The sequence below is a fragment of the Taudactylus pleione genome, unplaced genomic scaffold (assembly GCF_031769625.1).
Source record: "Taudactylus pleione unplaced genomic scaffold, aTauple2 ptg000520l, whole genome shotgun sequence".
In the NCBI taxonomy this organism is placed as follows: Eukaryota; Metazoa; Chordata; class Amphibia; order Anura; family Myobatrachidae; genus Taudactylus; species Taudactylus pleione.
Genome location: NW_028284922.1, coordinates 119,945 through 264,123, shown reverse-complemented (window position 1 = coordinate 264,123; position 144,179 = coordinate 119,945). Strand labels below are relative to the sequence as shown.

General features: G+C 44.6%; 1 protein-coding gene across 3 annotated transcripts; it reads left to right on the top strand.

Moving 5' to 3' along the window:
* Window positions 1-47,297: 47,297 nt before the first annotated feature.
* Window positions 47,298-127,889, top strand: RBPJ (recombination signal binding protein for immunoglobulin kappa J region). Of its 3 annotated transcripts, XM_088450608.1 has the most exons (11): window positions 47,298-47,326; window positions 97,886-97,924; window positions 101,689-101,784; window positions 113,878-114,043; window positions 115,383-115,557; window positions 117,095-117,232; window positions 117,499-117,611; window positions 118,934-119,074; window positions 119,639-119,794; window positions 120,864-120,967; window positions 126,785-127,889. In XM_088450608.1, exons 1-11 carry the CDS (start codon window positions 47,307-47,309, stop codon window positions 127,098-127,100), a joined length of 1,464 nt encoding a protein of 487 aa, XP_088306734.1. In that variant the 5' UTR covers window positions 47,298-47,306; the 3' UTR covers window positions 127,101-127,889. The 3 variants fall into 3 exon arrangements, with proteins under 3 accessions (XP_088306734.1, XP_088306735.1, XP_088306733.1); XM_088450609.1 differs by lacking the exon at window positions 47,298-47,326 and having other exon boundaries at window positions 97,811-97,924; window positions 117,499-117,533; XM_088450607.1 differs by lacking the exon at window positions 47,298-47,326 and having other exon boundaries at window positions 97,811-97,924.
* Window positions 127,890-144,179: the final 16,290 nt, after the last annotated feature.

The window sequence follows — 144,179 nt, the reverse complement described above, 5'->3', positions numbered from 1 at the left end:
AGGTAAGTAGGAGATATCTGTGATACTAGTGAATGGAGACATTGGGCCATTCCACAAAAGGAAGGTAAGTAGGAGATATCTGTGATACTAGTGTATGGGGACAGTGGGCCATTCCACAAAAAGGAAGGTAAGTAGGAGATATCTGTGATGCTAGTGAATGGGGACAGCGGGCCATTCCGCAAAAGGAAGGTAAGTAAGAGATATCTGTGATACTAGTGTATGGGGACAGCGGGCCATTCCGCAAAAAGGAAGGTAAGTAGGAGATATCTGTTATACTAATGTATGGGGCAGTGGGCCATTCCGCAAAAAGGAAGGTAAGTAGGAGATATCTGTGATACTAGTGAATGGAGACATTGGGCCATTCTGCAAAAGGAAGGTAAGTAGGAGATATCTGTGATACTAGTGTATGGGGACAGCGGGCCATTCCGCAAAAGGAAGGTAAGTAGGAGATATATGTGATACTAGTGTATGGAGACAGCAGACCATTCCGCAAAAAGGAAGGTAAGTAGGAGATATCTGTGATACTAGTGTATGGAGACATTTGGCCATTCCGCAAAAGGAAGGTAAGTAGGAGATATCTGTGATACTAGTGTATGGGGACAACGGGCCATTCCGCAAAAAGGAAGGTAAGTAGGAGATATCTGTGATACTAGTGTATGGAGACAGTGGGCCGTTCTGCAAAAGGAAGGTAAGTAGGAGATATCTGTGATACTAGTGTATGGGGACAGCGGGCCATTCCACAAAAAGGAAGGTAAGTAGGAGATATCTGTTATACTAATGTATGGGGCAGTGGGCCATTCCGCAAAATGGAAGGTAAGTAGGAGATATCTGTGATACTAGTGAATGGAGACATTGGGCCATTCCACAAAAGGAAGGTAAGTAGGAGATATCTGTGATACTAGTGTATGGGGACAGTGGGCCATTCCACAAAAAGGAAGGTAAGTAGGAGATATCTGTGATGCTAGTGAATGGGGACAGCGGGCCATTCCGCAAAAGGAAGGTAAGTAAGAGATATCTGTGATACTAGTGTATGGGGACAGCGGGCCATTCCGCAAAAAGGAAGGTAAGTAGGAGATATCTGTTATACTAATGTATGGGGCAGTGGGCCATTCCGCAAAAAGGAAGGTAAGTAGGAGATATCTGTGATACTAGTGAATGGAGACATTGGGCCATTCTGCAAAAGGAAGGTAAGTAGGAGATATCTGTGATACTAGTGTATGGGGACAGCGGGCCATTCCGCAAAAGGAAGGTAAGTAGGAGATATATGTGATACTAGTGTATGGAGACAGTGGGCCATTCCGCAAAAGGAAGGTAAGCAGAGATATCTGTGATACTAGTGTATGGGGCAGTGGGCCATTCCGCAAAAAGGAAGGTAAGTAGGAGATATCTGTGATACTAGTGAATGGGGACAGTGGGCCATTCCGCAAAAGGAAGGTAAGTAGGAGATATTTGTGATACTAGTGTATGGAGACAGTGGACCATTGCGGAAAAGGAAGGTAAGTAGGAGATATCTGTGATACTAGTGTATGGAGACAGTGGGCCATTCCGCAAATGGAAGTTAAGTAGGAGATATCTGTGATACTAGTGTATGGGGACAGCAGGCCATTCCGCAAAAGGAAGGTAAGTATCACAGATATCTCCTGCTTTACCTTCTTGATGAATGGCCCAATAACTTAATTTTTACAATTGCAGGTGAAAATGCACGCTTTTGTAAAAATTAAGTGATGATGAATAGGCCCCTGAGAAGTAATTTACCAACAACTTACTATATTTAACTTGCAGTCTAGCTGATGGACATATGATCTTTTAACACGTTGGTTATTATTAAGAGACTTTGGGCCATATTCAATTTGGAACGAAAAGTCGGAATCGGCTATAATTTATCGCCGATGACCTAATTTTCGCCTATTTTAATTAGCCCCGTATTGAATTACAAAGACTTTTCGCTGGTGCGGAGTTGTTAGACAGCGGCGGACGCAGGAGCGGGGCTTCAGGTAAGTATTGTGTTGTGTGTGTGTTTGTTACTTTATGTGTGGGCACTGCATAAGGGGCACTATTACTGTGGGCACTGAATAAGGGGCACTACTACCAGTGGCGGATCCAGGGGGGGGCGATAAGGGCGATCGCCCCCCGTACAGAAGGCCCGAAGCCCCATCAGCTTATATTGTCAATGTGTGCTCAAGCCTGCAGCACTAGCGATGACTCTCGATTCTGCTCTGCTGCTGGGCTGCAGTGCCGGTCCATCGTAGTGTCCCGCAGACCCCCCTCCCCAGTCTCTTCCCCAATGGCATTACTGGGGGGGTGCGGCCCTCACATCTGCGACGTCATCTACCGACGTCATCTACCACCGCCGACCCCTGTATGCCGCCGCCGGGGGTCAGTCCATTTTCTCACCGCGGCTGGTGTCCAGAGCCACACACAGGCACAGTGCATCTCTCTGTGCCTGTGTGTGGCTCTGCCTGGACGCCGGCCGTGGTGACGTCATCATGCCGGCTCCACTAGTGGTTCTGGGATGGAGATGAAGAAAGAGGTGCGCGCCAGCCTGGACATCGTGAAGAGAGGTAAGTAGTGCTGCACAGGGGAGGGAGCACAGCATAAGGGACATTACTGGGGGCATTCTGGGGCCACTTCATTGGGACACTACTGGGGGTACTGTATAGGGGCACAGTAAGGGCACAGCATTGGGGGCACTGCATAAGGGGAGCTCCTGGGGGTATTGTATAAGGGCCATTACTGGGGGCACTGCATGAGCACTACTGGGGGCACTGCATTAGAGCACTACTGGGCGCACTGCATTAGAGCACTAATGGGGGCACTGTATAGGGGCACAGTAAGGGCACAGCATTGGGGGCACTGCATAAGGGGAGCTCCTGGGGGTATTGTATAAGGGCCATTACTGGGGGCACTGCATGAGCACTACTGGGGGCACTGCATTAGAGCACTACTGGGCGCACTGCATTAGAGCACTAATGGGGGCACTACATTAGAGCACTACTGGGGCACTGCATTAGAGCACTACTGGGGGCACTGCATTAGAGCACTACTGGGGGTACTGTATAGGGGGCACTGTAAAAGGGCACTACTGGGGCACTGCATAAGGGTCGCTACTGGGGGTACTGTATAATGGGCACTACAGGGGGCACTGCTAAAAGGGCACTACTGGGGCACAGCATAAGGGCCTCTAATACAGAAGGCATTGCATAATGGGCTTTTAATACAGTAGGCATATCATAAAGGGCCATAATACAGGGGGCATTGCATAATGGGTTCTAATACAGGGGGCGTTGCATATTGGGCACAACTACAGGGGCATTGCATAAAGGGACACTGCACTACTGAAGATGGAACTGCGTAATGGGCAACTACAGGGGGAATTGTATAAGGGGTACTATTACTGGGGGAATTGTATTCTTAAACCGCCCCCCCCTAAAAGTAAAGTCTGGATCCGACACTGACTACTACTGGGGGTTCTGCGTAAGGGGCACTAATACTGGGGACACTGAGTAAGGGCACATATACTGGGGGTACTACGTAAGGGGCACTGAGTAAGGGGCACTAATACTGGGGGCACTGCATAAGGGGTACTGCTACAGGGGGCATTGCATAGGGGGCACTATTACTTTAGGGAGCATTGCAAAAGGGACACTATTACTACAGGGGGCATTGCAAAAGGGGCACCACTACTACTGTGGGCATTGCAAAAGGGGCACCACTACTACTGTGGGCTTTGCAAAAGGGGCACTACTAATGTGGGCATTGCATAAGGGGCACTACTGAGTGTTGTAACGGGAATAAGGGACACTACTATGTGGTGTAATATGAATCAGGGGCACTATGGGCCTGATTCAGAGCCGGACGCAAGTGGCCGATCGCTCGTCCGCCGTACAAGCGGAAATATTTAAATCCAAGCGCTCGCTCGTATGTTTGCTCGTAGCTAACCTTCCGCCCCATATTCTCCCAACCCCTCCTCTAGCTAGCGAACATACAAAATAGCGAGCTTCCATCTCCTCTTTAGTTGCAGTGAGCGCTCGCACAAGTCAATTCCGGAAGTGGCCCTGTCAGTTTTCGATTGCCTGCTATTTCATTCTGCAAACATACTTGAATCGATTACTGGCAATCACTATATTAATTACCTTAATTGTTTGTTTCACATGTTTGCAATCCTGTTTTTTTTTTCAATGTCAATAAACTTTATTCTTGTTAGTGTGTGTCATTTCTTCCGCAGACAACGTACGGTTTGACCAATGGGATGGTTTTTCTAATGTAAAAGTTTGTTTGAATGCTACTAATGTTTTTTTTTTTTTTTAAATGCAGATTTTTCATCTTTTCTATTAATATTTAAATTAGCTTACGCATGTCACTGCATCAAGCCTATCATAGCTCACATTATATTTGTGAGGGTGTAGGTCACATGACTCATACACTAACCGATAGAATTGTTCCTGTTAATTTACAAAGTATATTAGCCAATCAAAATTTTTCTAGGACCTTTATTAAAACTGGTTTGTGTAAAAAAATCATTGCCATCATGAGAGCCAAAGCTTTCTGTAGGCAGGAGCTAATGATGCTAGTTGAGGTCATGGACGAGCGCATTACTGACCATCCGCTCCCCATCACCAATCATCAAAAGCGTAGGGCCTACGCGGAGGTGCACTGCCACCTGCTTTCCCTCGGCTATCACTGTAATATCGGCCAGTTGGAACGCAGGTGGTCGGATCTGAGGCGCCAATCACCACGCCTGCTGGCCCTTTTGCGGCGCCGGATTGGCCGAAGTAAGTGTTTCTGTGTCTGGTTTTTTTTTTTCTCATACCTGCGTGTGCACATACCACCATTACATTCATCGAATGAAAGTGATTTCGGTTCCTAAATATTGCCTCCAGCATTGCTGGAGGCTGAAGTGGTATGTGAGTGCCATCCACAACCCCTATGATGTGTGGGAAGCCAGCAATTTGGTAAAATTTATCCTTCACCACATTAAGGGAACCCATATCCAATGGCATTTTAATAAAATGATGGAGGTGTTTAAATAGTGCATCCATCACTGCCCTCAGGATCCTTGAAAAGGAGGATTGGGAGATTCCTGCGACTATTCCCACAGTGGTTTGAAAGGATCCTGAGGCACAAAAATGTAACACCGACATTAATTGCATAAGTGGTGGTATTGCTGTAGGACTGTCAATTTGCCGTTCAAGATCACTCTCTATTAATGAGAGAGTGTCTATGATGATTTTTGGAGGCAGACGGTAGCGCCTTAACACCTCATCATCTGGCATTCCAAAAAGGGTGACACGTGTTCTATATATCTGGGGTCTTGCCCGCCTATGAGGCCTATGCCTGGGACGAAGTTGAGGTTGGTCGGGTTCTGGAACCATGGCCAAGAGAATACGACCAACATCAACCTGAAATGTTAAGCAAGGTAGTTATTGTTTTAGACAAATGTGTTAAGAAAAATATACTTATCTTTTCAAAGAAAACCAAAGATTCTTACAGGCCTGGGTAGTGTCATGTGAAAATCCACCTACATTTCAATAGGAGAAAATATTTTTAATATTAATTTTATAAACTAGGAATTAAACCAAATATAGTTTTCTAAAATTTAGAGAAGGGAGCACACATTATTTCGCAAAATAGTACGCTACATTTAGACTTAAGACATGATTTTACACAGAACAAGCACACATTATTTCGCAAAATATTACGCTACATTTAGACTTAAGACATGATTTTACACAGAACAAGCACACATTAGTTCGCAAAATAGTACGCTACATTTAGACTTAAGACATGATTTTACACAGAACAAGCACACATTAGTTCGCAAAATAGTACGCTACATTTAGACTTAAGACATGATTTTACACCGAACAAGCACACATTAGTTCGCAAAATAGTATGCTACATTTAGACTTAAGACATGATTTTACACAGAACAAGCACACATTAGTTCGCAAAATAGTACGCTACATTTAGACTTAAGACATGATTTTACACAGAACAAGCACACATTAGTTCGCAAAATAGTACGCTACATTTAGACTTAAGACATGATTTTACACCGAACAAGCACACATTAGTTCGCAAAATAGTACGCTACATTTAGACTTAAGACATGATTTTACACAGAACAAGCACACATTAGTTAGCGAAACATATGCTAAGACCAACACATCTAATTTGTTAATTAATAAAACCAAAAACACTTGCCAAAAACAGACAAATATCAAAAAGTTATAAAAGGTCACTTGGGTTCCAGCCAAAATAACTGTAAAAAAAAAAACCAAACAAACAATATAAAAATGTTGCAACAATTTATTAATAAATGTTTATGGGAATTATTGAAATACTCAAAAATATAAATAAAAATAGCAAATAAAAATACGCAAAAATGCTAACTTAAACAAAGAAAGTAATAAAAAAACGCTCCTTCAAAAAAATAATAAACTCCTTCACGTTCCACCAACCAAACAATAAACCACTCTACACCGAAATACCTCCAACAATCAAAAAATGCCACCTCGAATGGAGTCACACCAAGCCATAAATAGTCTACATTTTCCCGCTCAAATTAAGGACAGACAATAGGAGCGTACAATGAATGATGCGGCCGAATAATGCTGGCGCATGTATAAAAACGTCACTGAAGGCCCAAATCGGTCTGCTGCATTGAGAAAAGACAATGAGTACAGAGCAGCAAAGTACTAGCCAAGAGGCGCCATGTAAGTTTTTGTTTTTTTATGGGAAAATGCTTATGTTTAACATTACATTTTGAAACATTTTACATTAAAAATGTTTAAACCATTTAAAAAAAAAGGTGTGGAGGATGCCATGGAAGAGGCTGCTGGGCCTAGTAGGCAAACTAGGGCCAAAAAAAAAAGGCAGCCACAATTCACAAGGAAGGAGATGGAGGTTTTGGTGCAAATGTGCAACGACAACCTGGCACAGGCACCAAGGAATATGGGTGCAACCCAGAGATGGAAACTGTGGGACGACATAGCCAGTGCTGTCATTGGGGTGGGTGAGTTTGAACGTTCAACCCGGGAGTTCAAACGCCGGTACGTAAAAACTACATTTGACTAAAAAGTGTTTACAGGTCCAAATACTGCAGTAATAATGCCAACTTTTTAACCAACAGATGGAACGACTTCAAATATCGGCTTAAACAAAAACTGTCTGATAGGGCTAGGCATGCAGGGGGGACAGGTGGGGGTCCCGCCCCTGTGTCACTTGAGCTTACGGATTTGGAGGAGCTGGCACAGGGTGCAGGATGAGGAGGTGTTTGGCGTGTCGAACATGGATACCGACATGCCAGACTTTGCGGCTCCTCATGTTGCCCCAGGTAAATGTTGTAATGTTAACAACTCAGAAATGTGTTTTGGAAAATATCTAGACTATAATTTTACTCTTTTCTCTCACAGAGACACAGGCGGATGAGTCTGCTCCAGAGGTGAGCTTTTGCCGCAGAATTTCTTCTGGCTCTGCAGGGGAGGAAGCAGTAGATCCGGCTGGGGACCCTGTGGAAGACAGTCCAGGGCATTCCCCCTCGCAGGCAGTGGCCCTCCTCACTGATCTCAATGTTAAAACTAGGGGTGAGCGGGTTCGGATTTCTGAAGTCCGAACCCCCCAGAGCCCCCCCGATCCGAGTCAGGCTCGACTTTTCCCGCCTGACTCGGATCTGAAATCGAGGCAAAACGTCATCATCCCGCCTTCCGGGTCTCGCGGGTTTTGGATCCTATATAAGGTACCCACGTCGGTGCCATTTTCTCACGCGGCTGTGGACAGTGACGAGGGAGGGTGGGATTTAGGGCTGGCTGGGCTGTGTAGTGTAGTGTAGTGCAGAGTAGTGTTGTGCTGTGCTGTGCTGTGCTGTGCTGCGCTGTGCTGCTGTTGTCCATAGGGGCTGTGTCCACTACTTCAAACTAGTCCATAGGGGCTGGCTGTGTTGTGCTGTGCTGCTGTTGTTAATAGGGGCTGTGTCCACTACTTCAAAGTCCATAGGGGCTGGCTGGACTGTGTTGTGCAGTCAGTTCTCCATAGGGGCTGTGTCCACTCCAAAGTCCTGTGCAGTGTCCCAGTCCTAAAGGGGTGCTGTAGTGTTGTCCAGGGGGTGCTCTGTCCATCAGGGGTGCTCCCCCCAAGTGCTAAAAAAATAATATTTTTTCTGTGTTTGTGAATTGTGTGCGCAGTAGCCGCACGTGCATCAACAAAGTAGTGCCAAGCGTGCGCCTGTGTCATAAGTAAAGGTCAGCTGGCTTAACCGTTAAAGGGTGCTGTAACCCCCAAAGTACACTCCAGTCCAAACCAAAAAAATATATATTTTCTGTGTTTGTGAATTGTGTGCGCAGTAGCCGCATGTGCATCAACAAAGTAGTGCCAAGCGTGCGCCTGTGTCATAAGTCAAGGGCCGGTTTGGACATCTGGTCCGGACTGAAGGACGTACCAACAATTTCTGACAAGTCTACTGTCACTGCATATGATACTGTCCTCAAAGCAGCAGCGACAAGCGTGCGTCTGTCTGTTAAAGGGTGGTGTAACCCTCAAAGTGCGCTCCACAAACAATAAAAAAGTTCTTCTTTTTTTTTTCTGTCTTTGTGAAATGTGTGGGCTGTAGCCGCACCTGCATCCTTAAAGCAGCAGCGACAAGCGTGCGTCTGTCTGTTAAAGGGTGGTGTAACCCTCAAAGTGCGCTCCACAAACAATAAAAATATTTTTCTTTTTTTTTCTGTCTTTGTGAAATGTGTGGGCTGTAGCCACACCTGCATCCTTAAAGCAGCAGCGACAAGCGTGCGTCTGTCTGTTAAAGGATTACATCGGTGACAACATCCAAGTAGGCATGTCAGACAGTCCGTACCTGTACTGGCAGGAAAAAGAAGCAATTTGGAGGTCCCTGTACAAACTGGCTCTATTTTACCTGAGTTGCCCCCCCACCAGTGTGTACTCCGAAAGAGTGTTTAGTGCAGCCGGGAACCTTGTCAGCGAAAGGCGTAGGAGGTTGCTTCCACAAAATGTGGAGAAGATGATGTTCATAAAATTAATTATCAACTCTTCGAGGGAGACCAGCCTCCTGAACGTACAGAGGGACCTGTGGTTGTGGATTCCAGTGGGGACGAATTAATACTCTGTGAGGATGAGGATGTACACAACACTGAAGAGGGTGAGGAATCGGTGGATGAGGAGGATGAGGATGACATCTTGCCTCCGTAGAGCCAGTTTGTGCAGGGACAGATTAATTGCCAGCTTGTTTTGTGGGGGCCCAAACGAACCAATCATTTCAGCCACAGTCGTGTGGCAGACCCTGGTGCTGAAATGTTTGGTTTGTTAAAGTGTGCATGTCCTGTTTGTACAACCTAAGGGTGGGTGGGAGGGCCCAAGGACAATTCCATCTTGCACCTCTTTTTTTCTTTGAATTATGTACTGTTTGGGGCCTAGTTTTTCAAACTGCCATCCTGCCTGCCACTGCAGTGTCACTCCTAGATGGACCACGTGTTTGTGCTGCCCACTCGTAACTCTTAGCATAGTCATCCAGCTACCTCGGTGCAACCTTTTGGACATAAAAACACTATTGTGAGGTGTGAGGTGTTCAGAATAGACTGGAAATGAGTGGAAATTAAGGTTATTGAGGTTAATAATAGCATAGGAGCAGAAAAACACACAAATGTGATTTTAGCTGTTTTTATGCTTTTTTAAAAAAAAAATACAGATCCAAAACACAAAACCCAGAACCCAAAACACGGAAGGGTGGTTTTGGCAAAACCAATCCAGATCCAAAACACGAAGAAAGATCCAAAACCAAAACACGAAAAGTGGCCGGTGCACACCCCTAGTTAAAACAGATCAGCACACCGAGATTCTGCTGAGGATGGACGCCAATCTGCTACGGGTGGCGGACGCCCTGGAGGAAACTGCTGCGGCCAACATGAGAATTGCAAATGCACTCGTTCGCCAGCACATGTTGGAGCCGGCCTCCCTTCCTGCCGGAACATCAGGACCCTCCACCTCTGGCACAACAACAGCCATCCCTCCAAATGTGCCTAGCCCTATGCCTAGTCCAGAGGCCACAACATCTGCCTCTGGCCAGGCCAGCCGAAGGAGATCCCGGACCCGTTCAGGCTCCCTCCAATCCCTGGCCAAACGGCCTAAAAGGCGATGACAGCACTGGCTAATTTCCCCACACTCCATCTCTGTGTTTGCCCCATATTCCTTCATGCCAAAAACCTCCCTCTCCTTTCTTGTGAATTGTTTTTATTTGTTTTTAATTTTTTAGTTCAAATGCCACTTATTTTGTTTGTGTGTGGCCAAAATCATTTGTAAATTTTTTTACCTTAAAATAAATATGTTTATGAAAAAAACAAAAAAAATTGGACACAATCATTTAATAAAATTATGTTCAAAATCTGCAAAATTCTATTGTTGATTTATTCAAAAACTTGTTAAAAGGTAATCCCACAAACAAAACTTACAAACAATACAACGGAAATAGAAACATTTAATTTTTTTTTAAAAAACAAGGGTTAAAAACAATTTATGAGTTTTAAAAGGACGATTGGTTTCTTGGCCAAAAAAAAAATTTGAAAAAAAAAACATGCGTACAATATTGTTTCCCTAAAAAAGAAACACTTACAAATATTTTAAAAGCCCACAGAAAAAAAACCCATTTGTTAGCTAATTGATTGTATGACCCAGAAATTAGCAGCTGAGTAGTTCACCTGCGTTCGGTTTTTAGCTACTAAAAAAGGTCTATTTGCTAAACACCTTACAAGCAGATTAGCAATTAAAAGATGATTGTTTTTGTGGCCTCAATTGATAAATCGCTAAACCATAGATGAGCCCAGGGAAGTACGAAGAGACCATTGTCATTGCGGTAGACTATACCAGACCACAAGCTGAGCGAGCAGTCTTAATGGAAATTGGATCAGACAGTGACGTATAACTTGTTCCATTCACATTTGGCGCTCGCATAAGATAATTTATGTACGCCCAAAAAACGCCTCGATACACCTGCGTTTTCCCATCTCCACCCCCGTCACCACCCCAAAACGGACAGTTCTGTCAATCACATTTCACATGTCACTTCCTGTTCGCTGTGTATACGATCGACTGAAAAATCACCACAATTAGACGTACGCACATGCGCACTGTTACACCGATGCATGCGTGGTTGGACAGCATCGACTGACTACGAACGAACGGCCACTTGCGAGCGCCTCTGAATCAGGGCCAGATTGTGCTACTGTGTGGTCTAATTTGAATTGGGGCTAATTTTGTGAGACCACGCCCCTTTGTGCACCAACGGCGCGCACTGTCCCTTTGTAGAAATCTGGAAGGAAGGGCACAAATTTAATAGTTTGGAGCAAGGCGCCAAACACCCTGGAACCGGCCCTGCGTATAAGCAACTGCGTTCCTTGCTGAATGAGGCCCATTGAGCGCTGTTACATTTCTGTATTTGCTATAAAATAATTCATGCTTGAACATGCTAACACTAAAGACATCTAATGTAACTTGTTTGTTTGTTTTTTGCTGTTCTTTTTTTTTTTTAAATAGCATATAAAAGTGCCTAAAGATGTTTCCTTAATGACCAATAGCTCTTAGCCTAAATTACCTACTCACTAAAGAGTAATCCACACTTAACACTAAACTAATACTGTTGTTTGTTTTCAAAATTACTTTATGGAAACAATTTCAATCTTGTTATCAGTTTAAGAACAATCCCAAGCAACTGTTTATACATGTACTGTGGCCAGTTCCAACAGGATGACAGTAACGTAACAGAATAAAAATAATGAGAAAATGCTTTATTATTTGAAGAACAAAACATTTTTTCCATTTAGCAATAGATTCAGTTCCACAGTATTTATCCATAATACAGCCGGGGGATAGTAAATATTCGCAGCTATCCCCCGAAAATGGATGCCGCAAATATTTAATGATACATAGGCCCCACTGTCAAAGGAAAAAAAACATAGTTCAGGATAATCTCAAAATGTTAATCCAAACCAGTGGCCTGTGGGCCTGATTCAGAGCCGCTTGTAAGCGGCTGCTCCTTCGCTCCGAGCGATGTTCGCACATCTGCGCATGCGTATGGGACGTAATGTGCATGCGCCAACCAGTCATTGCGGTCGAAAATCGAGCGCTCGCAAAATAGCGAGTGCCTGCTAATTTGAGTGACAGGATGAGGCTTTTGTGGGTGGTAACAGGGGAAGGTGCTTGAAAACGGGGAGTGGTGATCTGAACGCAGGCGTGCCAAACGGTCAAAACGGGCATTTTAAGGGTGTGCATAATTAACAAAGCAGCGTCATCGACCACGTCACTTGGTTGTCTCTTAGCCTGAACTGTTCGCATGATTGCGGTAGGAAAATCCTACCACAAGCACTGCAAGCAGTTCAGATGCCTTTCGATGTACTCGATTAATCAAATAAATAGCGGAGATGACGTAGGATGTGAGCGGCCAGGGAGCGTCTTTACAAAATAGCGAGCGCATGTTTCGTTTGCTCGCTCAGACATAGAGGCGTCAACAGACCGCAAAGAGCGAGCACTCAATTTAAATATCCGGCCCCTTTTTCTGAACGAGCGAGCACAAATAGCGTCCAGCTCTGAATCAGGCCCTGTGTCACCAACATAAACAGTCCACCCACAGTACCATAATTAACATTAACAAGTAACACTATCATACTTTCATTTAGTTTTGTATCCTACAAATGAGTACAGTTGCCTGCTGAATTAAGGCAAGTATATAAGCATTTTCATTTTTAAATTATTACTTGTCTGCTTAATAGCTATTTGCTGGGGGTCTCAATTTTACGCTTCTAAAACTACAGTGCTGTGCTGTAAAGAGTATAAATAATTTGTCAGAACATCTAACATCGCGTTTAAGACTACACAACAATTTAAGTGACTTCTGTCCACTAATGTATAATAAAATGTCACTTTATCGCTGTTTGTCTTTCTGTCCTTGCTCACAAGAATTAACCATTCTCTAGTAATGCAATAGAAGCCCCAAAGCAGAGCCGTAACTAGACTTTTTGGTGCCCTGTGCCAGAAAGAGCATTGGTGCCCCCCCATTTTTCAAATAAGGACATAACGCACCCAGAAAAGGGGGATGGCCTCTTGGGGAAGGGCCAGGGAAGAGATAGGGGAGGCCAGGAGATGCTGGGGATGAAATAAGGGGAAGCTACAAGTCCTGCGGTGCCTTGTGCCATTTGTGGTTGGCGTAGCATGTTTAGGTTTGTAAATTTGGGCAGAGGGTTTTCCGAGTCAATCCCCAGTGAGAAGAATCACCTCACATACTCGTATAGCCAACTAACAAGCTAGACTGCACCACGCAGAGGGGTAGATTTACTAAGCCTTGGAGCAGTGGCGTAAATGCATTTCAGGCGCCCGGAGGCAAATTATAATTTTGTCACAGCCGCTGACACTGTAATGTAGCAATGCGCATGCAGACAGGCTATAGATAGACGAAGGCAGCAGCTGGTGGTCTGACATGGAGCTCTCCACTAGTGTATGGTGGCTTCTCAGGTGCCAGGAAGGGTGCCATGTATTGGGTGGCCGTAACGGTACACTCTGGGTACATAGTTACAGCCCTAAGTGGGGTGAATATGTTGTGGACAATGGAGGAGGTGCCCCTTCAGAGCTGGAGCCTGGCGGCAGGCACCTCCATTGTCTCCCATAGTTCTGCCCCTGCCTTGGAGAGAGCTAAAGTGAAGAGAGATAAAGAACCAACCAATTGGCTCTTGCCATTTTTAAACACAGCCTGTAAAGTGACAGGAGCTGATTGGTTGGTACTTTATCTCTCTCCAAGGCTTAGAACATCTCCCCCAGAGAGAGCAAGATAAGGAGAATATCTTACATGATCCATACACAGCTACAATATATAACCCTCCCTCCTATAAGTGAAGGCCACTGAACAGGCCCACCATCAGGGGGGGACTTCCGAGAGAGAGGAGGCCCAAATGTCAGCAGTGTGGATTAATCATTATACTGGCAGCCAGGGAGAAGACTCGGCGGAGGCAGCATTCCAAATAAGTTGCCAGCTGCGAGCCAATTGGAGCTCACGGAACGGTACCAATCAGGAGCGGCCGCTCCTGGTTGACTGGTCGCGGAACAACAGTCAATCAGCCGCGGCCGCTCCCGATTAGTTGACAGTCCGCGAGCAGCCAATCAGCAGCGGCCACTCCTGATTGGCTGTCGGTCCGCGAGCTGTGATTGGGACCGAACCATATTCAAAATGCCGCCAGCACTGTTTTTTTCCCTGGCTGCCAGTGCAGTACACACTGCTGACATCCTTGTCCGGTTTTCTCCATGCCTGACTGGCTGTCATTGACAGGTAAGTACACTGACCCTTCTCGGCACCCCCTTTCTAGTCCAGCCAGCCTTCTCTGCGCTTCTCCCACTAGTACAGCAATCCTTCCCAGCCCTGTGCCCCCCCCTAGTCAGCCTTCCTAGCCCTGTGCCCCCCTAATCCAGCTAGTTTTCCCAGCCCTGTGCACCCCTAGAACAGCCAGCCTTACCAGCCCTGTGTCCTCCCTAGTACAGCCAGCTTTCCCAGCCCTGTGCCCCCCCTAGTACAATCAGCCTGTCCAGCCGTGACCCCCCTAGCACAGCCAGCCTTCCCAGCCCTGTGCCCCCCCAGTCCATTTTTCCTAGCCTTGTGCCCCTGATGTCCAGCCTCCCCTGCCCTGTTCCACCCCTCCTCTACAATTCTAGGTCCACCTCTCCCAATTGATGCCCCACCCCAGATGTATCTCCACCCATATTATTTACAGCTCACCCTATCTATGTCCCATCCCCCTACAAGGGGGCCCTGCCTATTGTGTCAGTACCGGGCCCCAAAATTTTTGATGGCAGCCCTGCCACTGAAGGCATACTTACCGACTTTCCAAATCTCCTCCCCGGGAGAAACCCGGAGTGGAGATGTTGCTGTATGCTTCGGGGGCCGGGCCAGACTGTAGACGCCATTACGCCCTGCCCCTTTTACAGGAAAAGGCCGTGATTCGCGGGTACATGAGGAGGGGCGGGATAAATGTTACGATTCACGTAATTTAGCCCTGCCTCTTCCATACGGACCCGCAAATTCTCCGTAAAATCTCCCCATCCTGCCCACTTCTCTAGGAAGTGGGCAGGATGTGGAAGATCTGCCTACTCTATCGTAGGTGCAGGGGGCTACCCAAAAAAATCGACAGTCTCCCTCAACTTCCAGGAGAGTAGGCAAGTATGACTGAAGGGGGTTGTACATTAGAAATCCCGGCTGTTGGGATGTCGCTGGTCAGCATACCAACAAAGGCATCCCGACAGCCAGAATCCCGACACTCATAGGAACGAATGGTAACTGTTCTCCTAACTCCTACCCTAACCCTCCATCCCCAGTGCCTAACCCTAACCTCCCCCCCTAGTGCCTAACCTCCCCCTCCCTGCACCCTACACCTAACACCCCCTCCCTGGTACCTAAACCTAACCTTCCCCTCTAGTGCCTGAACCTAACCTACCCCCCCACACCCTAATCCTAACCCTAACCTCCCCCTAACACCCTGATACTCACCTTTAGGGATGCCGATGGTCGGGATTCTGGTGCCGGGATCCTGACCTGACAGGATTTCGGCGCCGGTACTTAGACCGTCAGCATCCTGCATGCCGGGATGCCGACTAATGTATATAACACCTGCTTATCTTGTAGGTAGTTCAGGATCAAGCAATTGTTGCGTACAGTGGCTCCGCAGGCTGAGCAGCTCATGCTGGAGCATTTACGACTTATCAGGTCTTTGTGAGGTATTATGTGCATTGTGACATCACATGATGTCATAGTAAAAACACATCAAATGCTTGATTAGACAGGCAGCAAACTGGAAATATAAAAGCAGTCACAGCAGTATTTTTCCATAGGACGAAAATATGAGATATGGTAAGAAGTTACCCTTGCTATCTCTATTTCTACGAAGTCCATAGAGTTCCACAGGATACCTTGGGGTATAGGTGATGACGTCAGGCACCGGGCACCATAGAGTTAAGTTTTCAGCCTCCCAGGATGCACTAGGGTCCCCCTCCTATACCCCGCCCCCGAGCCAAGGCATCTCAGTTTCGTACCAAGCCATAGGCCGGAGGAGGAGAAGGAAGAGAGAGAAAAAAGATCTGGACACACACAAGAATCACATTCTCACCAGAGGGAGACGGAAAAACCGGTGACCAGAGCAAAGCCCATCTGCAGCACAGGTGCGACAGGGCGGGAGTCCTGAGGGACCCTATGGACTTTGTAGAAATAGAGAAAACAAGGGTTAGTTCTTACCATATCTCATATTTTCTACTTCAGGGTCCATAGGGTATCCACAGGATACCTTGGGGATGTCCCAAAGCAGTATCCTTTAAGGGTGGGGACGCTCCTGTGTTGAAAGGAGAATCCGCCGCCCGAAGGAAGCATCCTGAGAGGCAAAGGTGTCAAACGCGTAATACCTCACAAAGGTATGGACAGAGGACCACGTAGCCTCCTTGCAGATCTGGACTGCAGAGGCACCACGTCGAGCTTCCCACGAAGGACCCACAGACCTAGTGGAATGAGCCTTCACAGAAGGAGGAACCGGCAGGCCTTCATGAAGATAAGCTTCTGAAATCGCCATACGGATCCAGGCTGCCAAAGTTTGCTTTGAAGCAGGCCAAACCTTTTTACGGAAGCCATAGAGAACAAACAAGGCGTCCGACTTCCTAAACGAAGAAGTGCGGTCAACATAAGTCCTTAAGGCCCGCACAACATCCAAAGTGGCCTCACCCACTGAAAGGCCAGGTGAGTTAAAAGCCGGTACAACTATTTACTCGTTAACATGAAACTGAGAAACAACTTTGGGAAGAAATTCAGGACGAGTGCGTAGCACTGCCCTGTTCCCATGAAAAATCAAGAAAGGGGGTCTACAAGAGAGAGCCCCTAAATCAGAAACACGTCTGGCCGAAGCTATGGCCAGAAGGAAAACAGTCTTAGCTGTTAGCCATTTAAGATCCACTGAGCCCAGTGGTTCAAACGGCGGTCCCTGGAGAGCCCTCAGAACCACAGCCAAGTCCCAAGGCGCCACAGGTGGAACAAATGGCGGCTGAGTTCGCAGAACACCTTGCATAAAGGTGCGCACATCAGGGATCGTAGCAATCCTACGATGAAACCAGACAGACAGGGCAGAAACCTGCACTTTCAAAGAAGCAAGGCGAAACCCATGGTCTAGTCCCGCTTGTAGGAAGGCTAGCACTCTAGACAGACGAAACTCCCGCAGTGCATAACCTCTCGGTCGACACCACTGGAAGAACGTATGCCACACGCGATGGTATATTCTTGCGGAAGACGGTTTCCGAGCTCTTAGCATGGTTCGCACTACAGAGCTGGAAAACCCCCTGGACCTCAACATGGCCGTCTCAACAGCCATGCCGTCAAAGACAGCCGAGTCAGGTCCGGGTGAAGACAAGGACCCTGTGACAGAAGGTCCGGTCATAGCGGTAACCGCAGAGGACTGTCCACGGACAGACCCTGCAGGTCTGAGAACCAATGCTGTCTGGGCCATGTGGGAGCTATCAACAGGAGCGTTCCTCCTTCCTGTTTGAATTTCTGGATCACTCGCGGAAGAAGGGAAACCGGAGGAAACAGATAAGCGAACTGGAACGTCCACCGGACGTACAGAGCATCCACCAGAGACGCCTTTTCGTCTCTTGTGCGAGACCCGTACACCGGCAACTTGTTGTTGTGCCGGGACGCCATGAGGTCGATCTCTGGAAGACCCCACCTGTCCACCAGTAGTTGAAAAACGTCCGGGTGCAGAGACCATTCCCCCGGATGAACGTCCTGGCGACTGAGAAAGTCCGCCTCCCAGTTTAGCACTCCTGGGATGAAGACTGCTGATATGGCCGGAAGATTGCGCTCCGCCCATACCAGGATTCGGGACACCTCTACGAGAGCCGTCCGACTTCGGGTTCCTCCTTGCCGATTTATGTAGGCCACGGTGGTAGCATTGTCCGACTGGACCTGCACTGGGTGACCTTGGAGAACCCGGTGTGCCTGCTGGAGAGCATTGAATACCGCTCACATGCCCTGGAACAAGTGTGGACCTGAGACTGCTCCCCAGCCCCGAAGACTGGCGTTCGTTGTTAACAGGACCCAATTTGCCACCCAGAACGGACGACCCTTGTTGAGATGGGTTGTCTGCAACCACCAGGCAAGAGAGGTGAGCACCATCGTCTGGGACTTTAGACTCTGAGGCAGTCCATTCCATTTGGACAGAATCAGGTGCTGCAGAGGTCTGGAGTGAAACTGGGCATATTCCACTATGTCGAAAACCGACACCATGGAACCCAGTAACCTCATCACCGAGTGTAGAGACACCCGGTGGCTCTGCAGACAACTGCGCACCTGCAACTGCAAGGCAGAGATCTTTTCCCCCGTCACAAAGATCCTTTGCTGTCCGGAGTCCAATAAGGATCGGAGGTGCAGAAACCGCTGAGACGGGATCAGGGTGGACTTCTGCCAGTTTATTAACCAGCCGTGCCATTGCAGTACCGCAATGGTCAGGTCCAAGTGGCATAGAAGGAGCTCCAGAGATCCTGCCACTAAGAGAAGGTCATCCAAGTACGGCAACATGCGGACTCCCTGCAGCCGCAGGGAAGCCGCCATGACCGCCATCACCTTGGTGAAAACACGTGGTGCTGTCGCCAGGCCAAAAGGTAACGCCCGGAACTGAAAGTGGTCGCTGCGGATTGTAAACCCGAGGAACTGCTGATGGCGCAAAAGAATAGGGAGATGCAGGTAAGCGTCCTGTATGTCCAATGACACCATGTAGTCCCCAGGTTCCAGCGCCAGAATGATGGACCGTAGGGTCTCCATCCGAAACTTCGGCACCCGCAAAGACTTGTTGAGAGCTTTGAGGTTGAGTATCGGACGAAACGACCCATTGGGTTTCTGCACCAAAAAGAGATTGGAATAGAAACCCTGGCCCTTCTGGGAGAATGGAACAGGCACAATAACTCCAGCCTGGAGCATAGTGTGCAAGACCTTCCGCAGCTCCGCGGCTTTGTTCCGGTCTGATGGTAGACCCGTGGTGAAGAATCGAGACGGGGGTCTGTGCCGGAAGGAGAGGGCATACCCGTGTGAGACCACCTCGCGAACCCAAGTGTCTGTCGTGGTGACTGACCAACACCGGGCGAACTGCAGCAGGCGGCCTCCCACCTTGGGATCCCCTAAAGGGAGGCCCGGACCGTCAGGCCGCAGGCTTGTCATCTGGCTTAGGGGCCGGACGTCTGGTACTCCAGGCCTGCTTCCGGGGCTTGGCCGATTTTTTGGGGAAAGCCTGTCGGGGAAAGGACTGTGCTTTAGGCCTACCCTGGGCCCTATAAGGCCGAAAGGACGACGTACCTGAACCGGAAGGAACTGCAGCAACGGGAGACATACCGATTTGGCTTTGGATTTAGACGCCGGAGGAACTTCGTCCTCAATCACCAAAGCTGTGCGGACTGCCCGAATAAGTCCAGGAATATATACCTTGGACCTAGCATCCGCCTCCTTAGTACGGAGAGGTTCCTGGTCGGAAAGATCCAGAATCTCCCCATCATCAGACGTCACTTCGTCATCCTCATAAGAAGCAGACAGAGATGCCACCGGCCTCTTATGTGGCCGCAACACAGACTCCCCTTGTAACACATCCGACAAGTGCTGTACAGAACTAGTCAGGGAATTAACCCACGCCGGCTCCTGAGAGACCGGGAGAGGGGAAATAGGGAGACTGCGGGGTACCATCAATTGCCTCGGGAAACCCTGCATGGGTGACGACACCACTGATTGCTGGGACAATCCCATCTGTGAGAACGCGGGTTGCGGAGCTATCTGGCCCACCAAGGTTGTAAGCGCCTGAGCAAAACAAGCCCAGGGCGGCTCCTGTACCGGTGCTGTGACCGTAATTGGCCGCGCCAATAAAAAACACTGCCAGCATAGACCCTCCGCGCTACCCTCCCCCTCCGCTATAGGTACTTTACACATAGTACACTGAAGCCGGAGAGTAAAGTCACTTTCAGACATGATGGTGGAAAGCATGTGACCCCTCTCACCAAAACTTTTAGTATAGCGAGAGACCACCCTGCAGCACCGCACCGCAAGGGCGAAAGAGCAGGGACAGTAATAAGGCTTACAGTTAGAAAGTAAAAGTACAGACACCAGCACTAGCACAGTCACATACAATGCAAAGAAACTCAATTCCTGCACTAACAGCGCTGATAAATCAACTACGCAGACACAGAGTCTGTAGGACACAGCGCTACATACACAGACCTGACCACAGCGGAGGAGAGGTATGTGGGAGGACCCAGACCACGATGCCTCCGTCCAGACTTCCAGCAGCGTTCACCATGCGTTCTAGAAGATGACCACCGAGGAGCATAGAGGAGGCTGGCCTGGCGGAGGAGCGCTGCCACAGGGCCAGTCGGCGTGTGCAGAGAGGGCTGTGTGCAGCGGGGGAGGCGCCGGCTGTGAGACAGGGAAGGCGCGCTCCCCTGTCATGCATTTAACCCCTGGGACGCCGCAGCACTACCGCTCTGCCGCGGTCCTGCTGTCCCAGGGGGGAAGTGGAAGCGCAGGTTAGTACCTGGCTCCACGCTGCAGCCAGTCCCCAGGTAGCCCCCTGCCTGGGGACTCTGGACCATGTATCAGCGGGGACCCACCGCGGGACCCGCTGCTTACCTGCTGTCCCCCTTAAATCCGGCCATGGTCCTAAACATCTGGGGTCACCGCTAGCTGTGACCCCAGATGCCTACCAGCATCCCCGGATCGGTACCGGCGGGGGTGTAGGGAAGACAGCATGGACGTCAGGACTGACTGTCCATGCTGTACTTCCAGATGTGCAGCCACAGCTGCATTCGAGAAAACTTCAGGGGCTCTTCATGGCCCCCCTCTAACAGGTGCATCCGACTCTGGCCGGGCACCAAACTAAACTGAGATGCCTTGGCTCGGGGGCGGGGTATAGGAGGGGGACCCTAGTGCATCCTGGGAGGCTGAAAACTTAACTCTATGGTGCCCGATGCCTGACGTCAACACCTATACCCCAAGGTATCCTGTGGATACCCTATGGACCCTGAAGTAGAAATACAATTTTATATTATTAGCTTCATGACGATATGGGAGTGAGGTGAATTATTTACAGTGCACATAAGCTGACTAGAGAAGTGTCAATGTAAGGTTATGGAAGGATACACTCTGCCAGGGAATGTATCTGATGCTCTATACCAGCTAGTCAGGGAATTCCAGCAAAAACATAAAATAACCCTTTGACTGTTACAAATTCAACACAAAAAGTGTGAAAGCTTTAGACATGTATGTGCAGGCCAGTGAATCAGTGATTCCCCATCATTTAATTTGTTCTGATTTATTGAAGGTGTGCAGACTGCTAACAAAAAATTTACTAAATTTACCAATGCCAGTACCATGAAACTTAGAGGTACTGTAAAGCGGAGAGTCAGCCCTTTGACCTAAATCCTAATGTTCTGAGTACAGTCGTCTTGCTTTTAAATTAAGAAATACTCTATTTCAAAATTTCACATACCTTTCCTTTTAACGGCTTTACATTAAGAGATGTTTTACACCTTTACGTATACATTCATGTACATCCATGTACTTTTTTCCAGATGATATATTGCAGACAGACATGAATAAAAGCATAATAAATTACAGTACAGTATATAGAGGAGAGGAGAATTTGCCTCTGGCAAACCAGGACATAAGTTTTAGCAATAGACTCCTGAGTACATCTGAATGAGAAGGAATTAAAAAAATGTAAGCCTTGGATTCATCAAAAGACAAGGTATGACGTAGTTAAATAGGTGATTTTTTATTACTATGAAAGTTATTCATTAACGTTGTTGAGATGCAAGCAGCCCTAGAGCCATAGAAAGAAATGAGCAATACTTTTTTTTTCATACCTCCCAACCGTCCTGCTTTTGGTGGGACAGTACAATGTTTTAAGGACTGTACAGTTACACGTGGGATGTGTAGTTACAGAAAAGCTGGAGGATCACATGTTCAATAACCGTGCTTTAACTTTTAACTTCTCATAAGCATGGCCCTCCATCCTCTTAGTTGTCCCGTATTTTTCCCGTTGTCCTGTCTGCCCTCCACTTTGAGATATAGGACCAAATGTACAGTAATAGCCCGCGATTTGCAGGATCCACCGATTCCTGCGAGATAGTTGCAAGAAGTGAGGTCATAGCTCAGCCTAAGTATAGATTGATGAGGATCAATTCATTCTGCTGTGTGATTGGAGTAGAATTGGGAACATTTGAGGCTTAATTCTTAAAAGCTGCATACGCACACAACGATTTTGTAAATTAATGATTTTAGTAAACGATTTTCGTTAATTTTTTCAAGGGAAAAATGAACGAAAATCGTTTACTAAAATCGTTCATTTACTAAATGTAATGAACAATTATTTTTTTAACTAGAAACGATTTTTGCATATTCCCTTAATGAAAATCGTTGAGTTGGTGAGTCTGACTGAACTTCAAACTACAAACGTGAACGCGCATGAACGATAATCGTTCATCGTTTTAACTTAGAAAACGAACGATTTTTTTCAACAATTGAATGATAAACGATTTCGTTAACGATAATCGTTCAAAAAATCGTTGTGTGTGTAACTATGCACCTTTATAGACTTCCATGAGGACTAATAATGCACACAGAGGTGCTACAAGAAATATGAACTGTTTTCAGTGCTTTTTGTTTATTGTTTATCTGGCAATTTTTGGTCATTTGGACGGAGTTCTTGCTCTGTCAAACAGCCAAATAATACTGTAAACAGCCAAATAATACTCATACTCTATCAATAGAAAATGATTTCATGAATAATGTTTGTGCAGAAAATTGGGTGGAACAGATCACAGAGGTTGTCAAATGCTGATAAGCTTGAGCCAAGAGAAGAAAAGTTCAGTGAGTTACATTATAAATATAAGGGGTGTATGACGCAGGGCAGAAGTCATGCAGGGAGATTTTGTGAGCATCAGATCCTCAGGCTCTTACACTTTACTTAATTGGTTCACACTAAACATTTGCTGACACAAGATCAAGCTGCAGTGTCAGAGCTTGCAGATATGAATATATTGACATTGACACACAAGCTCAGACGTACCCCAGCACCTAGAGCTATGTCCTCACTTCTGCCTCACCTCTATATTCCTGCACCCAGCCCAATAACGCTAATCTACAGCATTACAGGCTCCAGAAATGCTAAATGAACTGACCCTGGCATGCTTCAATGTCACACTGTCATGTCACACTGGGGCTTTCATAGCAGACTTTTAGATTTTTTAGAGCTGCACAAATATTGCTGACCAGCTCATGTTCCTCACCAACCCCCCCTCCCAAACAAACACACACAGTTTGAGGGCAAACATGGGCTGATGTTCCATGTAGCGCACACTGGGCACAATTTTATGCATTGCTGTACAGAGAATACTTTGTCATCCACATTAGTCCTTGCCCTAGGGTTTATGTCAGAATCCATTTAACCTACCAGTGTGTTTTGGAAGTGTATTAGGAATCTGGAGCACCCAGAGAAAGCCCACACAAACACAGGGAGAACATACAAACGCTGTATGTATATGGTCCAGGGGGCTTATGTAATAGGGTGCGTCTTTCAGCCGCTGCAGTAGCTCCTGCGAGTCTTCCCATATTTTTAAAGCGGCAATCATTTTCAAGGCATAACCAGCTTGGCTTTGCCTTTAAAATGATCGGTGCTTTAAAAATACGGGAAGACTCACAGGAGTTCCCGCAGCGGCTGCAAGTAGCACCCAGGGCTGCGGAGCTGCACCGGCCCCGGGTGAAGGGGGTGTGCCCTAATCGTGGGAGGTGAGTAGGGAAGCTCCTACTGTCATCTGTTTGAAAAATGACAGTTGGGAGCTGGTTGGCTGGAGCACCATTTATCATATGCAATGCGTTTTATCACTCGTTGTGAATGATAAAACATGTTGATAAATGAGGCCCTCTGTTACACCTGCCTATGACATGTGCCTCGCCCATACTTGCCGACATTCAGCTCCCTCCTTCCGGGAGGGAGCTGAATGCCTGCATTCTGTGGGGGGCGTAGCCGGGCTATGATGCCATTTTGGGGGCGGGGCTGGGGGCGTGATTGCACGATCGCGTCATCGTGGCCCCGCCCCCTCTTCACAATGCTGGAAAAAAGGCATTGTGAAGCAGGGGGCGGAGCCACGATGACGCAATTCAGCGCAAATCGCGTCATCGGGCCCGCCCGCAGCGGGGTTTTTTACTAGTAGTCTGGGGGGGTAGGCGGCACTCGGGAGGCTTGCCTGCCTTTCCGGGGGGTCGGGAGCGGCACCCGATATTCGCGAGGCTCCCGACCAAATCGGGAGGGTAGGCAAGCCTGGCCTCGCCTCTTATCTGATTATCACCTCTCACACCAACCTCACAGACAAATCACATGCTGCTACACACTAATGGAACTTTCAAATGCTTTCTAAAAACTCATCTCTTCACTATAACCTTTCCTACCCCCAACTGATGCTACTCTCTCTGGGTACTACCAGCTACTATCCCAATCTCCACTCCGAGCCTCACTACCTCCTATTGTCTCGACACTTTGGGGCCTATTTACTAAGCAGTGATAGGATACAGAGTGAAAAGTAATAAGAAAGTGATAAGGTGCCAGCCAATCAGCTCCCAACTGTTATTTTTCAAACACAGCCTGTGAGATGACAGTTGGGAGCTGATTGGCTGCCACCTCATAGGCAAACGCAGGGGGGTTTCCGTCTGCCTGGAAACCCCCCTCCCAAGCACATACCATGACCACAGTAGAAATAGTTATATAACAGAAATTTACTAGTGCTACATGTTCTTCGCAGTATCACAAATGAAATAATTAGCAGCACCTGTGGATCTTTTAACATGTATCAGCCTGTAATAAATAACCTGTGCACCAACTAGGAGATCTGGTGCACAGGTTATCTGAAAACATGCACTGTTAGGGATGCGCTGCTATAGAACCCAATATGTACATATATGTCCAGGGAAGTGCTAGGTTCTTCTGCTGCTCCTCCAGACTCCTGGACTTGCTCCCATGCTCTGGAATGGTGCCCACATCTAAAATAAAAACACTCAGCTCAGGCTGGATGGCTTACTGCCGCATCAAATGACTTACTGTGATCCTGATTCCTGTATATGCTGGAATTATGACACACAATACACATTGTATGATGAATATTAAAGCTGGATAAGTACTAATTATGCCCTCTTCATGGACTGGGCACACTCGCTCTAAAATCAGGCATTTGGGAACCCCCCTCTAGAAATCTTGCGTTTGCCACTGCACCTTATCACTTTCTTATCACTTTTCACTCTGTCTCCTAACACTGCTAAGTAAATAGACCCCTTTATTCTTTCTCTAGATTCTAACCTCTCCTTACCCTGTTTCACATTGCGCACCTTCTTTGTCAGCCTTGTACTGTATGTACTTGATCTGTCTGTATGCATGATCTGTTGTTACATATGATTTGTTTTATGTTTTGTGGCTCCCTGTAAATAATTGATTATGATGGAGATGTCAAATAGCAATGTATTTGCTCTCTAACCTTACGCCTTACTCTGAGGGTTTGGGCAAACAATCCAAAATAGAAGGCTTGTGACTTTAATTTACAATACAACAAGCTTTAACAGAACTTAACAAATTAAATCCTCACATAATGATAGTTTGCTGCTTTAAAGAAAAAAAAAATGGTTAAATAACGAAGCTATGGGTATAGTATAGTACCCCTCTAATGTGTGTTTGTTATGATCAACTGCAGGACTGACAGCGATTACTGGCAGAGGTGTAGCATTAGTAAGAGGACATACTGCTGGTGTAAGGTGTGGCCATGGTTCAACAGTTGTACAAATCTTGTGGGTTCCCATGGTGACAATAACAACAACACAAAAGAACCGTCAATCTGCTTCTGTCACAGACAGCATCTCGGAGGTCACTGCGAGGCAACAGCTTTCTAACACCTCAAGAAGCACTTTTTTTTTTTACACTAGGAATGTTTAAAACAAATACTAAACACATAAACACATTAAGGGCCCACTGGGTCCTGTAGTTCACCTGTAAAGAGATGCTGAAAGAAACACACACACCTTACACAGTATAAGTTTAATACATACATACACACTCACACAATACTCACCTATATTACCTCGACTGGTCCCCTTGTCCAGTAGGCATCCATGGGTTTTCTTAAAATAACAACACGAAAAACCGGACCCTCGCACTAAGCAATAAGCATCCTAACCAGGGTGATTATTCCTTCCCGAATGAAGCGCTCAGACATGGCTTCCTCCTTTGAAGGTCTGTGTCTGAGCGTTCATTTGCTGATAGAGGTCAGGCCCCGCCTCCCAGCCAATGAACTGCTCCCTCCATTGAACTCAATGGAGAGCCGCAGGGTAACTAAAGTTTATCCTGCGGCTCCCACAGCCACGGATCACCTCAGACGACTGTGGCGAGTTAGCGGGCTAACACCCGGTGACTGTATTCAAGGTGCAGCTGCAGCCGGGACGTAGTCCCAGGCTGCAGGGCTGTGAGTCGACTGCTGGGGACCCGGAACCCCAGCGCTACAGGGCGGCAAGGAGCCACTGCAGCCAAGATAATTGTCCCAGGCCGATGGGCTATTTGTGACCGCATGCTGGAGTCTGGGAGCACTGGCCCCCAGTACCCCAGTGTGGAGAGAGGGGCCATGTGAGCCGCAGCCTGGACCATGTCCAGAGGCTGCGGCTAAGCATTAGTAGCCAGTCGCGCTGGGGGACCAGGAAAACCAGGTCCTGGTATCTCCCAGTGCTGAGAGGGGACAGCAGCTGAGGGCTGCAGCCAAGACCGAGGGCCTGATTCATTACGGATCACAACTGCGATTGCAATAGCAATTACACACGCAGTCTCATTGCAATAGTATGCTAATCCATTGCGAACGCTATGCTGTCCACTTTACCTTACACACATCCGTAATCCTTAGCAAGACTGCCAAACCATTGGTAACACCGAGTACCATCGCAGCCTCACGCACACTTGCACAAGCTCTGACCTTATTCAGGAATTGCTAACTTCATCGCACGCTATGAGTACTCAAGCTGCGTAAGGCATCGCAGTGGATAATTTATGCACCCCCTGCAACGGCGTTCAAACGGCCCGGCATGCCTGCGTTTCGCCCCCCCCCCATCCGTCACCACCTACAAACGGCACTTCCTGCCAATCACTCTGCGGTGGGTCTGCGAAGTCACTGTGATCGCTGTCCCAAACGCAGTGGCCTGTTTGCACAAGCGCACTGCGATGCATGCGCAGAACGCAACAGTCAACAGAATGCGTGCATAATCGCAGTTGCGATCGGTAATGAATCAGGCCCTGAGTGCAGCGGCTGCAATGATTTGAGCTTTTAACCCCCAGCTCCTAGCTTCTTCAATTGCCCATTTGTTCACTAGCTATTCATATGACTCTTGGCATACTAATTTGTCCTTACAAGCACATCTGCCCACCAGTTTCCCTCATATGTCCACCGCTGCCGACCACCATTTTTCTCACGTGCCACAATCTGAATACCAGTCTTCATCACATTTTCCACTGCCCACCAGATTATCACTCCTATGCCCATCTGCCACCAGTTTTCACTAGCATGCCCTCTTCCATCGGTTTCCATAACATGCCCCTCTGCCACCAGTTTTCCCATAACATACCCTCCTGCCTATCAGCTATTCCCTAACATGTCCTTCTGCCCTGACAGCTATTCCCTAGCATGCCTTTCTCTTCACCAGCTTTACCCTAACATGCACAACTGCCTACCATAGTTGCAGGCACATGCCATCCCCTGCCCACTTGTGCACCCTACATTGCTCTTCTACTTAACTGAATCCCCAACATCACTGCTCTGTAACTGTCGGTTGTGCTCCTGTCTCCTGCAGCAGCCGGGGTTACATGACATCAATGAGGGCGTCAGACACAGAGCAATAGGATCTCCTTACTACTCTGTCATCATCCTGTAGTGGTGCTATGGGGCATCTGTCTCTTTATCACTTTGAGCTCTGGCCAGGGCTGCAATCTTGTGCCCCCCTCTTAAGTCGACTGTGTGTGGGGGCCCCGGGTCAACCACCCCATCTGTAATCTGGCCTTAACAATTCACCTGTGTGTGTGGCTGTCCTTCAACACCACTGACAGTGGAAAAGATCCAGCTGCTTGGGTATGCACTGAACATTTGTGATCGTATGTCCTCAGGCCAAATGACTTGACCCATAAGTATCCTGCACAAGTTCTAAATGGCCTGACTGGGGGTCACCTTCCTTGTCCAAACACCATGGGCCTGATTCAGACTTGGGAATAGAGAGAGAGATCTCTCTCAACTGATCATCTTGGTTAAACCATGCTGCCACCAGTGCGGTCGAACAGGGGCGCCACCCATAGAGGGCGCACCCCTCCCCAACATCCCGATTTCAGCGGGACAGTACTGTCCCGCTGTTCCACCCGTGGGCCGAAGTGGGCCGCGGATGGTGAAATAAGGAGGTTGGGGACCACCACCGCCGGTGCCGGACCCCCGAAGTGTGAATGGATGCAGCGCGCATGCGCGCAGCATCCATTCACAGACGGGAGCAGGCTGGGGAAAGCCCAGCCAGTGACGGAGGGCTGGGCTTTATCCCCAGCCTAACGTCACTTAGAGGCGTGCTATGCGGGCACACCTCCAAATAACGTCACATAGGGAGCGTGGCCTGTGGTAATGATGCCACGCCCCCAATTTCGCAATAGCAGGGCGCAGCGTACCGGGCCGGCACAGGGTGCTCAGGCCCCTGGAGCCGGCCCTGCATGCTGCACTGCAGGTGGGGCAGATGTAAAATGTGCAGAGAGATTTAGGGGTCTATTTACTAAGCAGTGTTAGGAGAAAGAGTGAAAAGTGATAAGTGATGGGAGCTGATTGGCTGGCACCTTATCACTTTCTTATCACTTTTCACTCTGTCTCCTAACACTGCTTAGCAAACAGACCCCTTAGATTTGGGAGGAGTGTTTCCAAACTGACATCTAAGTTGTAGAGTAATAATAAAGCTGTGCAGTATTTGTGGGCTACATGCAAAAGCAGCCAGTATTTACCCCACATGTAAAAAATTGTATGCATTTACACCCCTTGCATTGCAATATGGTTTGTTCAGGTTCACGTTTGAGATAGATATCTCACTCAGGCCCTGATTCAGAGCTGGACGCTCTGACAGAGCGCTCGCTCTGAATCAGGGCCGTCCCTTCTCCTTTTTGGAGCGGCCTCCTGGCCGCTCGCATAGCTGTGGGTGACCACCCACAGCTATAGCGAGCGGCCAAAATGATGGTCGCGATGGTCAAGACCATCATGACCATCGGGCTTGCGACGAGACCCTGTGGTAGGGTCTCGATGCCGCAAGCCCTGGAGTGCTTTTGGCTCTATCAGAGCCAAAAGCACTCCCACTGACATCACTAGTGATGTCAGTGGGGCTGGCCCCAGACGGTAGGTAGCCACGCCCCCGGCACGCCCACCAAAGGGGGTGTGCTGTCAATCACCATCGACAGCACGCCCCCTTTGGTGTGAGACCCATAACGATGGCTTGGCGGTCGTTATTCCAGCCGGCTCCCTCGTGCGCATGCGCACTTGGGCAACATCGACCCGCTTGCGAGCGCTCAGCGCTCGCGAGTGGGTCTGAATCAGGCCCTCTATTCCCAAGTCTGAATCAGGCCCTATGTGAGTTTTCCACTACAGGATGGTACACGAGGGCTCTTAAACTGTTTTGCTACAGTGCCAACTGTACACTTGCTCAAATAGCGGTCATCTTTATCAGTGTGCACTTGCACTAGCTTATATAGTATCTGGTGTAAGAAAACCATGTGAAATCAACAGATCTCTGCATATACACTTCTCTAACCTGCAATTGTGTCAGGTGTGGTAAAAAAGATAGACAGTAATTAGTTAGACAATGTCTAGATAGACACCAGATGTTAGACAGTTAATAGTTAGACAAGTATAAAAGTTTGACACAGACAAAAGTCAGAAACACTAAAGTTAGACATGTAAAAAGTTTGCAGATACAACAGGTCCACAGGGTCAAAAGTTCGACATGAAAATGGTCCACAATTTTTTTTATTTACTTTTTTAGCCCTAATCTTCACCCTAACCCTCCCCTTGGTGCCTAACCCTAACCCTGCTAGTGCCTAACCCTAACCATCTGGGTAAGTACCTAACCCTAACCGTGGGGGTAAGTGCCTAACCCTAACCCTCCAGTAAGTGCCTAACAATAAACCTAACCCTAATAATAAACTGCTATTGACCAGGGTTTTTCCCAGGACTTTTGTCCCGGGTAGACAACCCAGGTTAAGTGTGAATGTGCGACCTGGGATTTTACTCCCAGGTTGCACCTAGAAGTCTCTGATTGGCCGTTCAGAGCTGCCTGGAAGGTACCGGGTTGCTACAGGGGGCGGTGCATCCTCCTACAATAGCAAACAAAAGCTAGCTACTCAGTCAGATTTGTTTGATGGGGACGAGGAACATGGCAAATTTTCTGCAAACTGAAAGCACCAATATCTGTACTACACATTATGCAATATTTTTAATAGAAACTACCGATTTTCCGCCACTCATTTTGCAGACGTTCGTCCACAAGGAGGATGACATAGTGACAGGAGAACATAGGGAATACTGGCAGATTATTGAAAATGAAAACACACTGCACAATATCGGGAAATTGAGGTTAAGATTTTCGTCCTTGACCGATAGATCGGATAATGGAAGGAGTGCGTTTGTGGATGTTTTCTAACCATTTTATCGGTAAAAATGCTAAAACGATCGTTCGAACACACTATACAAAAAATTAGGACGATTACCTGAGTATTCGCAAATTGACCCAATAATTGTATAGTGTGTAGCTAGCCAAACTGACAGCGCAGGATTTGGGGAGAGAAGTCAGTGGGTTGACAGCCCTTCATAACAAGGGGTGAAGACAGAGTACCTGATAGATTGGAAAGAGGTGTCCGGTCTGTGCTGCAGCGTGTAGAAGCAGCTAGTGCACACTAAATACAGAGACGCTGCCCGTTGTGAGGTCTGGTGGCTGGAGAAGGGGTGTGTGATTCCGTGAGTGTGATATGTGTGTGTATGACACGTATGTGTGTGTACGAGTGTGACATGAGAGCAGCCTAGCAGCCTTGGCTGTTAGAATGCCAGGACAAACCCGGCCTATGTCTGAAACCTGGGAATTTTCCTGGGTCTCAGGTGTAGTGTGAAAAGTTGGTCTCTGAGCAGAGAGATTCCCAGGTTATATGGGTGACAGTGGTATAATGCTGTATGTAGTATTGCAGCATGAACTACAGCACACACCTGCTCCATCCTGTGTGGAATGGGACCTGATATCATGAGGGAGGGACTTACAGGTAGTCCAAACATGCAAGATTCGTTTTTTTAAATGCGAGATCTCAACTTGTTAGAAGACCCGAGTTGGGACTCGGGGCCTAATTCAGACCCGCTTGCGAGCGATTAGCACTCGCAAGCGGGTCGATGTTGGCCAAGTGCGCATGCGCACAACCGAGCGGCTCCATTGTGTGCATGCGTGAGACCCTAATAACGACGGCCAAGCCGTCGTTATGGGTCTCGCACCAAAGGGGACATGTTGTCGATGGTGAGTGACAGCACGCCCCCTTTGGTGGGCGTGCCGGGGTCGTGGCTGCCCAGACGGAGGCGTTCCCATTGGAACGCCTACCGTCTGGGTCCGGCCCCACTGACATCACAAGTGATGTCAGTGGGAGTGCTTTTGGCTCTGATCGAGCCAAAAGCACTCCAGGGCTTGCGGCAACGAGACCCTACCGCAAGGGTCTCGTCGCAAGCCCGATGGTCGCGATGGTCTTGACCATCGCGACCATCATTTTGGCCGCTCGCTATAGATGTGGGTGGTCACCCACAGCTATGCGAGCGGCCAGGAGGCCGCTCTTAAATTCAGAGGGACGGCCCTGATTCAGAGCGAGCGCTCTGTCAGAGCGTCCAGCTCTGAATCAGGGCCTTGGTTCCACTCAGAACCCCAAAGTGATTCTGAGCCGGGACTTGGTGTGATTCTGTACCCCTACGTTTGGGTGTTTTCAGTTTCCAGTAAAACCAAACTGCTCATCTCTAATATGTAATTGCATTATCCCTTTGTAGAGTCCACTTTGAGGATGTCTTGATGTTGATGCATTTAGAAAGTGACTGATCCAATCCGGTTATACTGTATTCATGGTATACATGGCGTGCTGGAAACTCACACATCAGATATTATCGTCTGCTTGTAGAATTGCAGTATTATCATTATAGATTTGTGAGGCGCCACAGTGCTCGACAGCATATATAGGTTTCTAATACTCTGTCTTTCATGATTGTCAACTAGATGTGACTAGAAAGTTTATCTGGAATGAATCAATCAATACATGAAAAGCCTTTTCAACAATCACATCCAGAATCATGTATGATTCAAAGCTTCTTGTGCTGCCGTGATGCCATAATCATGTTATAATAATGCATTGTAGCAATATAGCACTGTGTGGAGACTTATGACTGTGCCTTCTGTCCCCTATCCATTAATGCCACGTTTTGTTGCCCCACATCACTTATACGAGACCTCACTGATGTCCTCGCGAGATCTCACAGAGTTCCCACGCCTGTTGTGTCTGAGGCTGTGAGAACCCAGCAGCCCCCTCCCCCATCCCTGTTGAGCTTGCTGCAGGCTGACTGTGTAAGTTTCATGCTGTTAGTCTTCTCTTATGCTGAAGGCTGCAGCCTCTGGTATACTAATGCCTGACACAGATTGTCTGACAAACTGTAGTTCTGCAAAATTGTCAAGTACTTCAGATCAGTAGAGTTTTCGGTATCCTGTACAATGGCAAGAAGCGCCAATTTACAGTATAAAAATGTTTTATCAGGAAGAAATAAACTCTGGTGCTGTTGCTTTCACAGACTGTAAGCTTGAGAGCAGGGCCTTCTTACCCATTGGTGTAGCTATATTGGGTGCAGGGTGTGCAGTGCACACAGGCCCCTAGGTCCAGGAGTGCCCACACCACACACCCTGCACCCATTATTAATGCTTACCTCTCCGGAGTCATGCAGCAGAGCTGCAGTAGAATGACTAACCACAGAGAAAATGGCAAGGCGGACATTTTCCCAGACATTTTCACATGCACAGTAGTGGTGTCTCCGGGCCCAAGGAGCGGGCGCCATGTTACTGGAGACCTGCGCATGTGCAGTAATTTGGCACAATGTCAGAGTCTACTGCACAACAGAGAGGAAGGAGCCGCACAGAGTAGTCTTGCACATGGGCTCCCTCCTTTCTTAAACCGCCCCTGTACTTACCTCTATGGGTGCATACCTCCCAACATGACCCTCTCCAGGAGGGACACAATGCTCTGGTCCTGGACTTCCCTGGTAATTTATGATTGGTGGAGGCTCCAGGGGTGGGGCTGCAGTACAGTCCAAAATTCAAATAGGGGAGTCACACCAACTGCCAGTGAGTCCCAACCAGTGATGTTTGGCAGCGTGTGAAATGACAGTTGGTGTGACTCCCCTATTTGAATTCAGAACTGTGTTGCAGCCACACCTTGTCAGGGCTCAGCCGGGGATCGGCTCCCGCTTACCGCGCCGCCGGCTTCCCCTGTCATCCTGGGTGGTCGGGCAGCTGGCGCGGCGGCGGGGGAGAAGCTGAGCATTCTCCCTGCATGCAGTGGCTTCCTGGTGGGCTGGTGTCTGGCATCGCAATTCCGGACATGGGCGCCGCCATGACAGTCGGCCCATGTGACAGTATCTTCTTCCCAGGATAGGTGAGTGATCAGCTGACGCTGTGCATCTATCAAAGGGTTCCCCTGGGTATATAACTGTTCCACAGGTTACAGGAAGTTGCCTGAACAACGGTTGTCTCCTAGCGTGCCTTAGTGAGTTCCCGGTCCAGGTTCCTAACCTTCCTTACAGCAGCAGTGTTACCATTTCTACCTGTGTGCCTCCCGTCTCTAGTGAACATCCGTGCAGCAGTGTATACCATCTCTACCTGTGTGCCTCCCGTCTCTGGTGAATATCCGTGCAGCAGTGTATACCATCTCTACCTGTGTGCCTCCCGTCTCTAGTGAACATCCGTGCAGCAGTGTATACCATCTCTACCTGTGTGCCTCCCGTCTCTGGTGAATATCCATGCAGCAGTATATACCATCTCTACCAGTGTGCCTCCCGTCTCTGGTGAATATCCGTGCAGCAGTGTACACCATCCCTACCTGTGTGCCTTCTATCTCTGGTGGTTTCTCAAGTAACCGTGAGTCTCTCTCCACTTGAATTTCTTATTCATATTTGATCTACGTGTCAAGGTATAGTTACTGTACGGTTAGGGTATTGCTAGTGCCTATCCAGGCATAACCTCTCTGGGCCACTAGTGTTGTGTCTCTATTCCCGCAGGGCTTGGGTACCTGGTCAAAGGACCGCGACCTGCTCACGGGGTGCAGCTAAGCCCAAATCCCAATTGGAGGGGTCACTGGCGAACACCATCCTGTGGGTTAGATTCCGCTCCTTTGCCCAGGTCTCGCCAACACTCAAGACCTGTGGATGAGGAGAACATATATCCAGGCCCCTCGTCTCCGCTTCCTCCCACAACCTAGGCCCACCTCGTCTCCTACTCCAGTCTCAGACATGACACACCTCTTACCTGGGAAGTCCAGGACCAGAGCATTGTGTCCCTCCTGGAGAGGGTCATGTTGGGAGGTATGTGGGTGGGATGTATCAATGTAAGAGTTGCGGTAAAACCTTGGACAACTGCTGTTATCGTAGGTTTACCGCAATATCTATAGATCCCATATGTATATAAAAAGAGTCCGTAGCAGATATTGGATATATCCGGCACAGCAGTCCAGTCCCTTAAGGATTCTATGGGGCTACAATGTGCCTGTATGCACCAAGCTCTGGAAAGCGTAACTTTCCGGAACTTGCGCCTGATAGGCCTATAGAAGCCTATGGGCTTCTCAGGATATAAACCCAGAGGCATATTTGCCTACCCACCAGGACTGGCCAGGAGGCTCCTGAAAATCGGATGGCACTCCCAGCCGCCCGGAATGGTGGACAAGTATCCCAGAGACTAGAGCCAACGACCGCAGCCACCCACTTCCAGAGAGAAGTGGGCGACACAGGCAGCCGTTGACGCAATACGCATTGAATTGCATCATCGTGGCTCAGCCATCCGCTTAACCACGCCGGTAATCACAGCATTGTATAGCAAGGGATGGAATTACAATGACGCGATTGCTTCACCATGCCCCCAGACCCACTTACCATCACTGCATCCTGTCCCCGACAGGGCCGACCTGGCTATCCCCTCAAGGTCGGCAAGTATGTCATGAAGTCTTCTTATCACGTCACTATTATTGCATATCGGTGATCAAAAATGCCAGTATGCAGGCAAAGAGGTGGAATGTATTGGGATTTTCTTGCAAAAATTGATACTTTCCACCCTATTGGGGGGAATTTATCAAAGCTTGGAGAGAGATAAAGGGGGAGATGTATGAATGTTTGTTACATGTTGCAAACAGTTACCGCTTCCCTGCATCTATTAATATAGGGAAATATGCAGATTGATGGAGGCGCCATGCGCCCCCGGAATCTCAGGCTCCGCTATTTCTATATAGGGCACCATCAGCAGTCGGAAGTTAACAACGTTCAGTGGCACTGACCATTCTGTTATGACTTTGACAATTCCAACTGTTGCTGCCGCACACACTGCGCCGTCCCTGGGTGTCTGATTATGCAGCCAGTGATTGTGCTTACCAAAAATATTAACGTTTCTGTTTTCTTTTCACTGGTGCTATAGTTCCTACCTTCAGGAGGAGGGAGTATAACTCAGGAGAAAATCGGCTGCAAGTGCCACTGGGAAGTTTAGACCGGCGCATGCACAGAATCACTGCTAGCGCCAGTCACAGACATGGGAGAAAGAGGTAGAATGCGATACGCCGGAGAGATGAGTTAACACTCTCTCTCTTCGGCAAAATCTTTTTTTTTAATACATTTAATCGAATTGGTCTGTTTCTACTCAATAATGAGCGAGGCAGGGCCACCTTTTAATGATCTTTATATACAAGGGTAATACATCTCCCCCACAGTACCAATCAGTCAGCTTCTAACTGTCATTTTAAAGACTGGGGGCAGGATGTACTACGCATCGCATTTTGGAGGCAGTAAATTCCACCACTTATCAAGTACATACCTAGAATTGTGATTAAAATCACAAAGGACAGCTCTTCCAATGACAGGACTTCCGGGTTTATGACCCAGTAGTCATCTGCGCATCTGTCACATGAAACGCGTGCCGTGGGGGACTCTGCAGTTTTGGCCGCATTTTCCCTTAGTACATCCCGCCCTGTATGTGAAAAAAGACAGCTAGAAGATGAGTGGTTCCTACTTTATCTCTCTCCAAGCTTTGATAAACAGTAATTTTTTGCATGAAAAAAATTGGCTATAATTGGATAGCCCGATAATGACCATCAGGCGTATTATTATGATAAAAGCCTATTTTTTTTGTGCACCAAATTACAGCGGGTAATAGGATACCACCCTTATGGTAACTATTTATTATTAATTGCTCTATTGTTGAGAAAAGTTGTATTTGTTTTTATTGCTGTTTACTTCAGTGATCAAAAAAACAACATAAAAATCACCTGTCGCCAGTGTTTATAAAAAGACAGTATTGACAAGGCAGCTGAGTATCCCGAATTTTGGTTAACTTATGAATTTGTTGGGCCAGTGTTGGAAGATGCGCACAGGCATGAGATAGCTTGCTACTTTGTACAAATATATAAAAATATAAATGTTAAAAAAATATATATATTTTTTTTAATTAAAAAAAATAAATACATAAAAATGCTTTATTCATATTCAGCTGTTACCGGTATCCTGAAACAATTGTTAGTATGTTGCTATGTGTAATTTTTCACAAAATGTAATAAAATGCGAGAAACAGGCACAGGCGAGATATATCCTGAATTTTGGTTAACTTATGAACTTGTTGGGAGATGCGCACAGGCATGAGATAGCTTGGCTACTTTGTTCAAATATATATAAAAATAAATGTTAAAAAAAAAATACTTTTTTTTTTTCATTAAAAAAAAATGGAAAAAAAAAATGTCTAATTCATAGTCAACTTTTACCGGTATCTTCACACAATTGTTTGTATGTTGCTATGTGTAATTTTCAACAAAATGTAACAAAATGTGAGAAACAGGCACAGGCGAGAATTCCAGTGAGTATTTTTAAAGTGGCAATCTTTTAAATAATTGGCACTTTAAAAATATGAGTAATCTCACCCAGGGCCGATGCAAGGTTTCTAGGCGCCCTAGGCAAAGCAACACAATACCGTCCCTGCTCCCACAATACCCTTCGACCAACCCTTTAAATATAAACTTGACTTCTTAAAATATTGGTAGATTTATTTTGATATGTATTACAACATAAATTATAAAACATAACTAAAACAATAATATCAACATTAACAACTTTGTGACCATCACACAATACCAAGAGCATTTTTGTGACAGCCATATAATGGATACTAACAGCATTTGTGTGACTGCCATTCAATAGATACTGAGAGCATTTTTAAACCTACCGTAGAATACCAATAGCATTTTTGTAACTGCCATACAATACCAAGATCGTTTTTGTTACTGCCATTCAATAAATACTAAAAGCATTTTTGTGACTGCTGTACAATACCAAGAACATTTTTGTCACTGCCATACAATAGATATTGAGAGCAGTTTTGGGACTACCGTACAACAGATACTACCGTACAATACCAAGAACATATATGTGACTACCATACAATATCAAGAGCATTTTTGTCACCACCATACAATAGATACTGAGAGCATTATTCTGTCTGCCATAAAATATCGAGAGCATTTTTGTGACTGCCATGCAATACCAAGTGCATGTTTGTGACGGCCAATAAAAACATTAATCCTATCTATATTACATTAACCCCTTCGCCCTCATAATAAAACCCACATAGCTTACCCCTTATAATTATTAACTTTCCTGAACTGTGACAATCCCAGGCCTCCTCCCACCTTTCCCCTTCTCCCAGCAACAATTACCTATCACTGATCTTCTCACCACTATCGCCTTGCATGCTGCTGTTGTCACTTGCAACCTCAGGAGAGGAAGGAGGAACCGCTGCTGGAGAGGAGGGACCAACCTCTTGGGAGAAGGTGAGGAGCCTCTGCACAGCTGACTGGTCTCCCTCTTGAATGGTGGGGACCGCCACAGATGCCCCTGCAGTCCATCATGATGAACAGTGGCAAGGGATGGGTGAAAGTCTAAATGGGTGATGGAGCCCAGGTATTATAGCTAAGATAAGGGGGAAAAGGGTCTGGGTGCCCACGCACCTGCACAATACTTTCCTTATTACAGCACATGACATGTCATGTGCACACGGAGTAGGATTGACTACGTACAATACCAAGCTGAAATAGTGTAAAAATGTTAGTAATACTATTTCAAGTTTTAATGCCAACTATTATAATGGTATTCTTGTGACTCAGGAAATCCTAGGTTGTGGTTGGCAGTGCACCAGGGAGTAGGGTACTGATATATACTAGGGGGGGTTACCGGGCACCAGGGAGGGTTAGGATACCTACCGGCAGCTGTCGCATCCTAACCCTGTCAGGATGCTGGCAATAGGATTTTGACCGCCGGGATCCCGAGCACCGGCATCCCGTACCCCACCCATTTATAGATACCTAACCCAGGCAATACATGTGACTTTATACCTGTATGGGGACGCTTTATTAACTGTAGCAAGTTGGTTACAGAAATACTATCCTTGTTTACTATATACAATAATTGGAGGTAGTTCACAATTTCTTTGTGAATGATATGGAATTTTTTCACAATCTAATCTAATGTAGCACAATTGTATCCCCACTGATTACCAACACCAGGCACACAACAAAGTAGCAATGTTATGTCATAAAATATCAGTGTCTATGGTGTATGGACTTAATTGTTTTTACATATCATTTCACCTGTCAAGTCCCTTGGACCTAGCTTGTGAATTTACACAAGTCATTCACATGTTCCAGGGATTGAGATCTCATCAATATTAGAAATTCTCGCATATACTGATATGAATTATATGTTGTCATTTTGTGTGTGTGTGTGTGCCCTCGTAATGACTTTAGTCTAAATCTTATTAAAGTTATATTTTAACAGTTCTAATATATATGCAGCTTTCAGAATTGTAGTGTCAGACTTTGACTGAAGCGTCTAGTCCTCCTTTTTTTCTAACATATAAGAGTGCACCAAACAAGGAGTTTAGCTTTCGGTCTACATCTGTGGACCACCCTCCTAGTATATGTCCGTCATGTGACTGTCAGTGACGCGGCATACCTGCCCCTGGGCCAGGAAGAAGGGGCAAAGAGAAGGGGGCAAGGGTAGAGGCAGAAACAGAGACATCCTTCAGTTTTGCTTAAAGCAGATCCAGCAGCGCCCCTACAGGAGCTAGTGCCATAGGCAGCTGCCTAAAACTTCTTTAAATAGTAGCCTTGAATCTAGTCCGTGCCTGCCAGTGGCGGATTTAGGGGTCAGGCCTTAGTCACAACATTACTGAACACATTTGTCCCCCCCCCCAACACAGATATGACATCACTGTCAGCCCTTTCCCCTTTATGTTGGGGCTGATCCAGATGCTTCCAACCGCACCAGCCCCACAATTTTGCAGTAAGTCATAATGACAATATAAAATAGGGAATCACCTGGCTTCTGGGAAGGTCCCATCAGGGGATCTGATGCTGGTGTGCCTGCTGTGCCACCCCCAGCAAGTGGCACCACTAGGCACATGCCTCATGTGACTAGTAGTAAATCCACAACTGGTGACTGCATCTCGCAGGCTATTGCATGAGCCCTTAGGAGCAAAGCAGATAATGCAGCATTAGACGTCATTACTGTATCACGGTTGTTAGGACACTACAGCTCCTCAAACATTTTATAAAAGACCCATTTATCATTCAATATTTGAGGTAAAATCCCCAAACACACACGTTTTCGGGGGTTTACCTCAAATACTAAGTATCCCCCGGATGTATGAAGGAGGGACCGCAGCAGGTACCTGCTGCGATCCCTCCATTGCCGCAGGCAGCCGCCTCCCCCATAGGTTTTTATGGGGAATGCGATGCTGCCAAATGTACCAATATCCGGAATGCGGAATTGGCTCCAGTAGCTAACGCCATCTGAAGATCGCGTTAGCCGCTGTAGTCTATAGGCGCTTACCGCATATCAGCCAGCGGAGGGATCTCCCAGATCCCTCCGCCGGCAATGGGCGCCGCTCATGTGCAGTCCGCGGGACTGCGCATGCGCACCAGCCCCGAATGCACTCCGGCCATATCGTAGGATGTGCCGGTTAATACATCCGGCCGCTATGATCGCATTTTGCAATGCGATCATGGGCGGTACTGCATGCCCTGATTGCATTGCAAAATGCGATCATTAATAAATGGGCCCCCAAGAAAAGCCATTGGCCCTGATTCAGAGCCGGACACTCTGACCAGAGCGCTCGCTCTGAATCAGGGCCCACCTCCAATAATATGGAGCGTCCTCCTGGACGCTCGTATAGCTGTGGGTCACCACCCACAGCATATACGAGCGTGCAGGATGATGGTCGCGATGGTCTTGACCATCGCCACTGCGAGCAGGGCCAGGAGTGATTTTGGCTCTATCAGAGCCAAAATCACTCCCACTGACATCACTAGTGATGTCAGTGGGGCCGGCTTCAGACGGTAGGCGTTCCCTTGGGAACGCCTCCGTCTGGCAGGCACGCCCCCGGCACGCCCACCAAAGGGGGCGTGCTGTCAATCAACATCGACAGCACGCCCCCATTGATCAGACACTACGAGCGAAGGAAAGTCCTTCGCTCATCGCGTCTCGCGCATGCGCACAACGGAGCTCCCTCCGTCGTGCGCATGCGCAGTGCAGACCATCGACCCACTTGCGAGCGGACAGCTGTTCGCAAGTGGGTCTGAATCAGGGCCATTGTTTGTTATTAATAAATGTCAAAAGCTATGTATTCCTGATCTGAATCATATACTTGAACTAGATGAAGTATTTATACTTAAGGGTGGGGTCAAAGGTGCCTTCATCATGTAACGGCTGTGATCCTGTCCTGCGGACAATATTTCAGAGTGTATCTGCATCAGTGTGATAAGGACCCGTTATTTACCCTGCCTGTAATAGAAGTCATATGGAAGGATTACAGCTGGGTCAGTTTTACATTGTAGTCAGAACGTAACCGTGTGTACCACTGTAACTAAACCACCATCCTCTGATTCACTCCTCTGAAACAAATGACATGCTAGGAGGGTTGAGCTTTTCTGAGTAGGTATAATGAAAATGAGTGCAGTGTTAAAGATAGAGGATAGCCATGATATGGAATGTATATTCAGACCACAGTGATGCACGCTGCCAAGCAATTTTAGGAGTTCTTCTGGCTCCTGGAAGTTCCTAAAAATTAGATAGCAGAATGCAATGTAATGTAAATGGCACAGCTATGTATTTTCAACTATCTGGGAGCCTTTCCTTTTAGCTAAATATGCCCCTCAATAGACTATGGGCTAAATTCCGTTAGCCGTGAGCAGCCACCATAGCACCTCCCAGCGGTTTCGTGGGATAGCTCTCTGATTTTCTTTCTTGTATCCTATGGAGGTATGAGCAGAAATCAGCTAATGTAGTGGGCCGATAAGCCGGTGGCAGCTTCCGTGTAATTTAATCTCTCCTTTCGGCTTGTTATCTTAGGGCCTGACAGACCCACTCGCAAGCGGCTGTCCGCTCGCAAGTGGGTCGATGGTGTGCACTGCGCATGCGCACGACGGAGGGAGCTCCGTCGTGCGCATGCGCCAGACGCGACGAGCGAAGGACTTTCCTTCGCTCGTTGTGTCTGATCAAAGGGGGCGTGCTGTCGATGTTGATTGACAGCACGCCCCCTTTGGTGTGCTCCATAATTATGGAGGACGGCCCTCATTCAGAGCGTGCGGCTCTGAATGAGGGCCTTAATTTGTTATGATTCTCCTAGGTATGATGCTGCTATTCAATTTGTTTCATTTATGTTGGTGTAGTTATTTTTAATATATACCTTTTATATATTATGTGAACTTTTAAACAAATATATCTAAATGAAAAAACATTTTCACTGACCGGCTCTTTCCCCTTCGGCACTAGAGAGATAAGAAGGGCCCTCATTCAGAGCCGTACGCTCTGAGCAGAGCGCACGCTCTGAATGAGGGCCGCCCTCCATAATTATGGAGCGTCCTCCTGGACGCTCGTATAGCTGTGGGTCACCACCCACAGCCTATACGAGCGTGCAGTTTGATGGCCGCGATGGTCTTGACCATCGCAACCATCGCCACTGCGAGCCGGAGCCTGCGGTTGAGGTTTTCAACCGCAAGGCCCGGAGTGATTTTGGCTCTATCAGAGCCAAAATCACTCCCACTGACATCACTAGTGATGTCAGTGGGCCGGCTTCTGACGGTAGGCGTTCCCCTGGGAACGCCCCCGTCAGGGAGGCACGCCCCCGGCACGCCCACCAAAGGGGGCGTGCTGTCAATCAACATCGACAGCACGCCCCCTTTGATCAGACACAACGAGCGAAGGAAAGTCCTTCGCTCGTCGCGTCTGGCGCATGCGCACGACGGAGCTCCCGCCGTCGTGCGCATGCGCAGTGCACAACATCGACCCACTTGCGAGCGGAAAGCCGCTCGCGAGTGGGTCTGAATCAGGCCCAATATTCACAATTTTCCGGTGAGTGAAAGTAGCAATAAGCTATGAACATTGCAATTGCGCCAATGTATTGATCCAGGTGCCCAAACACTTCCCTCTACTTCTCTGTTATTTCCATTGCTCTGTCAGCATATACGTATTCGAGCATTCACTGTCCAACACCATCCCACTCCCCTGCCTCCACCCCATAATTTCCCTACCTCCACCCATCCCTTCCCCTGTCACCTGCTCCTGTTGACTTGTCTCCTCATCCTCCCCAATAGGTTGACACCATATGGTCGAGATGGAAGAAAGGTCGACAGTGCAAAATGTCAACAGAGCGACAGGTTAAAATGGCCGGCACAAAAATGATCGTCACATTTTTTAAAATGTTTTTTTCAACATTTTTAAAGTTACAGTGAGGGTCAGGCACTTGTGGGAGGGTTAGGCTGCCAGAGGACGGTTATGGTTAGGCACTAGGGGGAGGGTTAGGCTAGGGGTTTTGGCACTAGGCACCAGGTGGAGGGATAGAGTTAGACATTAAGGGGAGGGTTAGGATTATTTACAGCGCGAGTGATGTCATGATGTCGCGACCCGTGTGCGAAGAGCAAGCCGACTGGAAAAGTGAAGAGGGAAAAATAGAACAGAGGAAGAAAGAAAAAGAGAATTGGAGAGATAAGCAGATAATGATGTTCATACACTGAATGGTAATCATTCAGACCAGCTGATGAAACTATTGTTCCAAATGATTATCGTTCAGTGTATGGACATGCGTGTAATAGTTCATAGCATGTAAACAGCTGAAAAAATAGTTGTGAGGATCACACATTTGATAATCATGTGCAGTGCAGATTGTGTGCATACTGTACATTGTGCAGTGTACAGAGGCACGACTATGGTCAGACAATCACTCAGCCCCTTGCCCAAGCCATCAGACGATCTGCATAATCATGCAGTATATAGCACCTTTAGACAGAAGTCAAAGAGGAGTGTCGGAGAGAACGGTGCACATAATCATTAATAAAATATCTAAGGGGTGGCCCAGGGTGCCAAAATGACAATGACTGACACCCAAAGAGAGGTGCGTGGAAATTTTTTTGTCACCCACCAGCTTTGTATTTACCTTATCACACAAATAACTGGATTACCAGTGGAAACAAGCAAATAAATTAATTAAAATTACTTCTGATCATTTAACCCTTCCAGGTTGGGTCTGAGTCTATGCAGCCAATATCACTAGCTCTGCTGTATCTATGCATGCAGTATACTATGCCACCAGATGTGCTGTATCTATCTATGCATGCAGTATACTGTGCCACCAGATGTGCTGTGTCTATGCATGCAGTATACTGTGCCACCAGATGTGCTGTGTCTATGCATGCAGTGTACTGTGCCTCCAGCTGTGCTGTATCTATCTATGCATGCAGTATACTGTGCCACCAGCTGTGCTGTATCTATCTATGCATGCAGTGTACTGTGCCACCAGCTGTGCTGTATCTATCTATGCATGCAGTATACTGTGCCACCAGCTGTGCTGTATCTATCTATGCATGCAGTATACTGTGCCACCAGATGTGCTGTGTCTATGCATGCAGTATACTGTGCCACCAGCTCTGCTTTTTCCATGCATGCAGTATACTATGCCACCAGCTGTGCTGTATCTATCTATGCATGCAGTATACTGTGCCACCAGATGTGCTGTGTCTATGCATGCAGTGTACTGTGCCACCAGATGTGCTGTGTCTATGCATGCAGTATACTGTGCAACCAGCTGTGCTGTATCTATCTATGCATGCAGTATACTGTGCCACCAGATGTGCTGTGGCTATGCATACAGTGTACTGTGCCACCCGTTCTGATGTGTCTATGCATGCAGGTACTGTGCCACCCGTTCTGATGTGTCTATGCATGCAGGTAGTGTGTCACCGCCAATACTGTATATATGCATGCATGTAGTGTGTCACCATCTCTGCTGTGTCTTTGCATGCAGTGTACTGTGGGCCTAGGGCCTGATTCAGACCCGCTCGCAAGTGCATAGCGCTTGCGAGCGGGTCGGTTTGGCCCCTGCGCATGCGTGAGCCCCAGCGAGCGACTGAAGTTCAGTTGCTCCGGGGCTCGCTACAAGATGGGGCAGCTGTCGATTGACAGCTTGCCCCGTTTTGTAGGCAGGAAGAGGGGGTGGCTGCACAAATGCAGGCGTTCCCTTAGGAACGCCTGGCGTTTGTGGGCGGCCCTACTGACATCACTCATGATGTCAGTAGTGGACTTCCTGCTCTATTAGAGCAGGGAGTCCACTCAGGATTGCGAGAGCTGAGACCCTACCACAGGGTCTCCTCGCAAGCCCGATGGACGCGATAATCGCGACCATCTCCAGCCCGCTTGCACAAGCTGTGGGTGGGCACCCACGTTTTAGCGAGCGGGCAGGAGAAAAAAATAAATAAATAAATCCCCACCCTGATTCAGAGCGAGCGCTCGCAAACAGCAAGCGGTTCTGAATCAGGCCCCTAATACATTAAAAGCTATTACGCATTTAGTATAACTGCGATAGTATGCTAATCCATTGCAATCGCTATGCCGCGGCAGCACAACATAAGGATGCCCACTTTACCTTACACACATCCGTAATTTTTAGCAAGACTGCAAAACCATCAGTACAATTGAGTACCATCGCAGCCTCATGCACAAGCTCTGACCTTACTCAGGAATTGCTAACTTCATCACACACTATGAGTACTCAAGCTGCGTATGGCATCGCAGTGGATAATATATGTACGCCGATGCAATGGCGTTCAAACGCACTGGCACACCTGTGCTTCGCCGCCCACCCCAATCTCACCACCCACAAACGGCACTTCCAGTCAATCACTCTGCCTAGTCACTGCGATCGCAGTGGCCGATTCACGCACGCACACTGCGAAGCATACGCATGCGCAGAACTCAACAATCGGCCGTTTGCAAGTGTAATCGCAGATATGATAGGTACTGAATCAGGCCCTGTATCAGCAACTATGCTGTGTCCATGCATGCAGGTACTGTGTCACCGCTAGGCTTTGTCTATGCATGCAGTGTACTGTATCACTGGCTGTGTTGTGTCTATGCATGCAGTGTACTGTGTCACCGACTATGCTGTGTCTACGCATGCAGTGTACTGTGTCCCCGACTATGCTGTGTCTATGCATGCAGGTACTGTGTCACCGCTAGGCTTTGTCTATACATGCAGTGTACTGTGTCACCGCTAGGCTTTGTCTATGCATGCAGTGTACCGTATCACTGGCTGTAGACACATGCGTAGACACAGCATAGTCGGTGACACAGTACCTCATGCATAGACACAACGTCTATGCATGAGGTACTGTGTCACCGACTATGCTGTGTCTACGCATGCAGTATACTGTGTCATCGACTATGCTGTGTCTATGCATGCAGTGTACTGTGGGGGTCATTCAGACCCGCTCGCGAGCAAAGGACGCTCGCAAGCGGGTCGATGTTGTGCGAATGCGCACGACGGAGGGAGCTCCGTCGTGCGCATGCGCGAGACCCGGCGAGCGACGAGGAATACGTCGCTCGGGGTCTCGCACCAAAGGGGGAATGCTGTCGATGGTGAGTGAAAGCACGCCCCCTTTGGTGGGCGTGGCTGCCAGACGGAGGCGTTCCCATGGGAACGCCTACCGTCTGAAGCCGGCCCCACTGACATCAGTAATGATGTCAGTGGGAGTGAATTTGGCTCTGATAGAGCCAAAATCACTCCTGGGCTTGCGGCAGCGATACCCTACCGCAGGGTCTCGTCGCAAGCCTGACGGTCGCGATGGTCTTGACCATTGCGACCATCTTTTTGGCCGCTCGCATATGCTGTGGGTGGTCACCCAAAGCTATGCAAGCGGCCAGGAGGCCGCTCCATTTTCAGGTAGGGCACTGATTCAGAGCGAGCACTCTGGTCAGAGCGTTCAGCTCTGAATCAGGCCCTGTGTCACCGACTATGCTGTGTCTATGCATGCAGTGTACTGTGTCACCGACTATGCTGTGTCTATGCATGCAGGTACTGTGTCACCGCTAGGCTTTGTCTATGCATGCAGTGTACTGTGTCACTGGCTGTGCTGTGTCTATGCATGCAGTGTACTGTGTTTCGGGTGTGCTCTGTCTATGCATGCATGTACTGTATCACCGGCTGTGCTGTCTATGCATGCAGTGTACTGTGTCACCGGCTGTCCTCTGTCTATGCATGCAGTGTACTGTGACACCAACTCTGCTGCTGTGTCACTCAGTGTATGCATTTAATTGTAATGTACTCTGTGAGACTGACCGACGGCCGTCCCTGTATGCTGCCAACCAGTCAGTGCACAGCGTCACCGTGACGTCACACAGGCAACACATAGTAAGTAACACGTAGTATATAGGCGGCGTGGGAACGCGGGTCGGGGCGTGGTCACTGTGGGGAGGAGGAGCTGGGTGGGCGGGGCAGCTCCCGGAGAGGCGGGGCTGAGGCTCGCTGGACGTTCTACCGACAACAGCCTGATTCTCGCGAGGTTTGGAGTTTTGGCGAGAGTTTGTGGAAGATGGCGCCTGTTGTGACAGGGTAAGTCTGGGAGTCGGGGCGGCTGTGATGGGGAGCGGGGCGGGCGGGGGTGATCGTTGCTGGGTAGGGGGACGCGGTAACCCGGCGCTGGCGGATGTATGAGGCTCCGGTCCCGGGAGAGACGGTCGCCGTAGCTTGCGGCTGGTATCGCTCACTCCCTGTGTGTGTGCCGGAGCTCTCCGCTGCCGTATGTGTGCTGGGGGGAGAGCGCTGTGTATAGGGCTTTGTGCTCTGGGCTGGCCGGTATGTGCGGGAACTCTCCTTGTGTGGGGGCACAGTGCAGCCGTAATCCCGTATGTGTAGCTGTGTGCGACAGCATGTGAGCTCATCTTCTGTGTACCCACCCCTGTAATCCCCTTCCCCTTGTATCACTCTCCCTGTACCCCTCCGTTACCCCCACTTGTACCCATCCTTGTTACCCCCCCCTTGTACCCATCCTTGTTACCCCCCCCCTTGTACCCATCCTTGTTACCCCCTCCTTGTACCCATCCTTGTTACCCCCTCCTTGTACCCATCCTTGTTACCCCCTCCTTGTACCGTCCTTGTTACCCCCTCCTTGTACCCATCCTTGTACCCATCCTTGTTACCCCCTCTTTGTACCCATCCTTGTTAACCCCTCCTTGTACCCATCCTTGTTACCCCCTCCTTGTACCCATCCTTGTTACCCCCTCCTTGTACCCATCCTTGTTACCCCCTCCTTGTACCCATCCTTGTTACCCCCCCTTGTTACCCATCCCTGTTACCACCTCCCCCTGTATCCATCTCCTTCCCCCTGTACCCACCCCTGTATCCATCTCCTTCCCTGTTAACCCCATCCCTGTTAACCCCCCCTGTAATCCCCTTCCCCCTCTATCCACCCCTGTATCCATCTCCTTCCCCCTGTACCCAGCCCTGTTACCACCCCCTGTATCCATCTCCTTCCCCTGTATCCATCCCTGTTACCCCCCTTGTATCCATCTCCTTCCCCCTGTACCCACCTCTGCATCCATCTCCTTCCCCCTGTAATCCCCTGTAATAATCCCCTTTCCCCTGTACCCATCCCTGTAATAATCCCCCCTTGTACCATCCCTGTATCCCCCCTATATCCATCTCCTTCCCCCTGTACCCACCCCTGTATCTCCCCTATATCCATCTCCTTCCCCCTGTACCCACCCCTGTATCCATCTCCTTCCCCCTGTTACCCCCCCGTAATCCCCTTTTCCCTGAAACCCCCATTCCCCTGTACCCATCCCTGTAATAATCCCCCCCATCTGTGTAATCTAATACCCAGTGTACCTGTCCCTGTAATCCAACCACCCCCTGTACCCGTTCACTGTAATCCGACCCCCCCCCTCCTGTACCCGTTCACTGTAATCCGACCCCCCCCTCCTGTACCCGTTCACTGTAATCCGACCCCCCCTCCTGTACCCGTTCACTGTAATCCGACCCTCCTGTACCCATTTACTGTAAACCGACCTCCCTGTACCCATTCATTAATCCAACCCCCCACCTTTACCCATTCACTGTAATCCGTAATCTGCCCCTCCTGTACCCATTATTATTATCATCCTTTATATGGCGCCACAAGTGTTCCGCAGTGCCTTACAAAGTACTTAAAGAAATAATTTGACAACTGACTTACAGTACAAAATAGGACAAGGACATGGATATTGTACATTGATGCAAAAGTGACCATAACACCTAGATATGCAACAGAGCATAAGCAACCAAGTGTTAGGTGCCCTGGTGGGGGGCTAAGAACTAGGTGAAAGTAAAGTAAGGAGAAGTACAAGAGAGTAGAGGCCCTGCTCGTAAGAGCTTACATTCTAAAGGGGAGGGGCAGACAAACAGATGTGACACAGATGGGGTAAACGGAGGAAGGAGCATGTTGCAGCAAGTTAGGATGGGAGCTGGAAGGCTTGATGTGGGTCTTGAGAGCCGGTTTGAAGGATTGTAAAGAGGAGGAGAGTCTGATAGGGAGAGAGTTCCAAAGGTCGGGAGCAGCATGGGCAAAATTCTATTCACTGTAATCCGTAATCTGCCCCTCCTGTACCCATTCACTGTAGTCCGTCCGCCCCTCCTGTACCCATTCACTGTAATCCGTCCCCCCCTCCTGTACCCATTCACTGTAATCCGTCCCCCCTCCTGTACCCATTCACTGTACTCCGTCCCTCCTCCTGTACCCATTCACTGTACTCCGTCCCCCCTCCTGTACGCATTCACTGTAATCCGCCCCCCCCTCCTGTACCCATTCACTGTAATCTGCCTCCTCCTCCTGTACCCATTCACTGTAATCCCCCCTCCTGTACCCATTCACTGTGATCTGCCCCTTGTACTCATTCACTGTAATCTCCTCCCCGTGCCCATTCACTGTAATCCATGACCCTCATTGTCTGTTACCCAGCCTTGTTTTATTACTGTTTTGTTACCAATTGTAAAGCACAATAGAATATTATTTTGCTATATATAAATGTTAATAAAATAAACCATCCATCCCTTTTTAACATTCCCTGTAATCCATCCCACTGTACCCTTCCTTGTGTAAATTTGCTGCAATCCATCCCAGTACTGGGAACTCTGCAGGCTCCTTACAGCAGAAACACTACCTCTGAAATACCATATAGTAACACTAGTGTTTCTATCCCCACCTCACCTGAAGAACAACCAGCATGCCCATGTGCACCTTCCAGTTTTGAGAGGTCAGATACATATTTTAGGTATTCCAGATGTGAAAACATATGTCTATTTCCGCCCTCCCTCTGGTATGACATTGTGGGACTCTAGTGTAAACTTTCCCTCTCATTGTGTGACATTCCCTATAACCTCATCCATCTAGATATGGTATCATGTGATCGAATACCTGTTCGCTCTGTTTAACACCCCCTCCTCTATTTAGTTGGGTGCAGTCACTTGATAACACCTCCACTCTTGTCGGGTGACATCCAGTCCCATCGTTGGGGTATGTCCCGTGTAAACCACCTCCTTATCCTTGGGGGGGGATGTCCTGTGTAAACCATCTCCTTATCCTTAGAGGGGATGTGTAAATACCTACACCCTTGCAGGGTGATGTCCAGTTTAAGCACCCCCTATCATTGGGGGTTGTCCTGTGTAACCCCCCCCTTGCCCTTCTCGTTGGGTGATGTCCCCTGTAAAAACACCCTCACTCTCATTGGGTACAGTATTGTTTAAACACTTCCCCTCCTTCGTTGGGTGACATACCTTGTAACCTCCCAAATTTTGGGTACTTCCCTTATGAACTTCTCTTCCTTTGTCAATGTCCAATGTAAACCTCCCATCTTCCTCTTGTTGGGTGACGGCCCACGCAAACCCCTTGTGTGATGTTTCTTGTACATGCCCGTCTTCTTGTGATGACCCATGCAACCGCTTCCTCACTCATTGTGATGTCTTGCATAAATCTCTCCTGTTGAGTGTATCACAATAACACACTCAACAGGAGAGATTTATGCAAACCCCAAATAATAATTTATGTAAACCCACCCCACTCGTTCTGCGATGTTTCATATAAACGCAGCCCTTTTGTTACCGCCCCCTCTTTGTGACGTCACACGTAAACCGCCCCTTGAGTGGCGCCCCATTTAGTATACCCCCTCATTGGATGATGCCTTGTTTAGTTACCCCCACCCCAATCCCTCTTCTGTTGAGTTTTAGACATTACCCACATTATCCATTTCAGTACTGCCCTCGTGTTGCACAATGTCCCTGGTATAAATAAATGAATAAAGAAGCACCCCTCATGTGACATACAATATTATCAAAGACCATTTGTAAATTGTCCCTCCATCATGTATCAGTGTGTGTGTATGTGTGTATATATATATATATATATATATACACAATATTGTCAAAGACCATTTGTAAATTGTCCCTCCATCATGTATCAGTGTGTGTGTATGTATATATATATATATATACACACAATATTATCAAAGACCATTTGTAAATTGTCCATCCATCATGTATCTGTATGTATATGTATATATATATATGTATATATATATCGCTCTCTCTCTTTCGCTGTTAGCTTGCATTACAGATCATATGTAATGATGGCTACACTTACGAGTGTTCTTTAGGGACAGTTACCGAATGACTAGATTTGTGAGCAGTTTTGACATAAGCATAACAATGTGTTTGCACAGCTCCAGTGATGCAGTATGATCATACTGCAATGTAAATGTGTCCTGTACTGTTTCCGGGTCGCTTGGTGACATCACACATTATATAATCAGTCATCCGTTGACCCGATTTACTGTTATGCTGTCAGATCTGAACAGGCTTTGACCATTTCAAGAGAAATGACGGTGCCAGACAGTGTAGCGATCAGCATATTTGGCCTGAAATTAGGACGATATACATGCTGAGTACTGTTGCCTGTCACTTAACAGTATTTTACTTGAGTAACAGATTTTGTTATGAGACACCGTGTTGTATGATTGTCTACCATGCATCCAGTTTTGGTGAGTCCTCTTGTGTAGGTCTGGTCAACCGATGGCTCTCCAGCTGTTGTGAAACTACAAGTCCCAGTATACCCTCCTACCGATTGGCTGGTAAAGCGTGCTGGGGCTTGTAGTTTCACAACAGCTGGAGAGTCACCGGTCGACCAGGCCTGCTCTAATTGTTTATAGCCTGTGCTTAATACGTTATATCTGTTTATAAATGGGTTACTATCAGAATGTTATTTTTAAATAAGTTGTGTAAATGATATTGCCATTTCTCAGTATATTTAATTGGACTGTCACACCGGTTTATCAGCATTTCCCATTTTGTATCAGTATATTGACTTTTTGCATTTGGAAGACAGCATTGTTTTATTTTTGTTGTCCAGTAACAGCTACAACTTTACAGTGTAAAAAGACGTTTTTTTGTTAGAGATGTTAATCAGTTATTTTTTACACACTTACAGGGGTATTCTATATGGGAGCGATAACATTGTTTTTGCGTTAATATCGCACTTTTGACGTCATTATCGCAGGTTTGACTTTTACACCGTATTCAATTTCAAAGATTTATCGCAGTTTTGAAAAGTCTTTGATAAAAAACGGGGATAACTTTTCACCATTGAATAGGTGTCGAAAAAGTGCAGAATTGGGGTTTAGGGGTGCAGGCTTAAAAAAAAAATAGCCTGCACCCCTGGGAATGACATTTAAAAAAGAACTGTGTAAAAAAAAAAAAATAGGGACACCCCAAAAAATTAATTTAAAAATTGGAGTGAAAAAAAAAATGGGAAAAAGTTGTTTAACAATAGGGAAATAGGTTCAGGGCTATTCTGCAAGTATGCGGCAGGTGTTTTCTAGGATAGGCTATTAGCGGCAGGTGCACAGTTGCAGAATTTTTTAAAACTTACTTTAGGGACATAAAAATATGCTAGTACCCATTTTCAAGTACCGCAAATTTGATGGGACCACTTAAAAAAACGAAAAACATAACCTAAGTGCCCTTCTGCATCACTTCTTCAATGTCGGGAAAGAAACACCTGCTGCGGCTATTTAAATCCCCGACTTTCAATTAAAGGCTAAAACAGGGGTACCCATAGTGTTCCCCCATGTTTTTACTACTTTAGGGGGGTCTTACAATTTTTTTAACGAAAAATTCGTAACTTTACGCAAATCCAACTTCGGAGTTTCCCGTTTTCGTTAATTTTATATTGAATACGGGTATAAGCGGGAGCGCGCCCGATACTTTAACGCAGGTAAAAACTCCGATATGAAACGTTAACTTCGACAGTGAAGTTAACGTTTCATATTGAATACCCCTCTTAGTATAGACTTTGAAAGTATGGTGTCTACATAGTTAGCGTTCCCGCTAGGCTGTTTTAGCGGGGCGCGGCGCCCTCCCCTCCTTCTGGAGGGCAAAAAGCACCCGGCCCTCCAGGAGGAGGGCAAAAAGCGCCCTGCCCTCACAGCCTGCGGGAGCCGTTCTCACCCGCGGGACGCAGTGTCCCGCGGGTGGAGAAACATGCGGTGACCCGGTCACCGCCGGAGAATAGACGCCGTGCGCATGCGCCCGGCATCTATTCTCCCTGTCTGCAGGGCTTGGGGGCACGCCCCCAAGAGTGACGGAAAGGGGACGCGTCTTATAGACACGCCCCCTTTTCCGATGACCACGCCCCCTTCTCGGGCGCGCGCGCGCCTGCATGCCATCTCTAGCTCCGGCGCCCTGCCTCCCGCCGGAGCTAGAAGGAACACTACATAGTGGGAACTGCCATTTTTGAACCCTTTCTCTACTGATTATTTTATCACAACTGTGCTGAGGCACGTCGCGTACCAGCAGCAAAGACACTAATTTTACCTTGTTTTTGGCATTTTCAGAAGACTATCGTCACAAAATAACATTAGTCATTTTTTTTTCTTAACACACTTAATAAAATGTAACCAAATTTATTTATTTTTTTTCTTATTTCAAGAAATTGAACTATAACAAACTTGTTTTTAAATAAATTCCACATTGGGATACTTTAGTGATTCTTGCTTTGGCATTAATTAAACTTTTAAAAATTCTAAAAAATAGAATTCTGTTGTGTTAGATTCTCATAAAAAAAATTAAAATCTGCATTTGAAAATATATATATTTTTAATTTCATTGTACAAATATAACACTTACAGGGCCTGATGCATAGGTGGACACACTGCCGATGTCGGGCATAGTGGAGCGATTGCTTGCTACTGCGCATTTGTCTAAGTTGCACGATGTGGTGATTTGCATATTCATTAGATCGTGTGCGATAGCAGCGAGATGTATGCACGGATCACACGTGTGTGCATGTTCATATATTTTCTGTAAGACATTAAGTACTAAAGGGGCCACATCATTTGAAAGAATGCCTAGCCTCTTAATAAATGTGGTTGCAGCTTAATTATTGAAAGCCAGATCTTCCACCATACCTGTAGTCTATGATTTATGGTTACTGTAGGCCAGTGGTGTCCAACTCTGGCCCTCCAGCTGCTGTGGGACTACATATCCCAGCATGCCCTGTCACAGTTTTAACATGCCCCAATAGCAAAACTCTGGCAGTGCATGCTGGGATGTGTAGTTCCAGTGCAGTTGAAGGGCCCATGATTGACACCACTGCTGTAAGCGATTAATAGCTGATCATTTGTTTATTTTTGTTTTACACTCTCTTTTCCCCCCTCACGTTATTGAAGTAGCGTTCCCGCTAGGCTGTTTTAGCGGGGCGCGGCGCCATGCCCTCCTTCTGGAGGGCAAAAAGCGCTCCGGAACTAACAGCCTGCGGGAGCCGTTCTCACCCGCGGGACCCGCTTTCTGCAGCGCTTGAGGGCTGCCCGGCATGTCCGTAAGCGCCGGGCACGCCCCCAAGTGTGACGAAAAGGAGACGCGTCTTATGGACACGCACCCTTAGGCGCGCGCACAAGATTACCCTCTCTAGCTCCGGCGCCCTGCCTGCCGCCGGAGCTAGAGTGAACACTATTGAAGGATGAGTGGTATTTGCCTGCTGCAGTTTTGGGGGGGCAATTTTGATTCTCGCGTCCGTCGCTTCCATCTAAAGTGCCCGGGAGCTATTCAATTGCGTTGGACGCTCATCACGTATCGCAGATTTCTGCTCTCCCCCTCCTGAAGTGCGGGCAGAAATCCGCCCGAAGTAGGGCTTTTGGGTGCCTTAAGTGCAGCACGCCCAGCATATGGGTGCCTTAAGTGCAGCACGCCCAGCATATGGGTGCCTTAAGTGCAGCACGCCCAGCATATGGGTGCCTTAAGTGCAGCACGCCCAGCATATGGGTGCCTTAAGTGCAGCACGCCCAGCATATGGGTGCCTTAAGTGCAGCACGCCCAGCATATGGGTGCCTTAAGTGCAGCACGCCCAGCATATGGGTGCCTTAAGTGCAGCACGCCCAGCATATGGGTGCCTTAAGTGCAGCACGCCCAGCATATGGGTGCCTTAAGTGCAGCACGCCCAGCATATGGGTGCCTTAAGTGCAGCACGCCCAGCATATGGGTGCCTTACCTGCAGCATGCACAAAATGAATGGGGAGTAAATGGATGGAAAATGAGTGTGTTGCCAGTCATAGGCTGCCGGTCATAGGTGTGAAATTCCTTAGTGATATGTAAACAGGTTCAGGAAAACTTTCTTAGGTTGGTGATTTGCTGAAATCATTTGAGTCCATGTCTTCAGAGAATACTATCTTTTATTCTTTGATAAACCAGTGTTATATCTATGTAATTGTATACATGTCATAATATAATACGTAGTTTATTGTTGGCAAAAGACTTAAGGTGCATACACACGTAAAGATTATCTGTCCAACCAGCCAACTAGTTGATTGGTTGGAATGAAAATCTGGTATGGTATGAAAGTAAATGACAATCAGCAATTTGGTCCCAAATGCTGTAAAATGGACAAAAGCTGTTGTTTGAACAAATTGTTTAGATCAAATATTTAAAGGAGGGTATCCACTACCCGACAGTGAAAAGACTGAACGATAACGATATCATTATCGTTCAGTCGTTCACTACACTGCAGGGTGCCCACACTGAACAATATGTCGTTCAGTGCAGGTACAGTCAATCATCTGCAAACATGCTGAACCTGACGATATAGTCAGGTTGACCAGCATGTTTGAACGATGATAGATGTCTAAAAGACCAAATTTTCAAACGATTATCGAACAATTTTATCGTTCTACTTTATCGTGTGGTGGATACCCCCCTTAACAAACTTGTCTGACGACCATTTTCATCTGTTTTCTGGCATTTAAGAGCAAATTGCTGATCATCAGTTACTCCCATACGTTACCAGATTTTCATTCCAACCAATCAACTAGTTGGATGTTTGGACAGAAAATCTTTGTGTGTACCCAGCCTTACCATTTAACGTGCTATTAACAGATTTGTAAGATTTTTCTTATTTTTGTGATACTGGAATTCATAAGGGGGAATTCAGCTGTTTTTTGCGTGCCCATTACTAAAGGGCGCCCGACAGAGCAATTATTGTTCCGATCGGGGGCAAGTGCCGTGGGTGCACAGTTTTCAGCTTGCACCCTCTGAAGTAGTGAGCAGAAATCCGTTGAAAACTCAGGTGTTTGGGCATACTAACCAGGAATTTGCATGTGTCTAGCCACACTACGCATCTAAATTTGGTGCATTTGGGAACCTACCCAGTCTGCAGGCCTGGAAAACATGCTTACGCCTGCCACCTATGCTGTAACGTGTGTTTTCTATACACATTATGCTGTGCACTATGTGGTTTGTTTGAGCAATTTGGATTTGTTGTGCATTTCTTAGTGCTGTTTGCTGCCTTTTTAACAAGCTGTGAAAATGTGTCCATGAATGAATGCACTGTTGGACAATCTGCTACTAAAGTGTATGAAGCACCCTGACAGGCAAAGACTGATGCAAGAATTAGGACTGTCATGTCCAGTCTGACTTTCCCTGTCTAACTTGATATATGTGGGTGATAAAATTGTAGGACGGTGTGTTCATACAAATAATTTTCATTTTTTTTATTTACTGTATAAATCATGTTTCTTAAGACAAACTCATAGTCTGTGTCCTGTCACAGAAATGTTTTCAAAAGCGTCCGTATTAGCCTCTATCAATCTTCTGTTGCTATCTATGACTGAGACAGCTCGCCCGGATAGAGAGAGAGGTTCTACCAGCTCTGTTGTCACCAGGAATACAGTGTCCTGTTATGACTAGGTCTCTATTATAGCATTGCATAAATATTGGTGCATTTGCAATTTTCAAGCTCACCTGCGGGGCCATAATATAAAACGTGGTTTGCATATCGCTTCAGTGTTTAATTTAATCCCCCACCCAATTTATAATCCACCAGTTTGGCATGTCAGACTCAGGACAAACACTAGTGCATTATTATATAGATAATTCTTATACAGGTTTATGAAATCACGTACGTGGTTGTAGGAAAACAAATTCCACTTGGCAGCAGCTGATCGTCGACCTGAGGCATATTTTTTGGTTTTGAGCCTTTAGGCCACCATACACCTACCGACGGATTGCTGGATCCTGCGATGGGATCGGAAAAGCTTTTCGATGTTCTGCAATCTGTCGGAGGATCGGTGAAATTCTCCATGTTAACTTTCACAGATTTGCAAATCCTGGTCATATTTTGATTGTGATTGGCAAATCGGTGAAATCCAACATGTTGGATTTGACCGATCCAGTGATGCTGGGTTACAGGATCGCAGAAACGCGCCGATCTGCCGCTAGTGTATAGGCTCCTTAAGATAGAGAGGTGTGGTGTTGATTTCTATTGTTCTTTATCATGTTGTCCTGAATTTCTGTTCATCATAACGATCAGCCATAACCTTAAAACCACTGACAGGAGAAGTGAATAACTTTGATTATCTTGTTATGATGGCACCTGTCAGGACTGGGATATATTAGGCAGCAAAGAAACACTCTGTTCTTTAGCTGGCAACACACACAGCAATATTTTACCCGATCTGGCCGATTCCGACACATTGGAACGGCAGATCGTGTAAAATATGGGCAAATCCTGAGTAAATCGTGAGTCCCCACTCACGATCACGATGCGCATCCCCGCTGGTCGCACATCGCATCTTCAGATCTGCCGTGCAGTACGGCAGATCTGACAATCTAGGACACGATGCACTGTGAAAGTCTAGATTCAGGAGAGATCGTTTGAAGATTGGACACCAAATTGTGTGGAGATCGTGTGCTGAGCTGCCGGGGAGAGTTTCAAGGGAAATCGTACACAAATCGTACACATCGGCTGATCGTGTGCAGATCACCATCTGTGTGGCCAGCATAAAAGTTCATGTATTGGAAGCAGGAAAAGTGTAAGGATCTGAGTGACTTTGTTGAGGGCCAAATTGTGATGGCTATATAACTGGCTCAGCGCATCTCCAAAACGGCAGGTCTTATGGGGTCTTCCCGGTATGCAGTGGTTAGTATCTCCCAAAGGTGGTCCAAGGAAGGTGTCTGAACACAGTGCATCACTGCTGCTGTGTATGGGGCTGTGTAGCCGCAGATCAAATAGAGTGCCCATGCTGACCCCGTCTATCGCCAAAAGTCCCTACAATGGGCATATGCGCATCAGAACTGGACCATGGAGCAATTGAAGAAGGTTGTCTGCTTTGATGACTCATGCTATCTTTGACACCATATGGACAGCTGGGTTCGTGTGCATCATTTACCTGGGGAAAAGATTGCACCAGGACACACTATGGGAAGCCGGCAGAGGCAGTGTGATGCTCTGTGCAATGTTCTGCTGGGCCCTTCATGAGGATGTTACTTTGACACGTTTCACGTAAACATTGTTGCAGACTAAGTACACCCCTTCATGGAAACTGTATACCCTCATGACAGTGATAGTGCGTCCTGCCACGCTGAAAAGTGTCCAGGAATGGTTTGAGGTACAAGACAAAAGAGGTCAAGGTGTTGACTTGGCCTCCAGATTCCCCATTTCCCAATGTGATCGAGAAGGCCCTACCTCGCAATTTACAGGACTTAAAGGATCTGCTGCTAACTTTCTTGGTGCCAGATACAAAAGGACACCTTCAGAGGTCTCGTGGAGTCCATGCCTCCATGTGTCGGAGCGGTTTTGGTGGCACGAGGGCAACCGACACAATGTTAGGCAGGTTATGTTAATGCTGTACGATGTATGTATAATTTTGCAATAGTCAGATACAAGACATGTATAGAATCGCATGTAGAATCCAAAATTTTACATTATCAGAGTGGAAGCAACCAAAAAGACTTGATAATCTGAAAATGTCCGAAGGAGAAAAGGAACAAAGGACTGTTTAAGGGGACACTTAATATTGCCAAAAAGACTTGGTAAGAAGGAAGTGATCATCTCTAAGGGAATTTAAGTAGAAGTAGCCTAACAAAACCGAGACAGGGGACATTGTGGCATTTTCCATAATTTAGAAAAAGGCATTTGACTGTAGCCAATAAATTCAAACACTTGTTTGAGTGTTTGCCGATGTCTGATATGGGATAAAAAGGAAGGAATGACTAGGGGTCTTTGGGCACAGAGTACATGAGAATAAGAGGCTATGGGATCCCAGACCTCCTCCAATTAGTTAGAGATTTTTTGAGCAAGTCCACCAAATATCTGACCACATGCTCTCTAACCATTAATTTTAGGCTTGCTATTTGTAAAATAAAAAATTGCTTTCACTTAAAGACTTAAAGTAATATATCAAACATCTCAAGTTCTGTCAGGCTACGTGAACTGTCATTATCAATTAATTTTAAATTGGGTTATTTATTATACTTAGTGGCCTTTTCAGAGCTGCACTACCGCAGGAAACCTATATTTTCCTGATATGCTGCCACAACGAGCTGGGCTCCCAGGAGCTGGTACATGCATCAGGGCTGTGCAGGGATCTGGATACAGAAGCAACAAATTCAATTTAACTAGCTTTAAATGACAGTGGAGGAATATGTGAGCAGGAAGTCTAGACATGCTATTGTTTTTCTGGAAGAGATTATTTTACGTAGGGAAAACATGTACCCATGCATGTGTTCATAAAACACGTTTGGCCACTGTGGCTTTATGTAATGGAATAACCTTTCATGGAACGGGCTTTGATGAAGTGCACTGTTTGTCTTTGGGGAAATGTTATTTTTAGTTTTTATCAATTTTGCTTGTTTTAGGTTTTTCTTTATATTCAAAATGGGCAATAAATAGGCAGTCTCCAAAGTATAAAGTATCTACAGTATAGAATAAAGATGCTTGTTGGGAAAGCGATGGAGTAATGGCCTTTTTTGTATAAAAAAAACATACATTTTAGTTTTTTTGCTCTTGTCTAAATCTACAAAAGGGTATAAGCAATTTGTGTGTGCTGCCACCTACTAACCCTGGTTATCAGAGACTGCAGCCAGTACTGTTCACTTGACTGCTGTTAATGTAAGCCCTGTAACATTCTCAAATGACCTTGCTAGGAATACATTAGTGGGCGGCAAGTCAGGGAAATGTAGATGAGTCTAAAGGGCAGAATGCACCCTACTCTCCGGCGCGAAGCCCAGCTGAAACCGCCTGCAGGTTCTGTCCCCTCCCACGGGCCGCAGTGTCCCACGTGTTGGGAAAATGGCGGTGCAGCAGTCACCGCCAGTGAATGGATTCAGGGCACATGCACCTGGCAACCGTTCAGTTACCGCAGCGCTTGGGGGCTGCCCGGCATGTCCATAAGTGTCTGGCATGCCTCCTAGAGTGACGAAAAGGGGATGGGTCATAGCCACGCCCCCTTTTACTTGTACAACCCCCCTTTTTGGGCACGCACAGAAGTGCACTTTCTCTGGGTCCAGCACCGGACTTGAGGCTTACATTGTATTACCATTTGCTATGCAGCACAGGACAAGCTATGTCTGACCAAGGCCTTCTGCAGTGTCCTTAATTAGGATAACTTTATCTCCAGTATCTCGTGAAACTTTTACATCTATATTTGTGACTTTATTATTAATTCTTTTATTTAATCCAGTTTTAGTTTTAGAGGTCCTTAAATACTTTTAATAGAAACACCTGAAGGGCGATTCAGTTGTTTATAGCTGTCGTCTAATATGCACAGGAGCTATTCAATTGTTAGCGCGAGGCACCACTTATGGCGGGTTTCTGCTTGCATCCTCCTGAGGCGTGACCAGAAATCCATGTAAAGTAGGGCTTTGGGGCTGGTCATGAGTGCCTGCTGCGCTCTAATTGCAGCGCACATGGCACTAGCACGAGGGAAGCTGCCTAACTCTGCTAATCTCATACGAGAAAGGGGCTGGTTTTGCAAACAATTGATTAGCTGCCATGCAGCTTAAGGTGGGTACACACCTGACAGATATATGTGCAGATCGAGCGACCTGCAGATATATCTGTAGATGATGGTCGTTCATACACACTGAACAGCCATCATCTATCCGGCAGCCGCGGGTCCCGCTGGCCGGGGGGAGGGTTATGGGTGGGTCCGCCCCCCTCCCCGCGGCTGCCGCTGCATGTGCGGACCGCACGTACACACTTGCCAATGTGCAGCACAGCCAATGCGATATGTCTGGCAGACGGGCAGCAGATATATTGGGCGATCATTTGATCGGCCAATATATCGGCCTGTGTGTACCCAGCATAAGACGGGAGCTACAATTCAATTGTCGTCTAAGAGGAGAAATAAATACAATAAGATGTGCTGCTGGGGACCACCCCGCAACGTCAGCGTCTTTTACAGTACACAGTCTTCACTCATTTCCCTCACACCTCTATGGAGTGCACGGCCGTCACACTGAATTAAATCCCCCCCATCCCTTCCGGGACTTATAATACTGAACGTCGTCATATAATATAAACAAGTGCTAAAGTTATATAGTGAAAAATCATTCCATCTATTTCTGCCCTGTAACTGTGATGAAAACCAAAGTTGTACATTTCTGGTTTTCCTAAACTTGTTTCAAATTTGTGGTAAAAATTGGGACCAGACTAGTTGAGGGAAAACCACTGCCTACAGTACTATACAGTACAACTAAGATATTTGTCATTTGCTTGAGAAGTATAAGATAACAAAAAAAGAAGACAAACCCTTCATTCCCGTTGATGCATGGTGAATGACACACATAAAAGTACATTACTACAAAATAAAATAAACCATGACCCAATTCACGTAACACGAAGTGGTCTGCGTCTGTTGTTCCCATTTATGTTTCAGTTTAACAACAAAAAGAACATCCAAGGTTCTTGCGTTTAATAAATGTGAGGCGACTATTGTGTGCGCGGAGGAATGGGGCACTTTGGAAGGTGCGAGGTGTTGGCTGCTGTATGAAGGCATGTTCCTCTTATCAGTATTTCTAGATATGAGATGATCAATAGCGTTGTCCTGCTGTGGCCACCTGCTCTGCTCCCACAGTAGCTCCTTCAGCTCTTCGTTCTCAGACACGGAATTTGCTAGTAAAGAACAAACAAGTCTAAAACAGAAAATGTAAAAAAAAAAAAAAACATTAATAATCTTCAAGTTAGAGAAGTTTATAATCTACAGCAATATACTAAGCTTTCATGGGCAGTATTGTTTTCTAGGGGACTAGTATGCCCGTGACGTCATTAAAGCAGCAGCAGCAGGGAAAAAAAAATAATTGAAAAATCACAAAGGGGTTGTTGGTTCTAATTGCATAGTTTTATTAGCATTTAATTGTTTGTTTGCGATCCTTGCACTTCAGGGGTCATCAGGATATAAAATATGAGCATAACTACATACTGTGGGACTATATTTATGATGTATGTCTGGTGTGTGTGTTTAATTTTTAAGTAGAATCTGCACGCACTGTGGTGAAGATTTATCAAAGCTTGGAGAAAGATGGTGGTAAGAGAAAGTACCAACCAATCAGCTCCTAACTGTCATGTTACAGGCTGTGTGTGGAAAATGACAGATAGGATCTGATTGGTTGGTACTTTCTCTTTCCATTTTATCTCTCTCCAAGATTCGATAAATCTCCCCTTGTGTTTGGTAAGAATAGTGGTGTTTCTTCCCTGTCTTTACAGGCTTTGTAGCACATTCTGGTGGTGGTCAAAATTGTAAAGTTTTCACAGAACATTTACACTAATTTTAATTAACAATTCACTTGTGTCTGTTCTGTAAAGCATGGTGTCTGGTACTGTTGTTTAAAGCCTCTTTCCCATGAAAAAAATTATGTAGCAGGCTATAGTAAGAATAATGTAATATTTACCATTTCTCCTTGGTTTGTTTCTTCAGATTGCTATTAATGATGGAAAATTCTGCTGATTTCTTAGTGTGTCAAGTGACTGTAATTTTTCTTACCATTCCTCCAGCAAATCAGTATAATACCTCTTTTTCACTGGCCAAAATACCCGGGTTTATTGCCGTGTCAACCCGGGTAGCGGCTCAGTGGAAAAGGCTCCTAGGAAAAATCCCCAGCATTTCTTCCTAGTTCTCAAGTAGGGTTTTACGCGGATAAAACACTGGTCAGGCTTGGTGGAAACTGGTAACCCAGGTCTTCCAACCTGGGACCCGTTTACAGCATTTGATTGGGTGGTATTCGGAAGCTCTCTGACGGCTGTCACCGCAGAGGGAGAGCTTACAGCCTCCCCGTATGGTCTGGACCGGTCCGGTTTTTACGCCATCCCTGCTTCATACGGGGAGGCTGTAATCTCTCCTGCCCGTCTCCCCAGTGACAGCTGTGACTTCGGACAGCCTCCCGAATGACACAACCCCCCTGGAAAGTACCCCTTCCCCTGGTTGCCGGTCCGCTCTGGTCTGGCTTTCGGTAGAGAGCTGGAGTTTCTCAAGCATTGGCAATGCATCTGTGTGCCGTGTGAACGGTGCCGACCCGAGATATTCCCGGGTCAGCGCCAGAGTGGAAATGGGGTAAATCCCGTTTCTGACCCGGCTTGGATCAGTGTTCCACATCTCGGGTCAGACCCGGGATTTTGGTGGAAAAGGGGTATTAGATGCTTGCACATTTATTTTAGACATGTCTAATGTCTTGATGTCTGCTAATGAGCCAAATTGTAATGTGTGTGAATCATGGCTGTTTCAGGTTTGGAAGTTGTTTAGGCTGCCACACCTGTGATTAATTCTGGGTTACCTTCAGAGCGATTATTGGGTATTGCAAAATGAAACGTATTATATTGCAAGTTAGTGATTAACAGTTGGCTAATTGTGTTGCTATATGATGCGCTGTATAATAATGAATACATGTGTCTTTTTCTTTAGTTCTTTTTATACCCAGCATATTTACCCAAATGCTTTTATTTTTTTTTTATTTTTTGCATGTTTACTTGTATACAGTAGTGTGTTTCATTACAGAATTACGAGGAGCACAGTGATGGAAACAACCAAAACCTTGTAATGTTAATTAAGTTTTGTTTAATCTTGTGCATAAACATATCATTGTACTGTCATAATACACCCACTTTATATGAGCGCGGATCTCTTCTACTGCTCTGCAAATGAGGCTTCAGTCCTACAGACCTTCTACATTCTTTCTGCTACTGTAAGATGCATGTAGGTGGTTGAGCATTGCATCTGTATTTTGTGGGACCTTTTATTACGATAAAACAAGGGCGCCCCAAAATTTGTATATTTAAATAGCAGATAACTATGCATACAGCTTTGAATATGGATATATAATCTCCTATGAAGCATTGGGTAAAACCACATGCTGTTTTTGTTTTGCCAGTTTTCACACCATGGCACCATCTAAGCCAGTGATTCCCAACCTCGGTCCTCAAGGCACACTAACAGTCCTGGTTTTAGTGATATCCATGCTTAAGCACAGCTGGTTAAATCAAAATAACTAAGGTACTAATTAAGTCACCTGTGCTCAACTATTGCTATCCTTAAAACCTGGACTGTTAGTGTGCCTTGAGGACCGTGGTTGGGAACCCCTGATCTAAGCTAAATTGCATTTTTAAACCCTATGTAGTGTCCCAAATCCACATAAATCAGGTTAAACTGAGATTTTTGTACACAAATTTGTGGCGATTTCTCCATCTGTTGATAACAGAGGTGATATAGCCGACTGCGAGTAAATGATGCCGACATCAGTTATTCACAGTAATCTGCTCTGTCGTCATTGCTGTCTCTGAACAACATACACAGAACATCATCAAGATCTTTGGCTCTTTATAGTCTTCATTCTCGCACCCTGCACCTGTCACAATCCATGCAGTTCCTCTATCCTGCCAGGGGTGTCGCTCTCCGCTCTGGTGCTTCTAGAAGACTCAGCTGATGCAGCAAACTGCTGAAATTAAGCATTTTGTGTGCTATAAGCACCAGAGCAAAGAGCAACACCTCAGACAGGAAAGAGGAACTGCATGGGTTTTAAAAAGTGCAGCGTTCTAGAGTGAACACATCTTTATGCTGCACTCCCCCTTTGGGGGTATTCTTAAACTGCATTCGGTTTAGAGAACCTACCTCTTATGGGAAGGGCTTTGTTTATTTGGAGCTGCCATGATGATTATGTTGTCTTTGAATGGGTCTGGTATGTAAGGTTAACAATTATCAAGTCGACATGGATGAAATGTCGGCATGCTTAGTATGTTGACGTTGGCCATGTCAGCATTAATGTCTACATGAACGACATGATAGAACATCGACATAATGCCCCTGGTGGCCCAGCAGTTGTTGAACGGGTTGTTCCAGACGGTTGCAGTGCGGCTTCCAGTTCAGAGCGGCGTTTTGGGTGAGGATTCTCCACCTAATCCCTAACCTCCCCCTGCATCTTAACCATAGCCCTTCCAGTGGCGCCTGACCCTAACCATCGGCATTCGGAGAATGGCGACATTTCACATGTTAGCACTGTGAACACTTTGACTGCGATTGAAATGTTTTTTTGCGCCCCCTGCTGGGCATCTATACGATTAGGTGCCAAATGGAGCAGTTCAATTGCTTCTCAGTTTGGGCGCCTGTTAGTACTTAGCGCGGCTAAATGCACCGGGTTTAGCTGCCCAAAACAGCTAAACTCACCTAAAGAAGTGGTTAGGGCGCCCTCAAACTTCCCAAACCAACATCAGGGCGCCCAAAAATACAGACTTTGCACACATTTCTTCTCGCACCTCAGGAGGCTTCAGAAGAAACCCCAGCAGCTTTAGGTGTCCGAACGGAGCAACAATTTAATTGCTCCCACAGGAGTATAGACGCCCAGCAGGGGTTGTCTAAAACAATGAAATTTCACCCCCTTTGACATTCTGAGGATGTCAACACTATGAAAAGGCAGACGTTTGGGTGCCCAAGGTACTTTAGATGGGATTATCCGCCTCGTGCGTTTTGTTTGAGACAAGCACGTTCGCTGTGGCACTCGCTCCTGATCTGAGCAAGAATTGAATAGCTCCAATAGGGGCCCAAAGAACAATTGAATCCCCCGCTATGAATGTTAACATGGTAACTATCAACAATGTGACTGGATCCCCTTTGGATATGTTCTGCGCTGTAAATCTTGAGGGAAGCCCTACGTTATTATAAAGGGAATGCTTAGTTCTTAAGTTTTGTTGTAGTACAGACTGCTATGAACAGGGCTATTATTAATGTGGTATGGAAGAATAATGATGTATTCTAGGAAAGACAAGGCAAGATTACACCTATTTTGTCTGGCTTAGTTAAGCTAAGGCTAAACCGATTCATGATTTGCTCTTTATCTATAATATCCCCAGTGAATTACAGGACAGGTTTTGTGTAGGTAAGATCCTTTTTCCATAGAAAATTCTGTTGTTTTTGTAATGTGTATTTAACTTATGAAGTGTTATCACTAAGTAATCACTTAGCAGGCTTACATGATACTAACTTAATTACTTTAGCCTATGTGTGGTACTGTGTCTTCATTACATACCTACTGTTTATTTCCCAGTTTCACTTTGAGTGTTGAAAGTGTACTCTTTCTACTTTTGTGCCAGGAAAAATGTATTCATTTACATGGTTAGTGATGCAGTTACTGGGCTTAGTATCAGTGCATGTGGGGAATTTTGTCTCTTGATATATTGTGGCTCTCTAATACCATATCATGCATATTTAATCTTGTCCTTGCCACAAACTGCGTGGTCTCTTCTTGTGGTATTTTACTACTAGGCGCAAAGGGGGGTATTCAGTTGCTTTAGCGCGCCTGATCTTGCATCTAAAGTGACAGAAGATCGTGGGGCACTATTCAATTGATGCCGATCTCTGCGTCGATCACGGCCAAAGAGGTTGGGTTTAGCCACGTAAAGCAGCTACACCTGACCAAAGTGCCAGGCGCGATCGTGAAAAGTGCCATTTGGGCGCCCAAAAGGGTAAACTTTCGCACATTTCAGCTTGCACCTTCCAGGGGGTGTGAGCTGAAATGCCTGCGCCGGCAGCTGATCGCGCCCGACAGGCGCAACAATTGAATAGCTCCGTCGGGCGCGAAAGGGGGTTGAAACAATTGAATTCCACCCAAACTGTTTTAAAAATTTATCAAAATGTGACCTTTGACAGGTCGGGAGATCAGGGTGCGGTAGTCAATTGTTTTGGGGTGCTCATGCCTTATCGCGCATTTTAGCCCCAAAAAGACCGGGTTTAGCTACGTAAAATGATTACATCTGTCTAAAATCCTGGTTAGCGCACCCAAGCCATGGACTTATCGTACATTTCTGCTCGCTGCCTTGAGAGAGTGGGTGCAGAAATGTGTGCTCCTGCGGCTGTCCGCCACCCAAATGTAGCAATAATTGAAAAGCTCCGTCAGGTGAGAATTAGTCACAGCCGCAAATGAAAACAATTGAATCGCCCCCTTTGTATCAACTGGAATTCCGACTGCGAGACAGACTTTACCGCCTAACAGCAATGCCTGATCCTGCTAATGCTCTTGTGGCTTAATATATGCAGATCCCCCACAGCCAGGTTCCAGTATCTAGTGGAAAGCCTTCCTAGAAGAGTGGAGACCGCTATAGTAGCTAATAGGGAGGACATATTAATGCCCATGGCTCTGGAATTCGATGTTCAGCAAGCACATATAGAAATGACAGATTTGTCCTCCTACTCTAATCTGTGCCGCATGAGCCACCAGATCCCGTCTGAGCCACCAGATCCCATCAGCACTAGATTCCAGATCCCGTCTGACTATACTTCCGTCGAGCATCTTTTTTTTTTTTTTCTGAAAATGCATCTTCGTGGCAAACGGAAACATGAGATTACATTGTTATGTGACACTTGTATATCTGTGTGCGGCTGAATCTGTATACGAAGCACAATGGACCGTGACATGGAAAAAAGTGCGGCCGCTGCATCGTAGCACTTCATAAGATTCTAAGTAAATGTCGCATATCAAATTAATCAGTGCAGTCTCGTGACGCTGTTTGTCACATTCATTTGTGACTAATGCCGGGTACACACCAGACGCTATCTCGTCCGATCCGTCTGGACCGGACGAGATATCGGGCACATCCTCTAGTGTGTACCATCAAAGTCACTGACTATGCGCACTCCTGCGCGTCGTCAGTGACATCGTCCGTCAGACCTGCATGCAGGTCCGATGGGGGATATAGTCAGCGGGGGCCATGCTGCCGAATGCAGCATGGCCTCCGCCTCTTCTCTCCCGGCATCGCCAAGTGTGTACGCGCCGGGTGCCATCGCTAACGAGGTCGGTACACACTAGACCTCTTGTAGTGTGTCCCGGCCTTAAAATCCATTTTTGGGTGAAAAATACTTGGCCAAACCCAGTCATACTGGACCTGGAGCTACGAGAAGGACTGTTTGGCAATAGTGTATAAAGACACTTCAGTAGTCCTTTTGTGGACAGGTAAAGGCCAACACGGTTGTAAGGTTAAAGCATTTTAACCGTGTCTGCATTATAACTTAAACATGGTTACAACCGTGTCGGCAGTCTCCCGTCCACATATTGTCTGTCGCCAAAACTGGTGTATTCTGCACATTTGGGTGTTGAAATACTTTGGCCATGTAGTGTAAGCTTGTCTTTAGTTGACAAAGGTATAAGCAGCGTTCTTTCTTAAGAAATAAACCCCCAAAAATTATTTTGGGTAGGTTAATGGGGTACAATAGGATTAATAGTGTCATTTAGTAATGTGAATCAGTGGCCTGCAGAGCGTCTCCACATCACCCATTATAAAACACACGCTCCCCCCTCCCTTCCTGCTCTTCCAGCCTCCAGTTCCACAAAGTTGGGATGTATTTCCCTCCGGGCTTATTACATACTGTTAATGAACTAGCTCATCCTCTTGTTCTGAAATATGTGATTTTTTTTATTTTTTTTCCCCTCCACATAAAGGAAGCCATATGTGTTTGGCACGTATTAGTGAAATGGGATGTCATCGTTTGGAATCTAGTCAAGTCTTTCCTCTCCTAATTATCATGTGATTTTTGTGACTTGAGCCGGGAAGCAGAGTATAGACCTCATTTCCAAAAAATGTGCCTGCTTCTTACCTCTCTATCCTAAACTTGTTTTGCTGAATTTTTAATAGCTATGATAATGTCAATTACAATGAATCTAACCCTCTAACGTATAAACTCATTTTAAAACTATGATTTCTCGTGGGCTTCTGTGCACTGTATATAATGAGAGCAATGCAAGTCCTGTTATAAAGGGAGAAGGGGTTGTTTTCCTTTACTTTTAACAGTTATGAGGCGGTAAAGCAGGTTAAGCGTCTGCTGCAAAGGCACAGTCTGAATAATCTTGGTAAGTCCTGGGGACGACATGACTGGGTTTTCCAATAAGACTGGGACAGGCAGGGTATGTGTGATCAGCACATGGCTGCGGTTATTATCCTAGCACTCCGGAGACTGGTAATTCAACCTAATGCTTCTCGACAGTTGCAGTGATGCAGAGCAGGAGAGAGGGGTTCTCAACAGTTGCAAATATGTTGGACACTGCTTAAGTTTGCTGAACTGTGATGTAATGTGTTGGCCAATGCTGGCATACACTTGGTATGATTTATTTTTCAGTCTGATATGATGTATTGCATAATGTTGGTATATTGGTTCCTGCTTCTTTAGTATGTAGTTACTGACCTGCTGCTTGTCAAGCAGACCTGCCATATAGTGCTCTATTATTATATAGGCTGGTTAGGAAGGGGATTGTGGGGGAGCCTGAGTGACACTAATGGGTTCGTATGGCTGGTGATGTAATGGGAGCTCTTCTGTTAGCTCCAAGTTCTTGTATTTGATGAGCATTGATGTGTGTAATGAATAGAGATGATCGCCCTTGAAGCAACTGAACATTGGGAAATCCAGTGCAAGCCTGTACTGTGCTGTATATGAAAATTCCTAGATTGTAGTTTTTCTTTTTAAATAGAGCTATGTTTGGTAAAAAAAATAAATATAAAGACAATATTCACGAAGAAGGGCCGGCCTTTGTAATGTTGCCATGTAGTACAGGTGATTCATTCTGTCATGTAGCAGCCAGAGTCACAAGCCGCTCCACAGAGAGGTGTAACAGTAGGTACAAAGAATGGTATCAGAATTGATCCACACCGCCTGCTGGTGTCCCGGTTGCAGGTGCTACATGAACGGTAGTGCACAAATAGATCGTTTCCAGGTTTGGATTTCAGGCACAAGTATATAGTGATTGACCTTACTAAATAGTTGGATGTTTGAGAGATTGCACATTTGGGGAGAGATTCTGTTAAATGTGATACAGGCTATGTACCGTTGGGATGAACGCAGAACTCCACATCATCTATGTGGGCCAGGGGTTTCCAAACTCTGTCCTCAAGACACCTTAAAGGTCCTGCATTAAGGGTATACATACTTGTGCATGGTATATATTGTATAATCAAACTGACTGAGGTACTAATGCTTAAGTATGGATGTCCTTAAAATGTGTACTGTTAGGGTGCCTTAAGGAGTACAGGGCAACCACTGATTTAGGCTACAGTATGTACGGATTATGTGCACATCTCCCGTACTATTTTACATTGGGGGGGGATTGAAGTGTTTTCGCCGGTAGCTCAGCCTTATTGAATTGCCCCCTACAATGGCCCTGACATCCGATCATATGCTACATTGTCTCTGAGTGTAAATAATGAATTGTTACAAACCATTCTTTCCTGACCTCTCTACAAAACAATGACGGGAGCTTTCCTTTAGCGCTCAGTGCTGCATAATCTGACTCATTTATCATCTTTACATACCATGAAATGAGACATACAGCCAGGAAAGTGTGAAGACTCAGCTGATGTACATTAGCTTATTGTATGCTATTGTATTAGAAAAGGCTAGTGTGTAGCGACAGGTGTGCTTTAGCAGTATGACTTTGTATTGTTATTGTAGCCTCAAGTATGTCCCAAGCATTCTACAGAGTGGAGGTTACAGCAGCAGGCCAGATGGTCTCTCTTCAGGCTTCCTAAGAAGACAGTGTATGTAGAGTGTCTCTTGTAACACTATTTACAAAGCTTTTGGTCTTTGCTAGCCTGTACATAGATCAAATGTATGCAGAATGGTGGCATTATGTAATCCCTTTTTTTTTTTTTTTTTTTTTAATGTGTAAACTCTTATGTACTTATATGTTGGATATAAAATGTTTCATTATTACTGCAACATGTTTTTTAAGATACAATGTAATGTATGTAACCACAACGATTGTGGCTTGAGATGTCAAAGGCAGAATTTGTATATGTCCAATATACTTCATTACAAAACTAAGTGACAGTAAGTGCATATGCTGAGCAAAGCCTAGAAGATCTGTTTTTAAAAAAAAAAAAATTATTTGGAGAGTGGTGGTGGTGGGGGGGGGGGGGGTTGATTGATAAAAGCACAACATTTATTCAGTGATCAGATTGTGTATAAATATATTTTTTTCTCTTCATTGCCATTGCATGATTACATCAAGAATATGACTTGTGGGTGCCAAAAATGTAAATATTTGATTTATGTGCAGTGCGACCTGCAGATGGTGCTGTGTGTATTTGTTTCCATTTATACACACACTTTAGTGGCAAATTTTTTTTTTTTTTTTTTACATATGCTCTTCTCCATAGGCAGTATAAATCAGCAGACTAAAGCTGGGTACACACTGACAGATATATTGGCCGAATAATTAATCGGCCAATGTGTACCAGTAATATGTCCGTGAACGACGTCGTTCACAGACCGATCACGTAGGCTGTGCTGCACAACCGATGGACAGATATGTCTGCAGCCATATCTGTCCATAGGAAAGTGTGTACGGGCGATCAGCCGATCGCCAGCACACATTGCCTGGAAGATGATGGTTGTTCAGTGTATATAAACGACCATCATCTACAGATATATCTACTAGGTGTGTACCCACCTTTAACCCCAGGAATTTAGGGGGGTTATTAAATTTTACACAATGTGCACATTGCGCCTGCCGGCATCGCAAGTTATCCCCCTCACCCCATGGAAGTACAAGAGAGAACCTGCGATGCTGGCACTACCGTAAATGGCTGATATGTTAACAGCAGGACCGTGGCACATGGCATTGAAATTAATCGGCCCCTTTTATTTGTTATAGGAACTATGGACTCAATTCAGACTTGCTCGCTAGATACATATGCAAGTTCGGCAAGGCAGGCGATCACACTGCAAGGCATTAGCACGCCCACTATATCTTAGCGTGCGATCGCATTGTGTATGCAGACGCCCACCAGCCTGTCTTAAGACACCCACGTCATCTCCAGGAAGTATATGCAACCATCGGTAACATCGAGTGCCATCGGATGTGATTGCAGCACTTGTGGTTGACCATACCCTGCCACAAGCACTGCGAGCGCTTCAGTGTAAATTTCAGCCAAGTGACGTGTACTATGATGCTGCCTCTTAATTATGCACGCCTCCGAAACGGCGTTAAGACGCTCAGGCACGTCTGCGTCCGCACCTCCACTCCCCTGTTTTTAGTGGCCAGCCCCCGTCACCACCCACAAACTGCTTCTCCTGTCACTCATTCAGCCAAGCTGTCTGTGCGCAGCGAGCGAACACTTCCCGATCACTTGCAGTGGTTCGCGCGCGTGCATTGCGTTGCTTTCGCATGCGCACAATGCAAACAATCGGCTGGCTGCGTGCAAACGCATACTAGCGAGCGGGTCTGAATTAGGCCCTATTCTCCACAGACCTTTGTTATAATTGTTTTTTGTAATTATTTGTGGCTATTATGTGGCCAGGAATAAATGTACGGTACTTATCGACTTCTGAATGGCAGAACTCCGTCAACTTCTCATTCATCCAGTAGATCTGAGCTGTCATAGAAGAATGTTCGCATTGTTTTGCTTTTTCAGTTTTAATATCCTGCACCATGAACACTGCCCCTAGTGATGTCGTTTACTGCCAATGATAATGCAAGCTAGTGGGGCAATAGAACGCTGCTGTTGAAAGTCAATGAGCTATTCAGTATGCTACTGTTAATGCTTGCCTGAATGGAGGGTGCATGGCTGTGTGCTTGGTTTTATGCCCTTGCTAGCATTGGGTGTGGCTGAAATGGCCAAACTTTAATTAGAAGGGCTGCCCACATACTTTGGTCGTGTAGTATTCCTTTCAAAGTGTTGTGTGAATCCAGAACTTTAGTGTTCTTTTGTTATTCCAACCCCCTACTTTTTGGCCTCCTTTTGAAAGTGGTTAAAGTCAGTACCTGACGTATGCATCAAAAGCCAAGTCTTGCTGAGCTGAGTGAGATACGTAACCAAATGTGTGCTGCTACAGGGGAAGTGATTATCAATGACAGGCAGATATACTCTGCAGCAATGCACTGTGTTGATTGGTGGATTGCTGGAGGGCGTGACCATTGATGTCACAAATGCTGTAATTACTCCACTAGACATTGAGTGAGTTGCTGCTGTGTATAGTATAGTCAGGATTAATACGTAACTTTTTCCTCCACATGCTTTGTGCACATGGGGGTTAAAGCCTATGCCTTCGACTTTTCAAAAGTGCTGCAGCCGGGGCAATTGTCCTGGTCTGCAGGGCTATGAGTGGCCACACACTGGAGGACTGTGAACTCCAACTTTCCGGGGGAGTGTAAATGTAGAGCTGCTGCAGCCAGGACATAGTCTCCGTGCCTCACGATGGGGACCGGTAGCCTAGATCCCGCCACCCAAGAACTACAGGCTGTGTTAGCAATATATAAAAAACAAGAGGTATGTTTGTATAAAATGTATAATGTATTTTAAATGTATATGTTTATGATGCCGACGGACACAGTGCCGACCGCCGGCATCTAGACTACAGAATCCCGGCGTAGGTTTACTAACCTATGCCGGGAGACCGGTGCCCAGCATCCCGATCGAAGGGATGCCGAGCGTGGACAGCCACAGGGGGGGGGGGTAGGTTTAGGGTTCCCGAGGGGGACTTAGGTTTAATCTAGGGGGAGTTAGGGTTAGGCACCCCCGGGGGAAGGTTAGGGTTAGGCAGCGGGGAAAGGGGGGGTTAGGTTTAGGCACTTAGAGGGGGGGTTAGGTTTAGGCACAGGGGGGGGAGGTTAGGGTTAGGCACCCTAAAGGAGGGTTAGGGTAAGGGGGTAGAGTTAGGTTAGTAAGTACTTACCTGCTAGATGGTCGGGATTTCCTTCCATGCAGCTGGCGGTGTATCATACCGAATCCCGTTTGGTATGTGCAGCACTGAGCCTGGAAAGCAGATTCTTTTGCTGCGGTGTGTAAAGCAGATTGTATATCTTTAAAATTTGTAAATGTAGTTAAATATAAAAGTAAAATGTACTTGCCTCTTCCTAGTAGTCTAGGGGGATCTGGAGCACTCCGTGGGCTGCTGGTTTCCCCAGCTTTCTGCATCAGGAAGTGCAAGGAGAGCTGGCCAGCTTATTTTCCTGGAGCTCCAAATAGCTCACGCTCTGTGACCAAGATACTGCTTCTGCTTTCTGAGGATCCTGGCTACCTGCCTCTGGAGTTCAAATTCAGCCAGAGAAGGTGACAGGTTCCCCCAGCAGGACATTGGAAGTAGGTTTTGGAGTGAAACACTCCCCCCTTCCTCCTCCAGACTTGCCGACAACTGGGGTGTGGTTACCTGTCCACACAAGCAAAGAAGAGTCTCCACTAACCACTGTTCCTGTGTGCATGCACTTAGCTTTATTGGTTTAGGGACCCAGGGTGGGCTTTACTCCCTGTGGTCTTGGATAAAAAGTGGGTCAGTGAGTCCTGAATGTGTATATCGTCTGACATCAGTATGTTGTGATTGTTCCAAGTACTTTCAGCAAGGGGAGTTGTCTTTTTAAAGACATTCAGCAATAAATATCTTGCCTTAAGATGCTTGTATCCTGTGACAACCAGAAAGGCGCAGAACGCTATTCCATTCTCCGGTTGTTACGGATTGAGCAGAGTGTCTCGAAGACTAAACACTCTGCCAACTACTCAGTGCAGACTGGTCCATAAGGAGGATTAGCTGCAATTAGCTGACACTACCCAGGGATTATTAAAGCAGCATGTCACATATACCCAGAAGTAGGTGGTTACAGGTGCTGGTGGAAGGAGCAGTTCCAGGTGCTCGTGTAGGAGCCTGGGTGGTGGCATCTAGTTACCTGCCCACAACGCAGTGGGATGAGTCTCTAACAGACTGTTACTGACTGAGGGAGATTTCCTAGGAGTGGTGAAGTAAGCCCACTCAGTAACAGAGGGTGGTTATTCGTCACTATCAGTAACAATAATCTGTGATTGTCTGACTCCGCGAGGTTATCTAGTCGCACGAGGGTGCCTTCATCTTTGTAGCTGGTATCATGGGGGAGCTATAAGAACTCAAGTTCCTCCCCACATTCAAAAGCTTTGTTTTTTTTTTTTCTTTTTTTACACAATAGTGACGTAATTTCCCAGTCCGCCTCGTAGGCTGCCAACGCTCCCCGCGATCATTCGGACAGGAATAAAAAATAAATATATAATATTGCTAAATATATGAACTACTAATGGTATGAATATAGCTCCTTCTTAAATAACAATGTGCATAAATTATCTGTGCACCATAAATGACCACATTAATGTGTGTTATAATAATGAACTTTCAAAATACAGATTTTTCAGAACCAGCTCTATACAGTATAAGCCTATGGTAAAGGTAGAAATGTATTGGCTAAAGGACTACATTTATTGTTTGAAAATAAAGGCTTTTGTTACTGTACTACAGGTTATTGGTGTCTTTGGACACATTGGATGTTTAACAAATGTATGGATAGCCGAGGAAAGCACTTATGCTAATAATATGCAATGAGCAATCTACTTTAAATGTAAAATAAATTCGCTGCTATTCACTTTGGTTTTTAAACACACCCTTGTTATTGGTTTATTTAGTACAGTATTTTACCCCGGTGCGTCAGAGAACAAATAAATCGCACCAGCAGTGTTGACTGATGTGGTTGTAACACAAAGCAGGTTGTGAACTGCTTCAGTGCAATAATAAGCAAACTGATACTATGGGCTCTATTTATTAACATTATTTTTACTAAAATAAAGTGAAAAAGGGTGTTTTCACACCCTTTTCACATTATTTTAGTTTCACCTGTAGTTATTACAGGGCAATTGGAGTAGAATTAGTAAAATTCTACTCCAACCCCCAGTATCACTTATTTTTAGTAAAGCAGATCGCATTTCCCATAATTGTAATGGGAAATGTGATCTGTGTGCAAGTTACTAAAAATTGTAAAAAAAATACCGGGGGAAGCCCTGTGATAATAACGCCACCTGGAGGTGGCGTTATCCAGGGTCTCCCCCGGTTACCGGGCTCCCACTCTGCTCTAACGGAGAGAGCAGAGGCGGGAGCCGGTACCAGTAATCAGCTATGTGGTCTAAGTAGACCGCAAGCTGATTACTGTAAAAAAAAGAAAAAAAAAATTAAACATTTTTTTTTTCCTTACCTGACTCCAGGGACCGGTGATCGGGCCTCCGGTGATGGCTCCTCTCCGGTCAGCTGGTCTCCCACAGTGCACTGGGGGCCGGTCATCAGGTGTTCGGGTCCCAGTGCAGTATGGGAGATCACCTGATCGGGAAGCCCGGAGAAGATCACCGGAAGCCAGGAGGATGCAGGTAAGTGTAATGAAGGGAGGGGGGGGTCGCGGGGGGGGGGAGGGGGGGTCGCGGGGGTCCCCGATCGCGGGGGGCGGGGCTTAGCACTGGGGGCGGGGCTTAGCGTCGGTGGGGGGGTAGTAGCGGTGGTCGGTCGGCGCATGCGCAGGCTCTTAGTCGCGGTATTTTTTCCGAAAATACCGCGACTAGAGTGCGGATGGGATCCGCAGGGACAGAGCTTTATCGCAAGCTCTGTCCCTGCAAGGGATTTATAGTAAATCCCTGTGATATTGCCTGAATTCGCATGCGGATTGTAGTAAATAGAGCCCTGAGTTGTGATGTGCGGGTGTTTTTGTATTTTGTTTTTATATGGAGGTAGAGGGGTTAGACAGATTAATTTGAAACTGTATGTGTCAATCTAGTAGATCTGTTTCTACTCTTTCCAGCTCCCCTTAGCATAATACATGGAACGACCATACCAGGTATACACATTTTGTTTCAGTAACAGAGTCTTACAACTCTAATGATTACGTCTAGGTTACCAATGTGCAAATCGATGTTGGATTCTTGTAGACCTACAGTATGTTCAATTGTGGTGTTAACTTGTACACTTCATGGCAATTTGTATTTAATGCCCCTAGAATTGTCTTTGTGCACTGGCAAACATCCATTATAACCTGGCTAGTCAGAGAGCAGCATCGCAGACAGTGTTACAGTAATAGCACCTGTATAATCTTCTTTGGGGGGGGGGGGGGGGATTCATTTAGCCGCAGCAAAGTGATACTTTTAGCACATTGTCATTGGATGCTTCGTGTGATGACTTTGCTTATTGCGTATATGCCCGCTCCCGGTGTTCACACAATTCCATTCCAAAAGTGGCGATGTGGCATTCGTGCGAAAATTCTTTGTGGTGTTACCTGTGAAAAATTTTAAGTGGAAAATGGTGAAATCTGGCTGTACCCCCATAAAAAGTAAACTGATATAGGTTAACAATATAGAAGTGTATAAAAGTATTTGGGGTTCTTAAATTGTCAAATGGCTTATATGCATTTTTCTAAAACCGTCGAATAATGATGGAAATTTAGTTGTTTTTTTTCTGCAAAATAAATATTCTATTTACAATTGAGGGTACATAAAAATTACTATAAGTATATGTGTCATTTAAAGGCACTTTAAAAAAAAAAACCTTCAAAATACGCCTCTAACACCCACCTGCAATCTTAAAACTGACATATCATTATTGCCCAGATTATACTAATTCAGTGGTTCTCACACTCTGTCCTCAGGACCCCATACAGTTCACGTTTTGCAGGTCACCCAGTTGGTGCACAGGTGTAGTCATTACTCACGGGCACATTTTAAAAGATCCACAGGTGGAAGGAATCTCTCACTTGTGATTCTGTGAGGAAACCTGGAAAACCTGGAAAACATGCACTGTTTGGGGTCCTGATGACCGAGTTTGAGAACCTGTGGGATAATGACATTATTTTTGCCTAATTAGTCAATAAGGAGAGTGTCCCAGTCGTTCTGTACCAAGTCCTGATATTTTACCTTAAGTTGTGCAAAACCCCTATTTTATCGCCTACTACTAAGGTGGTGAAAACGTTTTGCTGTGTAGAATTTGTACCTGCGAAAACAGTGGCCAATAGGATAAGTATATCGCTGGTACACACTGGCCAACAAGCACCCGATATATTGGCCGATCAATTGATCTACCCAATAGATTTGCCAGTGTGTACCCAGCATTAGTCTCAAACACTTTTTTTATTTTTACATAGCCACACACATACTTTATCTGCCTGCATAGGAACAGGCGAAGAGGATATAGACTCGGGTATATACTTACAAGTTATCTATCAGTATTGTACAGATGCCAGGATAATCCCCTCTGTATGGGTCATTACAATGAGCTAGAGCTTTCCCCTTAGTAGATGACATCTTCATTCCTCAGCAGAGATGTTTTTGTCTTTGTTTATCTCGGCCTGAAAACTGACTGAGGGTTTCTCCTTTTGGTTTTTGTGATCACCGTATGCATTCTCCTTGTTTATAAGTTAACTTATGTATCAATAAATGTTCAATGTTGGAGAGTAGGAAAACCTATTTTGGTAAGGAGAAATGTTAAATGAACAGGTCATGCAGGGAAACTGGTGGATGAGTTATAATAAAGGTCTGTGGAGGGAATTCAATTGTTTTTGCGGTCGACTCGTTTTCTCTGTGTGCCCGTCTGAGCTATTCAATCGTTTCTGCCGATTGGCGCGAATCCATGCTTTATGCTTTCACCCTCAGGTGAGCAGAAATCGGCGAAAAAACCCTCTTTTGGCTGCCGTATGGGCGCGCCAAGCAGAACTTTAGACGGGATTAGCAGCTTTACGCATCTAAATCCAGTGTATTTGGTCACGACATGCTCAAAAATCTGAAAATGAAATCTCGCCCCATCAGTTTAGACAGGCAATCGGGCGCACAAAAGCAATTCCCTCCTAGGTTTTCTTTAATGTAATCCCTGGGTCTGCTTGATTGATACTCTCTAGAAGAGTGTATCTAAAACAAACCTTTCCTGCAGATACTTTATATTTTGGGAACTGGTAGTGTGCATTTATGTTTACACCTGGTTCCCAAGTCACCATTGTTTTTAGGACTACCCCGATGAAAGTGCTGACTTGAGCCAGATGACGTGCTGTTGATGGTCTTGGACTGCAAAGTGCGTATTGGTGCATTTATACGTAAGGTCAATTTATATTTCAGCAGATTAGGTAGCATGAGGTTTTGGCTGTATTGGGTACCATTACAGAATGTCCCAAAGCTGCAGGATATCTTTTACTATGTGTAATGGAGTGGGAGGTAATAGTCTGCAGCTCTGTAAATAAAAAAAGTGTTCAAAAGTTACAGGTCTTGCAACATAGGTCAGTGTCTCTTAAATGGAAATCTCACTTTATGTAGTGATGTGTCTCTAATATGTGTTAAACTTGTTCCTCATTTGGGGTCTATAAATCAACACAAGGCACAGTACAGAACTGTATTATATAATATGACGTAATACGTTCTAATTTCAATTGCTTACTTAATATAAATAACATTAATCAAGTCATTTCGGTTATATACATGATAACCAACTGAAGCTAATTGTTTTGAAGGCTCTGCCCTATGTGAGTGTGGGTCTTGCTGTGTAGCAGTGCCCTGTGTTTAGTAGATTGGTACACAAGGAATGACCAGCGATGTCACATCAGACTAACTGACCAATTTCAACTTTTGGCCTTTTTGGATCTCATTGGGATTGTAATTGTGTGGGGATGTGGTTTTAGCTGCAGGTAAAGGAGTGGGTGTCACTAATCTGCTTTTACTAGTAATGTATAAAAAAACAAATGGGGACATGAAATGATTAGTAAAATTCAGACCACCTGTAGGGCTGACAGCAGTCGTTGCTAAAGATTGGGCAATGGAGATGGCGGTATGTGGAATTCTATACATTCTCCTGTTTAAAGGCTGTTTTTCAGATCTACAGTTTGTGTTTGGGATAAATGACTTTTATATTCAATATGTCGGTTCAGTGTTGATTTAAAGGTGTCTGTACAGTACACAATCAGTCATTTTGTTTATTCACAGTGTGAGACTTGCTGTTACCTCCGAGTCCAGCTTTCCTCTATTGTGAAAATGGTAGTCAAGACCCCTTGTTTGCCTCAGGAAAACACGTCCTGACGTCACTGGATAACTAGTGCATAGAAACGGAGACATAAGTAAATATTGTGATGTGCTCCCTTTCCAGTGATGAAACGCCAGCCTGCGTTGTGGTTGTACGGCAAGCCATATTCTTGACACAAGATGAGGGAAAATAAACTTTTTGTTCTCCGTCTTACACAATTGCATGTCTTTATGATTTAGATCGCACTATTGCGCCCGTCTGTTATGTGCCTTGTGTATTGTTACATGCTCCTGTTTTATAACACATTTCACTGATTGTGGTGCTGTCACGTCTTGTAGGTGCTTTGTCCAAAATAGCACAAGTAAACAGCATGTCCGTAATAGCAATCACTATAACAATTGTGACTTATTTTAGTTGACCATTTATGGGTGAATTCAATTGTTTCGCGCAACCCAGCTCCTGTCCACAGTGACGGTCGAAATCTAATTGTTTGTGCTGATGGGCATGATTGCCACAGGAGCCCATTATTCCTTGCACCCTCCTGAGGCCGCGCATAGGAATCTGCGAAACGTCTGACCTTTGGGCACCCAAACGCAGCATGTACAGTACTTCGCACAAGTGTAACGACTTTACGCTTCTAAATCTGGTGCATTTGGGCACACCATGCATGATAGGTGCCCATTAATTTGAACCCTCTGATACAAACCAATGAATATTGCACGTCACTTTAGATCAGAGGTTCTCAAACTCTGTCCTCAGGACCCCACACAGGTCATGTTTTGCAGGTAACCCAGCAGGTGCACAGGTGTACTCATTACTCACTGACACATTTTAAAAGATCCACAGGTGGAGCTAATTATTTCACCTGTGATTCTGTGAGGAGACCTGGAAAACATGCACTTTTTGGGGTCCTGAGGACCGAGTTCGAGAACCTGTGCTTTAGATGATAGATCGGGCGAGAGAAAACTGTCGATTTCCTCCCATGGCCTTAAAATTTGTGGGTTTTTTTTTTTTTTTGAAAGACAAGTAATATTGATAAGTATCTATGTATAACATTGTTGTCTGTCAGAATCAAATTCATTGGAGAGTTTCTCCCCTCTATGCACAGTTTCCTATTAGTCTAGTGAATGCTGGCATTGAGGTAGATCAAAGGCCTATTCCATTTGTGGTTGCGGAATATCTCTGATCATGAAGGTGGTAGGGCCACTACAACAGGAAAGCAATACTTTTGAGAGTTTACAATGTGTACTATTAATGTGTGCAGGTCCTACAATACCGATCAGAGGCTAGCTCTCACCTGCCTATTTCTCTCCATCCATACACTAAAGTTTCCTGGCCACGAGATATCTGATGACAGCGTCTCACTGGTTATTTGCTGTAACGATAAATAATCTACAGGGGTAAGCCACAGTGATAACCACTAAGTTACACAACATGTGGCACATTTCACCCAACAGTAACATTCTAAAGATAGAGATACTGTTTGCGGATAACTGTCACGATTACCTTTAAATCTAACTGCAGATTAAAGGGCATGTCCACCAACCTATGAAATTCCTGGATCTCCTATAAAGCACATCTTATCTTACTATTTAAAAAACAATAAAATATGTGTATATCTATATATAAATATATGTCTATATATGTGTCAACCAGTGGCTTAATTAAATATTGGTGGGACCCATAACAGAATTTTCAGAGGCTCCTTTCCATTCTTATCAGACAAAGATACATTTAGTTGCCTCTGCAGTGCTAACTCTATAGCTAGCTGACCTGTAGGGAGTAAAGGCCCCATACATCAGCAATCGATTGTGGCAATTCTGCAATAGATGATTGTGTAAAGAAATCTGCAATGTATGGGGTTCACAGATCGCAGATTTCAACCAAATAGTGATTTGGAATTGGTATATCAGGTTGTCCAACATGTTGGATTTCAGAGATGGATTGGGGCTGTAGATTGCTAGTGTATGGAGATGATCAGCAGATTTGCAGACCGTTACTAGTAAAATTATGGGCCTTTCAAGATTGGGAGCTCTGTGTTTGGTGAAAATGATCTGCAAATCACTGAAAAAGATCTGTAATGTATGGGCGCAGATTGCTAGATTGGGAAATCCTAAAATCGGGCAACAAATATTGAATTGTGGTTTTCTGATTGCTGATGTATGGGGGCCTTTGTGTCTCATGTGATCTGCCCAGGTAGGACACCTCTGACAGCTGCCCACACTTCCCAGTCTGGGGGAAGCACAGGAGTCTCCTTGGAAGGTTTTTTTTCCTACTGGAAGGGATTTTCTGTTGCTACTCAATGGCAGCGAGAGGCCAGGAATCTCCAGCAGTGTGTAAGGAATCTCTTGCATCTATACATTTTGCTGAAAAGCAGATTTTGTTCTAACAAGTCGTTTATTTCCAGTTCAAGTGAACTATGTCTGAGGCCAGAGACCGTTTTTTGGCAATTAAAAGATATCTCCAGTATTGTAACACTTGCCTTTTAAATGACCTGCGTACCACATTGATGGGTAACTAGTGACTTAATTGGCACCATTTCTTTACATTTTTTTCTTGCCTCTTCTCCTTCATTATACATATTTTCTATTCCATCTTTGCTATTGCAGTCTTGTTTGAAAAAAAAGAAATCCATCTGGTGCGTGACCTTCATGTATCCTCATGATCTTCCTATTTCAGAATAGGAGCAGAGGGCTGGAAGGTCCCCTCAGAATACAGCTTGGCGGAACTTTATCAGCTGGCAGGGAAAATGTATATACAGTAATCCTCTAACACCTTTTTATATGTATACAAATATGAAACCTCCAATTTCTATGTGATTTGTGCATATATACTTTTATTTCTTGACGATCCGGCATGCCCGACCGATCAATGTTAGTATCGGTCGGCGGCACACGAAGTACAATTATCGGGATGATTTGCCCATATCGGGATGATTGTATAGTGTATGACCAGCATAAGAGATGTTCTGGTATGGAATGTCTCTCCAGCTGTACTACATATGCCTCCATTTTCCTCCTTTTGGATGTTTAATTTTGCAGTTACTACAACGTGTACTATAGGAATAATCGTTTGGTTATTAAAAGGGCTCCATTGAAATTTGTTGGGGCAGTCAGTTATTGTCTAATATTTAAAAAAAGTGACCTAGTTTTGTCCAATTTGATGCACAATATATTCTCCCCTGATTTGGTGCAGTACTTTTCATTTTGTAAATCACGACTGCACTTTGCTTGTCATTAGCGATCACTAAATGAAGATTCCTTACAATGGAAGTACATGAGATGAAGAACATTGTTTGGTGCTTTTTCCATTACAGTTGCTAATAGGAAGTTTATTTAGTACAGGCAAAAAAAACACAAACACAATAAGCAATATGAAGAAAAAAAAAATAAGTTTAATATGTAATCCACCCATGCTCTTCCAAGTGCGGTTAGCCGTCATTATTAATTATGCTTCTCCAGCATGGTAGTGTCATGTAAGGGGCTGTACAAGTTTTGCGTTCTGTTCTAATTACACTGAAGTGGCAGCCAATAGGTGATGCCGTCGCCTTGTCGACAGTGACAATTTCAGCATTCATAGGGCGCATTTCAATTGTTTTCGGGCCCCTTCAAACCCGATGGCGCTATTTAATTGCTGCTTCTGTCGGGCGCGATTAGCTACCGGTGCCGGCATTTCAGTTCGCACCCCCTGGGGCTGGTGAGCTGAAATGCGCTAAAAGTGACCCATTTGGGAGCCCAAATGGCACTTTTCGGGATCGCGCCCAACACTTCGGTCGGGTGTAGCCGCTTTAAATGGCTAATCTTAACCTTTGGGCGCAATCAGCACGAAGATCGGCATCGATTGATTAGCGCCCCGCAATCTCCCGTCACTTTAGACATTGTGGCGATCATAAATGTCTCTCCATAGGGGGAAATTTGATAGATTCTAGCACCCGTATCTCCCGTCTAAAGTGATCGGAAGCGACTTGTTTTGGGCACCCAACACTTATCACAGATTTTTGCTCGCACCCACTTGAAGTGCATACAGAAATCCGCCCAAAGCAGGGCTTTTGGGCACCTTAACTGCAGCACGCCGGCTTTAGGGTGCCTTATCTGGCACCTGGCATCGGAGAAGCCATGTATTTTGTGTGCAAGAACGCAGCCGTTGCGACCAGCAAACAGTGGAATAGCTGAATGTGTCGAGTGAATATACTGAGCTCAATAGACCTAAAAAGAAAAAAATGTATGATGTTGGTGAATACAAACCTTCCCTGTCTCCTTAATTGCTTGCTCCAGTGTTCTACATTTATTTTTTTTTTTTCTGTAAGTTTTATGATTATTGAAGGGTTTTCTGTTAGCTTGGTTTGATATGCAGAATACAGGTCACAGCGTACTAGTCACACTCGCCGGAAGTGCCAGCAGAAATGGGCTTTAACTGCTGCTCCCAGGTCTGTAATGAAATAGCTCTGGATTATTACCTGGACTAACAGATCGAGCAATTCTAACTGTGGCTTATTGATCCTACCCCTATAATTTAAAAAAACAAAACAAAAATACAACCTAAAGTAATCAGGTCTAAGCAATGTTATTCAAGAATAAATCATATCATCCCCAAGTCACTCTCCATTAGCATGTGGTCGTGTGCCTGACTGTCTGGGTGTTACACTGATTTATGTTGTGAATGTGGTGATCCGTATTCCCGAAAAATCAACCTCCCAAAGTGTCTGTCTACCTCCGGTCTTGGCACTTGCAAATTGTTACTGTTTAAAGTCCTCATATTTGTTGTACCCAAATTAATACATTTAATCAGTAAGCGACCCTGATATGGCTGTGTGTACGGGCAACCCGCTGACCGTCCGTACACTTGCTGTCTCAAACTGGGCAGGCAAATGTAAATGCCCTCCCAGGTGTGATGTCAGCGCAGACTCATCGAGCGGTGGGTTTAGTAAGTGCGTATTTGCTTACCAATCGGCTGCTCAGTCTGCAGATCCCTAGGTCGGCCTGGTGTGTAATCTCCTTTAAAAGATGAATATATAGGGGGGAATTACATTTTTCGGGGGGAGCTACCTGCAATTTAATTGCTGCTCCATTTAGGTGCGCATACCACGGGCACCCATTATTTCTGCTCGCCCCTCCTGAAGAGTCGAGCAGAAATGTGCGAAAGGCCCAGTTTTTTTTGCACATTTTCCCGCTGCGTCCTGGAGTTTAAACGGGTTTAGCTGACCAACACGATAAGTGAATGGGTGAAATGACTATTTTCTTTAAAAGTGAACCTCTATTAAAAACAAATGTTGCTATGGTATTACACGCACGATGCACAACTTTGTAAGGTGTTTTTTATTTTTTGCTTTGCCTTTTATTTGTAACGTGAAGAGTGACGGCGGTGGCAGAACGCACTTACCTGTCGTAGAGAGAGGTCCTTTCATCCCTTTTAACTGGTTCTTGACCTCTCTGAGCTTGCCTCCCCGTCTTCTCTGGGTAGTTGCCTTGATTCTCAGTAAAGAGGAAACGCTTCCACCTACAATATGTGGTTAGATCTATAGCAGCGCTGGGGAAACTAAACTGCATTTGAAGTCTGACCTTCTTCATAAATGAATTGGTGGCAAGATAGACAGCTGCTTGTGATGGACTGGAGGCTCCATAGCTTGTTGACAAACGGTTTCAGGTAGGAAATGCTGTTTATGACTGGCGATGGTCTCAGTGGAACGTCAGCTGGTGCGCTCCGATTCTTTATCCGTATCATAGCTTTCCTCCATATAGAAAGTCAGTGGTGCAGATGCCTTTGTGGTCGTGTGTTTTTTGGTAAAAGATAACTCGTGCCAGTTTTGATGACGGCGACAGATCTTATCAGCTTCCATGTTCTTCAAGGTTTTGTGGCCTTAAAACAGACTGTTCTTATATTTTATAGTTTCATGTATAGTGAATGACTGTCGGTATCTGGAAGTTTTCGAGTTTACTTTGTAGAAATATTTTATAGAAACTGCTTGTAAGAATCAGTGATAGGTGTTGGGGAGGCTCAATCGATGTGGTACAATGCTGTTTAATTTAGTAACATATTGGCTTTAAAGAGATATACACACACACACACACACTTGGAAACTACTGCTGCATTAATGCACTAATCTGAACTTTAGTTTTTTGTTGTATTTTGGAGGGGGCACAACTAAAAGGTGACTTGTTTCCCCTCCAGGCGATCTGTTTTCGACAGATGGTGAATAATCTGCAGCATCCAGGTGCCTGATATGCAGACATCCCCTAACCACTTACAGATGTGTCCACATACATCCATCCTCCATAGGCTACAAATCGCCTTACACATAACACGTGAGCGCCGTGTGATAAGATAGTGGTGAGCGTCTTTTTGTGTCACTTTTTCTCTTGAAATGCGTCTTATTCGCACAAGCAGCTTCTGCTGATTAAAATGATACACAGCATGTCTATATTCTGTGCGAGTGTATCTGCATGGGAAATGCTACGTTGGTGTCAGCGGCTGTAACACTGTAACGCAGCATTTTGCATGCGTCACACACAGAATATAGGCATGCCGCATATCATTTTAACCAGCAGAAGCTGCCAGTGGGTCCTATTTGCATCACTGTGTGAATAAGACACATTTCAAGGGAAAACTACGCTCAACGCTACCGAGTCACACCATGGCATTTCGCGGCTAGTAGAGCTGTTTAGCACGCAAAGAGACTAGACGTATGTGGGCACATCTGTACATGACCCAAAGAGAGTTTGTGTATTGGGAATATTAACATCTAACAATTACCACCCACATAATAAGCAGTGGTACTGTAAGGTCGCTCAGTACTAATAACAGTACAGTATAGATTGTGGCTCTCCATATAAATATGGGATATTTGGCCAAACTTGACTTACATAAAGCCACAATATATGAGTTTATTGATAACTATTTACTGCATCTGGCAGAAACGATAAGTGATTGTTTACCCAAGATTATTTTGTGCACAGGGACAACAAGTTATATAACCCATGAGGTTTATAATACTAAACTAATGCAGAAACTCCTGGGGAGCAGAAATCCTGGTTCCGTTTGTGTTGTGATATAGCTGTCATTTATTTTTTGCTGTGAAACAAAACTTTGCTTACTACAAGTTGCTGTACAATGAAATGGGCCTTTCATGCAAGACGTCCTTCAGTTACCCCCATCTGAAATCACGGTAACATTGTGCCAGGCGGACGGATGTTCATATGGTACAAGTAGTGTCATTTCTCTGTCAGATGATATACATCTCTTTTATATAAATACACAAAAACATGTTTGGAGCGACAGCACACAACTGCTTCATATAGTATGTGACAGACCATGCAAGACTAACGTGACTTTCAGCCGGCTAAAGAGAAAGGAAGTGACTGTAAAGAAAAGCAAAATTAAAAATAACATTTTAAAAAGCTTCCTTTTTTTTTTTTTTGCAAAGATATTTTTTGCAACAAACAGGTTACCCGATAATTGCCACTGCGCCTTGTACCCAGATACCAAGTGTGATGGCAGGCAAAGTATCTAGTTAAAAATACGTTGTTTTTTATGAACCCGGCCTGTTCCTGTGTGACCTGTTTGGCATTTTTTCCAAATCTCTCCTTTTAAACTATTAAGTAGTAGAAAATGATAACATTGGGCCTGATTTAAAGTGAAAGAAAGTAAGAGTAACAAAACAGGAACAATTTACTCCTGGATCAAAACTGTGTTACAATGCCAGGGGTGCAGATATGTATGTTTAAAAAAAATATATATTTTTTTTTTGTTTTGCATGCAGGGTTGCTTCTGTAAGTAGCGATCAAATACTGAGCGGCCTTGTCATTTAGAATTATGCAAGGACTCGTCCCTTCCCATCTCTAAAGCTAGGTACTCATCTATACAATCGTCAGGTTGTTCTTTCAATTCCCGACCCGTTCATGCTTTCTCTTAAGAATGTGTACGCACCTCCATCAGGTTTTATGTGCAGTTTATTTTTCCTCATATCCAATGCTACAATATCGGACAAGTGATGTGTACGCACTTTTGGGCCGCTCCGTCCGATGCTTCTGCCCGTACTCCTCCAGCAGTCTCTCCGCCTTTGTGACTTTTCAGCAGATATTGTAGACTGATGAGTTTCCTGGATTACAAGTTAGATTATAAAGTTGTGTACACATGAATCGGCACTTTGAACTGGATTTGCGAACGCAAGTGTAATGGAAAGTAAAGTCGCATGGAAAGTATGATTGTACAGGTGTGTACCTAGCTTTACTCTCTGCATAGTTTAGATCTTCCATGACTGCAGTGCAGCATTGTTTTGTCAAGATGCATATTGCTCCTTTTTGTTTTGTTTGCTCCTAACTCTGAATCAGGCCCATTGTGTGTACCACTATTACAGTAAACGGTACTCTGCTGTTGGTCATATCAGAGACATGCCCGTCCCAGTGTGGCATATACAGTCATATTTAGATAGGTTAAAATTATTTTCAATAAAACACAGTATTGCCATATTGTTACCAGGCTGAATTCAATTCAACGCGAATTGAATAGCGCCGGGATGGAGCTCCCGGAGCTATTCAATTCAGCGCACTGTTATGTTGGAGAATACCCGTTCTCGCATCTTAAACACGGCGTATAGTCGCGAGAACTGGCATATCCCGACTGAAATGCCTGGCGCTAGGCTTTTTTCGCCGCTCTAAGGGCAGAAAACTGCATCGCGCTCAGCCCTAAGTCTGAAATAGGAATAAAACCTTTTAAATCAATCCTATTGTTTAGACCATATAATGCTTTTCATACATCTGAATTTGGGTTGGGGGGGGGGGGGATTCACTTGTTTTTTCTCAGCAGCAACATCCGTATAAAGTGTTGCTGCTGCCAAAAAGTGTGCGACTCTCCAGAGGTGGCGAGCAGAAATCCGCTGTCGTTTGGGCCTGCGCGCTCAGTAGTTATGCGGATTTCCCAGTGCATTTGGGCGTGACATCTGCAATAAGCACGGGGATCTCATACTCTGGCACAAACCATTAGCTTCCGTCACTTTAGATGGGAGCTGCGGCAGTGAGAAAACATCTGAATTCCCCCTTTGGTCTTTTCACTTGTAGTTATCACATCCACTTGTTTCTGTTTTACTATGTTTTACTAAAACTTAAAGCCACTAATAAAGGAATTCAATTAGCCCTGTTAATTTAATGGGGTGAGAAAGGGTGGATGCCGCTGGCTTTAACTTCTGGGGCTATTAAATTCCAGCCCCTTTTTCACCCCTGACCCTTTTTAATGCCCTTTAAATTAACATGTTTCCAGGCGTTAACACACAGAATTCGTGATAATTTCATGGACCTGCGCATTAACAGGGTCTTAGGACCTGCTAACACGCTATTTATACGGGGATCCCATGCAAAAAAAAGTGCAACCTGTGGGCAGCCTTCGGGCCTAATAGAATAGCCCTCTGGGATCATTTAGCACGTGGTAAATTACTATGGCTAATTGAATCCCCCCTAAGTCTTGCCATAGACTAGTGGTTCCCAAACTTTTTTGAATCGCGGCGCACTAGTGCATCAGAATTGTTTTCATGGCGCCCCTAAGCCAAAAGTTTGTTATTGAGAAATTCAGAAAAAAATGTAGTAAAGTGAAGTAAATTGTGCTTACCTGTCATCCTTGGTTTGCGCTTCTGTTTGTCCACATATTTACATTACATTGACCATAAATAATTTGATTTGTTGCTGGACCACCAATCTGAGGCACCCCTGCAAGTGTCCCGAGGCACCCCTGAGTGCAACGGAGCACAGTTTGGAAACCACTTCCATAGACCACAAGGAAATGATTAGACAGACTATACCCTGTGAATTCCTTTATTAATATTTTTGTTTAGATATGTAATTAACTTTCTTGTTGTACAACTGCAGTTCACATTGTCAATTAATCAAATAATTTAAAATGAAAATAATTTTAATTTTATTTATCAAAGTCCTTTTTTTTTCCCCCTCCATGTGTGGAATTCAATTGTTTCCAGCCCGACGGAGCTATTCAACTGTTGCTCCTGTTGGGCGCGATCAGCTGCCAGCGCTCCATTTCACCTCGCAGCCCCAGGCGGGGTGCGAGCTGAAATGGGGAAAAGTGACCTGTTTGGAAGCCCAAACGACACTCTTCGCAATCGCACCCAGCACTTTGGTCGGGGATAGCCGATTTACGCGGCTAAACCCGACCACTGTGGGCGTGATCAGCGAGAAAAGCAGTAACAAACACTTTAGACGGGAGATCCGGACCGCGAAAACAATTGAATGCCGCCCCATGTGTGTGTGTGTTTGTTTATACATTATACATACTTTACAAGTTTTCATGGAAAAATTACACAAATATAAACGTGCAAGTTATTTTAAAAGGTTTTACATTGGTTATTTCAAATTGTGTAATGAATGCAATACTAATTTGCATGAAATGTTTAGTTTAATCTATCATTTTCCATCTATCTTGCTCTGTACTCTTCAGAAGTCTTTTATTTAAAGCCTCTGGATGATTTATTTCTAAACAAACAGTCTGATATTCCTCAGCCAATTTTGGCTTGTTTTATTTTTCTTTCTGTTTTTGTCATGTTTATTTATTAACAGGTATTTATTTATAAATAATTCTAAAAATATAAAGATTTTTACACAATTAAAATTAAACTGAAAAAAATGATTCAGTTCCATTTAGTGAATAGTCATCTCCCCTCCATAAATGGCTGTCAGCATTTCCAACCGATTCAGTTCTGCATTTGTGAATGTTTAGTACATATGTCTCCTCTCCTCTCCTCTCCTCTCCTCTCCTCCAACTGACACACATTTGCCTAAGGTGGCAAAAGTAATCGAGGTGACAAATTGAATCTATTCTAACAAATATTGTTTCTGGATTCTAGTGCTCACGCGTTTTACTAGAATTGAACACTCTTACAAGGCATGCAAGGGCAGCACTCTTTCTCAGGGCACGATACTCAATTGCGTTTTTTACTATCGTTCTAGTGTGTTTTTTTTTTTTTTTTTAATGTGTCGCTCTTTCCTTGGGCATTTGCCACTGCATTTCAATTGCCTACAGTGAGCTCCAAATGGCAATAAAAATGCAAGTGGAAACGCGTCTATCATAAAAGAATGTATTTTTATTATTCAGCAAAGACTATAAAATTATTAACATTTTAATAACCAAAGTATTTCCAGAGTTGGTGATTTGTGCCCAAATCAGACTTTCTTTGAACCCAAACCTCACTGTGTGTTTTTACGGTCCCCATTGTTTGGCCTATGTGGGAGTATTACCAGTATAATGTTACTACTTTGTTTGGCCACAAACATTCTTAGAGGAGATAACTGTGCAGACAATTAGCAGGATATACACCAATTGCCCTGTCTGTAACTACCACCCATGGGTGAGATGAGCCGCGCTAGACTCTACTGAGGATCTGTAGTAACCAAATACCTGGACTAAAGTAATTTTATTGTAGGCTAAAGGTTCCTATCCACTAGAAGACCAGCAAAAGACTGCACGATTATCTAACGATATCGTTCTCTCGTTCAGTCGCTCATTGTAATCGTCTAGTGGATAGGCATCTTTAGCTTATTAATGGATGGGATGTCTACATTACTGTCTGCTTTTAAGTATATAAAGTTGAATAAAAGTTCCATACATGCCCATTGAGATGAAATGACAAGTACGTGACGTCTCTATATAATTTAAGGTTATTTTGTGGTGTTGATCATTTAGATGTTACATGGTTGTGTAGGAAAGTCCATCCCACCTCCACATTACATTACTTAGTGGCTGAGAGAGTACCGGTTCCACCAGGGCACAAAAACCATTTCACAACACTTACTGGGGAGGAAAGTAAGGCAAAGTGACTTTGCATTTCTTGTTCTGAATCTTTCTTGAGGATTTGATCTGAAATTTATTGCAGTCTGTTTATCTGCCAGGAGATTGCTCTAGCAAGTGTTACGCGAGACAGTGTAGACCCTGCTCCTTCGTGGTGCCACTTGGCAGGTGTTGAGGAGGAAGTGGGCGAAATCAGATTGGGCTGTTACAACAATCTGAATGCATGCAAACGTAAACATCCATAGGTTTTTTTTTTGTTCTTTTTTAGCTTTGTGTTTCGTATTATACAGTATCATGCAAGGGGTGCGAAATAATAGCTTGCAACCTCCCAGTGGCAGACCATTTACTTTCATTTGCAGGCGAAATAACCCGTTTGTTTTAATTTGCCTATTTCAGTGTTTGAATTATATATTTAGCAGTGTTTATGCAGCTTATGTAATTTGCAAAAATCTGATTTATCATGAATCAGAGATGGAAGGTTTTCACTTTCCATCGCTTGTTCCAGCTTATCCACCCTGCCAAGAGCTTGCAGGTAATGCTGCAACGTATAATTCATCAACCGGAATTTCAACTTACATGGATTTCAGTGAAGTTCAGGATAAAGTAGTGTTTGTTTTGTAACGCACATAAATTGCTTCAGCTGTAAGATTTTTGGACAGGTTTTAGCATTGCTTCATTTCTGAACAACACGTGGGTATCCGCATTAGGATTTGTGATCCCTACGCTTGCAGCTTTTCAACAACACTTCTAACTGTTTAAAAAGTGCACCATCTGTACTGGTCTTTAGGTATGTAAATGTTTTGCATCTACTACTACAGTGCGGCTTAGTGATGCCTCCTGTGAATGGTGCTAGAATTAGATCTAAGCTAAGTATTCTATATATGACGAGAATAAATCTGCTATGTATTGTATAATATATGTAAATATGCATAAGTATCCAGATCATCTTATTACATGGCTTACTGACCTCTGCTTCCCACCCTTTACCCAACCAAAGGAAATCTGCTTGTGTGCAGAAAGACGTGGATGAATGGCTGGACAGTAAAATAGATTATGAAGTGGGCCCATTGTTTGGTTGCACAAATAGTGTGAAAAGAACATTATGCCCACAGTTGATCAGGTTAAATGCCATTTTCTTCTAATGCAGAACGGTCAAGGATACCCTTTATTAAATGTGGATCTTATGCTGGATACACACCTATATTGTTAGTTTGACTAAGGATATATTGCGAGTGCATCAGCAGGTGTGTACACCCGATCTGTCTGTGACCAACGTCATTCACAGACCTATCAGGTCGGCCCTGCAGCACAGCTGATATATCTGGGAGATATATTGGTGTATCTTCATGTATGTACAGGTGACCAGCCCACTGCTACAAAGGCCGCTGATACTGACATCACATCTGGGCAGGTAAAATGAAATGCTCGCCCAGTTGTGATGTCAGGCCAGACATATCAAGTGGCTGATTGGTTAGTGTGTATAGCTTACCAATCGTCTTCTCAGTATGTACCCTGCATAACTTGTCAGATTAGGTTGTCCGACTTTGTACCGCATCACAACCCCGCAACTCTTTGGTATTCAATTAGAGAATTGTGTTAAGTTAATGCGTCATTGCAGCTTTTAGTTTGCATTTCCAGAGTTGCAATAATTGTGTAAAAGGCCTTATTTTTATGTAAAAATGCCAGGCTATTGTGCAGTATAATTGACATACCCCTTCCAATGAAGAATAATGTATTTAAAGTTGTTTAAGAAATATGGCCAATAAAGACACATAGGGGGGAACTGAATTGATTGCGATGTTGAATAACGTTTGGAAGGAGGTCCTGGAGCTATTCAATTGACCACGATGTTAAGCCGACTAAGGAGGATTTTGGCTCGGACCCTCCTCAGGTGAAAGCAGTTGCTGGGGAGGCGCTTACGTCTCCCAGTTGCTGGAGAGGCGCTTGCGTCTCCCAGTTGCTGGAGAGGCGCTTGCGTCTCCCAGTTGCTGGAGAGGCGCTTGCGTCTCCCAGTTGCTGGAGAGGCGCTTGCGTCTCCCAGTTGCTGGAGAGGCGCTTGCGTCTCCCAGTTGCTGGAGAGGCGCTTGCGTCTCCCAGTTGCTGGAGAGGCGCTTGCGTCTCCCAGTTGCTGGAGAGGCGCTTGCGTCTCCCAGTTGCTGGAGAGGCGCTTGCGTCTCCCAGTTGCTGGAGAGGCGCTTGCGTCTCCCAGTTGCTGGAGAGGCGCTTGCGTCTCCCAGTTGCTGGAGAGGCGCTTGCGTCTCCCAGTTGCTGGAGAGGCGCTTGCGTCTCCCAGTTGCTGGAGAGGCGCTTGCGTCTCCCAGTTGCTGGAGAGGCGCTTGCGTCTCCCAGTTGCTGGAGAGGCGCTTGCGTCTCCCAGTTGCTGGAGAGGCGCTTGCGTCTCCCAGTTGCTGGAGAGGCGCTTGCGTCTCCCAGTTGCTGGAGAGGCGCTTGCGTCTCCCAGTTGCTGGAGAGGCGCTTGCGTCTCCCAGTTGCTGGAGAGGCGCTTGCGTCTCCCAGTTGCTGGAGAGGCGCTTGCGTCTCCCAGTTGCTGGAGAGGCGCTTGCGTCTCCCAGTTGCTGGAGAGGCGCTTGCGTCTCCCAGTTGCTGGAGAGGCGCTTGCGTCTCCCAGTTGCTGGAGAGGCGCTTGCGTCTCCCAGTTGCTGGAGAGGCGCTTGCGTCTCCCAGTTGCTGGAGAGGCGCTTGCGTCTCCCAGTTGCTGGAGAGGCGCTTGCGTCTCCCAGTTGCTGGAGAGGCGCTTGCGTCTCCCAGTTGCTGGAGAGGCGCTTGCGTCTCCCAGTTGCTGGAGAGGCGCTTGCGTCTCCCAGTTGCTGGAGAGGCGCTTGCGTCTCCCAGTTGCTGGAGAGGCGCTTGCGTCTCCCAGTTGCTGGAGAGGCGCTTGCGTCTCCCAGTTGCTGGAGAGGCGCTTGCGTCTCCCAGTTGCTGGAGAGGCGCTTGCGTCTCCCAGTTGCTGGAGAGGCGCTTGCGTCTCCCAGTTGCTGGAGAGGCGCTTGCGTCTCCCAGTTGCTGGAGAGGCGCTTGCGTCTCCCAGTTGCTGGAGAGGCGCTTGCGTCTCCCAGTTGCTGGAGAGGCGCTTGCGTCTCCCAGTTGCTGGAGAGGCGCTTGCGTCTCCCAGTTGCTGGAGAGGCGCTTGCGTCTCCCAGTTGCTGGAGAGGCGCTTGCGTCTCCCAGTTGCTGGAGAGGCGCTTGCGTCTCCCAGTTGCTGGAGAGGCGCTTGCGTCTCCCAGTTGCTGGAGAGGCGCTTGCGTCTCCCAGTTGCTGGAGAGGCGCTTGCGTCTCCCAGTTGCTGGAGAGGCGCTTGCGTCTCCCAGTTGCTGGAGAGGCGCTTGCGTCTCCCAGTTGCTGGAGAGGCGCTTGCGTCTCCCAGTTGCTGGAGAGGCGCTTGCGTCTCCCAGTTGCTGGAGAGGCGCTTGCGTCCCCCAGTTGCTGGAGAGGCGCTTGCGTCCCCCAGTTGCTGGAGAGGCGCTTGCGTCCCCCAGTTGCTGGAGAGGCGCTTGCGTCCCCCAGTTGCTGGAGAGGCTGGTAGCTCTTGCATATCACCAAGAGTTGCAAAGTGCTTTTGATTATTGAACAAAATTTGTCTTTCATAGGAAACTTTATTTTTACAGAATATTATGCATTGTAGTGTAACTGTATAAGGAGTGGGTGCATTAGCTGGTTCATGGGACAAAGAAAAATGACACACAAAATTGAGCTCTGTAAGAGAAGAATGTAGGTGGAGGGGGGAGAACTCAGCGGTGATGACAGATGTAAATCTCTATGTGCTGGTTTCCTGTTTCGGACCTAACGACACCGCCTGATGGTTTCATGGATAGTATTGAACTTCTGGTTATTGTGGGTTGTCAGTTTCCTTCAAATACCCTGCGTTCTCCCAACTTTCTATTGCAATAAAATAAACCACTTAGAATAAACAGATTTGTACTTGAATTGTAATTTTTATAAAAAAATAAGTGGGGCAAGACATGGACTTAATTCTCGCTGTCATAAAAAATAAGGGATGTGCAGGGGGATGATAGAATACCTATTTATATGTATTCTCATGTCCTAAGTACAATTAGACAAAAATGTATGTATTCATTTTCCAATTCGGAGTGCTTTAAATCCTATAGACTAAGATCTACATTACAGATGGGTTATTTGAATAAGTAGATTGTTGTCATTGCTAACACACATTCAGTACAAGGCTGTGCAGTGATGACTGAATACTTCACTCGGTTGGCTTCATTAACTGAACTCTAGACCCGTCTATCACATGATAACCTACACATGGAGAACATCTTAAGGCCTTGTGTATACTGACGTTTTGGTTTACATTTAAGAAAGAAAGTACAAATGTAAGCGAAACCACATTTGAAATGCGTTTTGACGTGGTTATTTTTTATATATTAAGTCAGGGCTTGAAAGTGCAGGAGCCAGATTACTGTCCCCCCCCCCCCCCCCCCCCAAAAAAAAAATTACAGGAGTGAGGAGCACAGCTCTGTATGCAACTTCTATACACACTATACTAGTCCACAAAATGGTCACAGTTGAATGGATATAGTAATATGGAGGCCCCCTCACTGCACTGCTCAGCTCCCCTGCTCTACCCCCCACCCTGCGGTAATAACGGACCACATTTTCATATAAAACAATGGTGCCAGAAAGTACAACAGAACCCCCCTCCCCACGTGGTCACATCCCTCTGAAACCGCTCCGCAATCCCTGGCCACGCATAGACCCTATTACTGGGGAGCTGTATGCAGCCAGACAGTAGACAGCCGGGGCATAGACTGAGACAGACAGCATGGGTCAGAGTAGGCCAGGATGGAGAGGAGTATGAAACGGACAGGAGGAGTCAGCGCAGGATGGGACGGACAGGAGGAGTCAGCGCAGGATGGGATGGACAGGAGGAGTCAGCGCAGGATGGGATGGACAGGAGGAGTCAGTGCAGGCCGGGACGGACACAGGCACAGCAGTCACCGCAGGTGACACTCAGCACATGCACTCCTGTGCATGAAATGAACGCCGCAATACTATAGGCACGAATCTCTGCGGGGGGCTGATGAGGATCTGCTTCCTCCCTCACTGCAAAAATCCGGTAGCCATGGCGACCTGGCCCCTGGGATTTGTCAAGCCCTATATTAAGTCATTCAGGAGTGCACTGGTTGTGAGTCCATTGATCTGAGTGTGGTTAACGTGTATTAAATGCATGGAAGGCAGCAGTCAGAACACAGCAACACTCCTGTGCAGGAGGGACTGTGTGAGTGGGTATGGTGTCATAGGAAACTACGGTATCCAGTCACAATCCTGTTTTCATGCTTTGTACTGGAGTCAGAAATGCCAGTACCCCGCAGCAAATGTTCCCCAGTCCGTATGAGGCTAATTCAAAAGTATATTTACTTATCACTATTTCTTCAACTGCAGCAGAACACATTGTAATGACTAGTTCCTTGTGGTGCCCATCCATGGAACGTCATGTGTACAAATACAATGTATCAAATTATTAACCAATAATAATAGCGTTTACTTTACCCAGTGGAAGAACTATGCTATTTGTCACAGATTTCATTCTTTGGGGTGTTTTTCTTTATTACATTTCATAGGTATTTGCTGCTATTTTTCTGTCCCCAACAGCATGCGTTACCAGCTAGTGCTGCTTCTAATGTTCCTCTATTTCTTACCAGTATTGTTTCCATAGCTCTGTGCCCTCTGTATTAATATGAATACTAGGCCAGTATCACTTGCCACGTGGGTCTTTCATGGTTTTTCTTATTTTAATTGATGTTTTCTTTGTTTACAGGAAGTTTGGGGAGCGGCCTCAGCCCAAACGTCTCACAAGGTAAGCCTCATTTAACCTGTTTCCTATTTGGCCGCTAAAGAGCATTGAAGTTAAAAACAAAAAAGCTAGCAAACTTGACACCTTGGTAAATTCACAGGTGCAGATGCTAAACAATGATTTCGCCTGTGAATCTTTAATTTTTGGTTTCACACATTTCTAGTAGTTATAAGGCAATCAGCCCACCCAGGTTTCTACTTCAGATTTTCGTATATGCAGTAAATAGAACAGCTAGGCCCTCCGTGTAAGCTGAAAGGACGGTGTAATAGAATAATTCAGAGATTTGGGTTGTTAAATCATATTCCGGTTCTGCTGCACCTCTAAAGAGCTTGTCTATAGGGTCTGGTGGGAACATCTCCCAATTACAATGTCCGTTATGTAGTGCGCTTAATCGCCTGTAGCGTTCAGGCACTGTAAACCTCAAATGTATGTAAATTTGCTATTTTCCTGATGTATAATGCAACAACAAATATGCTATATGACCAGAACAAATATTATTGTCACATTTAAAGATGCCAGAAGTCTCCGGTAAGTACCATGAGTTATGGAAATCCAGTGTGGCTTCTTATACCTTTATATTATCAGTGATATATTACATCTAAAACAGTCATCCTTCCCATCTAATGAATAGGTCACATCTATAAATGCTGATAACTTTAAAACAACAGAAAAGATTGGAGATAAATGCCCAATGGATGCCACTAATGTAGAGTGAAGTGTGCGACGTGGGGGTGTAATACAAATTCTTTTACATGTTATGTGCCCCTTACTGTAGATTACAAAGTTATTGGAACCTCCGTGACAATGTAGGAGCTTTTATTATGCTTTCTTCTTTAACAGAAAGGAGTGCTTTATTCATTATAACATGTATTTTATATTGCTTGTGTGAGGGGATCCTAATTACCAGCAGCAGTACTAGGACTCTGCATAAATTAAGAGAGAAAAGATAACACTGAGGGGCATATTCAATTGGGAACGAGGTAAAAAAAAAACCTTGCGCCCAATCTTGGAATACTGCTGGTATGTGCGCTCCCTGTACCCGCGGTATGCAGTTTTAATAAATTGGTTTCGGGGTTTAGAGAGCTGAAAACCCAGCGTTGCGCCAAAAAATAAAATAAAAATAATACTCACCTGTTCGGGGGTCTCTGTGGCCTCCCCTCTGTCTTGTCTCTGGGGGGAGAGGGCTGCTGGGAGGCTCCGGAGGCTGCTGGCAGATGCAAGGGCCCCTGGGAGATGTAGTTCTCCCAACGCTGGCTATACACTCACATGGGGGGATCACTCACGCCCACACTTACTCGCGCGCGCACACACTCTCATACACACAAACACTCACGCACTCACCCTGCTGCAGAAGAGCCCGCTCCAGACGCTGGTTGCAGAAAACACTGCTTCGGAAGGTGAGTAACTAAGAGCTAATTGGAAACTTCCAATTGCTTAATTATTCCTAGGGGGAGGGGCTGCCACCGCCGGGGTCACAGAGCAAGTCCCGCTGATTTTTCATAAAATCAACAATTTTAGTAAAAATCACACGTGTTCTGGAGCTACGAGAAAAAAAGCGCTGTGATTTGTATAGGATTCACTGCGTCCCATTTTCTGGTATCTAATTGAATTGTAAAACCCCGCAGGAAAAACCTCACTCGCAATTGGATTCCCCCCACAGCCTGTAACATGACAGATGCTGATTGGTTAGTGCTTTATCTCTCCAAGCACTGAATAGTCCTTCAGGTGTGCAGCACAGCCAATGCGATGTGTCTGTGAACGACGCAGTTCAGACATATCGTCTGTACACACTGGCCAATGGGCAGCAGATATATTGGTCAATACTATTGATTGGCCAATATATCGGCCAGTGTGTACCCAGCATTAAACTCTGAGGTTCTGTGGATATAATGGTATCCCATGTAGAAAACACAGCATTGCTGGTATCATTAATATGGACAATGAACATTAATGTGCCTCATCATACAAGTAAAACAGAAACAAAATAACACAAAGATAATATAAGAAAGTAAAGCAATGTGTTGAGCGAGAACTGCTGGGATGGCATTTACAGGTCAGTAAATTCTGGTCCTAGGTAGGTGAAATCCCATTTGTTAGAGATGTAGAGGGCTGTACGGGTTGGAATATAGTATTATAGTAGTATTTGTCACATGCTGAGAAATGTACTTACACTGCTGCTTTTTATATAGCACTTATCCTGCTTGTGTATCTCTTACCAGGTGCTGCTTTCATGTACCCATGTGATGGCATCTGCCACTCTCACAATGATACTGAAAGCCTGTGTCCCTTTCAGATTTGTGCCCGTACTTTCTGTATAGCCGGCTTGCATTACATTATATGTGGTGCAGTAGGTGAGATGTAACCTTCCTATGTGCGTTCATTCACACCTTGCTGTTTCCACATGAACCCTGGATGTAGCGTGCATGAGCAGTTCCTAACGGCTGCATTCCACATTTGTGGAGGGGTAACACGTCATGGTGTTTTATTGTGTATTAATTCAATATATTGAATCCGTTTTTTCTTTTTATCCAGTAACTATGTAAATGTCTAAATACATTTTTCACTGCCCACAACATGTGCCTTAACAGAAACGGATGGGGAAGATGCCCTCTACAAAGGAAAAAATGACTTCCCAAAATTATATATAAAGCGGTTTTGTTTAGTTGTGTGTAGTTGGTTGCCATTTCCTATTATGGTTGTTGCGAAAGCTATTCCAGGTTCAACAGTGCAGTGGGCACAATATCCTATCAGAAAAGGAACCGATTAGAAATATGTTATTTTCGTTTTTTTTTTTGCTCCCCAGAATCGTGCAGCTGCGTCCCAAAATAGTCCATGCACATCAGATTTTTGGCTTTAATAACACTGTCCCGTCAGCAGCTTTAGTGCTTACATTATTTTATTTTTACTTTTAATCAGCAAAAAAGAGAGTTACTATTGTCATATGCACCTCATTGTGTCTATCTAAGGCACTGTCCACTGTGAGCGTGGCAGGAGCATAGACCATTGTAATTCGTCTTTGCTGCTCTCCTAGACATTAATGTTACTAGTTTTGTGCCTAAAAAAACTTAAATAATAAACTAAACATGTAACTTTTTTTTTTCTTTTTTTTTCTTTTTGTGATTTATAAGAAGTTCACACCTCTATCTTTACAAGATAGGGCTACAAGGGACCCGTCACCTCTCATTTCTCTCTGCTGCAGGAGATTCAAAGCCTGTGGTTACCAAAACCCTGACATTAAATGACATTGCATGAGGTTTAGTAGGATATATTTGGCATACTTTGAGTTTATATCCCCCCCCCGCCAAGTTTGCTATCATCTTGTAAGTACGGTTTCTGACCCTGGTAACAGTTGCTGTGATCACAGCTTGCTCCTCCGTAAATAACTAATGAAGTAGCCATGGTTTTACAAGCCTTGCTTGTCAGCGCAACGGAATCACCAGGTATTTTGCGGTTGTTGCTGTGAAGGGGTGACAACTTTCAGAGCCACAAAGCTGTGTAGAAGAAAAGCAGCGAGCGCTCTGGTTTATCTTCAGCAGCTCAGAGGCAGTGGTTGTAGAAACCACAGCAAAGATGTGTAGATTTGGCTCTAATCAACTTGTGTACAATGGTGTTTTGCTGCTTAGCCACAGATAATTAGTTTTTCTCAAAGTAAAGTCGCCCACAAGTAGTCAACAAAACGGCACTTTTGCATGAAATTATTTATCTTTACCAAAAATAGTTTGCACATGTCTAATGTTGGCCATTTCATTTTAATTTTTTTTTTTAAGGGAAGCAATGCGGAATTATTTGAAAGAGCGGGGTGATCAGACCGTACTCATCCTCCATGCTAAAGTTGCACAGAAGTCTTACGGCAACGAAAAAAGGTGCGTACTGCATTCTAATCCAATGAAAAAGTGGTTCTCAACCCTCAAGTTTTCCCAACAGGTCATGCTCTGAGGATTTCCATTGGTGGAAGCAGATGAGATAATTACTGATGTGCAGGAAAAAGAAAATGCAGGTGCACACTCTAAAGGCTGGTACACAGCAGACGATGTGCACCGACCTCGTTGGCAACGGCACCCGGCAAGTGCGTACACACTTGCCGATGCCGGAAGCGACAGCAGAAGCCTTGCTGCATTTGGCAGCATAGCCCCCTGCTGACCATATCGCCCGTCTGACCTGCACGCAGGTCCGACAGGCGATGATGCTGACGACGCGCGGGAGCGCGCATCGTCAGTGACGTTGAGGGTACACACTAGACGATGTGCCCGATATCTCATCCGATGCGGCTGGATCGGACGAGATCACATCTAGTGTGTACCAGACATAAGCACTAAGGATACTGAGAGTGGGAACAATTATGATAAACTCTACAGTTAACATGAAGCATAAATGATTTGGCAGGAAGTGCATATTAGGACCATTCATAGGGCACATATGTCCCAGAGTCAGAGGAAACATGTTGTTGAGGAGGAGTCAGGCTGCTGCCCGAAGTGTACATTTTCACAAGCTACTTTCTTTCATAATATGTGGGAATGTGGGAAAATTTTGGGATAAGATTATGGTATTTATAAATAAGATATGCGCATTACATCTTATGAAAGACCCATTGGCTATGTTATGCGCTAATTTTATAAATTGGGACCTCCAAGGTGGTAAGATGGAATTATTGCCCTTCCTTACGATAGTGGTAACTGTGGCGATGAAAGCTATCCTCCGTAACTGGACAGTCTCCACAGCACCATCTCTTCAAACAACTAAAACCATATTGCTACAAATACTTTATTTTGATAGAAGAGCAACTATACCTGATGTTGAGAAGGGGGTGGTTTGCTTTTACGCTAAATGGGGAATATATATCGACTCCCTGGATTCTGATGTTAGAACTCGTATAATGAGATTATTTGAGACTACGAATTGGTCTCTACGTCGTAATTTGGAGTGATGTTGTATATTTAGATCTTTAAATCTTATATTTACGGGTCAGGGGATAAGATTCTTTGTCTCCTGTAGAGGAACAATGATATTTCCTCCAGTGTAGGAGTATCTGATCAATGGAGAGGCAACAAGCTGCACCAGGGTTCGGGGGGGGGAGGGGGAGGGGTGTGTATGTGTTTATTTTATTTTACTTTATACATATATAATTTGTTTTTGTTTTCTGTTGTTATGGTTTTATTTGAATTATATATTTTCTCTGTGCTTATGTTTAACAGTCACTTTTGACTAGCTATATCCTACAGACAGAATGGGCCAAATGTAATAGGGTGAGAGTTTAGAAAATGTGAGAGTTTAGCAGTAAACTCTGACATTGGTTGAGTTTTATCTTCAAAATGGGAAAACACCTGAATGAGATTTTAAATCGTGAGCGTTTTTTAAGTCTAAAAAAACATGCAAGTTCGCTCTGTTACTTTGTTTTTGGACTCTCTTACATTGGCAAAGTTTAAAAAGTGTCAAACTCTCACTTTTTTTAAGCTCTCACCCTATTACATTTGGCCCAATGTATTTGTTTGACGTTGCACTTGAAATGTATTTGTTTGCACAGTTTGTAGCTCTGTATATATGTGTATATGGATTTATGTAATATATCTGTATGTTTGTTTAGATATACATACAGTCAGGTGCATAAATATTGGGACATTGACAGAATTCTCATATTTTGGCCTCTATTCACCACCACAATGGCTTTGAAATGAAACAAACAAGATGTGATTTAACTGCAGACTTTCAGATTTCATTTGAGGGTAATTACATCCAAATCAGGTGAACGGTGTAGGAATTACAATGGTTTCTATATGTGCCTCCCACTTTTTAAGGGGCCAAAAGTAATGGGACTATCAACTCAGAAGCTATTTCATGGACAGGTGTGGGCTATTCCCTCGTTATTTCATTATCAATTAAACAGGTAAAAGGTCTGGAGTTGATTCTAGGTGTGACATTTGCCTTTGGAATCAGTTGCTGTCAACTCTCAATACGAGATCCAAAGAGCTGTCACTATCAGTGAAGCAAGCCATCAATAGGCTGAAAAATCAAAACAAACCCATCAGAGAGATAGCAAAAATATTAGGTGTGGCCAAATCAACTGTTTGGAACATTCTTAAAAAGAAAGAATGCACCGGAGAGCTCAGCAACACAAAAAGACCCGGAAGACCACGGAAAACAACTGTGGTGGATGACAGAAGAATTATTTCCCTGGTGAAGAAAAACCCCTTCACAACACTTGGCCAAATCAAGAACACTCTCCAGGAGGTAGGTGTATATGTGTCAAAGTCAACAATCAAGAGAGGACTTCACAAGAGTGAATACAGAAGGTTCACCACAAGATGTAAACCATTGGTGAACCACAAAAACAGGAAGACCAGATTAGAGTTTGCCAAACAACATCTAAAAAAGCCATTACAGTTCTGGAACAACATCTTATGGACAGATGAGATAAAGATCAACTTATACCAGAGTGATGGGAAGAGAAGAGTATGGAGAAGGAAAGGAACTGCTCATGATCCAAAACATACCACCTCATCAGTGAAGCATGGTGGTGGTAGTGTCATGGCGTGGGCATGTATGGCTGCCAATGGAACTGGTTCCCTTGTATTTATTGATGATGTGACTGCTGACAAAAGCAGCAGAATGAATTCTGAAGTGTTTCGGGCAATATTATATGCTCATATTCAGTCAAATGCTTCAGAACTCATTGGATGGCGCTTCACAGTGCAGATGGACAATGACCCGAAGCATACTGCAAAAGCAAGAGTTTTTTAAGGGTAAAAAGTGGAATGTTATGCAATGGCCAAGTCAATCCCCTGACCTGAATCCGATTGATCATGCGTTTCACTTGATGAAGACAAAACTGAAGGGAAAATGCCCCAAGAACAAGCAGGAACTGCAGACATTTGCAGTAGAGGCCTGGCAGAGCATCACCAGGGATGAAACCCAACGTCTGGTGATGTCTATGCGTTCCAGACTTCAGGCTGTAATTGCCTGCAAAGGATTTGCAATAAAGTATTAAAAAGTGAAAGTTTTTGATTTAGGATTGTTTAGTTTGTCCCATTACTTTTGGCCCCTTAAAAAGTGGGAGGCACATATAGAAACCGTTGTAATTCCTACACCGTTCACCTGATTTGGATGTAATTACCCTCAAATTAAATCTGAAAGTCTGCAGTTAAAGCACATATTGTTTGTTTCATTTCAAAGCCATTGTGGTGGTGAATAGAGGCCAAAATATGAAAATTCTGTCAATGTCCCAATATTTATGCACCTGACTGTATACATGTATGTTTGCACTTATGAGTATATAAAATAAAAATAAAATATTGTTTTGGAAAAAAAAACAAAAAACATGAAGCATAAATGAGGTTCTTACTGAACCAGCGAAATAGATTAACTCAGCTGTGCATGATTAAAGACATCCACAAAACATGACCTGTCAGTGGTATTTCAGGACTGGAGTTGAGAACCACTTCTGTGCCGGAATGTATTTCTCATTCAGAAAGTTTTGAAAACCAGTAAGTGAAAAGAGTGACTTATTGCTGCAGGTTGGTGATTTTGTATACACCAAGCGGTGATCACCAAGGGGCAGGGTCAGGTAGACCTGCGATGCCCATTTTCTGGCTAGTTACAGAAGCTGATGTCTGCTCACACCTCTATAAGGCTACAAGCAGAAATCAGCTACTATGAGTAACACGCGTAGCAGCCAGGACCGAGCTACGAGAATCTGCCCTGAAGGGTTTCTTTCTGCCGTGACTTTACGGGAAGCTCCCCTAAACAATTTGCTGAGATGGGCACCATACTGGCATATCTATCAAAGTCCAAATGTCCTAAGCATGGCGGATAACAGATACCATACCTGTTCTCATCTATTGATTTGCCACCCACAGCTCTTGAATATTTTTCTTCTTTCTCTAGCCTGAATTTGTGCAAACAATAGTCTGCACTTGTGTGTGTGTGTGTGTGTGTGTGTGTGTGTATATATATATATATATATATATATATATATATATATATATATATATATATACACTGTATATTATAATTAACTAGATAAATAACTTTTGAAATGAGAGAGGTTCCGTGAGTACATTTTGTTACACGTGTTCCGTAACGTAGTTGAAAAGTGGCGTCATCGGCTGTTTCTGACATCCTGGTGTGATACTGACAGCATCTTTTCCTATCATGGTATCTTCGCTGCTAGCCTGTTACCCCTCCGATCCCTCGTGTCTGCATTGTGTGATGCCACTTCAGAGTGGTCTATGGCAGCAGGAGGATACAAATATTATTTGGGACAATTTGTACAGAAACGTATAAAGGACGAAAACCGAGAAAGCATAAAGACTGAGGGAAGTGGGTCCCTAGATATATTTATTTATTTTATAATACTTGTCTGACGTCTGACTATAGATACATTAACTCAAACATGTCAGATCGTTTCATTATGTCACAGGTTCTCAAACTCTGTCCTCAGGACCCCAAACAGTGCATGTTTTCCAGGTCTCCTCACAGATTTACAAGTGAAATGATTAGCTCCACCTGTGGATCTTTTAAAATGTCAGTGAGTATATAATTCCTTTGGGAAGGGGGGGGGGGGGGGGGGGGTGTAACGAAACCCGAGGCTGAGTGGGTTTTTGTCCTTTGCTTCCCCTACTTTCACTATTATTTTCTGTCACATTGAGACAAACATATGCATGGAAAGAGATATATAAATAAATATATATAATATATACATACGCACGCACGCACACACACACGCAGCCATGGCCAAAAGTTTTGAGAATTACACAAGTATTGTTTTTCACAAAGTTTGCTGCTTCGGTGTTTTTAGACCTTTTTGTCCGATGTTCCTCTGGAATACTGAAGTACAATTACAATTATTTCATAAGTGTGAAAGGCTTTTATTGACAATTACATTAAGTTTATGCAAAGAGTCATTATTTGCAGTGTTGACCTTTCTTTTTCAAGACCTCAGCAATTCACTCTGGTATGTAAAGTAATGCATCCTGAGACCATTCACTTATGAAATGCTAGTAATATTACCTCAGTATACCAAAGTAACATCTGACAAAAAGGTCTAAACACACTGAAGCAGAAAACTTTGTGATAAAGCAGGAACAATACCAAACTATCCACAGATACAGGACAGCACCAATCCTTTAATCCTTGCTGGAAATGCAGAAAAATCCTTAATTCTGAAAAATAGAAAAGACAAGGGCGCCCCCTAGTGCAACAATGTAAATCACCAGTACTGTGGGACCTACAGTTTAGCTTTATATTGTATCTACATTATGCGCCAGCCTGACTTTAAACTAAATCATTTGGGCTTATTGGTTTTTGTCGAAGACCCAGAGCGCGCCCCCCCCTCCCTTTTTTTTTTTAAATTTGTTTATGAAGTTGAGGTGGTGGAGGAATAGTTTTCCCTAATAAATGGAGAAGAGAAGTTCACACCTGTGGAATGGTGTAGGGTGTTCCGGGGTAGATATAATGCAGAAGGAAGAGGCTTCCTGTGAAACAGAATGTATAAAGGCTAATTTTAGAACTTCCTCTCTTTAAAGCACACATATCTGCCGGATCGCTCAGTGTGTGTGCCCAATCTGCACACTCCCGCGGGCGCATGTGATATCGTCGGGTCAGTCCTGCTGCATGGCCAACCGGATGATATCGCATGTGGCGCCCTGCAAGGGAATGAAGGATGTAACTAGGGTTTGATCCATCCTTCATTACATCATTCCGATGTGTACTGCGGATACGATACGTCGGACACCATATCGTTCGTGTACACATCATCTAGTGTATACCCAGCATAAGACATGACTTTTCTCCTGGAGTTCTTTGTCAAAGTTCCATATTCATATCTGGAAGTCTGGAGGGATAAATATTATCTGGAAGTCTGGTGGGATAAGTATTGTATTTATTATCCTGTTTATACCTGTATTTACATTGTCTCTGTACTTAATTAATATAGCTCAGTATACGGTTTCTGCTGTGTGCGGAAACAAATCTTCTGTCATTTAGAGACCAGTGGTTGAGAGGATTTATGGACTTGGGGTTATATCCTCACTCTTCGGGGCTGCCTCTAAGATGATCTTTTACTACAGACCTCCCGAAATTCTGAGGAAAGTGTCTGGCTCTCAGGCAGTTCATTTGTTCTTTAGTCTCAAGGGTAATTATACCTGTTCCCAGTGATCAAAGAACATAGGGTTTTTATGCTCATTTGTTTCTTGTTCTTATGTAGGAAAATAATTTTCAGCCTATCTTGAACCTAAAGTCTTTGAACACCAAGCTTTGAATAGACAGGTTTAGATTTGAGTTTTTGGGGTCCTCGATAAGCCGTGTGGAGGCAAATGAGTTTCTAGCATCTATAGATATCAAGAATGCTTATCTCCATGTAGCTCAAGAAATGGTGATTTTTTTGTTTTGTTTTTGTTTGAGTCTTCAGATCTCCTTTTCTAGTTTTTGATGTAAATAGGGCAGTATAATGCTCAAAACCCAACTTTTCAGCTAAATGTATTATCTGGTTTTCATCTTAATCAGGAGATTGTCATTCCTTCTTTTGGGAAGTCTGGTTCTACAGCTGATCAGGGCCAGCCTGCACTTCTGGATGTTGTGAAAGCTTTTACAATAAGCTTTGATAGGACAATTAGTCTTTGTAAGACGGATAGTTTCATAGTCTATTATGATGCATTTATTGAAGTTTGAGCGTAATTTTCCCTGCAGGCAGCTTTTCAATGTCCACATGTTAAGCCATGTCCCCCAAATGGATGACTGAGGACATGTTATTTTTGGTACTCCCTTTTCCCAGTCCATCTGGTGAACACCGCGATCTTTCCCTTGCTATGCATATTAATTATGTTTGTTTTCTGTCTCCTTTCTTGTTTACAACCTATTGTTTTGAGCTTTGTAACTTATAACTGAGATGGGGTTGGGAGGGGAGGAGCACCTAAACCTTCAACACACCCACGTGGTGAGCATTGTCCCCTCAGCTGGACTCTGCAAAATAGATTTAATGGGGAGTACTAACAATTGTTTTGTGAGGATAATGTTACCCTCCGTTTATTTTTATTCTTTGTTTTATTTTTTGCTTAAATTGCATGAGCAAGATGCATTATCAGTTGTTCTCTCTTGTAGAGGCTTTGGGGTCTATTCACTGCCTTGGATGGAGATAAAGGGAACAGTGATAAAGTACCAGCCAATCAGCTCCTAACTGCCATGTCACAGGCAGTGTTTGAAAAACGACAGGAGCTGGTTGACTGGTGCTTTATCTCCATAAAGACGCCTTTATGCCTTACAGGCCATGTGTTCCAAAGCCTTAAAATGGAGAGTCTCACGTCACCCTTCCCATCTATCACTCTCATGAGACCCTTACAACGTACCTGCCCCTTATTTTTCCCCAGCTTTTTGTCCCCTAGGTGGTAACACTGTGTGCATTCTGAACTGTTTCCTAATAAAACAGTATTGTTTACCTACTCTTGTTAGGTTTAGACTGTTTTAAAGAATATCAAATTTGTAACCCTGTATTACCCAACTCGCGTCTTCCCATATTGGTTTGTGTTTCCCTACACTAGTCATTTTCTCTTGTTCAACAAAATCAGCTTCTCCTTAAAAGAAAACACTGATAAAGGGAACAAAGACTCGGGGCTAAAAAATCTGACATATATACTGCTCCCAACTGGAGGGATTACCGATCACCCTCCAAAAATACAATACACAAAGAAGACAAAATATGGAAGCGCTATTTATCAAAAATAATTAATTTTTTTTTTAAATAGTGAGCACAATTTAAATCACACGGCTGGTGAAAATTTTAAATGAACGCGTTAAAACATCAATTATTAAACATATATTCTTCCAATTTCTACTGCAGCAGTAATCTATGATGGGTAGGAAGGCTATAAGCTTGTGTCAGCTTAAAATATGCCATGTTCTAGCACAACCATCGTTTTCTACTTGAAGTAAGCAGTCTGATGTTACTACACCAAGATGTGCGTTCCTATACTATAGACAAATGTCGCACAGTCCAGCACAATTTCCTCATTTCAAATAATCCACTTGTAGCCAGCAATAGCTATGTTAGTATGCATGGATGTACGTTGTCAAGCTTGAATAATTGCCACAGAGTTGTACAGATCATCAGCCACAAAAAGCAGTACTGCTGTCAGCATAGTTCTTATAGAGAAAGCTTAGTGAGCACTTTATATTATGTAATGCCACTTAATCCAACTTCACAGACCATAACAATTTGTGAAAATCATATTGCAGTATCCATGCTGTTCATATAATGGAATAAGACTAGCCCCTTACCTCCTGGCTGCTGGTGCTCCTATTTTGCAGCCTAAAGCTGGGTGCACACTTGTCGATATATTGTTCGTTTGGTGCGTTGGCGGGTGTGTACACTCGATGCGTCTGTGAACTACGCAGTTCACAGACATGGGTCGGCCCTGCAGCACAACCGATGCCGATATTTCATGCAGGTATATTGGTACGTCTGGCTGTGCCCGTACACTGGCCACAGGAACCACCGACACTGACATCACAACTGGATGAGCAAATTTACATTGCCCGCCCAGCTGTGTCGTCTGGCCAGACATATCGAGCGGCCGAGTAGTAAGTGTGTGTAGCTTACCAAATCGCCGCTGGGTTGGGTAAGTGTGTACCCAGATTAACAGGAGGGGAACCTTGGATCCGGTCCTTCTTGGGTAGATTGTAAAACGGACACTGATTTAAAACGACACCGGTGACTGTTTAGACTGGCGAGTTTTATGCTCCCCACCACGCAACACGTTTTCCCCCCTGGGTCTGGTCACCGGCTTTTTCAAAAGTATATCTTCTTACAAGACCTTAGCCTATGTCATGCTTTTATCGTTAACGTTTTTCTAACCCAGATGCACATTGTCTCCTTGAATAGCAAAATTACTACAACACACTTCTGGATGAAGTTGCTATCATGGAACTAGATTTCATCTAAAAATGACTGGATTTTCAATGTTTTATTGATGTATTGTGATAGAACTGTACTATTTTTTTTTGCTAAGTATTAGTAGGCCTTTGTACATGCTCTATCCAAATGTTGTTTAGCAAATGCTACTGTTGTACAAGTGAACCCTTCCTCAGATTGTACTGCTGATGGAAGTAAGGTGGTCCCTACAAACTGGCTTATACCTCTGTTATACTGAGCCCCTGTGAAAGAATAAATTGAAATATATGCGCTACAATCTCTCACTGACTCATGAATCGAGTAGGCTCTGGCACTGTGCCAAAGTGGACACTACATGTACCAGTGATCTCCATAAACACTGAACCGGCGCCATTTTCCTAGTGATTGATGCTCTTGCTTGAATAGCCAAACGGTAATATTGGTTCAAATTATTTTGGAAACCATTACGAAAGGCGCCTTCCAGTGCAATTTGTGTATTATCTCCAGAATCAACTTATTGGTAATGTGTGTACCAAAATGAATAATTTTAGGAGCTTATCTAATGGGTGTTCTTCAGGAGGCCAGCGGGTTCGACCCTGCATGAGTATATTCCCGGCTGACGCTCCAATTCGTGGAAATTAAACAGTGCAAAACGAGGACCGGGAATGACATGTGTACACACTATATATACGTGCTGAGGTTCAAAGTAAAGGCTCTTATAACATTATTGTACCAAGAATCCGGTTCTTTGGTTCATGTAACTCCCCTTTTAGGATCCTCTGATGTTCAATTAGATGATATTATATGGAAAAGAAAGTATATAGCCACATAATGCAGTATTTTTTGCAGAAAGCCAATAATTTATTGAACTGGAGGAATTAAATTGTTTTTTGACTGCGCAATTACAATTTTGCTACGATTGGTTGCGATTTTGATGGGCGGCCAGATTTCTGCTCACACCCTCCTGATATGGCAAACAGATATCCGCAAAAAGTCCGGCTTTTGGGCTCCTCTAATCAGGACTTTAGACACTTTACACGGTAAACCCAGTACATTTGGGTGCAACAAGCAAGGTAAGTAATGGGCGCTCGTGCCCGATTGAAGCATATATTGAATTGCTCATTCGGGCACCCATTACTTATTGGCACGAAAGAAACATTGAATTAACCCTAAAAAACAAGTCATCGGAGTCCATATGCATTACACTGGAAACTCACTAATGGACAGTTTTTAAGGAAGCGCTTAGGTTGGTACTGAAGTGACTTACATCCAGCAGGGAGTGGTGCAGCAGTCTGCCCAAACGCATTTCGCCCTTGTTAATATCCTCAGCGCCCTTGTTAATATCCTCAGTGGTAGAACATATGCTGTTTAAGGAACACCACTGTTTGAGATTAGATGGCTCTTCTATTTTTTAAAAAGCTGAAAAACCTGTTAATACTTAAAATAGGAACCTATATGGAGCAGACAAGTTTTTCACCACCGAAAACACAAAAAGAGCCAAAAAAAACCAAGTGCTATACACTACCTGTCGGAATAATATTGCAAATACAGAAAAGGGAAATTACATGGTAATTTTAGTATGACGCTCAACAGCAAGTCAGCAGCAAGTCCAAGTGTTTTTTTTGAAAATGACCTTACATTCCTGTTTTTACAGTATAGTTTTCAGAATAATAAAAAAAAAAAGTTTTAAAAAGCAAACCTGGCAGAAATGCCAGCTCCCCGACCTTTTACGTAGTATTCCGTACATGTTGGCCGCTAGAAGCGGCTTCAGGATCATCCCAAAGACCTAAACACCTTGGCCATCAGTGCATCTCATTGATCACATAAAGCTAAATGATCATGTTCTATTTAGTATCCTGCTTCACCTCCTATGTAATGAGCAGCTGAGATGGTGCCGTCTCCTATGTAATGAGCAGCTGAGATGGTGCCGTCTCCTATGTAATGAGCAGCTGAGATGGTGCCGTCTCCTATGTAATGAGCAGCTGAGATGGTGCCGTCTCCTATGTAATGAGCAGCTGAGATGGTGCCGTCTCCTATGTAATGAGCAGCTGAGATGGTGCCGTCTCCTATGTAATGAGCAGCTGAGATGGTGCCGTCTCCTATGGAATGAGCAGCTGAGATGGTGCCGTCTCCTATGTAATGAGCAGCTGAGATGGTGCCGTCTCCTATGTAATGAGCAGCTGAGATGGTGCCGTCTCCTATGTAATGAACAGCCGAGATGGTGCCGTCTCCAGCGATAATTTTTGGTTTTCGGTTTCTGCAGTGGGTTTTTGTAGGTCTAATAATGTAGGTTAGCATTTTGGAAAATCCACCTTCTGATTCATTTGAAATGTTTTCAGAACCTATCACTGGCTGAGATGTTGCTTATACTGGTAACTTGAGCACATAGTCATTTAGACGTGCTCGCCATCTTGTGGACAAACTAAATATTTTAAAAAGAAAACCAAATGCCTCATCTGATTTTTCCAAAGTACTTTACTGGCTCATGTTGGTGACCATAACATGGAGGGTTGCCATGGTCATCTGTAATAAGTGGGAATTTCCTTCCAGTCTAGAGAGAGTGTAGCTAGTAATGTGGTAGATTGAGAATTCATGGTACGGCAGTTCTAAGTGCTAAAACTAATCTTTTTTTTTATTTTTTTTTTATTGAAGTACATAAAGTATGCCGTGTTCCTTTATATTTCTGTAATGACGTGCATAGTAGATGAGTGTAATGAGACTAAACCTCTGATAAAAGTCAAGGTGACAATATTAACAGCAAGTTGTTTTCAGGTCTCTGATGCCCACTGCTTCCATTTTTTTGTACGACGACACGATATATTATAGCTACATGCTCCATGTAACAACATCACATCGTCCATGGAACTGTCCCATTGGACGTGCAGAACATTCAGTGGGACTAAGCAAAGAATGATGGGTGAAGACGGATTTGGGGCTACACACCCATACGATGGTCGTGCAGATTTTTTTTAAAGTACCAAGCTTGCACAATATATATCGTATAGTGTGTACCTAGCTTACATTCTCTATGCTGTAACAACTAATGAGATTTACTGAGCAATCTGTGACTCTCGCGCAGGTTTTTTTGCCCTCCCCCTTGTGTATATCTCATGGGTAGTGGTTGGAAGAAAAAGAAAGAGCAGATGGAGAGAGATGGCTGCACAGAGCAGGAGTCTCAGCCATGTGCCTTCATTGGCATTGGGAACAGCGAGCAAGAGATGCAGCAACTGAACCTGGAAGGAAAGGTGAGTGTCGGATGTCAGCCACTGTTAGGCGTCATTTCTTGAAGGCATGAAGATCCTTTTTAACTCCTCCTATTATTTTGTAGCTATGTACTCCCATGAGCACTTGTCCCACTTGCGACTTCCCCGGAATGTTCACTGTACTTTGGCAGAAGTTTCACTATTACATTTCAGCAGCTTCTATCCGACAGCGGTGTCTGTGTACTAAGCCTTGGAGAGAGCTAAAGGGGACGGAGATAATGTACCGACCCATCCTAACTGTCACTTTACAGGCTGTTTGAAAAATGGCAGTTAAGAGCTGATTGGTTGGTAGTTTATCTCCGTCCAGTTTATCTCTCTTCAAGGCTTAGTACATAGACCCCAGTGTCTCCATCACGTTGGAGCCATTCAGTGCGTTTGGCAAATGATGCCACACACATCAATGGCTGGGCTGGGTGTTCCTCCAAAAACCACAACCAAACTAGCCTTCATTCATGAGCAGCCACCATTTATGTAAGGTGTTAGATTTCCAGAAGCTCTGAGTAATTCCGTGAAAGCCATTTGTATGCTACAAGTCAGCGTTTTTCATCCACTGAGCTGCGGCACACTAGTGTGCCACGAGCTGTTGTCCAGTGTGCCACGGTGGTCAGCTCAGCGCACTTGTACTGTAGTGTTTTATTCCTGAGGAGGCCATTGTAGTGTGTTGTATTCCTGAGGAGGCCATTGTATTGTGTTTTATTCCTGAGGAGGCCATTGTAGTGTGTTTTATTCCTGAGGAGGCCATTGTAGTGTGTTTTATTCCTGAGGAGGCCATTGTAGTGTGTTTTATTCCTGAGGAGGCCATTGTAGTGTGTTTTATTCCTGAGGAGGCCATTGTAGTGTGTTTTATTCCTGAGGAGGCCATTGTAGTGTGTTTTATTCCTGAGGAGACCAATGTAGTGTGTTTTATTCCTGAGGAGGCCATTGTAGTGTGTTTTATTCCCGAGGAGGCCATTGTAGTGTGTTTTATTCCCGAGGAGGCCATTGTAGTGTGTTTTATTCCCGAGGAGGCCATTGTAGTGTGTTTTATTCCTGAGGAGGCCATTGTAGTGTGTTTTTATTCCTGATGAGGCCATTGTAGTGTGTTTTATTCCTGAGGAGGCCATTGTAGTGTGTTTTATTCCTGAGGAGGCCATTGTAGTGTGTTTTATTCCTGAGGAGGCCATTGTAGTGTGTATTTTTTTTTAATGTGGGAGCAAGTGTTTGTTTTTTCATTGATCACGCACACCGCATCACCGGATAGTGTGCCTTGGCTATTTTAGAATCTTGTGTAGTGTGCCTCCAGTTGAAAATCACTGCTACAGGTGGTCATCTCTCTCCACAGAATTATTGCACTGCCAAAACCCTGTACATATCAGACTCGGACAAGAGAAAGCACTTCATGTTATCAGTGAAAATGTTCTATGGCAATAGCGACGACATTGGCGTGTTCCTCAGCAAACGTATCAAGGTCATCTCAAAGCCATCTAAAAAGAAGCAGTCACTGAAAAATGCAGACCGTAAGTATGACGTGCTTCCACATGATGTCTCTGCTCTGTAGTAGGTGTTCAGCTAATCTGTAACTCTGACAGTTCTTTTCTTTGATGTTTGTTTTTTATATCTCATGCCTGAAAGTTAAAAAAAAAATTCTATTCATCCAGAGAAATATTTTTCCTGGGTGATGGAGCGTTGGCTGTATTGCTGATAAAGGGCTTTTCAGCAGGTTTACATCAGGTGATACACACCACGCAGCGCCTGCTTGCCAGGCTAGTCACTTATCACATGCCTTGTGTTGGCACATATAGTTTGTTCAGTATATGCCGTTAGAATGCTTTGCTAAAAGATGCACATTCAGCCTTGATGCCCAGTCCGTATTGCTAAGCCAGAGGTTAATTATTTGGCGAATGTGGTATGTTAGGCCGACAGTTATGTCGACATGCATCAGATTGACACGAGAATGACGACGTGGTCGATATGTCGGCATATCATGCCAACATTCACCATGTCTGCCACAAGATGAATGACGTCCCTGGTGGCCCAACAGTCACTTACCTGGTGCAGACGACTACAGTGGCTTCTGGATCCCGGTGGTCATGTGACCAGCAGTTCCGGTGCAGGCGTCTGACCAAGTGGCGGGTTGAGTGAGTATTTTCCCCCTAGTACCTTGCCCTCCCAGCGGCACCTGAAACTAACAGTCAGCATTTTGAGAATGTCGACATTTCACATGACATTGTGAATATGTCGACATTCTAAGGATGTCAACATTATGGCAGTATTCACATTGCGGTGTCGATGTTGGTACCCGTCAACAATGTGACTGCATCCCCATTTAGTATAACTATCCAAACCACTTGAACAGTGTAAAACCGCCATTCGGCATTGGAAATACATGATACCCACCAATATATGCCTTTCTTTAATGTGTCAATCATAAGATATTTCACCATTTGAAAAGTACTACAGTGCTGACAATTCTTTGCACATAGTAAAAATAGTCATTTAAAAATTAATTAAATGACAACCACAGTACAAAACCTGTTTTCCCATAACTCGGGCAATCAACACAATTGAAATACAAAGCGTAGGTCAGCTCCGAAACCGCTTAGTATTGAAGCCAGGTGCTCGGTATTTGTGTAGACACCCCTGGTAGCATCCTCTCCTTCCCACCCCCGAAGTTTGTGCACACACTTATCTTGTACCCATTCACAGTTACTGTCTACCATCCGGATGAAATAACTATTTGTACATATTCAGTATTCATACACTCAGAGGAACTGTGTTGATTGCATGTTGTGGGGTTGAATAATGGTTGTTGCTTGGATAGAATAGGGAAAACCTTATTGGTGAAACGGGTAGATCAGTGAAATCTGAAAAACGTTACGGTTATTAGAAGCAAGACGGTAATATATCCAATAGCACTCTATATAAACATTGTGTACATTAATCTGAGGGGATTTGTGGGTTGTGTAATGGGACATGGGGTTACTATGACAGCCACCATAGCATCGTAAAGGACGTTTTTTGTGTTTCCTAACCTAGATCTCTTCTCTGTTCCAGTATGTATTGCATCAGGGACAAAAGTGGCACTATTTAACCGGCTGCGATCGCAGACGGTTAGTACAAGATATTTGCACGTAGAAGGTGGAAACTTTCACGCCAGTTCGCAGCAGTGGGGAGCGTTTTACATCCATCTTTGTAAGTCGGAGGAAATATTAATGCTATCATTTTTATTTTTGTTTATTTTCAGTGCTCTGGGATTAGCTGTTCCGCAGATACATGTGTGTCGATGCAGAGACATATCTCTATATATTGCTAAGGAGCAAGGCACTTAGAAAAATGTAAAAGACTGTGAAAGATGATAAATTAGTCCTCTTAACGGTGGAAAACCTTTCATACTAATTGTTCTGGTAATGCCGCCTTTCATATTTGCTCAGCAAAGTGTTTCTGTGTCATTTCTGTAGTGGATGATGAAGAATCGGAAGGAGAGGAATTCACGGTGCGCGATGGTTACATTCATTATGGACAGACAGTAAAACTTGTGTGTTCTGTTACTGGCATGGCACTCCCCAGACTGGTACGTTGCCACCCGCTGCCTGCCAAGGCTGATGGTCTGTAAATTCATGCATGGTTTTACAGAGACACTACTAGTCCTCGATGAGATAAATGCTTATGAGCTAAATGTAATAGATGGCATTTAGTAGCAAGATTTAATTCAGAATTGAATTTTTTTTTTTCAATCAAGCAATAGCCAACCTGTTTTGAATTCTAAAACAATTGCCATTTTAAATCTTTGTGCTACATTGCCGAAATCCCGCCTTCTATTACATTTGGGCTTTTTGTGTATTTTATATTGGCATCGGGAGCGTTGAATTTTCCCGGACTACTTGTATATTAGAAAAGATGCGTTGCTTGGAAGCCATGGTGTCACCCCTGTGTAAGGTGGTAGATTCTGGAAGCAGGCAGTACTGTATAACTGGCATGGCCTGGGAGAGTATAACTGGCATGGCCTGGGAGAGTATAACTGGCATGGCCTGGGAGAGTATAACTGGCATGGCCTGGGAGAGTATAACTGGCATGGCCTGGGAGAGTATAACTGGCATGGCCTGGGAGAGGATATGCCAAGCACAAATCATTGTTAATAATTTGCTGTAGTTCTTACTATGTAATTTCCTCCTAGATCTGTATAACTTTAGCCACTTTACCCTCTATTTTGTCACGCTTTGCCAACCCTAAATGCTGGAAAGCCTCCTAGTAGCATACAAATGTGTCCTCATACACGTTAGGTCCGATGCAGCTCTGCTTGCATGTAGCGTCTTTATAGCCACAATCTCCCTTTAGGAGACTGCGCTGATTGATTTGTATATCTGTGTGTGACTGGGACTGTATCTGTATACAAAGTGCTACAATGCTGAGGCTTTTATTCACACCATTCCGTTGTGCATCACATACAGACACACACAGAAATACAAGTGACCCTAATCCAATTCATCAGTGCAGTCTCCTGGCTTGTCGCATCCGATTGGCACAAAGTCGCGTTTTCATGCGAATAGACGCTCGGTGCAAGCCGAGCCGCACAGGTCCTGGCCGCATGGTGTATTGAGCCCAGGTGTATGAGGACATATCTGTACTGTTTCCGCTCCGTGCTGCACAGGCGGTGTCCTGGGGAAATTTTATGTAAATTACAATATTGCTCTCAGATATTTATAAAAGCCAATACTGCCAGAACTGCAAATATCCCTTACGCTGCAGTACTCTGCCGATGACTCTGGCAGTATTCTCATGTCTCGTTACTCAGACTAGGTGAACACTCCTCTGCCAGAGCAGCTGGATCTCACTGCATCAGTCACCTCTTCCTTCCTGTCCTGCATCATACAATATTCTTTGGCTTATCTGCAGATTATCCGGAAGGTGGATAAACAGACAGCATTGTTAGATGCAGATGATCCAGTCTCCCAGCTCCATAAGTGTGCGTTCTACCTGAAGGATACAGAGAGAATGTACTTGTGCCTTTCTCAGGAACGAATAATCCAGTTTCAAGTGAGTCGTTTTTTTGTTTTGTCTGTCACCCCCCCCCCCTGTCCCCCCATGGTTCATTCTAAATCCATAGTTTTGCAGCAGCACCTAATAAATGACAGTTTTGCAAGTGCCAGTAAGGGGGATACATTTATTTTCTAGCATTTAGAGTTTTACTGCTTTCCAAACATGCATCTTAGAAATATATCCAAAACAACGGATATATAACAGGTGGGAACAAATATCTTAAAAGATAGATATTGACTATATATATTATATTACATATATTATAATATCATTTAAATTGTGTTAGTACCCCTGTTTTCCAAGATGCACTACTTCAATCTACCCACAGTGGACCTCTCTTATTGGATATGTGTGCGCTGACCACCAACCTGTGTCTTGGAAGGGAGGGGTGGGGGCTCCGTGCACGAATCAATCCAGCTCATATACAGCAAAAGGGTGGAGAGGGAGATTTATTTATTAATATTTCAAGTGTGAAACCGTTTCGAAGTATAAGATATGTGGTCTTTGCAAATATTGTAAATCATCCAAATGTTATGCTTTCTTGTTGTTCCATAAAAAAAGGCCACTCCATGCCCCAAAGAGCCAAACAAAGAGATGATAAACGATGGCGCATCATGGACAATCATTAGCACGGACAAGGCAGAATACACGTTCTATGAAGGCATGGGACCAGTCCACGCACCGGTGACTCCCGTCCCTGTTGTAGAAAGCCTTCAGGTAAGGTCCCTTTGGGAATCTAAATTTGTGGAAAACATGAGTTGCAGATGAGCAATTTGTTTTATTTCCCCGTCTTATATTAGTTCGGTTCATGTGGTGGATTCAAAGTTTAAAAAAAACTACTGTAAATGGGTCTTATATTTAAAAGCGTGATATAGTGCTTTTATAGAGCTAATATAACATCTAGATTAAATGCTTTCCTTTTAGCTTACTGGTGCCTGGCTAAATAACACACGTGTTCCACATCTGCCAGAGACACTGAATATGTTGGGTCCCAAAGAGATCAGCTCCTCCTGTAAATCAGAATTATTTGTCAGCTGCTGTTTCTACTTAATCTTTGTTTGGGGTTAGAACCCTATACTTAGTAGGGAAGTGTGGAGAGAATGCAAGGACTGAATGTATAGTTGTGGCTCCTAACCAATCAGAACATTCCCTTTTAGTAGATAAACCTATTCATTACAATGGAATAGTAAAGTAATACCCAGGTCTGTATTTATTAAGTACTTTCTTGTAGTTGGTGGTTTTACATGACTGTCTTCTCTTATGTTCATTGTGCATTTTTACTAAAGTCTGAGCATCTTGTGGTGTCAGTCTAAACTCTGCTTTGAAGTGGGTGGGTATAGAACAACCTAAGGCCGTTCACATTATACCATGCCTACAGTGCTTATTTGTATCAGAGAAGTGAGTGCACTGATCTTAATGACAACGAGTGACCTGTACACTCATAGTTGAGTGAGGTCAGACCTGCATGGGACTTGTTTAATATTCGAACGTGAGGAGGACAATCAAAGCGCACAGGAGATTTTGCCATGGAATGAGCAGTGCCCACCAACAGCACAACTCTCCACATATTTTACTTGTTAGTGCACAAGAGTGACTGTACAGCACCCGAGCATGGCAAGCCTGTACAACCTATCAGCATATTCTGTAGCACGAGTTAGGATTTGCAACAACTATATATTTTATAAATTATATTTATAAGTGAATGCAGTTCTGAAAACTTTTCTTACAGGTATTTTTGTCTTGTGAAGGAGATTTTGATTTTTACCATCATTTTGTGTTTTTTCAGCTGAATGGAGGTGGAGATGTAGCAATGTTGGAGCTAACAGGACAGAACTTCACTCCAAATTTGCGAGTTTGGTTTGGGGATGTGGAGGCAGAGACTATGTACAGGTATCTTTTGTCATATATGTATAGTTCTGATCTCCTGTGTCCTCTCAGGTTATTCATTTGTCACTTCTCTTATCTAAGCTCATTCACTCTCCTCGTACTCATGGATTGTCCTGTCCCATATGCTTTGGCCGCAGTCCTGCTCCTATCCCTGGCACGTATTTTCTCCCTTTCATCTTAATTATATTCTAGATTCCATTCCGCACATCCTCCTCTTCCTGGTCCTATTGTGGAATTCTCCTTCACATTACCTCCTTAATATCTTGTTTTTGCGGAGGCTACAGCTCATCACATTGATGACAAAAGCCTGCCCTACAATGATGGAAGTCAGGTCCATCATCTAAGCCAGTGTAAAGCTCTAAAACCACAGTGAGCTTATACGTTTTCTAGTTTTTATATAGCAGTGTGGTACTGGCCTCTAGAAAGAACTGTAGCACACTGATGTTAAATAGATCTTAATCAGCATATGGCCCACAAAAACAATAATTTCTTCTTCAGGGTCCATAGGGCTCCACAGGGAGACAATGGGGTGTAGGTGGGACTTGGAGGACCGGACACCCTCAGCAAAGCTTTTCAATCCCAGGATGCTCCAATCCTTTCCTCTCTACCCCGCCCACAGCCTGAGGCCACTTCAGTTTCGTTGGTGTTCGGCAGGAGCTGGGCCACAATTATAACGGGGCTGCATTAAGCAGCTCAAGCTTTTATTTTAGGATTTCATTTTTTATTTTAACTTTAACGGGCGAGCAACAACAGGCTGCCCTCCGGATGTCTGTGCTGCCGCCCCATTACCCTTCGAGGCGCCGTGACTCCAAGCCTGTGCTAGGTACTCCCAGCGGGGCTCCGAGGGGGACTAGCTAGAGTGCAGCCCGGAATTCAGGGGACCGGTAAGGCGGAACCCCATTCACGGGGACCCGCATTGTTGCACAGCCTTGCCTCCGGTCTCAGGAGATAGGCCGGAGGCGCTGATGTGGATACTGGTGCGCCCACGACTCCACTAGCCCACCGGGGCATATAACATACTAGCGCAGGGCATATGTAAGGAGGCCAGGGGACCCGGTGGTTAATGTCAGCAAGGGGAGAAGGCACTCTCCCTGCAGCTCCTCCCCCAATCCAGGGCGCCATTCCACTGCGATCTTGGTGTTCCCAGGGCTGCTCCTCCCTCACCCTCCGCCCCCCCAAAGATGCACGGCAGCCATTTTATGCAAGCAGTTTTCCGGCAACGCCGGGGTTCAGTCTCCCTGTATACCTCTCCCATTGGGCCAGGTCATACAGCGCTATATCCTACCAACCACTGTGGTCTGTGTATTTGATTTTAGTGCTCATTGTAAACATGTAATGTTCTGCGTTTGTATGTGACTTGTGCTAGTGCTAATCTCTATTTTCTATACTGTACAGCTTATACCTTTCCCTTTATTCTACTATACACTGACATACTAAGCTATAGGGGGTTCATTGTACCTTACATTTACAGATACTTGTGAGTGCTATCACATACTTTATAACGCGGTTGCACGCTACACTCTGCCATATTATCCAGTGTGTTCACTGCAATGTATCATACGGTGTATTTTGTTATTCTTGTCGCTATGGCTGGCAGAGGAAAGAATAACAAGCAGCCTGATGCTGCTCCTCCTACTCTGGTGTCTTGTAAGTCCTGCTCTGCGGATTTAGTCACAGAGGACCTCATTCAGGATGGTCTTTGTATTAATTGTTACACCGCACCTGGCCACTCGGTATCTCTCTCTCAGGACTCACCCTGGGCTGCCTTTTCACAAATGCTGGCAAAACTTGCGGACCAAGTAGCAGTCCCCGTGCTAGCTCCCCCTAAGGGATGGCCACAGCAGGTACTCCCTGCAAATCCTTTGCCTCCCCCATAGTTAGACGTACTGTCTACCTCAGTACAGAGTTTAGCTAATGCCTCTACGGTTTTTCAGCTTATGCTGCAAACAGAAAAGCCTTTACCTACTAAGCCTAGTAAACGTACTTTGATATCTTCCGAATCCACACAGTTATCTGATTTTGAGATATCATCTGGGGAGGCAGAAGACGCAGATTTCTCTTTCTGTCTCAGGAGAAGAGGAGCCACCCTCTAAACTAAATATACCTGCTCTTGTGAGAGCTGTTTAAAACTATTCTACAAATAGAAGAGGATGAAAAACATACTTTTAAAGCAACAAAAGGTTGTTTACCAGAGTTTCCTCACCCTGACCAGCTATCTGATCACATGAGTGAAGCTTGGAATATGCCCGGTAAAAGGTTTCAAATTCCAAAACGGTTCAGTAACTTTTTACCCTTTTCCAGCTACTGATTGTACTAAATGGGAAGTTCCCCCAGCAGTGGATTCTCATGTAACACGGATGGTTAAAAATGCCACCTTAGCCATTCATACTGCAACCTCCTTGAAGGTAACTACAGATAGATGTATAGAAGCTTGTCATAAATCTATATACTCTCTTACAGGAGCTATTACTCGTCCTGCTAGGTCTACGGCCTGGGTGGCAAAAGTCATTGAGAGTTGGGCAGAGGACCTAGAAGAGACTTTTCCCTTTGATGCTTCGAGGGATCAGCTGTCTTGCATATCTCACATTAGAGATGCAGCCTTCTACTTAGGTGAAGCCGCTATCAATACGGCTCTCCTGGCCTCCAGTATATCTACCACTTCGGTTGTGGCCCGCCGTATTCCTCGGCTACGTTCCAAAATGGGCTCTAGAGTCTCTGCATTATTCAGGAGACATCCTATTTGGTCCAGAATTGGATAAAATTGTGACGACTTTGGCGGCTAGCAAGTCGGCCTTCTTGCCCTCTGCATATAATACTAAGCCTCGGACGTCATCCTTTCGCCCTCAAGGAAAAGTCAAGTGTCAGTCCTTTCCCCAACAGCAGACATCAGCCAAGGCCTCCAAGCCTAGGGACAAACAGGCCTGGGCTACTAGACATCCACCTGCCAAGTCTGAGGACAAACCTGCAGCCTGACTGGGCGGGTCGCACCGTGGGGGCTCCCAGTGTGGGAGGTCGACTTCTTCAATTTGCCCAGGTATGGCATCAAACCACGTCAGATGCCTGAGTAAGGGAAGTGGTTTCCCCCAGATACGTCCTCTCATTCCCGAGGCGACACCCCCCCCCCCCCCCCCCCGCAGCAATTCTTTTGCACAGGACCTCCATCGGACCCAACCAATGACCTGCTGCTCCAAAGAGCCATTCAGTCTTAGCTGAAATTAGGAGCAATAATTCGAGTCTCCTCCACACAAAGGGGAAAGGGCATTATTCCACCCTTTTCTTAGTTCAGAAGCCCAATGGGTCTCATCGGCCTATCCTCAACCTCAAGTCTCTGAACAAGTTTATCAGGGTGCCCAGGTTTCGTATGGAAACCCTCCGTTCCATTATCCTAGCTATGGAGCCTGGGGATTTTATGGTATCTCTAGACATTGTCTTTCAGCTTCTAGTGGACAAATGGGGTCTTCCGGAAGTAGTTCTCATGGCCTCAAGACAGTACAACAAACTTCCAATTTATGGAGCCAGGACCCCGACGCGGCCTTCATAGACCCATTGTCTGTGAAATGGAACTTCCATTTGGCATATCTCTTCTCTCCAATATCCCAACTTCCTCGAGTGCTTTGAAAGTTCAGACAGGAGGGGGGGCAAAGTCCTGTTCATAGCTCCGGCTTGGCCCAGACGTCATTGGTACTCCGATCTGCAAAGGCTCGCCATAGACGATCCTCTTAAACTTCCTCTACGATTAGATCTTTTGTCTCAGGGTCCATGTCTACATCTGGACCTAGCCCGTCTATCTTTAACGGCGTAGCTCTTGAGACATCCCTTCTAAGGGTTTCTCCAGCTCTGTGGCCCAGACCATGCTGAATACGTAAACCAGCCTCAGCCAGGATTTACCACAGAATATGGCATACTTATTTCCAATGGTGTGCTCCAAGAAACTATGACCCGCAAGTCTTTAAGGTTTCTCGAATTCTTTCCTTTCTTCAGGCTAGACTGGATCTAGGCCTCTGCCTAGCAACTCTGAAAGTGCAGGTCTCTGCTTTGTCTTTCTGGTTTCAGGACAGAATTGCGACCTATACCGGATGTTTACACCTTCATGCAAGGTGCTCTACGTATACAACCTCCCTTTGTCCCCTCCACTTCAGGAACCTCCATTCGAACCCCTGGTATCAGTGGATGTCAAGTGGCTCACTGCGAAGACTGTTTCTTCTGGCTATAGCATCTGCCCATAGGGTATCGGATTTAGAGGCGCTTTCATGTTGCTCCTCCGTTTTAATATTTCATCAGGACAGGGCTGTTCTTCATACATGCCCAGGTTTCCTTCCCAAGGTGGTTTCTCACTTCCACCTGAATGAGGAAATTGTGGTTTCGGCATTTAATTCACCAGACCTCTCAGCAGATGAGGCCTCGTTGGATGCGGTCCGCGCTCTGAAGATCTACGTGTACCGCACTACTTCCATTAGGAAATCAGACACCCTCTTTGTCCTATATGGATTCCCCAAGAAGGGATGGCCAGCTAACAAACAGACTCTGGCCAGATGGATTCGCATAACTATCTCACAGGCTTATGCGCAGACTGGCCTTCCTGTGCCGTAGTAGCAGTATCTGCTCATTCTACTCGCTCTGTGGGTCGCTCGTGGGCAGCCCGGCGTGGCACCTCAGCTGAACAGCTATGCAAGGCAGCCATCTGGTCTTCTGTCCACACCTTTTATTAGGTTTTATGCCTTTGATACATTTGCCTCTCAGGATGCTTCCTTCAGGTGTAATGTTCTCCTATCAGCTCAGGAACGTTCCCGCCCTTGAACAACTGCTTTGGGACATCCCCAATGTCTCCCTGTAGAGCCCTATGGATCCTGAATAAGAAAGAGTGTTATGGTAAAACTTACCTTGGTTAACTCCTCCTTCGAAGTCCATAGGGTCCACAGGGCTTGTTTGTTCTCCTGGTCACTTGTTTCCTTCTCTGTGTGAGAGTGTGATTCCTCAGTGTACCAGTCTTCCTTCTCACCTATCCTGCTCGTGCATTGGGTTCGTTAACAAAACTGAAGTGCCCTCAGGCTGTGGTTGGGGTATAGGAGGAAGGACCGGAGCATTGTGGGATTGAAAAGCATTGCTGTTGGTGTCCGGTCCTCCAGGTCCCACCTACACCCCATTGTCTCCCTGTGAACCCTATGGACTTCGAAGAAAGAGTTAACCAAGGTAAGCTTTACCATAACACTCCTTTTTATTGCAATATTGCAAAAAAATAAAAAACTTGCAGCATTTGGGATCTGATTTTGATTTGTCAGCTTGATCAACTCGAGCAAATGTATTCATTGTACTGCATGTGGGATCTTTTTACCCCTTTAACAACCAATCTAATTGATATGGCAGAAAAAAGAAAAATTGGACAGTAAAACCCCCATCACCAGACCTGTTGAAGTGAATGGCAGCTATTGTGATTTGGTTCTTTAGAGACCAAGAAAAATATGAACTATTTTAATATATATTCCATTGAGCATCTCTCATTTTCAACATAGGTTCGTAGTCAGGGACTAAGGGCTTTATTTACGAAGTGCTTCCCGGCAGGTTGCAGGCGACCATTTAAAATGGCACCCGCAGTCAGTGTAAAGCACGCCATGCTTTACACTGACTGCAGGTCCCGTTTTTCAAATTTTCACCTGCAACCCCACAGAGAAGCTGCCGCTGCTTGGCAAATTAAAGCCCTAAATCCAGATACTGCTCTAAACTTCAAGTCTCTCTAATAAATTGTTAGCTGATTTTACAGTTTGAATTGCCAGAATTTGTCTAGTGAACATTGCATTGCTGATGGATCTGATGTCTCCCCAGGTGTGCAGAGAGCATGTTGTGTGTCGTCCCTGATATTTCCGCATTCCGAGAGGGCTGGAGGTGGGTCCGCCAGCCAGTGCAGGTGCCAGTAACATTGGTCCGGAATGATGGCATAATCTACTCAACCAGCCTTACTTTCACATACACCCCAGAACCTGGACCTCGGCCCCATTGTAGTGCAGCTGGGGCAATCCTACGAGCCAACTCGAGCCTCCTGGCCGCCAATGATTCCAGCACGAATAGCGAGGGAAGTTACACAAATGTCAGCACAAATTCAACCAACGTCACATCATCCACGGCAGCAGTAGTGTCCTAACCACAAACTCTTGTATCTGGACTTCAGCTGACTTTAAGTTTTTTACATGGAAGGACATGTATAATGAACTTTTTTTTTTTTTTTTTACTTTTTTTTTTTATTAGTAGATTTTTTTTATTTTTTTTATTTTGAGCTTTCGTGGGAAAACTATTTCTCCATATTTGTTCATATCGCCTGAACCTTTTGAACTGCAAGTGCCGAGTTAACAAAAAAAAAACCAACAAAACAAATAAGCCACAATAATGAAATGGGGAAAATGTATGTAAATGTTAAAAAAACCACTGAAAATCTGTTTTTAGCCATATTTTTTATTTAAGTCCAAAAATGGCCAGAAATAGAGACTGTGGCTTGGAGGTTAAACCTTCAGCAAAGTAGAATGCATGAACATAACATAGTTTTTATGGACCAAGAAACTTGTATAAGCTTTAGCAAAAGGTACATTTTCACCATGCCTTTTTTTATATCACAACATATAGTACACTTTTGTTACCAAATAGGGTTTTTATTTTTTCTTTCTAAAAGTATAGTCAGGTTCCAAACCTGGATGTGTAATGTAATTATCATACTCTTCCAGTTACAAACAACATTGGTCAACAGCTGGAACTTTTTGTTAAAGTTATTATTATTTAAAAAAAAAAACTGAGATCTTTTTATTTCACCATAACAAACCACGTAAAGGCCAGCATTATTTTATTTTTTATTTTTTTAAGATTATATGAAGTCTGTGCAAAAGCTTTAAAAAAAAAAAAAATGCCTCTTCCTTGCCTGCAATACAAATTGTGTGGATAGTGCTCTCTATTCAGTCATTGTCTATTATACCCGGTTTTTATTTGTTAAATGTAATTTAGAAGCAGTGAACCTGTGGTTTTCCAGCTGTTGCTGTACACCAGCTCCCATGGTCTGTAATTTAAGCCGATGGGTGTAACGTTCAAAGAGCAACAACTGTAAACCCACACTTGGTCTTCACTGATATATGTAAATATATATATATATATGTTTCCTTGTAGCCTCTTCATCGGCAAGAGTCCATAGCAGCTTTCTTCGGTGAAGACGCTATAGTATTTATAGAGACTATTTATGGTCCTAACCTACCCGAAAAACTTCCATTCAGAACATACATGGCATTTAAAAAATCTTTCATATCCTGCAACTCCAGGCATCGTATACGGATATTTTATTTAATTCTTTTCAAGTAAAACAAAAAACAAAAAAAATCATTTTTATGGTTCAGGTTTAATTTTTTTAGAATCTTGTACATAACATGTATTAAGTGTAAGTTAAATGTTTTTTATTAGTTTTTTTTTTTTTTTTTAATTGTTCCCTATGGCTTATGTTGCTATTTATATCTGCCTTATTGGCACTTGGCTTTGGGATTATGAGACTTGTTCAATTAACTGATGGAACCGAAGGAAAAAGAAAATGAACCAGCTACCAAATATCTGTCTCTACACTGTTCAAAGTGCACCTGATTGTCTACAGTGGATGCAGCCATTTTGTGCGCTGAGCCAATATTCATGCAGTTGGTCCTTTTGTTAGGAGCCAGTGAAGTCCTAAGTCGCTGCTGCTTAGCAGATTGATGCATTGTAACGTGTTGTCAGCTGACAAAAAGGATGCGAGTAGACAACTGGCACACTTTTAAGTGGTAATATGTATCTTTAAAAGTGACTTGGTCTTTGTTACTATTAAGGGGCTACTAAACCTAAAATAAGGTATCCATGAAATCCCCGTACATAGACAGTACATGAAATGTTTACTATTGCCTATGTTCCTTTTTGCATATTCATAAATATAGAGGTTGCTATGAGTTACTGCACAGTGCAAATATGCTTTAGTCTTTCATGGAGGACAATTAGAAAATGGATTGGTTGCAATGGCTTCCTACATTGTGGATGTTTGGGGAGTAGTGACCCCCATTGTCTAGGTTATGCATAGCTGCACAGTTTGATACTCATACCATTTCTGTATGTATATATATGTGTGTGTGTGTGTGTATGTATATATATATATATATATATATCTATCACACATTTGTATGGTTTAGTAGCCCTTTCTGAACCCACTAGAAGTAATTATTCCTCCACATGGCAGAAATGTATTTACTACATTACCCCGGCTGTACACGATTCTGTGATCTTCTCACTAACAACCTACACAAGGCACGTTTTAATATCCCTTATTTTATAGCCAGCAGAACGGCTCAGACAGAATTCTATGACTGACCATTTCATGCTCCCTGCAATGCCACTTGTCCGTTCACTTTGTCAGCAGCCGACATGAAACTATTTTAAAAATACATTGTACAATATATATATATTTTTTTTCAACTAGTCTTTGTAAACCTTGTTAAGCACTTAAAAATGTTTTATTTCTTAAAGCACTTTCCCTCCCTACCTACCTATGTGTCAGAACCCGGCATCATGGTGATGTAGGGGGTCTCAGTCTGAGATGACCCTATTTCTGAGCGGGCTGATGGGGTTACTTTTCTCTATCTCCAGACTCGCATTAAGCAGGTGGTGGCAGGGAAGTTATATGGATTTCTCTTTCCTACAGACACTTGATTTTTCTTTGTAAATAAAGTCTAGTTGGAAAAAAATTATACATTTTAACAATCGCCACTATATATTTCAGTAACGTGCTGTGTTATTCTAGGGGATGAGATGATCCTTTGGCGACAGTTACATTTACTAAGTGGCCATGCTGGAAAACGCTTCCTTCAGCGTAAACCTTGAAGAACAAGGAAACTTCTTTTCAGACAAAGGATTTGTTCCTTAATAAGCTCATGAGGCCATTAATCTATATCAGTATTACATAGCTTTGTGGTAGCGCTCCAGAAAGTGGCTGCATCCCCACTGTATGTGTAGGCTGTGGTCTGTTGCTTCAATTGCAGTGATATCAAAAGCAACTTAGATATATATATATATATATATATATATCTCTATCTATCTCTAGATCTGAGAAAGAAAGAACCTCTATTTTGCTTTTACTTCATGCCATTCTCCTTGTGCTCGGTATTGTAGCATAGTCCTGGTTACTGATGATGTATGCGTACACTGCCCTGTTCCTCCATGTCTGCCCACGAGGCAGGTGAATGCTGCACATTGCCATAGACCGTATTTGTACAATACGGGGACCTCCATCTGTTACTAGACATCTCTGTTGGCAAAGCCATAGGTTGTCTACCCCTTTTTTTATACTATATAATTGCCAACAATTTCCATCAGCGTGCGGTATTCCCCATCACTGTGCTCCTCACAACCCATGATCAAACCCCATAAGAAGCATATTTAAAGGGTCATTCATTTTGAGTGAGCCTAAACTTTTTTGCTAGCCCATGTAGCATCATGTGCCTTCCAGGTGTGCTTCTTTTTCATTAATCGGCAAAAATAATACCCCCACCATCTCTTCACTAGTTTGTTATTTTACTAAACCCTAACGCGTTTCTCTTTTCCTTCTTGGTAATGTCCTGTGGATGTAATCCAGCCAGAACATTATTCTACTTCTCTAGTGCTAAAGAACTACAAATACATCCGTAGCTGAGATCCATCAAACCTTTAGATAACTAATTCATCTTGCCATTTGCCTTTTAATGTCTTGTATTTTTATATGCTGTTTGTATAGACTTAAGATTTGTTTTTGTTTTGTTGCTATTAGGAACAAATTGCCTTGCTTCATCTGTCAGTGACCAAGAACCTAATTCATTGTGGCCTTATCTCTTGGTTTTTTTTCCGCGCTGTGAATAGTTTACTGGAATTTTTTTTCACGTCTGGACTATGACTTTTGGTTGCGCTTGTAATGTGCGTTTAGCTGTGGCTGTGGGGGATTGTCTGTGTCTTCACTGTGAGCTAATCAGCTGGGTTTGGCCCTATGATTTGCTTGTGTTCTCTGATTAATGGCAACAGATGTAACATAATTACCAAAGGTATATTTTTTTTTTCGGGGGGTGGTTGAGGGTTGTTCTGTTTATAATACCTTTAAATGGCCAAACGGACGGTTAGACCAGCAATTGTTACCTTATGTAGTCAAATGTCTGTTGTACATATCGAAAGCGTATCCTTGCATCACCAGCAAAATACCCAAACACTACAAAGACGTCAGCGTGTAATGTTGTGCCTATAATAATGCTGTAACTTTTAGGTCTGTCTTCCATAGTTTAGTGTCCTCTTGTCTGTGAGATGTGTGTAGCCTGTGTCCCATAATAATAACTCTGTCCCCAGCAACTGTGCTCTAATGGTTTGCTGCACTGTACCTGTGTGTGGTCTCTTCTCTGTAGAACCTGTGATCGTTTGGACTAGTCTGCTAATGAAACCTGTTTGTTTTGTTTGTTTTTCAAGCTGGACAGATGGACATGCTAATATTTGGCCATGTTTTACACCGCTGCTGGGCGTACTGTGTTAAATGTACTTAGGTATGTCTTTCTCTTAAGGCCTTTGACTAATAACCCTTTGATGTTGAAGCTTCAGAACGTGTATTTGTGTACGTTTTTGCCAATCGCTTCGGCGCTAATGGTTTTGTTTTTCTTCCTAAAGGTGGGCTGCAGGTCCCTGTTAGTAATACAAACAGTTGTATTGTGCAAGCTTGATAAAGGTTATACCAAATAATTCTGCGAATAATCATTGAAGATGGCATGTTTTTATTGCCTTCCTGTTTGTGTGTGTTTGTGTTTTTTATGTTATGTACAGTATGAAACAAATGTATAAACCTTTTTTTTTTCTTTTTTTTCCTTTGTTCGGGGCACTGTGCTTTTAGGGTGTTCCTGTGCCTACTCGCAGTGGAGACAACTATTTTGTATGTTGAACAAATATTCATGAGCATAAACCCAACCAATTTACTAGGAACTAGTGGCAACCAGGAGGCACTTTGCATTATGCCTCAAGGATTCTTTAAGTTCCATGGGTTTATGGCATACTTACTTGCCCTCTCCAGGAGATTCCAAAATATAGTGGAGTTTTCCCAGACTCCCGGGGTTTGTTGCAATTGGCAGCGAATCATGCCATCTTGGCACACCCCTTATCTACCACTTGAACCTATACAAAGTAGGCAAGTATGTATGGGCTGAATATTGGTCCAGCCTACATAATGGCGTCCCCCCCAGTGTGTGTATGTAAGTAACAGGTGCACTTTTAAATGTCACTTTACCAAACGGACAGGATCTCCCAAGGCAAAGCACCCCTGGCATGCAGAAAGGTTCAATACATTAGTTGGGGTTGCTGGGTAACCCTTCCTGAACGAAGTCTGTGTCCTGTTGTGTTTCTGCCATGACAGAATTATTATCTTAGTCATTCATATGGCTTAGGTAGCCTGCTCTCATAGCTAGCAAATGTGTGCGTTTTAGAGAAGCCGACTTTGCTTGCAGGCTTCAAAGGGTTACGTTGTACAACTGTGCACCTGGTTTCTTAGCAATAAAATAGTTGAGCATTTGTTTTTTTATCTTTGTAATGATCTGCTCAATTACATTTTTCATCAAGAAAACAAACTTCCTGCAATATGGGCAGTCTTAATAATAAAAATAAGTGAAATGCAAACCATTATAAGAGTGTTACTGCTTTTTATGTTTTCTCATTAACTCTCGCTATCACATAGAGAACAGACTGAATAACAGTTGCTAGGAGCTTGCAGTCATACGTCTCTTGCTTAGCATAGCCAGATCTTTAAAGATCATTCAAGGTGCACTCTCCTTCTCCTAAACCTTGGAATCAAGGTTACATTTTTATACCATTGTGTCTAATCCTGTAACTGTTTTATTTGTGTATATATTTTTGACAATTTTACACATTAAATTTTGTTAACGCTCTATTTCCACAGATAAGTGTGTCATATTCCTTTTATGAAGGATGGTACTGTTTACACTTTCTTTTAAGGCTAATAAAAAAAAAATAAAGAAATGGCGTTCAGCTGTCGGCTCCATATCCGGCTCGCATCCATGCGCCGCCTTCGTGAACACTGTAATGGGGTCTTGGAAGCAGACCTGCAACAGCACACACACTACCAAAGCCTTCCCTCCCATAAACCGCATGGCTTGTAATCCATTCCTGGGAGACGCTGGCAAAGATAACGACTTAGGAATCGGGGACAATGGGGGAGATGTATTAAACCGATCTGATCTGTGTTAATACTCTAGAGGACACTCATTCATTTTTGATTCCCATGCAAAAAAAAAAAAAGAAGTATATGCATAGTTTAACACTGAAAATAAAGTGAGGGGAGGGGATGTCTCTATGCAAGAAAGATATAGAGATCATACACTAAATTACACCTCCAGCACGGCCAGACACTGCAGTGTGTTTCTAAACTGTGCCCAGAAATGTGCGCTCTGGGCCTGCTTCACAGTTGAAGCAGCACTGTAGGTGGGATTTAGATTTGGGAGGGGTGTGTCCAAACTGACATCTAATTTGCAGTGTAAGAAAAAAAGCTGTCCAGCATTTGTAGGCTACATGGAGAAGCAGTCAGTATTTACCCTGCATGTAAAAAAAAAAGTATTTGCACCCCTTGCAGTGCAACATTGTTTGCCCAGGTACACAGTTACTTGCTCTATCTTATGGCACATATCCACTGCACTATTCGCTCCGATAGCGTGTAGCGTGTCCCCAGCAGTGATGTGCTCAAAGTCATTAACGACATTGAGCACCCACACTGAACGATATCAATCACGATATCGTTCACTGACGTCACCCTCCCTCATCCCTGTTCTTGCAGAACCTGACAATATCGTCAGGTTGCCCTGCAAGTACGGGCAATAATAGATGTCGTCAACGACCAGCAGGTGCGCACATTGCTGGTCGTTGACTGCATATCAACTACACAATAAATTGGACCATTAACAATAACGTTATCGTTCAAATTGTCCAATTTATCGTGTAGTGGATATGCGCCTTAACTATATTCCCTATCTGAATTAGGCCCTCCGTGTACCACATTCCTACAGCCGCCATTTTAGGGATACGTATTGTAACAAGCAGAGATTGTAAAGCTTAATCTTGCTGTAACTCCTGATTAGGCAACGTGTATGCTGGGAAAACTTGGGAATCCGGTACACCGTCATTGAGTGAGAGTTTCTGGGCATGGTTTGGAAACGCATTGCTGTGTGTGGTCTGGCCTTTGCTACAGATAGGAGTTGAGATGTAGTTTAGTATATGATTTCGACACTTTTGTTATATGGACACATCCCCTTTCCCCCATCCTATGGGCTTTATAGCACTTGATTATCAGTATTACACTATGCACCTTTTTTATTTTAGATTATTATGGAACTGATACAAGTACAAAAGAGGTAGGGGAATCCAGAATATTAAGCAGATAATCTTGTGTGTGTGTGTGTGTGTGTGTATGTATGTATATATATATATATATATATATATATATATATATATATATATATTCTCATTTTGGAATGTGTGCACTTCAGCTGATCTTTAAGCACAGTTTATTCATTTTATCACTAATTGTACTACACTAGATGGCGCTGTCTCATCTAATTTTCAGCGCTATGGATCAACTATTATTCTGGGCAACACTCTACATCTTTCCGTGAATGTTGGGCCTTTGTCTTATATTGAAACATCTCTGTTCCTAGTAACCACAGTTGTGTTCAGTGCAGTCTGTTAGCTTCCACAATCTGTAGTACAAATCCCAGCTACGCACATCCACCATGCTGGAGTTTATGCCAAGATGGCACAGTTATGAGAGAGTAGTTCCCTAGCTTCAGTATTTTTCAATTAGACACATACAAAATGTAAAATACAGGATTAGAATTCCTTTTATGTTATCGGTTATGTTCACATTTCTGCTTTCATTTCAGCAGTTGCACGATCATACGTTGTAATTGTTGAACTAGATTAACTGGCTCAGCTGGAAGCAGTGTATAGTAATATCGTCACTTCCAAGATCTGTTCCGCTAATCACCAGCCACAGCCTTTCTGTTATGTAAGCAGTAGAAACAAGAGGTGAATGTTATTAGCCATATCCATATATAATTAGATATAAAAAGTGCAAAAGACTTGGTTCAAAACAATACGGACCATAGGTGGATACAAGCCCTATAAATGTTGGTGTAAATGCAGTCGTCAGCAGGGGTTCTGGGGTGGGTGGTATAGATTACCCAGGCCTCTGTAGGAGAGACTTATCTACACCCCCTGCAATCCCGCAGTAGGCAAGTGCACGTCATTCCTGGAACTGCTCAAGTTCTTGCTGGCCCTGTGGCAGTGATTGATGGCTGGGTCTGAAGGTTCAGTACCACTGAGGGGTAGAAGATGATGGTATAAGTGAGGCAAGCAAAGAGCATATGAGGTAAGTACCTGAATGTGTGGTCCTTATAGTCCTTAGATGGAGTTGATGAATTGCCATCTTTCTTGGTGGTCTGGATTATATTGCTGATTGCCCAGGGTCACATGCTCTGTTTTCACAAATCATGGTCATGCCGAAAACGCGGCCAGCTAGTCCCCAATTACTGAAAATGCATGCATAGCTGTAGCATCCTAGTATTTAGTATCTAAAAATATGTACATATTAACACATATCTCTATATCAACATTAAAACGAATAAATATATCCACATATTTCTAAGGTACTAGCTGCTGAATCCATAGAAGCGCAGGTTTGAGTTACTGCTTTTGATAAAATTGTGAGTGAGCCCACTCCCTTGACTGAGAAGCAACCCCATACATGAATGGTCTCAGGATGCTTTACTGTTGGCATGACACAGAACTGATGGTAGCGCACACCTTTACTTCTCCGGACAAGCGTCAGATGCCCCAAACAATCTGAAAGGGGATTCATCAGAGAAAGTAACTTTATCCCAGTCCTCAGCAGTCCAATCCCTGTACCTTTTGCAGAATATCAGTCTGTCCCTGATGTTTTTCCTGGAGAGAAGTGGCTTCTTTCCTGCCCTTCTTGACACCAACCAGGCCATCCTCCAAAAGTCTTTGTCCTGTGTCATGCCAACCGTAAAGCATCCTGAGACCATTCATGTGTGGGGTTGCTTCTCAGCCAAGGGAGTGGGCTCGCTCACAATGTTTCCTAAGAGCACAGCCATGAATAAAGAATAGTACCAAAACATCCTCCAGGAGCAACTTCTCCCAACCACCCAAGAACAGTTTGGTGACGAACAATGGCTTTTCCAGCATGATGGAGTGCATTGCTATAAGGCAAAAGTGATAACTAAGTGGTTCGGGCAACAAAAAATGTAAATTTTGGGTCCATGGCCAGGAAACTACCCAAACCTTAATCCCATTGATTGGACAGGTGGACAAACAAAAACCCACATATTGTGACAAACTCCAAGCATTGATTAGGCAAGAATGTGCGGCCATCAGTCAGTATGTGGCTCAGAAGTTGATTGACGGCATGCCAGGGCGAATTGCAGAGGTCTTGAAAAAGAAGGGTCAACACTGCAAATATTGACTCTGCATAAACTTAATGTAATTGTCAATAAAAGCCTTTGACACTTATGATGCTTGTAATTTTACTTCAGTATACTATAGTAACTGACAAAAAGGTCTAACAATACCGAAGCAGCAAACTTTGTGAAAGCCAATATATGTGTCATTCTCAAAATGTTTGGCCATGGCTGTACTTGATAAATGCAACCTCAAAGCTGACTGGCACACTTCTCAACTTTTTTCACTGCTTCGTACATCTACCCCACTGTCTCCAACAGAATCAGTATGATATATTGCTGGCCGCATGGTTCAAATCCCAACAGTGGAAGCAAGGCAGGGGTGAAGATCCTGAACTAACCCTATTCTAGCCCCTAACCCTCCTCTAGAGGTGCCTAACCCCCCCCCTTCCCCGCAGCCTAAACCAAAGTCTCCCCGTGGGGGGGTCCCTAACCCCCCCCCTTCCCCCCTGCGGCTGTCGCGCTCGGCCTACCTTCGATCGGTGTGTCAGGCTCCCGGCGTAGGTCTAATGACAGGCGTCGGGATTTCGACGCCGGTCATTAGTACCTTGCCGGGATTAGACAGTTGGGAAGCTAGCTGTCTGCATTGCCACCGTCTGTCTCCTGACTGCATCCCGTCTCCAATAAAGGTCAGATGATTGATGGCTCTGATTTTAGCAGGAACCATGTACCACCAAATATAAAGCTTGTTCACATTTTCCTTAACCACTTAACTAATATTTTTCATATTAACAATTAAAATAATGTTCTGAAAATTGTTGATTTTGTTTATTATCAAATTATGTAAATAGATAATTAAACATGTTTTAGCATATATATATATATATATATATATATATATATACCAGTGTGTGTGTGTGTGTGTGTGTATATATATATATATATATATATATATATATATATATATTTGGTTTTTTTTACATCTTGTAAGACTTCACAGTCCTGCAAGAAGACCAGTCACCAGCATGGTCTCAGCTACTGCTGTGTTGTCTGGGAGAGGGTGGAGACGTGACTGTGCTGTGGCAGGATGCCCGGTGCAGACTGGGAGTGGCCCTGCATGTGCAGCAGGAGGCTGGGTAGAAGTTGCCACGTCAGAGCCCGACGTCTGCCGAAAGATCAGCTTCCATCAACCGCGCTCAGCTTCTCTGACCGTCGCATCAGATGTGTCCTGTGTTGGGGAAAGTCCAGCCATCTCATGCCCCATTACACACAAGTGGTAATAGTAATAGGAGAGTATTCTGCAACTTTCTCACTGATTTTTTTGACTGCGAGACTGGAGTAATGGAGCAGGGACAAAGATCCCCCGTCCATCGGGGCTGTATGTGCACAGTCTTTAGGAAAGATTTCTGGACTGCACACCCTGAAAATATATATATATATATATATATATATATATATATATAATGGGAGGTGCTACCTGATGAGACTAATTGCAGGCACAAAAAAAGACATCTCAGGTGCACCTGAGATTTGTCTTTTTTTGTGTGCACAGTCTTTCAAAGGGGGTGAGAAATCTCAAAGTGGACTTTTTAATTTGGGATTGAATAAATCTTTTGCTCTGAATATAAAAAAAAAAGATTGAGGGGGGTTAAAGCTCTCTTGGACATCTACGCAGGAGATTGCAAGGTTTAAATGGTCACACCTACATTTTTCTGCCCCCCCCCCCTTCCCCCCAGCCGCCGTTACTACCCCCAAACATAGACAACCTGTCACTCACTTTGTGATGGATCCCTCTGTGCGTCCGTAATCACAGGGTTTGATACATCTTCCCATACTTACTAACTTTCTAGCTGCTCCCTCTGTGGGGGGCGGGCACAGCGGGGGGCTTAACATGGCCACGGGTGGCTGGTGACGGGGGGGGGGGGGGTGTGGCGGCTCAACAGCATCATTGTGGCCCCCCTCTGGTATACAGTGCCAATATTACAAGCCCTGTTAGGCAGGGGGTGGGGCAACTATGACGTGCTTCAGTGCGAATTGCGTAATCGCCCCACCACCCAGACTGCCCACTTTTGCTCAGTAAGGTGTGTATGTGTGTGTTTTTTGAGGGCAACTACAAAAGGGAATGCGGGAAGGTTCCAGCCGGCTCCAGTACTACTCTTCCAGTTGGCCGGAAGTGCCACCCATTTTTCGGGACCCTTCCAGCCGTTCCTGGAGAGTAAGCAAGTATGCATCTTCCCTATATTCTCCAGATTGTAATTTGCTATGGTAACATGCATACCTTACCGGGACACGAGCAAAACAAATGTAAAAAAAATTTAAAATGCACAAATAGCTGAGGCTGAAAATCTTTGAGGAAAACAGAAATAAAATGACTTGTGCAGAATGCCTCCTGATTAAACATCACACACTTCTGCCATTCTAATTAGCATTCAGAAATGTGAGATTTGGGTTAGGCTTTAACTCCCAGACAAAATTTATTCTGAAAACAAAAATTTCCAGCAGCAGGGAGAGTAAACTTTGCAGTTTAAATATAATAAAGATGACAAAGAGAATAATATTTTAGTTTATCAAATTTTACACTAGATGGCAGTATTGAGGTGCTAACCGAACACTTGAATATTCTATGAGAGCCATTAATCACTTTGGCAGTGTCATTTTCTGTGAAATTTCTGTATAATTCAAAGGCACCAGATAAACAAGCTTCCAAAAGTACTTTCTTTTTATTTTTTAATGTGTTAACTAATACAGTCTCCACAATAGTGTGGAGCTAGTGTGAGTGCTGTAAGATAAAGACCAATGTTTGAAGGTTACGCAGGTGCACTCAATCACACGGATGTTGGAACAAGTTGAAAAAGCACAAATAGAGATATACTTCCAAGCAGTGAGCAAGGACAAATAAAAGCAAACAGGAGACAAAACATCATATGTTACTTGGCAAGGCTGAATACAACAGCCCAGTTGGTTGAGGATGACAAGTCAAAGGTCATGTGCGTTTGAATTCATTTGGTTAAATATTGGGCAATATGCTCTAAAATCGGTTCAATATATAACCCCTCAGTGCCAACATGAGAAAACACCAGTGTCCTGGCAAATTTGAACAGTCATGTTACAGTCCCCCTCCGACGTGCGGTGTATGACATTACTCAGGGGTCTATTGACTAAGGAGTGTTAGGAGACAGAGTGAAAAGTGATAAGGGGCCAGCCAATCAGCTCCCAACTGTCATTTTTCAAACACAGCCTGTGAGATGGTGGCTGATTGGCTGACACCTTATCACTTTCTTATCACTTTTCACTCTGTCTCCTAACACTGCTTAGTAAATAGACCCCTCAGTGAGACATGATTGCACAGTGAAACCTATTACAATAATATGCAGTACTCAAAATGGGAATTTAAAAGTTGGGGTATGGAAATTTGAATAGACAGGTGGGGACAGGGGGCCGGCTCAGGCCCCCAGTAGCTTTTAGGATTTTGATAATATGAGATTAGTCCCTGGGACCCCGGCAAGTACAGGTCAGTCGCTTAAGAGACTTCTTTACTTATATGTGGTTTATCTGTAACGGGGAACCTCTGGAGAAATTGTTCCAGACCCTGGGGAGATGGTGACTTCAGTCAGTATTCACGTAGGAGATCATACAGTCCAGAAGATGCCTTTTTGCATATCAATATAACCAATGTCTTCATCATATAGCAGAGGTTCAATCATATAATACATAGTAACAGAAGTTTTGGTGCAGGGCAATTTGTGAACTTCCCTGATCAATCAATATTATATTAAACTCTATTTGCTAACATTTGTATCAGTAATGTTTCTTTAGAATGAAGATAACTGTCCCAAAGCATTCTCCTTCTAATCCTGTCAATTGTGGATAATCTTCAACCATTTCCCCTCAGCCTCATCTGTCTCTCCAGCCCCCCAGAGTCTTACCAGCTCCAGCCCCCTTTTGTCTCTCTTGCTGCATGTAGACCCCAATGTAGCTATGCTGGTATTAGATATGCGTCCAGTATCCGCCATTAATGCAGTAGGTTTTAGACAGTTAATAGAGGTCCTGTGTCCCCGCTACCATGTCCTTTCTAGATTCCACTTCTTTAGAATAGCAATTCCCAATCTGTACAAGAACATAAAAAAAAAAACTTATTACTATTCTCCGAAATGCCATTGTGCCCACTGTCCACTTAACCACAGGTATGTGGACAAGTGAGACAGGATTAACAAAAGATTACATGACTGTAACAGCCCACTGGGTAGGTGTATTGTCCCCAACAGTGCAAACAGTAGCAGCAGCAGCATCTAACAGATGCCAGCTCATTCAGAGGCAGGCTACTCTGTGTATCACAGGTTTCACTAAGAGGCATACCGCTGAGGACCTATTAGAAAAACTCGGAGAAATCCATTGCAAAATGGCTTACCCCACTTGGACTCTCCTCGGGATTTATGATTTGTGATAATGCCAGCAATATTGTGCGAGCATTACATGTGGGTGAATTCGAACACATCCCATGTTTTGCTCACACAATTTGGTGGTGCCACATGTTAAAAAAAATGACAGGGACGTGCAGGAGATGCTCTCGGTGGCCCAAAAGATTTCTGGACATTTTCGACATTCAGCAACTGCATGTCGAAGATTGCAGCACCAGCAAGAACTGTTGAATTTGCCCTGGCATCAGCTGAAGCAAGAGGTAGTAACTAGGTGGAATTCTACCCTCTATATGCTTCAGCGGATGGAGGAGCAGAAAAAGGCCATCCAAGACTACACTATGGCCTATGACATAGGGAGAGGAGCAGGAATGCACCTTAGTCAAGAGCAGTGAAGAATAATTTCCGTGTTATGCAAGGTTCTCAAACCCTTTGAACTTGCAAGTTAGTTCAGACACTGCCAACTTGAGTCAGGTCATTCCCCTAATCAGACTTTTGCAAAAGCAACTGGAGAAACTGAAGGAGGAGCTGAAACGGGGTGATTCCGCTAAGTATGTCAGTCTTCTAGATCAAGCCGTTCATTCGCTTCGACAGGATCCAAAGGTTGTCAATCTCTTGAAATCAGAGCACTATATTTTGGCGACCATCCTACGTTTAAGTCATACCTTGTGTCTTTCTTTCCGACGGACATAAATCTGAAAAGGTGCAAAGAGCTGGTGGTGAAAGAAATGTCAGCTCAAGAGGAACGTGACATGACAGCATCTCCTCCTTCATTTTCTATAGCTGCCAGGAAAAAATGAAATTTTTCTAAGAGACCGCTAGTGGGGATGAAGATCGGTCAGCAAAACCTAATGAAATCTAGTTGGGTCTGAAAGAACTGGCTACAATGAGTGACATGTCTACTGTGATTCAAAGAATGGTGGATGATTATTTTAGGGATAGCATCCATATAGGCATGCCACTCAGTCCCTTTCACTACTGGCAGGAAAAAAAGGCAATTTGGAGTCCCTTACACAAACTGGCTTTGCTGTACTTAAGTTGCCCACCCTCCATTTGGTAAGAGTTTTCAGCGCAGCCGGGAACCTTGTCAGTGATCGTTGTAGGAGGTTACTTCCCCAAAATGTGGAAAAGATGATGTTCATCAAAATGAATTACAAATTCCACGAGGAAGACCTTTAGCAGCACTTAAGTCCAAAAAATACAGAAGCATCTGTAATGGTGGATTCCAGAGGGGACATATTCATATTGTGTGAAGAAGAGGATGTACACACTGATGGGGATGATGATGGCGACATCTGATCTTACCTATGTTGTAAAGCCAGTTTGTGTATGGGATCATTGCCACCAATGTCCACTGCGCATTGGCAGCTTGTTTTGTGGGGGGTCCAAACAAACCAATCATTTCAGCCACAAGTGTTGCTAATGTGATTGGTTTGTTAAACTGTGAATGTCCTGTTTCATATATACAACAACAACATAAGGGTGGGTTAGAGGGCTCAAGGACAATTCCCAATAGATGAAAGAATTTCTCTTCTTTCTCCTGATACTGTTCAGCCTTTTCCTTTTTCTTAACCAAATCTCTCAACAAAGAAAACAGAAAAAACACAATAGTGTAATACTGTCTGGCGTTTTTAAATCAAACTCAGATTAAGGATCTCCTACCAGAGAAAATGGTCTACATTCAAGGAGACATTCAGGCGTGTCTGATTGGAGCGACTAGAGTCATATCCTTTCCTTTAGTGCAATTCTTTGTCCTTCTCACAATCACTCAGTGGATCATCCGTCCAAGAAAATATGTAAATGGATATAATAATAATAGTGTAATACCGTTTTATTTACATAAGACAACATAAAAAAAAACATAAACATGATGGGAAAGTGGACTCTCACCAGATTGTGTTGTGTACCTGATGGACTAGTAGACACACAGTGCAAATTTTATCAGCCACCAGGCGTCCCCGGGCGACAAAAAATGGAACCACCTTAGGATAGAGTCCTATTGTCCCCTTCACCTCCGTCCTCCTTTTCTGCACCTCCATCTGTTGAGGGTCCACCTTCCCTTCATGTTTATGTTTCACTGAGTGATTGTGAGAAGGACAAAGAATTGCACTAATGGGAAAGGATATGACCCTAGTCACTCCAATCAGACACGCCTGAATGTCTACTTGAATGTAGACCATTTTCTCTGGTAGGAGATCCATAATCTGAGTTTGATTTAAAAACGCCAGACAGCATTACACTATTGTGTTTTTTCTGTTTTCTTTGTTGAGAGACTTGGTTAAAAAAAAGGAAAAGGCTGAACAGTATCAGGAGAAAGAAGAGAATTTCTTTCATCTATTGGTTATCTAGCGCCGCAGGATCCTTTTGGTGATATTTTTTTTGTGCTTCTAAATTGGGGAGTGTGAGGTGACACTTATAAGGATCTATTGGCTACTTTAGCGCACGTGTTTATGTTCACAATTTCTTTTGATTCAAGGACAATTCCATCTTGCACCTTTTTACTTTCCATTATGTGCAGGTTGGGGCACTGTTGCCTGACATTTTTAATGTTATGGATTATGAATTTCCAGAAATTGTAATGGCCATAGACAGCATCTCCTGCATGCTGCTTTCATTTTTTTTAAAGAAAATTCTGAACCAACTGCTGCTTGTTGTGTCAACCCGGTGGCACAAGTCGCGCAACAGTGACATTCAGCCAAGGGTTCTCAGCCCTCAAGGCTGCTACATGGCCCAAAGGCTGCATCCTGCTCCACGGCCCAAAGGCCACCTTTCGTCACTCCTCACCAGCCCTTAAGGCTGTAACGGCCGCAACTTGCCAAGAGTTCCTTCCTAATCATAGCTCTGTATTCCACTACTACTCAGCCCGGAGGCTGCATCAACAATTAACTATCCACTATCAATTCTTCAGCCAGTGGCTGTACCAATTGTCAACTCTTCTTACTTCTGCCAGTGGCTGCACCAATTATCAAGTATCAACTCTTCTTACTTCAGCCAGTAGCTGCACCAATTAACAATTCTTCAGTCAGTGGCTGCACCAATTATCAAGTATCAACTCTTCTTATTTCAGCCAGTGGCTGTGCCAACTATCAACTATCAATTCTTCAATCTTCAAGGGGTACCCCAACCATCATCTTTGCACAGTCCTCAACACAGATTTGAGCCAGCTAGCTGGATGCAACCATTTGGCTCTTAACTAGATGAAAAAATCAATATTGTGAGCTGTGAGGTGGTCAAAATTGACTGGAAACTAGTGGAAATACATTTTATAGAGGTTAATAATACTGTATGAACAAAAACAAGCCCATTTTATGTGATTTTTTTTTGGTTTTTATG

Bases quoted from the DNA above. Each gene is read 5' to 3' on its own strand.
- RBPJ (XM_088450607.1), top strand. From the start codon at position 97,845: ATGGTTTTTCTTATTTTAATTGATGTTTTCTTTGTTTACAGGAAGTTT. The intron at 97,925-101,688 runs GTAAGCCTCATT...TTTTTTTTTAAG, and splicing joins CAGCCCAAACGTCTCACAAG to GGAAGCAATGCGGAATTATT. The intron at 117,233-117,498 runs GTAAGTCGGAGG...TCATTTCTGTAG, and splicing joins AGCGTTTTACATCCATCTTT to TGGATGATGAAGAATCGGAA.